Here is a 144179-nt window from a genome sequence, read left to right as displayed (position 1 = left end):
GTCTCTGTGACAATTGGATTTTAAAAATGTTGGGTTGTCATATGAACCAGGATAAGGGTTAGAGCTGTTTATTGTAGCCTTGGACTAAAGTACAGTAAATTACCAACATCCAGAGGTCCGTATGTAACTAGAGGTTGTCTGTAAGTCAGGTTTTCTTAAGTAGGGGACCGCCTGTATTTGGTTTCTAGGGTGATATATATTGCTGTACGGTGGCATTTATAATTTCTGGGGTGGCATTTTGTGCAGTACTGTGGTTGTTGGTACATCTAGGGTGCGGGCAGGCTCGGTTCTAGACAAAGTGGGGCCCTGGGCAAAACTAAATGTGGGAAAGGCTCCCTTTAGTATGGTACAACAAACTGTAATATGGGAGAATTTTATAGGAGATAGATAGCGTCTTGCAGGCTGGTCAACATCTGCATAGAGTTTGTATGTTCTCTCTGCGTTTGCATGGGTTTCCTCCAGGTCCTCCGGTTTCCTCCCACACTCCAAAAAATACTGGTATGTTGAATAGATTGTGAGGCCCATGGGGACAGGGACTGATCTGGCAAGTTCTGTGCAGCGCTGCGTAATCTGTGTGTGCTATATAAATAAAGGAATTATTATTATTATTATGATAGAAAATAAATATGACAGATCATAGAAATTTCTAGATGCAGAACTATAAAGTAGATGATATATACAGTAGATAGATATGAGAGATAAATACAATAGAAGAGAAATAGAAGATTGATTAATAAATAGATAGCGAAATAGTGAGATATATAAATGGTCAGATTGTAGGAGATAGATAACTAGACAGATAGACGATCAGCATCTTCAACCGGGAATTCAACCCTTTCAATCCCCGGCATTTCTGGATATTTGATGCGTTATTGGCCAGAGCAATTTTTACAATTTTGACGCTTAAAAATAAAATCAAAATTACAGCAAAAGGAATTAAAGTAAACCCAACAAACTGTATATTTTCTGAAAGCAGACACTTGCCCCTTTTTCAAAATTGCATTTAAGAGTTTATAGACATAGGCGCCTTCATGCAATTTTGATTCAAACTGAAACATTTTATAAAAAATACTTAAAATTGACTTTTATTCCAAAAAATGTGCTCCAAACAGGATGGTGGGAAATAAAATCTTTAATCCAGAACATGTGAGTGTTGTTGGTGTTACATATAACTTTATGGACACGTTCTGGATTGCGGTGTTAATATATAAAAGCAACATTAGGCAACGAGGGTCAAATGTTCATTGTATCAGTCAATTTTCGCAAAAAAAACTATCACGAAATAAAAGGCAATAAGAGAGAAAGTGTGTTCTTAGATAGTTCTGCATAGAGAAGGGCTAAAAACATGAATATTAGTGGATACTATCCCTTCTCAAAATGTAGTAATATATAAAGTGAATATTTCCATTATCTGTGAGGTGCAGCAGCTCCTGTGGCGGGAGGTGGGATGATGTTATATCAATGCGTCCGCCGGCCTCCTCTGCACACAGCCGCAGCTTGTGTGATAACCGCTGAAACACCGTCTAGCACACGTGTCATGTCCATGTGCATGAGCCCTGACGTCACATAGGATTGGCTACAATGGTGGAGGTCAGCCCAGCAATTCATCATAGGACTATCCTTCATCCTCATGAAACACAGAAAGGCTCACACCATGTACCCAAAAATAAACCCCACAGTGTCAAGAAATAACTTCTACACGGTCCCTGATAAATCTGCAGCCTTATATATTATTCAAATATATAATATTTTTCCCCCTAAAATGTAATGATTATATGTTCCAATAAAGAAGATTAAAATCTGTGAGTGCGGCATCACTTATAAATATGTAGATATTAGGGCGTTTCATGCAGTCACTACTAGTACAAGAGACAAGGACACTTTAATTCCCCCTGTAGCCAGACATATTGTCAGCCCTTCAAGGGTTAATCCTTTAGAATCCTGAGTGTGACCTCATAGATGCGCTGATGTCACAATTCCCACTTATGATAAATTGACCTCTGAATTAGAAGGGACAGGGAATGGGTGATGAGACGCCGAGGCGTGAAGAACCGTGGATCTATGGACCCCTGGGCGTATGGACCCCCGGACGTATGGACCCCTGGACGCATGGACTCTGGACGTATGGACCCCGGATGCATGGACCCCTGGACGCATGGACCCCTGGACGCATGGACGCTTGGACCCCTGGACCTCGGGATCCCAGATACCTGGGTGACAGATATGTATTGGCAGTAACCCTCTAAGCCCAGAGGAAGGGCGATCCTTCAACCATGGCTTCCCTAGAGGTTTCCTCCACAGGGGGTTTTTCCTCTCCTGAGTGCTGAAGGGTGACTCTTCGTGAGTCGGGGGTCTGCCATGGGATGGGATTATAAAAAAATATTTGGTTATTTAGTTCCCAATTATTTGTCTTTTGTCTATTTATTGGATCTTTTTTGGTTAAATTAATTTTTCTTGGTGGTTTCTTGGGCCGGTGAATACATGGTCTGTGCACATCACATCTCACAGGGTCATCAGGGAACATAGTGCAGTAACTGCCCCTATAGATGTATCTGCCCCAGTGGTTGCCCCTTATGTACTGCAAAGGTATCATAAGCACAGCTTCCATTCCTGACCGTTCTCTCTTACACTAAAGCTGCTCTGTGATTGGTTGCCAATTGATATACAGTAAAAGTAATTTCCTCAAGAAGCAAAGAAGATGAAAACTAAACACTTCATTAACCTATTGCTGCTCAGAGAAGGAAATATCGATCACCGGAGCTGAGCCGGTATCAGGAAGCCGGGTGTCATCTGCTACTAACAGCTGACACCCCAGTGTAGCACCCGCACTGAGTGTGAGCTCTGATTGCAGGAGTTTGACCTGTTAGATGCCCTGGTCTGCTTCATTCAAATGCCTCCTGGGGGATTGTCCCCCCCATGATCAGCTCCCCATTCCGCTGTTGTTATGGCAACTCTGAGGTCCGATCAGGACCCCAGGACTGTCCATAGTCAGACCCCACATAGATGGATCTTACAATCTCTGTATCATCCCCTGCACAGGGTGACAATGATAACACCCTGCAATCCATCAGTACTACAGGGAATTATAATGGACAAGGAATCACCTGATGTTCATGTCCCACAGTGGGACTAATAAAAAAGTCTACGGACATGTGGGTACATAGGTATCCATATGACCCCCTGAACTGATATGCAGGCGCAGAAGACCCTCCAGCCTCCCCTATACACCCCTGAGCAGTCTGAGCCTTCAACCATACAGTAAGTCCCTTCAGGCTTGCTGTTTACTAATCCTATGACAACTGACCCGCTCCTTCACATACACACACATTACTGACACACACTCTACATACACACACATTACTGACACACTCTACATACATACACATTACTGACACATGCTCTACATACACACACATTACTGACACACTCTACATACATACACATTACTGACACATGCTCCACATACACACACATTACTGACACATTCTCTACATGCACACACATTACTGACACATGCTCTACATACACACACATTACTGACACATGCTCTATATACACACACATTCCTGACACATGCTCTACATACACACATATTACTGACACATGCTCTACATATACACACATTACTGACACATGCTCTACATACATACACATTTCTGACACATGCTCTACATACATACACATTACTAACACATGCTCTACATACACACACATTACTGACACATGCTCTACATATACACACATTACTGACACATGCTCTACATACACACACATTACTGACACATATGCTACATACACACACATTACTGACACATATGCTACATACACACATTACTGACACATGCACTACATACACACATATTACTGACACATGCTCTATATACACACACATTACTGACACATATGCTACATACACACATTACTGACACATGCACTACATACACACATATTACTGACACATGCTCTACATACATACACATTACTGACACATGCTCTACATACATACACATTACTGACACATGCTCTACATACACACACATTACTGACACATGCTCTACATACACACATTACTGACACACTCTACATACACACATATTACTGACACATGCTCTACATACATAGATAATGAAGAAAGTAGCAGCACTCCGTCTTCCAACTCAAGATTTTTTATTCACATGTGGATACAAGGGGATGTTTCAGCTAACTTAATGTAGCCATTTTCAAGCATTTGACGGAGTGCTGCTACTTTCTTCATTATCATTGTATCATTGCAAGTTTGGGGTCTTGGGTCAGACCCATACAGCTGGCACCCAACGGAATGAATCCTCTTTTCACTGTGATACACACACACATTATATTATATTATAACCCAAATAAATAACTATATATCCATAAACCAAGCTAATGAGATAATAAAAGTCATGTTTACATGTTGCCATTGTATTAGCCGCACAATAACAGAACCCTCCGCGGTTCATAAGAATGAGAGTGAGAACGTCATAACATCAGTGTAAATAATGAAGGATGGTGTGAAACTTTATTCCAGAACATGTGAGTGTTGTTGGTGTTACATATAACTTTATGGACATGTTCTGGGTCGCGGTGTTAATATATAATAACAACATTAGGTGAAGAGCATCGAATGTTCATCGTATCAGTCAATTTTCGCAAGATCACGAAATAAAAGGCAATAAGAGAGAAACTGTGTTCTTAGATAGTTCTGCCTAGAGAAGGGTTAAAAATATGAATATTAGTGGATATTATGCCTTCTCAAAATGTAGTAACATATAAATATAACATATAATAGTGAGGAGCAGCAGCTCCTGTGTGCAGCAAATTCTCCCTGTAGCCTGATGGAGGAGCCGGGGGGGGGGGGGCACACTTCAGGGGGCTGTATCTCTGACTCTGTGACACATAGAACCTCACTTCTTTTTCCCTAAGAAAGAAGAGAGTCTCCTCTTTTATGAGAATCTAAATTTGATATTCTCACTTTAAACCAGAATATCTTTGGATCCCTGGCACCTAGAACCAAAATTCAAGATTCATTTGAAAGTAGAGATTCTCCCCTATAAGGGGGCCCTGGGCAATTGCCCACTTTGCCTACCCATAGCGCCGGCCCTGGGTGCGGGTTACAGATGTGGCCCCTTAAAGTTGAGCAATATGATAATGTGGCCTTTGGACCAATACATAGTGATACCCCTGGCTAAAATTGTCAGATCAGGAATGGACATTTAAAGGAAATGTCGTAATTTTTATAACTTATTATATGTGTGTGGAGTCCAACTCCACCAAAATTGTCACTGACTCCGACTTCACAACCCTGCTCCTGGTGGGCAATATTCATGTATCTGCAGCCATAAAATTTTATCTAATTCGGCGGCAGACTAAAAGATTTTTGTTTGTTTATTCTAATGTTTAGCCTGCAACTTTCTTAGAAAAGTTTTTTCTACTGAGTGTAGTTTATGTGTCATGAATAGCAAACAGAGTGCTAATGTCATGAATGGCCCGTTTGCCGTATGGTGTTGACATACTGTATATATGTAACGCCTGGTGTTTTGTCCTCATAATCTCCCATCAGACGTCACACCCGTAGATTTAGTAGCTCAGGAACTTTTCCTCTGTAAAACCATCTCCCTGAAAAGTCATTTCCAAGTGTTCTCTTTATAGCCTTAGAATTGCCTAACTTGCTATATGATTTGCTCATTAAGAAGAAGTACTCCCAAGGACATTCATTAGTTATTTGTCTCCTCCAATTTACCCCATGTCGATTACATGAAATGTCAATCCGGTCAAGAAAACAAACCACTTTATAGATTTGTGGGCTCTTGCCATCCTAATTATCACATCATTATAGTTAAGGTAGACTCTTTCCCTTTCAATATGACCAGACGCTTGGATAATAACAACTTGTTATCGGAAATGTCTGTTGTTATCCTTGAACACATTATTATCCTGCATACAGGGGAACATAATGTGGCTAATAGATTAATGTTACTAGTGTATCAGGCCATAAAGAACTATGTCTGGGTTTATCTAGGGCAGGATGTACTGATCCGATCTCATTGGCCTGGACTGTGGTGTGAAAGGTGACTATATGAAAGGATTTCTAAAAGGGTGCAAAGAAATAGCAATGTAGCACCTTGTTACCCACTTTATTGCCCAGCTTCTAATAAGAGCCTCAAAGTCTAGAAACGACTAAGTCATAAAGCTATTTTACACGTATATGTGTAGTCCGATATAAATCTGGAAATGTCCTGACCTTGAATGAACGCCCAGGAGTCCTGATTTTTGTACCTGACTGATTAAGGGTGTGTTGTGTTTTTGTAACAGATTTTAATACACCTGAAAGCTGTAAAATCCAAGCCCACAAGAAAATGGCGCAAGTGCATTTTTTCACCATTTTCACTGCATTTGGAATCTTTTTCCCGCTTCCCTGTACATGACATGGAATATTAAATACCGTCACTATGAAGTGCAATTTGTTACGCATAAAAATGAAAGTGTGAAAATGGAAGTGAAAAAACTAAAAAGGGCCAGGTTGTTAAGGGGTTAAAGACCATGGATTTCGAATAGGTGCAACCACTAAAAAAAAAATCCAAAATGAAACCCCCTTTTTTTGCTTTGTGTTTTACTGAATTTACTATAACTGGTACTGTATATAAATGTTATAATTTCTATGAATTTACATAAACAACACAGTAATCTCTAATTAAAGCTATCAGTTACAGATTAACGCCCCCATGTAGTTTTATTACACATGAAATATAGCCATTTACTGGTATCCAACATTAAGAAGTGTTTATGGAGTACTAGCTGTTCTACTGTAATAACAAAATTCAGAAGTGACTGCTAACAGCTGCATTCAGAAACGCCGTACAATGAGCATCGTAAGTCTTTTGCCAGGAATGGACAGATTTTTGGCTTTCTGTGAAATCGGTTGATACGAGTAACTCACAAACAGTCTTTCCATGTACAATCTGAAAAAACTGAACTGGTTTAATGAACGTGCTGTAAGTGATAGGACAGACCCATAAAGCAGCATTTGGCTGCATACTGTAGAGAATTCACAGCTGTGGATTTCACTGTAATATAGCGACATAATACCAGTTGAAATGCTTCATATATCAATTCTATTCCCCACTATTGGGGCCTGAGACTAGGGCCAGCGATGACACTCAAAAAACTAATTTGTGATTTCCGATCCTTATTTTGTCAATCCTTACCGAATAGATAGTTCTGTTAGTGTGTTTCAGTTTTGAACACAAGAAATGAGTAGTCCACTGTGTGCACATGCGGAATAATGATACTTCTGATTATTATGGGATTTGTTATTTTGGAGCAGCTCTTTTCTCTGTAGTCTCTATCTGAGAATTTGCAATCCCTTCTATGCTAGTTGGTGGAGATCTTGTTACGACTCATTTCTCCCTCCTGACTTCTACAAAGAAATTCTATGTGAGATTCTGTCCATCTTGTTAGCAAGATGGAATTCAGCAGAGATTTTAAGATTAAATGCATATCAGGGAGAAAGGAGGTAGAATAATTAGAGGCAGAGAACCAAATCATTAAGAACTAGAGGTGGCTCATGATGGGTCAGATTTCCAATTACCGTATTTTTCGGACTATAAGGCGCACAAAAAATCCTTTGATTTTCTCAGAAATCAAAGGTGCGCCTTATAGTCCAGTGTGCCTTATATATGAACCATACTTACAGACAACAGCTGCCTTGAACTGTGCACAGGTCTGCCACCTGCTGGTCATTCATCCTTATAATCAGGTGCGCCTTATAATCCAGTGTGCCTTTTATATGAACCTAGACGTCTTAGCAGGCATTTATTGATGGTGCACCTTATACTCTGGTGCGCCTTATAGTCCGAAAAATACTGTAGGTCAAGCAGGAAAATATTTAGTTGCTAAAGATAAAAAAAAAATAAAAGGTAGTAAAAATTTAGAGAGATAGAGAAGGTCCAAAGGTAGTTCAATCTTTCAATCAGATCATTATGAGGGATGAAAGCCTCAAAAATATGCCTCTGATCTGATTTACATATCTAATGTATGAAGCTGGTGAGCTAAAGGAAACTGCACCATCACCAAATTTTGCACAGTGACTCCCTGTGACTCAGGGAACGTCATAGACTAGGGTTTGAGTCAAAAAAAATATTTTTTGTTAACTCATTCTGTTTTCTTACAGCTAAGAGCAATTATTAACTTTCCCAAGCAATGCTGGGGGCTGCAGCTAGTACAAATGAATAATATATAAATGTGGGATCAGCACAAAGAAATAAATGTTGGGATGTTTTTCTCTGTTTTCTATGGTGGACTTCTATGCAGGTATAGGGTTTTTTCTAGACAGATGGAACATGTTACTACAAAATTGCTTTTTAATCTGCAGGCAGCAAGTTATAGAGTAGGCATAGCTGAACTGCTTCTTTATAACTTTAATACTGAAATCTATGCAGTGAAGTCAGGTAGTTGTTCCAGGTAGGAATCGGCAGTTATCTCCGTATATTGATATATATAATATATGCATATTGATACTTAGTGGGCTGTCAGGCACGGGTAGGACTGTCCTCCTGACTTCACAAAATAGAATGCATAGAATAGAATAATAGAATAATGCACTGTGCCGCTCGATATCCTGCATGTGTCGCTTCCCCGCTCATGGTCCGACAGAGTTCACCATCTCTTTAGTGGTGCATGTAGTATAAGTGCTTGCGCTTGTGACACATTTTGAAAGTTAAATCCTGCTCTCTGTCGGACTGTCCAACGGCCGCCCCCTAAATTGTGTAGCATGGAAACCAGCGCAGTTGCACCACAAGAGGATCGTGTGCACCAAAACCACAGCCCATACACATGTCTGGCTGTGTAATCCCCAAAAAAGGTGCACAGTCTGACGAAAGTGCGATCCGCGAACCCAATGGGGCTCATTTATTTACCCGGTCCTGTCGCGATCCAGCGACGCGTTCTCAGACGAGGATTCGGGTGCATGTAAGTGCGTGTCAAGCGACACATTTTAAAAAAAAAAATACAGCGGGTTTTCCGACAGCCACGTCTCCCAATTTCCGTCGCATGCAACCCGGCGCCTTTGCGCCACAATCCAATCACGTGAGCCAAAAACCTGGGGCAATTCGGCGCAAAACGGTAATTTTCGGGAAACCCGACAAAAAAGAGCGATTTGGGCCCTTAGTAAATGTGCCCCATTGTGTTTAATATCCTACGTCTGGCTGAATTCTACACCAGGTCCTGCCTTGCATACTATTCTGCTACAGCCTGTGCCATGATTCTTGATGTAAGCTATAGCAAATGCACTAGGTCGGTCCATTCCCGACCCAGCCCACTCCCAGTGTCCTCATAGCCCCTTTTGACATAGAGGTGGATAAAAAGTTGAAATTCCTGGCCCTGCAATTTTCACTTCTGTACATAAACAATTCCATAGTAATAATCAGCGTATCCACACTGGTTCGCCAACAAATCAGATTAACGTACACTATAAAATAATCCAATGAAAGACATTTCAATGTCAACACATCAGAATAATGAGGCAAATATTTACTTGCAAATATTTAGATTCTTAATTTCTACATTTTATAACACTGATCTAAGGTAAATAAGAAAAACATGTCTAGTTAAGGGACTAAAACTAATCTACTAGATTTGGTAACATTCTTGTAGTCTGGTATATGATGTAATGACATTTGAAAAGTCCTGTCCTTTAAAAGATGTTACATAGTGGATTATTTGCTGTAACCAGTGACCAGCTGGAACCCACCCCTTCTTCCCTCTATGGGACCTTGAGGATGGTGTCACCTTCATTGTGCATTGGGATTTGAGCCAAAAAGAACTCATTTTGACATATCAAAGAATGATTTATTGAAGTAGATTTTTCTTCTAATATCCATTTCTTGTATTTCTTGGCTAAAGAAAGTCTCTTCTTCTTGGCTCCTTTGACAATAAAGACATGACACTTGTAGCCTTGACTGTACAGTTAATGTTGAGATCAGGGGCGTAACCAGCAGAGGCAGGGCCCCATAGCAGACTTCTGATTCGGGCCCCCCGACCTCCTCAGAAAATATTATACATATTTGTATACTAACATGTGAACGCGTCCACACGTTCAGTTTATCAGATGCAGTTTTTGATGTCCAAACTGGGAATGGAGTAAAAGTAGGAGGAGGAGCAGCAGCTTTCAACTATTTGTCTCAACACCTGTTTTTAGCTTTAAAAACTGCATCTGAAAAACTGAACGTGTGGACGCACCCTGAGGCAGTAGTGGGAGCACGTTGTTGATGGCATGATACAGCTGATCCTCCTAATACCAACAGAAGGAGATGGTCAAAGGAGGAACCAGGCTGGATTGAGCACACCAGACTGCAGATAACATGTTATAGAGCAGATAGCTGATCAGATCTTATAGTGTCCTGTCTGCAGGCAGCAAGTTATACAACAGCAGGAGCTGAGCAGTTTCTACATAGTGTCCTATTTGCAGGCAGCATTTTATAGAACATGAGGTTCTAACTAACTTACAACATTTCAAAATAAATGTGGAACAAATAAAACAATTTTTGCGGTTCCTGGAGTATTTCACCCGTTTCTTGGTATTTTTAAGCTGATTCCTAAAAAAACCCTTCCATTTCTCTCTTGCTGCTCAAGTTTATGAGATGTTCAGAGTTTCTATCAAGAAATAAGTACAACGAAAGAACAGTAAAACGATGGGATGCAAATATGATGGCTGATTACTGCTGGCGCATCCAGCGCTAATGTCCAAAAATACATCATGGCAGGAAATCACAGAAAACAAGGTTTCAGCGACCTGATGGAAACTCTGTAGTCTACAGCCACAAAATATGACATTAATTTGCTAAATTTGGAAAGCATGATATTGGGGCTCATTTACTAAGGGTCCGCGGAGCACACTATCGTTGGAATATCAGACGATTTCCGATGGGCACCGCATTTAGAAGGGCTTTTTGTCACACACGATTGCATTTTGGCGCAATGGCGCTGGATTTCATGCAACACTAATTGGGTGGCGGGCCGTTGGACGATCCGACGGATTGGGACAACGCAAAGGATTTAACATTCAAAATTGTGTCGCAAGCCAAGCACTTACATGCACCGCAAAGAAGAAGGTGAACTCCGGCAGACCTCAGCGGGGAAGCGATACATGCAGGAAATTGGACACATGATCTTAGTGAATCCGCAGGAGCTCTGAATCCTCGTCGGACAACGCACCTTGGGGACCGCTACGGAACGGGTAAGTAAATAAGCCCCATTGAGTCAACTACTACTACTGAGCAGCGCATACTTCTAAGGTGAGCTGAAACTGGTGTCATTTCCAGAATCAGGGCCCCAAACATACTTATAAGCAGTTCCAACTTTTAAGGCACCAAAATTAGTGTCCCCCATTGTTATTGTTTAACATGCACATACATAATAACTTCTTGGTTAAAGGGAATCTGTTAGACACATCTAGCCTCCTAAAAATGAAGGTCCGACCTCACTTTCTGTAGGAAGTTGCTCTGCATGATGATATTGAAATGAGTCAGCGGCTCCTATGAATTATAAAATGCACCCCCCCACTCTAAATTATAATCCTGTAAATAGAGTGAACCGGGTGTTCCTGAGTTGACCTGGGTCAGGCTGTAGCACCCCGTCCTCCTCTGGTAAACATCCCCCCTGCACCCCTCCTACACATATCCTGCAGGGGGCAGTCTACAAGAGGACAGAGGAGAAAGGGGGTGCTGCAGCCTGACTCACCTGAGAAAGGAAGGGGGGGGGGGGTCATTTTATAATTTACAGGAGCCCTGACTTATTTCAATACCATCATGCCGAACAACTCGCTACAGTACATGGATGTAGGACCTTTGGTTGGGGGTGCTAGATGTGCCTGACAGGTTCCCTTTAAATCTTCGAAAAGAATAGGATCATAAATATTTAATACTTTACAATATTATATTACGTACAGAGGACTGATAAAAAACAATATGGTTAATGGATCTGTAAATCACTGGGTGTGGGATGTCAATTCTGTTTTAATATTCTTCTGTTATGGAATTATGGGCGCTTTTGTGATGCTTAAAAGACAAATTGAGACGGTGAAGCTGAACAGATGGAAGTAGTTTCCATGGCAATGACAACATAGAGAAGGCGCTCTCCCGTTCTCTCTGCTGACTTTTTCAGAGCGTTTTCTAATTTAGCAACAGGATGGTGTAAGCAGTAAATGTGTCCACTAAATACAAATTGGATTTATTGAAGTAAGTGTCAGGAGAGTAACTACTAAATGTGCCTCTGACAATTGCCATCTACCAGGTATACATTTTACTTATTCAAATCACTTTCACTTTGTTTTATTTTCGCAAAATGTGAGATACAAATCAGGAGGCATTAGAAGACGGATAGGTCTTTTCAATACTTCACCTGAGCATTCATTTGGAGCTGTCTAGGTTTTCTATGGATAACTGCAGAGGAAGAATAACCACCATCACATTGTAGGTACAATAAGGCCGTACAATCCAAGGGGGTAAGGGAAGGTCAAGCATGGTAGTCTATGGATCATTATGCTCCTTTTATTTGTACCAATTGGGGCTCTTTTACATTGGCGTTGTTTTTTACATCCGTGGTTTACTGATTTCCATGGATGCCTCACAAAGCCATTGATTTCTATGGGTGTTTTCAGATTGGCCATGGAAAAAATTATGAAATGTCCTATTGTTTTCACTGATGCAGATCATGGAAGGCAATAAAGGTCTGTTTTTTTTCACTGATGAGGCTGAAAAACCAGGTGTGATGTTTTCAAAGCAATCTGAGAGTATGCAAAGGAAAACCGGAGCACTTGAATAAAATCCAACGTAGTTTTATTACAAATCCATTCTAAAATTCAGCACAGGCATTGTGCATAGATCGGTGTAGGTACATAAGCAGACAGACCTACGCGTTTCAGCTCAACTTCGAGCCTTAATCATGGTATGGCACACATTAGTTAAAAACAAACTTTTATGCACCTTAACACACCTGAATAATTAGCAGTTTAACACATCATATCCGGTTTAGTTCGTAAACCCACATCTTGTAATCTTTTGCACTAATACAATGATGAATGCAATCGTACATGGAAAAGGTAAACCAAACAATCAATATATATAAGCAAGATCATTTCTTAAATTCATACCATTGGGATATCTGGAATATCTCTCCTAAGGAGGAGTTTTCTCCGGTCTCCTCCTCTGTTCGGCTGTTTAACCTTTTCAATACCAAAAAACTGGAAATCAGAAATGTTCTTATTATGTCTTTCTATAAAGACACTTTATAAACACTTTATAGAAAGACATAATAAGAACATTTCTGATTTCCAGTTTTTTGGTATTGAAAAGGTTAAACAGCCGAACAGAGGAGGAGACCGGAGAAAACTCCTCCTTAGGAGAGAGGCGTTTTGGATCCTCGCTCTTAATTCCAGATATCCCAATGGTATGAATTTAAGAAATGATCTTGCTTATATATATTGATTGTTTGGTTTACCTTTTCCATGTACGATTGCATTCATCATTGTATTAGTGCAAAAGATTACAAGATGTGGGTTTACGAACTAAACCGGATATGATGTGTTAAACTGCTAATTATTCAGGTGTGTTATGGTGCATAAATGTTTGTTTTTAACTAATGTGTGCCATACCATGATTAAGGCTCGAAGTTGAGCTGAAACGCGTAGGTCTGTCTGCTTATGTACCTACCCCGATCTATGCACAATACCAGTGCTGAATTTTAGAATGGATTTGTAATAAAACTACGTTGGATTTTATTCAAGTGCTCTGGTTTTCCTTTGCATACTCTCAGATTGCCTCTATTTGTCAGACGCCGTGGAAGCACTTCTATTGTGGATTTCTATTTCTGGACCAGCCAGGGAACGTGAGTGTCCTTTTACCTCTTTCTGCGTTTTCAAAGCAATGTTAAACTTTATTTATTTTTTTTGCAGACAAGAAGACAAAGCGGATGCATTACAGAGACAAAACACAACAGATGTGAAACTGAAGCAGAGCACAACCGCTAATGTGAAAGAGCCCTAATTATTCTAATTCTTCGGGAAAGCTCTGTTGTTGGGTCTGTTCCATTCTGAGCTAGAGGGAAGAGATGATTGATATATTGGTGCTCATTTACTAAACGCCTCCCGGACCACACTTTCGCCGGACATCCTGACGATTTCCATTTTACGCTGCTGGGACAGGGATTTAAAAGGGGTTTTTGGCACACGTGATCGGATTTTGGCGCAATTGCACCGGCTTTCATGCAACAGAAATCGGGAGGCGGGCCATCGGACGATCCGACGGATTCGTACAAACTGCGGGATGTAACTTCAAAATTGTGTCGTGAGCCAAGCACTTACATGCATCGGGAGGAAGATGGTGAATTCCGGCGGACCTGAGCGGGGAAGCGACAGATGCAGGAAATTGGGTGCATGATTTAGGTGAATCGCAGCACAGTGCATTCCGGGCAGACAATGCACTTTCGGGAACTCCGAGGGAACCGGGTAAGTAAATGTGCCCAATGGAATGTGAATTGTCTGCCTTGCTGCTGGATTAATAAATTGTTAACTGAGCGTTACTATTTTCCTTTTATAAATGAGAGTGCTTGCACAATTCATATTAATCAGACAGCTTAAGGGCAGAATCACACTGGTGTGTCTTTTTTATGTCCATTGCGTTTTCCACATTACTTCTATTTTTGTCCACATCTGTTTTTTTCACATCCGTTAAGCTTCAGTTGTTCGTTTTTTTTATTCATGTCTGAAAAGAAATGGAAGGTTTATCATTGATTAGAAAATGTAAAATCTGGTTTTCCAGCATCATCAGTTAAAAAAAATGGATTTCCATGTAGCGGCAGTCAGCCAATAACAACTTCTTGGTACAAAAGACCCAATAGCAGAAAACAGAAATAAAGCTTCAACAACACAAAGACTTGTGTGAAAACCTCACAATAATGCAGATAAAACACAAAATTTTATTAGGTGTGCAAAGAACATTTCAATCAACCCAGTGGGGGAGATTCATTATGCTTGCCAGTATCCTGGCTTCTCTGACTTGAATTGGGGAACAGGTGGCATGGGCGTGACCGCTCGACCTACCTGATTTTCTATAGTATTTGCAGTAAAACCGGCAAAGACTATAATAGGAAACTTGAGGCACAGATAAGCCCAAACAATTAAGTGAATTGCAAACAAAATAACCATAAATAGAGGTGTAAATTAGACATTACTTTACTTCCACTACTTTATAGTGGAAGGTACAAGCATTCCCCCCTCCCCTCAGGCGGCAAAAGACAGAGCACTGAGAGGGGCGGCATTCTGCCTCATGTACTCAGAAAAGGACATTGTATCAGTGTCTTTAAGACACAAATGCAAGTGATGTGCAGAATGAAACAGCACTGACACTTCAGTCTGTACTGCCTATTACTCAGGCCGGTGTGACGTCATACAGAGTTACAGATTGTCTCTGCAATGAAGATGCTGTGCGGCAGAAGAGTCGAGAGAAGAGGAGATGGCAGTGGTGTGATCTCACGCTTCCGGAGTTAAGTATTGGCCACAGTAAAGCTTCACCTACTGAAACTATGGGGGGCTGTATATTTATATTACTCTCGGGGTGCTGTATATTTACAAAACGTTTAGGGGCTGTATAGTGGTAAAACAATGCAGTGAACTTTATATCATTAAACTATAGGGAGCTATATTTACTTAAAGCATAACTAAACTTTTGAACAAATTTTTATTTTTTTCAAGTATGAGTCCTGATAATATATAATGTAATATATTTTCTGCTGATTTTAACTTAGTAACCCCAGGTAGACCGGTCTTGGAATTACAATCTCCATTCTTTACCATGCCATGGAGATAGAGTGCAGTGCAATGTATACACTAGGCCAGTGGTGGCGAACCTATGGCACTGGTGCCAGAGGCGGCACTTAGAGCCCTCTGTGTGGGCACCCTGGCCATCACCCCAGCATAAACTTCACCAGACAGAACTCAAAAAATCTTCCTACAGAATCTTCCTACAATGATATGGGAATTTGCCCTCCTCCTTTCAACTGCGTTGGTGTCTTTAGGAGGCTGAACAATTGAAAGTTGTCAAAGAACAAGGAGAAATAAATTACTGCTTAAATTGCTGCGCTGGCACTTTGCAATAAATAAGTGGCTTTTGGTTGAAGTTTGGGCACTCAGGCTCTAAAAGGTTTGCCATCACTGCACTAGGCTATGGCCTTACTGGTGTTATCTCTCTAAGACCTTGACAAGACATAGGGCAGCGATGGCGAACCTTTTAGAGACGGAGTGCCCAAACTACAACCAAAATCCACTTATTTACTGTAAAGTGCCAACGTGGCATTTTAAGCAGTGACTTATTGCTACCTGTTCTTCCACATCTTTCAATCGTATCGGTCGCCTGAGGCCACCAATAAAGTTGAAAGAAGGTGAGCAAATTCAGACTCGTAGCTACTCTCCATGGTCTCTCTGTACAGGAAGAATGAAGGGTCCAGCAGGAGGACCTACAAAGATAATGCACTTCTTTCAACATCTTCTCTTTTTTGAAGCAGGTCCAAACCGTCAATGAAGTGTCAATGTAACCGTCAAGTGTCAATGCATCTCATAAGTTGCCTAGGACTGCAGGAAGATGTGATGGATTTGGTACTGTTTGGTGAACTCTGTCCTGGAGCTATGGCTTGAGTGCCCACAGAAAGGGCTCTGAGTGCCACCTCTGGCACACGTGCCATAGGTTCGCCACCACTGACATAGGGGGTCATTTACTAAGGGCCTGAATTGCATTTTTTCGTCGGGTTTCTGAAAAAAAACGGTTTGCGCCGAATTGCCCCGGGTTTTTGGCGCACGCGATCGGATTGTGGCCCATCGGTGCCGGCATGCATACGACGGAAATCGGGGGCGTGGCCGTCTGAAAAACGGCGGAATCTAAAAAAAAAATGTGTCGCTTGACATGCGCTTACCTGCACCCAGCAACGGATGGTGAACTCCAGTGAACTCCGTCGGACTTCAGCGCAGCAGCGACACCTGGTGGACGTCGAGCCCACTACCTTAGTGAATCGCCAGAAGACCTGAATCCTCGACGGAGAACCCGCCGCTGGATCGCGAATGGACCGGGTAAGTAAATCTGCCCTATAGAGTTATAGTGGCACATTTACTAAGGGCCGTGTACCAGTTTCCTATCAGACTTTACATGTTCTTTCTAGTGCAAACTGCTTGCCCAGGTATTTAAGAAGTCTCTGCACCACAAATGTGTCGCACACAACCATTTTGTGACGCCGCTGCACTAGGCATCATGTGACACAAATTATGTGGCATTCTGGTGCTCAGTCGAACAGTGCGCCAGATTTAACATGCAAAGTTCCACAGAAGTGTGTATCACGCCCTCTGTTAAAGATGGACCGGAAAAAAAGTGGTGCACTCTCTTGGACCAGTTCAGGGAGCGCCAGATTCATGAAGAACGGGCGCCCGAAATCATGAATGTGGCGCACCCTGCATTATACACAGGCTAGCCACACTTCTTAGTAAATGTGCTCCATACTGTTTCACAAGTTCTGTGCACTGGTATAAAGAGATGTACCTTCTCAGAGATCTCTCTGTAAATCTCTCACAGATCTATATACCGATGTATAGAACTTGTTTATCAGTGTAACTCTAAAATTTTCCCATTGACAAACTCTAAAGCCATAGGTTATAGGTGCAATTTACTATATCTCTTTGACATGGTAGAGAGTGAAGATTGTGCAAAATCTGTCTAACCCAACTTTTATTAATTAAATAACATTACATAATTGTGTCAGGGGAAGCCCTCAGAGATGAAGAAATGTGGTTCTTACTCTGCAGACAGCCCGGCACATTTATGAAAAGGATTCCCTCCCTGACAGAGAGGATTCCCCTGTAGACAGCTTTTATGGGATCTCCAACTTTCAGCAGAGCTCGTATTCTGTATCTAAGTTAGTAGCAATAGAAATTTACAGAAAGTGCCATTTCATTAAACATACAACAAAAACACTACAAAGTAAATTAATAACGTATATGACATTTTTATTATTAGGACTTTTAAAGAAAAAAAATGCGGACATTGGTCCTCACGCTCCGTGCTGCTAATAATTTTTTAAGGTGATCCTGGCATGTCAAGACTATCAAAGGGCAGTGCTGGGATCAACATCAAGAGGAGCAAAGGTGGGTATTTGCAGTTTTTTTGTTTTTTGAACTAGTTGATTTCCTTCAAACTTTGGGAGGCTCTCGATATATTAATGTACAGACAGTCCCCGGTTACGTACAAGATAGGGACCGGAGGGTTGTACTTAAGTTGAATTTGTATGTAAGTCGGGTTGCTGGTAACTAAGGTGCATTAGCTGGTGCGATCTCACGCTTCCTTAGTTACCTGGAATCTCCGGCTTCTAGTGCACTGGCTGGTAACTAAGGAAGCGTGAGATCACACCAGCGAACACATCCTTAGTTACCTGAACCCCTGATACTGCCAGAAATTACTTACTTTATACATCGGCAATGGATTGAGCTCCCCGTCACCTCCATGGTCCACTCCAGCCTCTCACTCCGCCCAACGATCCCCGTCACCTCCATGGCCCTCTCCAGCCTCTTGCTCCGCCCAACGATCCCCGTCACCTCCACGGCCGCTCCAGCCTCTCGCTCCGCCTAACGATCCCCGTCACCTCCATGGCCCGCCCAATGAGGAGGCACAGCACTCCAAGCAGCGCTATTGAAACCCGGAAGTGGACTGCGCATGCGCGGGGTGCCGAGTGCCCCGTTCGTATCTACGGGTTGTCCATAACTCGAAACGCCGTAAGTCGGGGACTGCCTGTATAGGGGATATATTCATTACTATTATGGGTGCTTATTATGTTGCTTAAACTGGGGGATCTGTATACTAATTAAACTATGTGACGGTTGTATATTTTTTTCGCCATTTCGCAATATGTAAAAATTCTAATAAAAAGTTTTTTTCAATTCCCAAAATTGGATCAATGAAAATATCTGCTTACCCTGCAAAAAATGACACCTTACACAACTCCCTACAGAATAATATGAAACAGTTATAAACATATGAGGTTATTATCAGCATTGAGGTTTTTTGAAACTTTTCACTGCTAAAAAGTCTCACAGGGCTATTTTCACTTCTTCATAGAACTGCTGCTAGTGCAACACTGTGCAAAGCCAGATCCATGACGTTGGGGCTTTTGCAAAAAGTCTCAGAAAAAGTTTTATTGTTACTCCAGTCCCCTGCTGGTGTATGTGTGGGGACTTTATGCATTTTGAGAATTTTTGAAAAAAAATCACAGACAGTAAATAGACCATTATAACCAGTGTCGGACTGGCCCACCAGAGTACCAGAGGATCCTCCATGGGCCCTGGCTCAACCCAATACTGAATCCCAGAGGTCCATCAGAAAACATCACGGTTTGGAGGCTGCTAGAGTTTATTTCCTTGGGGATTATGAAGACTGGGCCCCCAAATTGATTTTCTACAATGGGCCTAAGGAAACCCAGTCCGACACTGATTATAACATTTATTAAAGGACCATAGCCACTTTAATGAATCTGATGGGCAGCTGAGCTCCAAAAATAGATAGACTACTGTCCCAAGGAGCCGACCTAATGATAAACAACCCCCCTATGTCCTCGGAGATGTAAATTCCTCTGGATTCTGCTCCAAGCTCTTTTCCTGGTCCTTGTTAACTGAGGAATTAATCTCACTTAATATTATGGTTAAAACCATGGAAAAAATTAAAGGATTGGTCTGATTCCAGTTTTTTTCCTGATATTTCTGATAAATCTCAAAGTCACTAATGTGAAAATACTGTTTCCATGAAAAGCAGCCATAACAAGAGTAATGTAATGTCCTCTGCGTTTAATTCTCCTAGATACGTTATCACATTAATTGAACACAGGTCAGACTGAATGTTTAACTTCTGAAATATTGATTCTGGCTTCATGTTCCTCCAGAAGTTAAATGTTGTCTATAATTGCCTCATTTCTTGGTGGTAATTCCCCCATTGAGCAATGTGTAATATATAGAGGACGTTCTGTAATTCTTCTGAAATCTCCAAAGATTCCAATATTGCTTTATATTCTCATTGAATGGGAGATTGACATGAGAAATATCACAGCTTAAGTTTTTTTCAGAAAATGATATGTGAAGTTTGTTCATCCCTTGAGTTTATGTTTGCATTATGTTACATCTTAGGCTAAGTCTTTCATAATTTTACTTTTCAAGTATATATTAAGTTGTGGGATTGCATTTTTGAGCCAATACAATGATGGCTGCCCGAATCTTGCAGTCTCCAGTGGCTGCTCTCTCTGATGCTGTGACTAGAATATAAATATTAGGGGGAGGTGCTGTCTTGAGTAGAGGTGAGTCTTACACAGAAATTCTGGAAAAATCTGTTTCAAATGTAATTTAACTTTATTACTGTTCACCATTACATCATAAAGAGAAACTGTAAGTCACTTGGGACCACAAAACCTCCAGCATGGCATTACGTTATTTAGGGTCCAGGGGTGGATTAAGACCGCCACAGGCCCTTGAAAGGCCCTAGAAGGGCTTATGTTTATGTGTGTGTCCAAAGCTTGAACACATTTATGAGGGTTTCAAGGGCCTCTCCCTTTAATATCTCTACAAGACAGTTTCTAACTTGGTGGGTGGTTTGGGTGGCACTGGGCATCCTTGGATGTGTGCAGCCCAAGCCAAGGAAATTGTCCCGTATGTTGATCCGATCCTATGGACTACACACATTGCAGAGGATAGGAGTCCTTGCATCATACAGAAATATGATGCAAGCAGTGGCGTAACTAGGAGAGACAGGGCCCCCTAGCAGGCCACTACATGGGGCCTCCCTTCCCACTCATGCTGCATATACATATTATGCTGGACAATGTGCAGTAAAATATAGATATAATGGTGCACATCCTCCATTCTTTATTGTATCAGGTCGGATGACGGGGCCCCCTGATACTGCGGACCCCATAGCGGCTGCTATGGCTGCTACCGCTGTAGTTACGCCCCTTGATGCAAGGACTCCTCTGCCAGAAGAATTGCAGCGTGTATACTGTAAGAACTGTAACAATGCTGGTGCTTCAGTTTGGCCGGCAGATAGAGAGTCCTTGCATCCCTATATATGACCCAACATATGGGTCTGTTTCCATGGGCTACAGATGTGCGTGTGCAGCCAACCTTATGGGCAGATTTCTTGAAGATTTCAGTGATGACCAGGCGTGCCATCTAGTCACATTTACCAAGGGTCTGGGGAGCGCATTTTCGTCGGGTTTCCCGATGATTTCCGTTTTGTGCCACATCTTGCCGAGGATTGTGTCGCACGCGATAGTTTTTTGGCGAATCAGTACCGGCTTGCACGCGACAGGGGCGGGCCGTTGGACAACCCGATGGATTTGAACAACGCGCAAGATTTAACATTTAGAATTGTGTTGCAAGACACGCATTTACAAACACAGGGAAGAGGCAGATGAACTCCGGTGGACCTCGGCGCGGAAGCGACAGATGCAGGAACTCGGGTGCACGAGCTTCATGAATCAAGGACCATGTAAGTAAATTTGCCCCAATGTGTTATCAAGTTAAGTTTTCTGGGTGGAGGCTAAATACTGATTATGCTATATCTCCTCTTGGAAAAGCTTGAATCCAATGTTGGATTTACCTCATGTTTTATGTAATGTGTGTGTAGTGTGGAGGTCAGGATATTAGGTAATTTACCAATATATATCTATTAATAGTTCTGCACCACTGTCTTGATATGTAAAGTGAAGCCTCCTGTCTTTTACCTCATCTGCCTGACATTCCTGTCCATAAATGGGCTGCAGATGGAGGGTCATGTGATCACTATCTGTTGATTTCTCATGGACAGTTAGAGATCACATGACCCTCCATCTGCAGCCATTTTATGAACAGGAATCTCTGACTAATGAGGTAACAGACAGGAGGCTTAACTTTACAAATCAAGAAAGCGGAGCAGAACTATTAATAGATGCATACTGGTGAATTACCTAATGTCCTGCCCCCCAAACTCACACACACATTACAAAAAATGTGAGATAAAATGTCAAACCCCTTTAAGCTGTACGTAGACCTCTTGTATATGTCACATTTTTTTCAGTATTAAAGTATATCAATAGAAATAATGAATGAACAGTAACAATCCAGGTGAATATAAAAAGCGTTGTGTTAAGTAATGGCAACATGAAGTCAATATTTTATATGGACATACATGGGGATCCTGGTATATGTGCTATAAATGGTCAGAGAAGAAATCTGAGGTATGACAGGACTATATTATCACAGGAAGCTAATATAACCTAAAGAGTACAAGTAGAAAAGTAGTCAAAAGAAGATAAATAGATAAAAAGGAGGGCCGAATGAGGGAAGGGGTCAGATGGGTAACACCAAGACACGTCAGGGGCAGACCAGCAACCAGCAGGCACATAGCAGCATTTTAAACCCCATTGGTCAGGCAATGTGTTTACTAAGCCACCTTGGCAGATGCGCTCCCTCCCTAAAGGCAGACCATGTACACCAGATATTAGGGTGACCCTCTCAGCCATAAGATCTTCCATTACCATCAGGTAATTCATTTCCGTCTCCCATTCCTGAAGAGGGGGGCAGAAGGTAGATTGCCATTGACATGGTATAACCGTTTGTATGTCTCATGTGACTAATCAAGTAAAGATCCTAAAGATGTTTTAATAATCTACTATCGCATTATATACTATGCCATTGTCTGCTGGGGAGGCTCAATCTAAAAGAAGGACTATCATAGGCTGGCCAAAATCACCAGAAGGTCACAAAGCATTGTAGGCGATAGCCGGAGCCCAATCAACAACATTTGGCAGGTTAGGAGTCGAAGCAAGCTTATCTCCATTGGAAACATATTATACCCATTGCACCAAGTACTACTCCAAAAACGGAGCACGAGAAGTGACTGGTAGGGGCAGATCAGCTGCTGAACAACGAGGTTTCAGAAATCCTTTATACCAAAAATCATCGATTTCTACAGTAAATGTACTCAAGGAGCAGCCAAGCCAACTTAATAGTCCCCACTTTCCTCTCAAACAAAAGTCCCCAAGCCATATTGTACCGCTATTTCTGGTGTTACGTCTGTGTTTCTGACTGTCTATGATTTTTCTTTTCTGTACTCTAAATGCTAGAGTCATGTATATCACAATTTTTCTAAGGGATTAATAAAGCTTTGTAAAACAAAAGGAAAAACTTTGGCATGGCTAACCGAATGAAGGCATTTACATAGACTATGGATTGTAGAGGTATCACACAGAGATAGGCACTGTTAGGCTTCAGGTAAGTATCATCAGGGAAAAAGGAAAGTTTCTCCAGTGAATCCATTAAAAACATCAAAGTTTTATTCCATATTCAAGTAAAAACACGAAAATGTGCACAGTAACAAAGAAAGTTGACGCGTTTCGGATATAACCATTATGACTAAGAACGGTGTTCCGCACAAAACGTGTCAACTTTCTTTGTTACTGTGCACACTTCCGTGTTTTTACTTGAATATGGAATAAAACTTTAATGTTTTTAATGGATTAGCTGGAGAAACTTTCCTTTTTCCGTGATGATCAATAAAGCTTTATTGTATTGTAATGGCCACCCAAAGCTCATTAGTTCCTGGCATTTTTCAAGATTTGTCTACTGCAAATACCTGAACTTCTTAACTTTTCCAAGCAGTATAATACACAAGTTTGTTAGTTTACCTTTTAAGCACAATACCAAGATATACATAGAAAACAAATTCAACAACTTGACTAACCCGTTGATAAATTGCTCCTTTCATCTCTTAAGCTATTTGAAAGTTAAATTACAAAATATCTCTAGGAAAATAGAGAATGATTTAGGGAACCTCCAATGGCTTTCATAAATCAGACTAGAACAAGGCACATATCCAACATTAACCCCTTAAGGACGGAGGGTTTTTCGGCTCATTTCTCGCTCTCCAACTTCAAAAATCCATAACTTTTTCATTTTTCCGTGTACAGACCTGTGTGAGGGCTTATTTTGTGCGTAACAAATTTTACTTTTCCGTAATGTTATTTATTTTAACATGCCGTGTACTGCGAAGCTGAAAAAAAATTCCAAATGTGGAAAAATTTTGTGGGCTCAGTTTTTACGACTTTCACTCTTCGCTCCAAATAACATGCCTAATTTATTCTTTGGTTCGGTGTGATCGCGGTGATACCAAATTTATATAGGTTTTATTGTGTTTTAATACATTTTCAAAAATTAAACGAATGTGTACAAAAAAGAAAAAAAAATTTTTGCCATCTTCTGACGCTAATAACTTTTTCATACTTTGGCGCACGGAGATGTGTGAGGGGTCATTTTTTGCTAAATGAGGCAACGTTTTCATTGCTACCATTTTGAGGTCTGTGCGACATTTTGATCATTTTTTATTTAATTTTTTATGTTATGTAAAAAGGTGTAAAAGTCGCATTTCTGACATTTGGGCGCCATTTCCCGCCTCGGAGGTCACCGCCGCTTGTAACAGTTTTTATATTTTGATAGATCGGGCATTTTGGGACGCGGCGATACCTAATATGTTTGTGATTTTTACTGTTTATTATGTTTTATATCCGTTCTAGGGAAAGGGGGGTGATTTGAACTTTTAATATTTTATTAAATTTTTTTATTTTTTAAACTTTTTTTTTTCTTTTTTTCTCACTATCTTTTAGACCATCTAGGGTACATTAACCCTAGATGGTCAGATCGCTGCTACCATATACTGCAATACTACAGTATTGCAATATATGGCATTTTTGCAGCTCATTCAACGAATCTGCAGCTGCCAGATAGCCTCGTGTCAAAAGAAGACACGAGGCTACCATGGCAACCGATCGCCGCCCCCCGATGACATTCGGGGGCGTGGCGATCGAAAAAAAGATGGCGGCGCCCGCGTGCCGCCGTCTTTTGAATGCCGCTGGCGACTTTGCCGGCGGCAACGGGGGGGTTAATAGCCGCGATCGGTGCTAGCACCGACCGCGGTTATTAGCGGTGGGGGTTTTATGCATTATGCAAAAACCCCCACCTTTGTATGAAGAGGACTCAGCCCGTGAGCCCTCTTCATACATCCCTTACACCTCTGCGCCGTAGAGCTACGGCGCAGAGCGTTAAGGGGTTAATATATTAATCTGTACTAGCCATAAATCTGTTTGTGTTATGGAAAGGTGAGGTATTTAAGCAAAAAGCTGTGAAGGACAGCGATGACCTACTAATGTACTGACAATATGTCCTACAAGGACCTGCTTTTATTGCTTTTATTACATATCCAAAATATCAATCAGCTGAGCTGATAATTAATGTATATGTAGTTCAAAAACTAAGGATTGCTTAACCCCTTACTGACACGCTGTAATAGTACGGCGCACATCGGGTGCAGGTACATGCAAAGGGCTCACGGGTATACTGCAGCAAAGACTTACTGGGTGTTGTCCCCGCAATCTTCAGCGTCGGCTTCAAAAACCCATCTTGGCGATGATTGTCGATCCCCGTGACGTCATCGGAGAGCGCCGATTGGTTGCCATGACAGCCTTGGCTCTTCCGAAGACCCAAGGCTGTCTCATTTTAACCCATTGCAATGTGCGATTTGCACATTTTAATGAATAAAGTGGAAAATCCCCATATACTGCCATAATGTAGTATGGCAGTATATGGTAGGATCAATCAGACTACCTAGGGTTACATTTCCCTAGGGAGTCTAAAAAATAGTAAAAATAAAAAATAACAAAAGTTAAAAAGAAATTATAATAAAAAACATAAAAAATAGAATTCCCTAGAACTGATATAAATATAAATAAACAGTAAAAATAATAAACACATTGGGGAGATTTATCAAGCTGTCAAGCTGTCTGAAATCACAGCTCAGCTTTAATTTTACCAGTGCTCATGAATATTTTAAAAGGGAGCTGTGATTGGTTGCCATGGGCAACTAGAAATATTCTGACTTTCAGACAGCTTGATAAATCTGCCCCATTAGGTATTGCCGTGTCCAAAAATGGCCAATCTATCAAAATATAATAACGTTTTTTCACTTAGTTTTAAGCTTACCTTTTTTTATCACCGGACAACCCCTTTAAGGCTGGAATCACACATGCAGTTTTTGGTGCAATATTTAATGATAATGAGGGAGATTAATCAGAAGTGTCTGAGCGCAGAACTGTTCTAGATACCCATGTCAACCCATGTCAAAATCTAAACTCAGCTTAAACAAATTTATTAAAAAAAAAGCTGTGGAAAATTGCAAGCTGAGCTCTCATTGGTTGCCAAGGCTTTGCCCTCATGATGTACAAAGTGCAGCCATCGACTTCTCACGGGGACAGGATCCCCCCATGCCAGTTTACTGTACCACTGTTTGAACCCACTCTCGTGCCAGGCAAGCCCCCCTTCACTCCTCCTTCCCCAGCGTGGAAGTGGCAGAAAGGGGAAAATAAGTGTAGGTGCTTGAATTTGAGATCACTTCATTGGGGTAGAAGTCCTAATAAATACCGGGGGCGGGATTAGGGACTGTGTCTGCCGCATGAAGCTCTGCAGTCACCTCTGGCCTAAGTAGTAGGAGGGGAGGTCCGGGGGTGTAGCAGCGCCTCGGACCGCCCCCACCTGAATACACCCGACCGCTTGTAGCGCGGTTCGACGTTTCTATTGTACAGCGTGGCAGTGTTTGCTAGCGTTATCGGAGGTTTCCGATAACAGTAGCAGAGTAACACTGCGGCATATGCTGTAGCACTAGGATCTTCTAACTTTAGTGCAGTTTTTACAAGTGACAGGTCCTCTTTAACACCTTGCCGACCGAGGACGAACTATATCGTCCTCGCGCGGCAAGGGGTGTATGGAGAGAGCTCACGAGCTGAGCTAAAGTATGTGTCAGTAATGTGTGTATATGTAGAGCATGTGTCAGTAATGTGTGTTTATGTATGTAGAGCATGTGTCAATAATGTGTGTGTATGTAGAATAAGTGTCAGTAATGTGTATATATGTAGAGCATGTGTCAGTAATGTGTGTGTATGTATGTAGAGCAGAGAAAAGTTCAAACGGGCAGCATAGGGAAAAAAGGATTCAATCCGTTGGGTGCCAGCTGTATGGGTCTGACCCAAGACCCCAAACTTGCAATGATAATAAATAAAGTAGCAGCACTCCGTCTTCCAACTCGAGATTTATTATTCACTTGTGGATACAAGGCGACGTTTCAGCTAACTCAAACGCTTGAAAATGGCTACATTAAGTTAGCTGAAACGTCGCCTTGTATCCACATGTGAATTAAAAATCTTGAGTTGGAAGACGGAGTGCTGCTACTTTCTTCATTATTAGAGATGAGCAAGCACTAAAATGCTTGGGTACTCGTTATTCGAGACGAACTTTTCCCGATGCTCGAGTGCTCGTCTCGAATAACGAGCGGGAGACTCGAGCATTTTTCAAGGGGACCAAGGCTCTGCACAGGGAAGCTTGGCCAAACACCTGGGAACCTCAGAAAAGGATGGAAACACCACGGAAATGGACAGGAAACAGCAGGGGCAGCATGCATGGATGCCTCTGAGGCTGCTTAATCGCACCATTATGCCAAAATTATGGGCAACAGCATGGCCATGACAGAGTGACAGAATGAAGCTAGATAGCATCTAAAACATCCAATAATTGACCCTGACACTATAGGGGACGGCATGCAGAGGCAGCGGCAGCAGCGGCAGGCTAGAGAGTGGCATGGCGACATACCCTAAATGGACTCAGGCTTCAAACCAATGGGTGGCAGAGAGGAACCAAAGGAGGTGAGCAAGAAGCGCTCAAATAATATCGGTACATGCTAAAAGTTTGCCAGTATATTTTGTGGATTACACAGCAGGGTGGCGACAAAGTTAACATGGAAGCCATGAAAACAACCCAAAATTCTGCCTGACACAGCTCGTTTGATAAGGGGACCATGTATGGAGGCAGTGAACTAGTAGTAGATTAAAGGTGCTGCAGTTAAAACTATGTTAGTTGGATCTTGGCATGGAGCTGGCGCTCCGCTGCCAGGCAAGCTTTCGCCAATCCAAGCCCCTGTCTCTAGGCTACTCCCCAAACAGCACTTCTAAGAACCTTTTGTATAAGATAAAGTGTAGTAGCGTTCTTATAAGTTTAGGATATGGCGGGTGAGGGGAATGTAAACAGATGCGCAAGAAGCGCTGAAATAATATTGGTAAATGATAAAAGTTTGCCAGTATATTTTGTGGATTACACAGCAGGGTGGCGACAAAGTTAACAAGTTTGTTGTGGAAGCCATGAAAACAACCCAAAATTCTGCCTGACACAGCTCGTTTGATAAGGGGACCATGTATGCCTACAGTTCATGCCAGTCGCTGCACTGGCTGCCAGTCTCCTTTCGAATACAGTTTAAAATAATAACCCTCATCCATAAAGCTCTGTATAATGCTGCACTCCCCTACCTCTCCTCTCTTATCTCAGTCTATCGCCCAACCCGTGCTCTTAGATCCGCCAGTGATCTTAGATTAACCTCTACCCTAGTGCGGACCTCCCACTCGCGTCTCCAAGACTTCTCTAGAGCTGCACCAATTCTATGGAATGCTCTGCCCCGGACTATCAGACTAATACCTAACCTCCAAAGTTTCAAACGTGCTCTTAAAACCCATTTCTTTAGGCAAGCCTATAACACTCATTAACTGCATGAAGTTTTAACTCTTCTACTAACCCATCCTGTGTCGTCCTCCCATCTGTTATCCAGCAACCAACAGGCACCAGACTTCTCTGCAGTCCCATTCACCCTGGACCTGGTATATAAGATGACGGCTGAGTGGTTCAAGCGACAGCAATTCCATTTATTATATTTTGTTCTATTCCCTAAGAAGAATGGCTTGACCATTAAATATTCTTTTACCTCGTGTTACCCCATCATCTTCATAAACCGTAAGCTCTGGCGAGCAGGGACCTCACTCCTGTTGTTCCATACAAATGTTGTGCTCTGTTACATTACATTTGTATTTGTTTCCTATGATTTGTAAAGCGCTACGGAATATGATGGCGCTATATAAATAAAGATTATTATTATTATTATTATGGAGGCAGTGAACTAGTAGTAGATTAAAGGTGCTGCAGTTAAAACTATGTTAGTTGGATCTTGGGATGGAGCTGGCGCTCCGCTTCCAGGCGAGCTTTCGCCAATCCAAGCCCCTGTCTCTAGGCTACTCCCCAAACAGCACTTCTAAGAACCTTTTGTATAAGATCAAGTGTAGTAGCGTTCTTATAAGTTTGGGATATGGCGGGTAAGGGGAATGTAAACAGATGCGCAAGAAGCGCTGAAATAATATCGGTAAATGATAAAAGTTTGCCAGTATATTTTGTGGATTACACAGCCGGGTGGCGACAAAGTTAACAAGTTTGATGTGGAATGCCCTGTAATAGCTCTTGGGCGGTGTGCCTTTTATCGCCTAGGCTCAGCAGTTTGAGCACCGCCTGCTGTCGCTTAGCGACGGCACTGCTGCTGTGCCTAGAGATACCGACTGATGGCGCCATGCCCACGGATGGTAATTCGGAGGAGGTGGAGGAGGGGTGGGAGGAGGAGGAGGTATAGTAGGCCTTTGAGACCTGGACCGAGGTAAGCCCCACAATCCTCTGCGTCGGCAGTATATGACCAGCCCCAGGGTCAGACTCGGTCCCAGCCTGCACCAAGTTAAGTGTAGTAGCGTTCTTATAAGTTTGGGATATGGCGGGTGAGGGGAATGTAAACAGATGCGCAAGAAGCGCTGAAATAATATCCGTAAATGATAAAAGTTTGCCAGTATATTTTGTGGATTACACAGCAGGGTGGCAACAAAGTTAACAAGTTTGATGTGGAATGCCCTGTAATAGCTCTTGGGCGGTGTGCCTTTTATCGCCTAGGCTCAGCAGTTTGAGCACCGCCTGCTGTCGCTTAGCGACGGCACTGCTGCTGTGCCTAGAGCTACCGACTGATGGCGCCATGCCCACGGATGGTAATTCGGAGGAGGAGGAGGTGGAGGAGGGGTGGGAGGAGGAGGAGGTATAGTAGGCCTTTGAGACCTGGACCGAGGTAGGCCCCGCAATCCTCTGCGTCGGCAGTATATGACCAGCCCCAGGGTCAGACTCGGTCCCAGCCTGCACCAAGTTAAGTGTAATAGCGTTCTTATAAGTTTGGGATATGGCGGGTGAGGGGAATGTAAACAGATGCGCAAGAAGCGCTGAAATAATATCCGTAAATGGTAAAAGTTTGCCAGTATATTTTGTGGATAACACAGCAGGGTGGCAACAAAGTTAACAAGTTTGATGTGGAATGCCCTGTAATAGCTCTTGGGCGGTGTGCCTTTTATCGCCTAGGCTCAGCAGTTTGAGCACCGCCTGCTGTTGCTTAGCGACGGCACTGCTGCTGTGCCTAGAGCTACCGACTGATGGCGCCATGCCCACGGATGGTAATTCGGAGGAGGAGGAGGAGGTGGAGGAGGGGTGGGAGGAGGAGGAGGTATAGTAGGCCTTTGAGACCTGGACCGAGGTAGGCCCCGCAATCCTCTGCGTCGGCAGTATATGACCAGCCCCAGGGTCAGACTCGGTCCCAGCCTGCACCAAGTTAAGTGTAGTAGCGTTCTTATAAGTTTGGGATATGGCGGGTGAGGGGAATGTAAACAGATGCGCAAGAAGCGCTGAAATAATATCCGTAAATGGTAAAAGTTTGCCAGTATATTTTGTGGATAACACAGCAGGGTGGCGACAAAGTTAACAACTTTGATGTGGAATCCATGAAAACAACCCAAATTTCTGCCTGACACACCTTGTTTGATAAGGGGACGATGTATGGAGGCAGCTATATGGACGACTTTTGGAGGTAGCAATGGAGACAACGTGTGGACGCTGCTATGGAGACAATTTAATTTGGATAGTGCCTGTATGTGGCAGTCCAAAAAAGTTTTCAAACCAGAGGAGCAGGTAGGTGGCCCTCCAGAAAAATGAAATAGATTGAGTGCCTGTATGTGGCAGTCCAAAAAAGTTTTCAAACCAGAGGAGCAGGTAGGTGGCCCTCCAGAAAAATGAAATAGATTGAGTGCCTGTATGTGGCAGTCCAAAAAAGTTTTCAAACCAGAGGAGCAGGTAGGTGGCCCTCCAGAAAAATGAAATAGATTGAGTGCCTGTATGTGGCAGTCCAAAAAAGTTTTCAAACCAGAGGAGCAGGTAGGTGGCCCTCCAGAAAAATTGAATAGATTGAGTGCCTGTATGTGGCAGTCCAAAAAAGTTTTCAAACCAGAGGAGCAGGTAGGTGGCCCTCCAGAAAAATGAAATAGATTGAGTGCCTGTATGTGGCAGTCCAAAAAAGTTTTCAAACCAGAGGAGCAGGTAGGTGGCCCTCCAGAAAAATTGAATAGATTGAGTGCCTGTATGTGGCACTCCCAAAAATTGTTTAAAACAGAGGACCGGGTAGGTGGCCCTCCAGAAAAATTAAATGCATAAAGTACTATAGCTAGAGCCAGTGGGCCCTGTCAAAAAATAGCCAGTTTCCTCTGCTTTAGTGTACAAAGAGGAGGAGAAGGAGGAAAATGATGAGGACGAGGAGTGCATAAATTATTCAGGTTGAGCTTCCTTCACCTGGTGGAGATTGGAAATTATGAGAAATCCAGGCTTTATTCATCTTAATAAGCGTCAGCCTGTCAGCGCTGTCAGTCGACAGGCGTGTACGCTTATCGGTGATGATGCCACCAGCTGCACTGAAAACCCGCTCGGACAACACGCTAGCGGCAGGGCAGGCAAGAACCTCCAAGGCGTACAGCGCCAGTTCGTGCCACATGTCCAGCTTTGAAACCCAGTAGTTGTAGGGAGCTGTGTGATCATTTAGGACGATGGTATGGTCAGCTACGTACTCCCTCACCATCTTTCTGTAAAGATCAGCCCTACTCTGCCGAGACTGGGGACAGGTGACAGTGTCTTGCTGGGGTGACATAAAGCTGGCAAAAGCCTTGTAAAGCGTACCCTTGCCAGTGCTGGACAAGCTGCCAGCTCGCCTACTCTCCCTCGCTACTTGTCCCGCAGAACTACGCACTCTGCCGCTAGCGCTGTCAGAAGGGAAATACTGTTTCAGCTTGTGCACCAGGGCCTGCTGGTATTCATGCATTCTCACACTCCTTTCCTCTCCAGGGATGAGAGTGGAAAGATTTTGCTTGTACCGTAGGTCCAGGAGAGTGAATACCCAGTAATCGGTGCTGGAATAAATTCTTTGAACGCGAGGGTCACGGGATAGGCAGCCTAGCATGAAATCTGCCATATGCGCCAGAGTACCAACGCGTAAGAATTCACTCCCCTCACTGGCCTGACTGTCCATTTCCTCCTCCTCCAACTCCTCCAACTCCTCTTCTTCTGCCCATACACGCTGAACAGTGAAGGACTGAACAATGGTTCCCTCTTGTGTCTCGCCAACATTCTCCTCCTCTTCCTCCTCATCCTCCTCCACCTCCACCTCCTCCGATATGCGCTGAGAAACAGACCTAAGGGTGCTTTGGCTATCAACAAGGGAATCTTCTTCCCCCGTCTCTTGTGACGAGTGCAAAGCTTCCGACTTCATGCTGATCAGAGAGTTTTTCAACAGGCCAAGCAGCAGGATGGTGAGGCTGATGATGGCGGCATCGGCACTGACCATCTGTGTTGACTCCTCGAAGTTACTCAGCACCTGACAGATATCAGACATCCACGTCCACTCCTCATTGTAGACTTGAGGAAGCTGACTGACCTGACTACCAGTTCTGGTGGAAGTTGACATCTGGCAGTCTACAATCGCTCTGCGCTGCTGGTAAACTCTGGATAACATGGTTAATGTTGAATTCCACCTCGTGGGCACGTCGCACAACAGTCGGTGAGCGGGCAGTTGGAGGCGGCGCTGCGCTGCCCTGAGAGTGGCAGCATCTGTGCTGGACTTCCTGAAATGCGCACAGATGCGGCGCACCTTCGTGAGCAAATCAGACAGATTGGGGTATGTCTTGAGGAAACGCTGAACTATCAGATTTAACACATGGGCCAGGCATGGCACATGTGTCAGTCTGCCGAGTTGCAGAGCCGCCACCAGGTTACGGACGTTGTCACACACAACCATGCCTGGCTTCAGGTTCAGCGGTGCCAGCCACAGATCAGTCTGCGTCGTGATGCCCTGTAATAGTTCTTGGGCGGTGTGCCTTTTATCGCCTAGGCTCAGCAGTTTGAGCACCGCCTGCTGTCGCTTAGCGACGGCACTGCTGCTGTGCCTAGAGCTAGCGACTGATGGCGCCATGCCCACGGATGGTAGTTCGGAGGAGGAGGTGGAGGAGGGGTGGGAGGAGGAGGAGGCATAGTATGCCTGAAAGACCTGGACCGAGGTAGGCCCCGCAATCCTCGGCGTCGGCAGTATATGACCAGCCGCAGGGTCAGACTCGGTCCCAGCCTCCACCAAGTTAACCCAATGTGCCGTCAGCGATATATAGTGGCCCTGCCCGGCAGCACTCGTCCACGTGTCCGTGGTCAGGTGGACCTAGTCAGAAACGGCGTTGGTCAGGGCACGGATGATGTTGTCTGACACGTGCTGGTGCAGGGCTGGGACGGCACATCGGGAAAAGTAGTGGCGGCTGGGGACCGAATACCGAGGGGCGGCCGCCGCCATGAGGTTGCGAAAGGCCTCGGTCTCTACTAGCCTATAGGGCAGCATCTCCAGGCTAAGCAATCTGGAGATGTGGACATTAAGGGCTTGGGCGTGCGGGTGGGTTGCACTATATTTCCGTTTCCGCTCCAGCGTCTGGGGTATGGAGAGCTGAACGCTGGTGGATGCTGTGGAGGATCGTGGAGGCGACGATGGGGTTTTTGTGCCAGGGTCCTGGGCAGGGGGCTGACTATCAGCTGACACAGGGGAAGGAGCAGTGGTGTGCACAGCCGGAGGTGAACGGGCTTGGTGCCACTGAGTGGGGTGTTTAGCATTCATATGCCTGCGCATACTGGTGGTAGTTAAGCTAGTAGTGGTGGAACCCCTGCTGATCCTGGTTTGGCAAAGGTTGCACACCACAGTCCGTCGGTCATCCGGTGTTTCCTTAAAGAACCTCCAGACTTCTGAAAATCTAGCCCTCGCCGCGGGAGCCCTCGCCACGGGAGCTTCACTACGTGGCACATTTGGCGCTGATGCACCTGCTCTGGCCCTGCCTCTCCGTCTGGCCCCACCACTGCCTCTTCCAACCTGTTCTGGTCGAGGACTCTCCTCCGTCTCAGAAGCACTGTGTTCACCTGGCCTCTCAACCCAGCTTGGGTCTGTCACCTCATCATCCTCCGATCCCTCAGTCTGCTCCCCCCTCGGACTTCCTGCCCTGACAACAACTTCACCACTGTCTGACAACCGTGTCTCCTCATCGTCGGACACCTCTTTACACACTTCTTCCACTACGTCAAGAAGGTCATCATCACCCACAGACTGCGACTGGTGGAAAACCTGGGCATCGGAAAATTGCTCAGCAGCAACCGGACAAGTGGTTTGTGACTGTGGGAAGGGTCCAGAAAACAGTTCCTCAGAGTATGCCGGTTCAAATGCCAAATTTTCCTGGGAGGGGGCAGACTGGGGGGGAGGAGGCTGAGGTGCAGGAGCTGGAGGAGTGCCGATTTCGGTGACATGGGTGGACTGTGTGGAAGACTGACTGGTGGACAAATTGCTCGAAGCATTGTCGGCAATCCATGACATCACCTGTTCGCACTGTTCTGGCCTCAACAGTGCTCTACCACGAGTCCCAGTAACTTCAGACATGAACCTAGGGAGTGTAGCTCTGCGGCGTTCCCCTGCTCCCTCATCAGCAGGTGGTGTCTCACCCCGCCCAGGACCACGGCCTCTGACCCCTGCAGTAGTTGGACGCCCATGTCCCCGCCCTCGTCCTCTACCCCTAGCCCTCGGGTTAAACATTTTGAAAATGAAAGTTATAACTTTAATTTTTTTTTAACTTTTTTTTGTATGAAAGCACACTGCTATGCCAGATGAGATGACGCTGAGTTATGAAAAAATAAACGTAAAATAAAAAGGAAATGGCAGACTGTGCCTAATTGAAATCCAACCCCTAATAAATTTTCCCACTTCGGTCTTTGCGATGGATATGTGCGTCACTAAGCGCTAAACACAGCGGTCGCAAGTCTCACTACAAATTCCTCACAATTTGGTAGTAGATGCACTGCAGCAAGGACAGCCACCAGCAGATCAACCAGAAATAAAATATATATAACGCTATTGTAGGCGTAAGTAAGCCGTTTGGATTCTCCTTTGGCTATTTTCTAGCCAAGTATGAAAGCACACTGATGAGATGACGCTGAGTTATGAAAAAATAAGCGTAAAATAAAAAGAAACTGGCAGACTGTGCCTAATTGAAATCCAACCCCTAATAAATTTTCCCACTTCGGTCTTTGCGATGGATATGTGCGTCACTAAGCGCTAAACACAGCGGTCGCAAGTCTCACTACAAATTCCTCACAATTTGGTAGTAGATGCACTGCAGCAAGGACAGCCACCAGCAGATCAACCAGAAATAAAATATATATAACGCTATTGTAGGCGTAAGTAAGCCGTTTGGATTCTCCTTTGGCTATTTTCTAGCCAAGTATGAAAGCACACTGATGAGATGACGCTGAGTTATGAAAAAATAAACGTAAAATAAAAAGAAACTGGCAGACTGTGCCTAATTGAAATCCAACCCCTAATAAATTTTCCCACTTCGGTCTTTGCGATGGATATGTGCGTCACTAAGCGCTAAACACAAAGGTCGCAAGTCTCACTACAAATTCCTCACAATTTGCTAGTAGATGCACTGCAGCAAGGACAGCCACCAGCAGATCAACCAGAAACAAAATATATATAACGCTATTGTAGGCGTTAGTAAGCCGTTTGGATTCTCCTTTGGCTATTTTCTAGCCAAGTATGAAAGCACACTGATGAGATGACGCTGAGTTATGAAAAAATAAACGTAAAATAAAAAGAAACTGGCAGACTGTGCCTAATTGAAATCCAACCCCTAATAAATTTTCCCACTTCGGTCTTTGCGATGGATATGTGCGTCACTAAGCGCTAAACACAAAGGTCGCAAGTCTCACTACAAATTCCTCACAATTTGGTAGTAGATGCACTGCAGCAAGGACAGCCACCAGCAGATCAACCAGAAATAAAATATATATAACGCTATTGTAGGCGTAAGTAAGCCGTTTGGATTCTCCTTTGGCTATTTTCTAGCCAAGTATGAAAGCACACTGATGAGATGACGCTGAGTTATGAAAAAATAAACGTAAAATAAAAAGAAACTGGCAGACTGTGCCTAATTGAAATCCAACCCCTAATAAATTTTCCCACTTCGGTCTTTGCGATGGATATGTGCGTCACTAAGCGCTAAACACAACGGTCGTAAGTCTCACTACAAATTCCTCACAATTTGGTAGTAGATGCACTGCAGCAAGGACAGCCACCAGCAGATCAACCAGAAATAAAATATATATAACGCTATTGTAGGCGTAAGTAAGCCGTTTGGATTCTCCTATGGCTATTTTCTAGCCAAGTATGAAAGCACACTGCTATGCCAGATGAGATGACGCTGAGTTATTAAAAAAATAAACGTAAAATAAAAAGAAACTGGCAGACTGTGCCTAATTGAAATCAAACCCCTAATAAATTTTCCCACTTCGGTCTTTGCGATGGATATGTGCGTCACTAAGCGCTAAACACAAAGGTCGCAAGTCTCACTACAAATTCCTCACAATTTGGTAGTAGATGCACTGCAGCAAGGACAGCCACCAGCAGATCAACCAGAAATAAAATATATAACGCTATTGTAGGCGTAAGTAAGCCGTTTGGATTCTCCTATGGCTATTTTCTAGCCAAGTATGAAAGCACACTGCTATGCCAGATGAGATGACGCTGAGTTATGAAAAAATAAACGTAAAATAAAAAGTAAATGGCAGACTGTGCCTAATTGAAATCAAACCCCTAATAAATTTTCCCACTTTGGTGTTTGAGGTGGATATGTGTGTCACTAAGAGCTAAACACAACGGTAGCAAGTCCCCCTGCAAATTCCTCACAATATGGTACTAGCTGCAAATAAAAAAAAAAAAAAGTATAACGTTATTGTAGCCCTAAGAAGGGCTGTTGGGTTCTTGTAGAATCACTCCTGCCTAACACTATTCTAATTGAACAGCCTAACGCTTTCCCTGACCAGCAGCAGCTCTCTCCCTAGCGGCATCCAGACACAGAATGATCCGAGCAGCGCAGGCAGGGGCTAGTCTATTCCAGGGTCACCTGATCTGGCCAGCCAACCACTGCTATCGACGTGTAAGGGTACCACGTCATGCTGGGTGGTGTGCAGAGTCTCCTGGCTTGTGATTGACTCTGTTTCTGGCCGCCAAAAAGCAAAACGGCGGGAGCTGCCATTTTCTCGAGCGGGCGAAGTATTCGTCCGAGCAACGAGCAGTTTCGAGTACGCTAATGCTCGAACGAGCATCAAGCTCGGACGAGTATGTTCGCTCATCTCTATTCATTATCTATGTATGTAGAGCATGTGTCAGTAATGTGTGTGTATGTAGCATATGTGTTAGTAATGTGTGTGTGTATGTAGCATATGTGTCAGTAATGTGTGTGTATGTAGAGCTTGTGTCAGTAATGTGTGTGTGTATGTAGAGCATGTGTCAGTAATGTGTGTGTATTTAGCATATGTGTCAGTAATGTGTGTGTATGTAGAGTATGTGTCAGTAATGTGTGTGTATGTAGAGCATGTGTCAGTAATGTGTGTGTATGTAGAGTATGTGTCAGTAATATGTGTGTATGTAGAGCATGTGTCACTAATGTGTATGTATGTAGAGCATGTGTCAGTAATGTGTGTATATGTAGTGCATGTGTCAGTAATGTGTATGTATGTGAAGGATTGTCATAGAATTAGTAAACGGCAAGCCTGAAGGGACTTACTGTATGGTTGAAGGCTCAGACTGCTCAGGGGTGTATAGGCGAGGCTGGAGGGTCTTCTGCACATGCATATCATTTCAGGGGGGTCATACGGAGACCTATGTACCCACATGTCTGTAGACTTTTTTATTAGTCCCACTATGGGACATGAACATCAGGTGATTCCTTGTCCATTATAATTCCCTGTAGTACTGATGTATTGCAGGGTGTTGTCACTGTCACCCTGTGCAGAGGCTGATACAGAGATTGTAAGATCCATCTATGAGGGTTCTGACTATGGACAGTCCTGGGATCCTGATCGGACCTCAGAGTTGCCATAGCAACTACTGTCACCCATCAACAGCGGAATGGGGGGTGATCATGGGGGGACAATCCCCCAGGAGGCTTTTGAATGAAGCAGACCATGGCATCTAACAGGTCAAACTCCTGCAATCAGAGCTCACACTCAGTGCGGGTGCTACACATCCGGCTTCCTGATACCGCTCAGCTCTGGTGACAGATATTTCCTTCTCTGAGCAGCAATAGGTTAATGAAATGTTTAGTTTTTATCTTCTTTGCTTCTTGAGGAAATTACTTTTACTGTACATCAATTGGCAACCAATCACAGAGCAGCTTTAAGTGTAAGAGAGAACGGTCAGGAATGAAAGCTGTGCTGTGATTGATTGGTATAGGTAACCAGGACAGACAAAGGCTGTATACCAGCTGAAACGTACATCGGGGCAGTTTTTATTCCAGGCAGTGACCAGCAATACCATGGGTGAGTTTGTTTTGTCATGAACTATGATATTTTCATGTATTACTATGCATTAACACAAATGTGTCATACCTCTCCAGTGTATATTCATTATAAACACCATGGCCATTGATGCCTATATATATTATTATCATATCAACTCTCTTTTTGCGTCTCACTTGGGCCGACATAATTTTTAATCAGTATGTTAAATACACATTGATTTAAGCTCCTGATTGTACAATTTTCTCTTCCCTATTCCTAGTGTGTTCAACTGTATTTCCATATGTTATGTTACCCTGGGGGTGTGTGTACATGTGATACCTGTGCAGTACATAAGGGGCAACCACTGGGGCAGATACATCCATAGGGGCAGTTACTGCACTATGTTCCCTGATGACCCTGTGAGATGTGATGTGCACAGACCTTGTATTCACCGGCCAAAGAAACCACCAAGAAAAATGAATTTAACCAAAAAAGATCCAATAAATAGACAAAAGACAAATAATTGGGAACTAAATAACCAAATATTTATTTATAATCCCATCCCATGGCAGACCCCCGACTCACGAAGAGTCACCCTTCAGCACTCAGGAGAGGAAAAACCCCCTGTGGAGGAAACCTCTAGGGAAGCCATGGCTGAAGGATCGCCCTTCCTCTGGGCTTAGAGGGTCACTGCCAAAACATATCTGTCACCCAGGTATCCGGGATCCCGAGGTCCAGGGGTCCATGCGTCCAGGGGTCCATGCGTCCGGGGGTCCATACGTCCAGGGGTCCATACGTCCAGGGGTCCATAGATCCACGGTTCTTCATGCCTCGGCGTCTCATCACCCATTCCCTGCCCCTTCTGCTTCAGAGGTCAATTTATCATAAGTGGGAATAGTGACATCAGCGCATCTATGAGGTCACACTCAGGATTCTGAAGGATTAACCCTTGAATGACTGACAATATGTCTGACTACAGGGGGAATTAAAATGTCCTTGTCTCTTGTACTAGTAGTGACTGCATGAAACACACTAATATCTACATATTTATAAGTGACACCGCACTCACAGCTTTTAATCTTATTTATTGGAACATATAATCATTAAATTTTAGGGGGGGAAAATATTGTATATTTGAATATTATATAAGGCTGCAGATTTATCAGGGACCGTGTAGAAGTTTTTCTTGACACTGTGGGGTGTATTTTTGGGTACATGGTGTGAGCCTTTCTGTGTTTCATGAGGATGAAGGATAGTCCTATGATGAATTGCTGGGCTGACCTCCACCATTGTAGCCAATCCTATGTGACGTCAGGGCTCATGCACATGGACATGACACGTGTGCTAGACGGTGTATCAGCGGTTATCACACAAGCTGCTGCTGTGTGCAGAGGAGGCCGGCGGACGCAATGATATAACATCATCCCACCTCCCGGCAAGAGGAGGGAGCAGTGAGGAAAGTTGGACACCAATATTGGGCCTCTGTATAGCAGGAAAGTGGCTCCCATAGCCAGGGCTGTCGATATTGGTAGGCAAAGTGGACAATTGCCCAGGGCCCGATTAAAGGGGAGAATCTCTTCTTTCAAATTAATCTTGAATTTTGTTTCTAGGTGCCATGGATCCAAAGATATTCAGGTTTAAAGTGAGAATATCAAATTTAGATTCTTATAAAAGAGAAGACTTTCTTCTTTCATAGGAATAAAGAAGTGAGGTTCTATGTGTCACAGAGCCAGAGATACAGCCCCCTGAAGTGTAGCCCCTCCAGATTCTTAGCCATCAGGCTACAGGGAGAGTTTGCTGCACACAGGAGATGCTGCACCTCACAGATAATGGAAATATTCACTTTATATATTACTACATTTTGAGAAGGGATAATATCCACTAATATTCATGCTTTTAACCCTTCTCTAGGCAGAACTATCTAAGAACACACTTTCTCTCTTATTGCCTTTTATTTCGTGATAGTTTTTTTTTTGCGAAAATTGACTGATACAATGAACATTTGACCCTCTTCGCCTAATGTTGCTTTTATATATTAACACCGCGACCCAGAACATGTCCATAAAGCTATATGTAATAACAACAACACACACATGTTCTGGAATAAAGTTTTTATTTCCCACCATCCTCCATTACTTACACCTCTGTTATGATGTTCTCACTCAGATTCTTATGAAGCGCGGAGGGTTCTGTTATTGTGCGGCTAATACATTGGTGCACATGTAAAAGTGACTTTTATTATCTCATTAGCTTGGTTTATGGATATATAGTTATTATTTGGGTTACCATTGTGTAAGGGAACATACAATGATAGATCTGTGTGACGCTCAGTGCAGTTTGGTGTCCCCTGTGGATGTAAAGTTCCCTCTGCTGCATATTTTGGTTAATATACATGTGGGGTCTGTATGATCACCTCACATCTTACGGTTTTAGAAAAGTATATTTTCTTTATATAAGTATCAGGATTTGTAAATACACTCACCGGCCACTTTATTAGGTACACCTGTCCAACTGCTCGTTAACACTTAATTTCTAATCAGCCAATCACATGGCGGCAACTCAGTGCATTTAGGCATGTAGACATGGTCAAGACAATCTCCTGCAGTTCAAACCGAGCATCAGTATGGGGAAGAAAGGTGATTTGAGTGCCTTTGAACGTGGCATGGTTGTTGGTGCCAGAAGGGCTGGTCTGAGTATTTCAGAAACTGCTGATCTACTGGGATTTTCACGCACAACCATCTCTAGGGTTTACAGAGAATGGTCCGAAAAAGAAAAAACATCCAGTGAGCGGCAGTTCTGTGGGCGGAAATGCCTTGTTGATGCCAGAGGTCAGAGGAGAATGGGCAGACTGGTTCGAGCTGATTGAAAGGCAACAGTGACTCAGAACTTGCCAGATCAGTCTCTGTCCCCATGGGGCTCACAATCTAATCAACCTACCAGTAATTTGCGGGAGGAACGGGAGGACCTGGAGGAAACCCACGCAAACACAGAGAGAACATACAAACTCTATGCAGATGTTGACCAGCGCTGCAAAACTGTATTGCTAACCACTGAGCCACCATGCTGCCCTCAATCTCCCTATCATCTATCTATCTCCTATAAAATTCTCCCATATTACAGTTTGTTTTACCATACTAAAGGAGCCTTTACCACATTTAGTTTTGCCCAGGGCCCCACTTTGTCTAGAACCGGCCCTGATTGTTTGTATGATAAAAAGTTATACAACTTTCCAATATACTTTCTATAGTCATTCCTCACGGTAATCTAGATCTCTGCTTGCTGACATTCTATAGAAAGCTTCTATGTTTACTTACAGTGGACAGAAATCTGACCATGGTCATACAGGTGCACAGCTCTGATTACTCTCTAGGATGCTAACGAGCCCTGCACCTGTGTGACCATGGTCAGTTAACATAAAAGCTTTCTATAGAATGGCAGCAAGCAGAGGTCTTGAAAAACTGATACAATTGATGCAGAAAGTAATTGAAAAATTGTATAACTTTTTATTATAATTTTTTTATGTAATTGATACAGAAAGTATATTGGAAAAATTGTATAACTTTTTTATTAGAAAAACATTAACATTAATTTGCTGAAATGGTAATACCCCTTTAATGATAAATTTCGTCATGCACTAAAAACATAAAAAATAAATGTAATGCATATCATGCATAACATTATTAGATTGATGCTAAAAATTTTCTATGCAAAGATCTGTAGTTTTTCTTTTTTTGTATGATTGGGGTTGATATTAGGGTTTGATTGTGATTGGGCTTGATCACGTTTAATATAGTTTTTGTGTGATGTCTTTTCTTTACTATTTTGTCCCACCAGGGGCACTATCTGTAGGGCAGTGCATTATCCTGTCATCTACAAGCATCTATTGGGTCATGCCAGAGGCATGGATGCCACAGAAATGTACTACAGGTAGTCTGGGCTGCCTATAATGGCATTAGCACCCTGCAATCACTGCTGTGGGTGCCGATGGGTTGCAGAGGGGGATCTTTCCCTCTGCACTTGCTTATACACTTCAGTCCACGTTTGACTGCAGAGTCTAAGGGGTTGAAGACCCAGGATTGGAGCGTTTCCAATCCAAAGTGTATCAGCGCTCTTTTTATTCTGCAATCTTCTTCTGACGCAGAGCCGTAGGTGGCCTGGGGGTGGGGGGCTGTTATAAAACCAAACTTGTACTTACCTTCTCCATCGCCCATGTTCTCCTGTGCTGCCGTCTTTCGGTGCCATGTATCTGTAAACAAAGTACAGCACAGACAGATGGTGTTGCAGAAGAATGGAAGCACCGGAAAAGGTAAGTACAAGATTATTTTTTTTTACAGCCGAGCTTCAGGTCATCTGTAGATTTTTTTAGTCTACCAGCCACCAAATCACTTTAGAATTACTGTACAAGACATTTGAATTTGGTCATTTTGGACTTCAGTTTTTGCTCTTTAGTCAAATGAGGAATTCTAGGATGAGGTTGTGTTTTCTGGAGCACTCATTTTCCTAATACCTGAACTTGACAAAGGGACAGAAATATGGTGAATGTACACAACAATTTGTAAGGGCTGCTGCTATATGTATTACCATCACTAGATGGCGCTCACTGCTTGTACCAATCCCTACTTTCCGCTCGTCCTCTTCTCCAATGTGTAAAACCCAAACTCTCATCTTTGTATCACTGTCTTTCTTATTTAAAATAAATGAAAGAGCATTCTCACTTATACAAGCCTTTTCACCAACTTCAGGTTTGAGAATTGCCCTTTGTTATGTCAAATTGATTTCTTTCCTTTCATTAGTTGTTTCATAGCCATGTAATTGAATTTTTCTCTGCCAGATGTGATTTTATAAACTACCACCCATTTCTGGCAGGAGAGATCTGGGCATGCAGAGAGTCTATTCTGACTTTATATGTAGAGTGCTGGCACAATGTTATAATTCAACTTTGTCCCTCCAGCTGCTAAAACTTCAGTTTCATTTAGGGATTTAGCAGACTAATCATAAGATAAGTGTTATTCTACCCATAGATCTGGTCTGCTAAGTAGTAGTGTTCATTGTAGTGTCCTGTTGGTGGAGGGGTAACATCAAACTGCCCCAATGCAATATATACCGTATGCACCGAGTATAAGACGACCCGAGTATAAGCCGGGAAAACCTATTGACTTGAGTATAAGCTGAGGGTGGGAAAAGCATTGGTCACAGCCTCCCAGTATATAGGCAGCAAGACCCCTGTAGTATAAAGCCTGCCAGCCCCCTGTAGTATACAGCCTGCCCAGCCCCTGTAGTATATAGCCTGCCCAGTCTGTCTCCAATGCTGCCTCAGGTCCTTCGGTCCTCTTCAGATTCTTCCTCTCCTCTTCAGGTCTTCGCGCTCAGCCGATCAGAAATCAAAGGTGCGCCTAATAGTCCAGTACGTCTTATATATGAACCATACTTACAGACAACAACTGCCTTGAACTGTGCACAGGTCTGCCACCTGCTGGTCATTCATCCTTATAATCCGATGCGCCATATATATGAACCTAGACGTTTTAGCAAGCATTTATTGATGGTGCGCCTTATAATCTGGTGCGCCTTATAGTCTGAAAAATACGTTAAGTGCCTTATGCTGGATGATAAATCTGTCCTAGTATAAGACTGTCTAGTCGTACTCTACAACTCCTATTAGTTGGCTTACTTTACACCAGAAAGTTAGGACATAATTCCAATTCCGTCAGGTCAGCAGTATTTCCGTCGCGCACAGACCTTTCTGGCGCGGGGCCACGACCCCTTTTTGTAGACCAGAATTCTGTCATGTACGGATTAATAAATCTCCCCCATTATTTTAAGATTTTCTAAACTAACATTATTTTATTTTCAATGATTTTATAGATTATGTGGAATCTCAAACCTGGGAGTCGTTATGTATGTAAGAACAAGCGGTAATTACAGTCTCATTGTTGTCTTGTTAGTGAATTGTGGATACAAGAGAAGTTTCATTTTTATTAAAGTAGTAATTTTTTCCCCTTAATTGGAGTTACCCACAGGATATTTCGGCATTGCTCCTAGCATCACAGCAGCGACTGCTTAAATATTTTCCTTATTTCTCCAAACTAAATTTGCATTTCTTTGAACCCGCTGGCGACAGGTTGGGTACTGGACTGTGGGCTGCTTATTCGGACACCTATTATATAATATGCTGTCTGTATCTGTATGGGTAGTTCACTGCAATAGCTTAATATTTAATAGGTCCGCAGAGTCCGCGGGGACTAGCATCACAGTAATCGCAACTTACATCTGTCATGTAGCCAGCTGTGCTCCGGCCAAGCAAGTACAAGACCCAGGCAGTTAATTAGGCAGATGAATTGAGGAAAAACTCTGCAAATAGTAAAAAATCTTTATATCTTGTGTTTTTGTTTGATCCTTATCCCTTTATCTCCTATAATGGAGAGAGATTAATTATAACTAATGGGGCAGATTTACAATGGGGCAGATTTACTTACCTGTCCACGTTGCGATCCCCGATCCGGAATGTCCGACGATCATGCACCGGCCCACGATTCACTACAAGCGTGCGGTGGATATCCTGCATGTGTCGCTCCCCGCTCAGGTCCGCCGGAGTTCACCTTCTTCTTCCCGATGCATGGAAGTGCATGGCTTGAGACAAAATTTAAAAATGTTAAATCCAGCGCTTAGTCCGATGCGCCAAAATACGATCTCGTGCACCAAAAACCCCTGCTAAATGTGGCGCAAAACGTAAGTCGTCGACGATAGTGCGGTCTGCGGACCCTTAGTAAAGGCAAATCTACCCTATTGTGTATTATACCCAAGCTCGGAGGGGGGGCAGTTACACATGGTAATATTGTGCCACATAGTGGGGCACATTTGTTTACCCGTCCCGTTGCGTACGCCGATCCGGAATGTCCACCGAGGATTCGGAGCTGCCGCGATTCACTTACAACGTGCGCCCGATTTCTTAAATGTGTCGCTTCCCTGCGCAGGTCCGCCGGATTTCACCATCTTCTTCCCGGTGTATTCTACGGTTTTTCCGAATCAGTCTGGTTGTATCGCATGAAAGCCGGCGCTGATGCACCATAATCCAATCACGTGCGACACAATCCCCTGTGCGATTCAGCGCAGAACAGAAATAGTCGGGAAACCCGACAGAACCGTGGTTCGCGGACCCTTAGTAAATGTGCCCCAGTTTGTTACTAACCAATGTAAATATACACAAGTCTCAATAGTGCTTTAGTTTTTCACTATGGCTTTCTTTTTAGGCTCTATTCACAGTAGTGTTATGAGTTTTTAGGAACCTAATGGAGCTAACAGTTCCTTTTTGTTATCAATCCCAAAATTTTTTTTATAAATAGAGTTCGTCTGCGTCTTATATTTATGATAAAGATTATGTGTATTTGCAGTATTAACTGTTTATAAGTGGAAGCTGTACATGTACATACAATAAAACTTTTTGCTTTTTTTGTGCTTACTTGCAGCATGCATTTTTTCCTCTTTTTTTCACAGCCCTTTAGGTTGAAGGAATTGTGCATGAAAAGTGCATGTTGATGCAGATTTGATGCACATTTTCTCCCCCATAGACTTCAATGTAAAAAGTCGACATGCAAAAATCCAAAAGGACACACAAGAAAAGTAACATGAACATTATTTAATTTTCTGCACTGAGCAAGAGAAAAAAGCACTGCCTATTTATTGTACCAAAATGGATGTGTAAAATCTTCACAGTAACTGCAACGTTCTTCTAAAATCCACTTTTAAAATGAGACAGGGGGTGAGACAGGGTAACAGCAGTTGCAGCATGGAGAGGCTCTGGTAAAAACCCCAGGATCCCTTCTGTATAATTAGCATAATTTTAAAAGTTTATTTTCTAAGAAAGGTGGCTCTGGATAAGAAGATTACCACGGTCAAAATACAGTACACAGTACCTGGATTTATGAGTAAGTGTTCCAAGTTTATCATGCTGGATTTTTATGTCAGATTTTCATTCAGCAGCTTTGTCGTAAATTTCTATTATTTATAGTAAAAAATAGCACAGCAGCCTGCATTATTGCTGCAAGGCAGCATTATGGAAACTATCCTTCTGTAAATGGAATCCTAAAGGGAAAGGACATTAGTATTAAAAAATATAGGAGAAAGAATAAAGTCATCACCACATTTTATGTAAATCAGCGCTAATCCACACAATTCCACAACATTAATGATCACAGAATTTACAGGCACCCGACTTACATACGACCCCTAGTTACAAACGGACCTCTGGATGTTGGTAATTTACTGTACTTTAGCCTTAGGCTACAATGAACTATTATAAAAGTTATCAAAGGTGTCTACAATTAAGCTTTATTGCTAATCCTGGTTCTTATGACCACCCAAAAGTTTTAAAATCCACCAAAAATTTGGCTGAGGTTAGAATGATAAAATATACAGTCCGACTTACATACAAATTCAACTTAAGAACAAACCTAAAGAACCTATCTTGTACTTAACCCGGGTTACAGCCTGTATTTAGGGTCCTACTCACAGCAAGAGACACTTGGTTCCCGCTATATAGACCGTGTGATGCAGAAATGTCTGGGATTACATAACTACAGAACATTATGGAACTGGAATGAATATTATGGAGAAGAGAAAGCATTTGCATTTTTCGACGTGTTTAAATTCAGATTAAATTAAATTGTGAAGAACAGGCCTGGAAAAGTACAAGGCGGTCCGGAAGATTTTCTATTATACATGTATACCTTTCTCCCTGTGCAACAGACTCTTCCAGCGATTAAATGAAATTGAATTATACGAGATATAGGCAGCAATATAAGGTGAAGCAATGTTGCAGCCAATAACAAAGGAAATCTCTAAGATAAATAGTGAAGGTTTCATTCTGCGTTTTTGCAGAGGAATTGCCTAATATGTTATGATCAGCCATAAAGCCGCTCATTGGAATGCACTTGGTAATATCTTAATCATTAAACAGGAGAGAAGTGCAAAGTACATTCCAAAGTCATCAATGGAAGACTGAGCGCTTTAATCTGGCGGTTTCTTTTTAGCTAAGAAGTTTGTGCGTCTCACCCCTTCATTTATATCATGAGACTGTGCAATTTCTTCAGAAAAAATTGCTAATGTAATAAAGTTATACAGGAAGTCCCCGGGTTACGTACAAGGTTTGTTCTTAAGCTGAATTTGTATGTAAGTTGGAACTGTATATATTATAATTGTAACTCCAGACAAAATTTTTTGGTCTCTGTGACAAATGGACTTTAAAAATGTTGGATTGTCTTAAGAACCAGGATCAACAAAAAAGCTTAATTGCAGACACCTTTAATAACTATTATAACTGTTTATTGTAGCCAAGGCTAAAGTACAGTAAATTACCAACATCCAGTGGTCTGTTTATAGCTAGGGGTCGTCTATAAGTAGGGGACCGCCTGTATTATTATTTTTGGGGCACATTTACTTATAGGGTCACTGGAGTTCACTGAAAGTGCATTGTCCATCTATAATGCACCGTGTGGCGATTGTGCACCGGAAATCATGAATGTGTTGCTTCCTGGCTCAGGTCCGACAGAGTTCACCATCTTTTTTGTGGTGCATTTTAAACATAGGGCGTGCGACACAATTTAAAAGTTAAATCCTGCGCTCAGTCTGAATCAGTCGGAGCGCTCGACGGCCGCCCCCTAATTTGCGTTGCATGGAAGCCAGCACATCTGCGCCACAAAAGTATGGCGTGCACCACAATCCCAATGCACACACTTATTAAATACCCGTGCAAGCTGTTTTAGCCCTAAAAAAGGTGCAAAGTCCAACAAAAGTGCACCGTTCGACCTTTAGGAAATAAGCCCCATTGTTTTTTTTTACCTTACATGCAATTTCATAGAATAAACAGAAAAGGCAGCAGAGAAGGCCCCTTATTAACTTCTTGACGCCCTGGCCCTCTTTTGTTTTTGCATTTCCATTTTTCACTCCCCACCTTCAAAAATCTATAACTTTTTTAGTTTTACATGTAACGAGCTGTGTGAGGGCTTATCAAATCGCACTGTATTAATATTCCATGCCATGTACTAGGAAACGGGAAAAAAATCCAAATGCAGTGAATCTGGTGAAAAATGCTGTGCACCATTTTCTTTTGGGTTTGGATTTTACAGCTTTCATTGTGTATCCCAAATTACATGGGGATACTCCTTCATGTCTCCTTCATTCTTTGGGTCGGTGCGATCACAGGGATACCAAATTTGTATAGGTTTTATAATGTTTTCATACATTTCATACATTTACAAAAATGAAAATCTCCTGTAGAAAAAAATGGGTCAGGATCGGAGGTGGTGGACCCACTGAACCACTGAACCACCGCGAGCGATGCCGTAGCTGACACCTGGGAGCAGAGTCTAAGTGGCACCCGGTATTCATCAGAGCCCACCACAACAAGCCCAACCCGCTTTGCGTCGTGCTCTGGTGAATACTTGCGGTAATGGCCGTGGTACAAAAACGGCAGGCAGAATCAGAGATGCAGTCAGGACAGGCGGCACAAGATCGGAGTCGGGAACATTGCAGAAGGCCAAGGCAGGAGGCAGAGAATCAGGGGTTGGGACTGTAGTAGAAGTCACAACAGGTAAATCACAAGATTCTCAATAACACGCTTTCTCGAGGCAACAAGGCACAAAGATCCTGCAGGGCCGTAGGAAGAGACAGGCACAGCCCTTTAAATTTCAAAGAGGCGCCGGACCTCAGGAGACATCGCTGGAATGTGGATGGGCAGGTAAGCCTGTTGCTGCTGCAATGAGGTACACAGAAGTACATGGGTGTGCCTGAGACATGACAAAATGCTTCATTTTGCTATCTTCTGGCGCTAATAACTTTTTAAAACATCAGTGTACGGAGCTGTGGATGGTGTCATTTTTTGAAAATTTTGATGATGATTTCAATGCTACCATTTTAATGACTGTACGGCCTTTTGATAACTTTTTGTTGAAATTTTAATATTTTTCAAATGGCATTTTGAACGATGGGTGCTATTTTCTGTTACTGGGTTAAACGGCGAGAAAAAACGTCATTATATTTTGATACATCAGACATTTTGGAACGTGGCATTAACTAACATATTCATGATTTTTCCAGTTTATTTTTTTCCTGTTTATTTATTTTTATATCAGTACTTGGGAAAGGGTGGTTATTGGAATTTTTAGAATTTTTTAATTATTTTTCTGACCCCTTAGGCTACTTTAACCCTAGGTTGTCTGATTGATCCTACCATATACTGTCATAGTACAGTATGGCAGTTGATGGCGATTTTACACATTTATTACAATGTGCGAATCGTAAACTGTGTAAAAAAAACAACTGCCTTGGGTATTTGTGTGACCCGAGGGTGCCATGGCAAAAGATCGCTGATCCTCGTTGATGTCACAGGGATTGACGATCTCAGCCAACATGACTGCACCCAATAGCCACCAAGCAAGTCACCGGTGGATGTTTGCTGCAATATACACAAGGAGGCCGCAAGGGGTCGTCTAAGTCACGGGTGCTCCCACGATCCCTGTCTCAGATCGCTCACCTGTGTTTCCTGCAGGTGCGCCCGGACCACAACTGAACTTCCCTCCCCTGGCGGTCTCTCTAACTCCCGCGTCTCGGCGCCCACTTCCCCATTCCCTAGGACGCGCGCACGCTGGCTCTCAAAGATTTAAAGGGCCGGTGCGCTGATAATTGGCGCTGGCCTTCTATAAGTTCCTGCCCCTTCCTGTGACCCTTGACGGATCTTCAAGCCATCCCCTTAAGAGAAAGCTCCCCTGTGCATCCTGCGTTCCTGTGCATTGCGTTTCTTTGTATCCTGCGTTCCTGTGTGCCAGTCCGTTCCTGTGTTCCTGATCCGTTTGCCAGTCCATTGCTGTGTTCCTGTGGAACGACCTGGTGGCACCCCGCCGCAGCAAGACCATCCCACTTTGCGGCGGGTTCTGGTAAAAACCAGGTGCCACTTAGACTCTGGTCCCAGGTCTCGGCTAGTACCATTTCCCGCAGTGGTCCAGAGGGTCCACAGACTCTCATCCCTGACAGTTTATAAGTCGTGTGTTCTTAAGTAGGGGACCGCCTGTACTGGGATATATTTTGATTTAAAAAAATCTATTGTATTTAATACAATCAGTGTTGAAGAATGTGCATATTTTGTATATTTATTTATAAATTAAAGGCATTTAAAAGCCAGGCTGAGAATGTAAGTGCAAATTAAAAGCATCTACAAGGCTGATCTGTCCTTGTGATAACCCTTAGAAGAATGATTTATATTTTTAAGGAACTGAAAACTTTTCATTGTGTTCAGTAATTAGTTAAAAAAAATTCTGCACTTCATGCTTCCCTTTCTTTATGAACGTCTTTGTCATTAATAAGCTGTACTTATCAGTCTTTACAATGTGTCTCTTCCTCGCTTTAATTTACTCTCATTATTGCTTTTACACATTTGAGGTGTTAAAATAAAGAAGAATATAAGAGACATAAATAACATCTATTATCAGCCGTCTAAAAAACTTCGCACTTAAATGCGTTGCACATTTATTAGAAAATAGATAAAATATTCTCTGATACAGTCTCTTTTTAGTTGACAGCTGTTCTTCCCAATGCACATACATGCTGATTCAACAAGATTAGCATGTTTTCTTAATAGGAAGACAATCTAGACTCCAGAGTTAAAAGATTAATTTTGTCTACCAGCAGTCACCACTAGAGGGAGTTTTATGTATACGTTAATCATCCAAACTCAATAAATAGTAGTCCTGTGGTTTCACATAGAGAGTGACTCTGACAATCTTTATTGTGTAGCAGCTTCTATGATTACAGGCTTTATATGTTAATTAACATTCCTCTCTGTGGGTGTTGACCAAGTTCTGGGTTGAAATTTACTTCTTCTCCTACTTCTTTAATTAACTCCTCAGGGAGCTTCTATCCTTCTGCTAGCAAGATGGAATTCAGCAGAAATGTGAAAATAAAAAGCAGATAAGTACGCCAGGAAAGAGGATGATTGGAGTCAAAGTAAGTCGAGAAGTATGCGCTATATTACAATGTTTCCTGTACTCACCATGGATTTATACAAAATTTGTTGAAAAATTTGTGACTATTTTTTCTCCTAAGTAACCTCTAATAGTTTGTCAGGCCTAAAGTGTTTCCAATAAACCTGACAAATAACTGATGAATAAGAGATCATTTACTCCTTCTATGGTAAGAAAATTTTTTATAGAAAATAAGTCCATCATTTGTTCATACGTTCACAACTCTTGGCTCTTCATCTGAGCTCCAGTCATCATTATATATTAACAACAACAGAGTCCGACAGATGGTGGAATTACCGTCTGAAAGGAAACGTCGGCACTACCAGGCTCGCATGGGAAATTCTTGGACAGCCTCGTATTCTGGCGTTCAGGTGGGGGATAAAAAATCCTAGTACACGGGTGGTGCTCAACCAGGAAGATGTGTACATATAAGCAAAAAGGTAAAAAAGAAGAGGCGGCACTCACCCAACTAGGAAAATCTTCTTTTTATTCAACACCAAAGCATGGGGCAGGGAGGTGCTACACGCTGTGCAATCGGCAACGGGCCGTTTCGCGCTCTCTTGCGCTTCGTCTGGCCGTACGGGGGACGTGAGCGGATGTGGACTTATATACCCCTCTGTTGACGTCACCCGTCAAGGAGTGTCATGTGATGTGGGGATTCCCGGGGGTGTGTACATCCGTAGTGGGTGTCACGTGGTCCGGTCATGTCATGTGACCGTAATAGGGTAAACATACACTCCGGACCTGCGTGATTGCCACAAACACGGATCTAAAGGTAAACAAATACATTGTGTCATAAACTCAAATTAACAAAAGCATCTTAAAATCACTCCATATGAACACTGTGATACTAAACGGAAAAATGAGTATTATTATTGCATATTATTATCAGCTAGATCCTGGATCATAGAAATACTGCCATATCATTCTTGTCATTAAGGCCAATTGGGCCTTCTGCTTCTGTCTTTAAAATCCATCGTGCCTCACATCTCAACAATTCTCTATGTCTGTCTCCCCCATTGCTATTGGTCAGGACCTGTTCAATGCCTGCAAAGGAAAGCACATCCGGATTACCTGCATGAGCCGTTCTAACATGTTGTATGAGTCGTGAGGACCCTTTCCCTGTGTATATAGAGCGGTGATGTTCTCTGAACCTAACATAAAGGGGTCGAATGGTTTTTCCTATGTAGAAACGTTTACAAGGGCAAAAGATAACATAAACTGTATAATCTGTTTTGCAGCTGATGAATTGTTTCACTGTCGTTGTGGTACTCCCGATCTTGAGGGTATTAGTAATGAGGTGAAATTTACAGAAGTTACAATTGTGGCATTGGAAATTGCCCTTCGGGATTTCTCTATCTAACCAGGTAGTCGTGTTTTCCCCGAATCTGCTTTTAACCAGCAAATTTTTCATAGTTGGGTTTCGTCTGAAAGCCACTATGGGTGCATTTCTGGTTACTTTCTCTAGGTCGGGATCTCTCTCTAGAATCCTCCAATTTCTCCGTATTGCTTTCTTAATATTTTCCTCATTGGGTCCAAAATCGAAAGTGAACGTAAATCTGTCTTTTTTATTCTCTCCCTGCATTTTTCGTTCCCTATACAGGAGTTGTCTCCTATCAAGTCGTAGGGCTCTCTCGTATGCTGATCCGATGATTTCATCCGGATACCCTCTAGCTCTAAGTCTATCCCTCAATTCGAGAGCATGTGTTTGAAAGGAGTCCTCAGTATCATTAATGCGTCTCAGTCGGACGAATTGTCCGTATGGTACGGCTTTTTTAACGTGGTCTGGGTGTGCACTATCGAAATGCAATAACGCATTAGTGGCTGTAGGTTTTCGGTAGCCACTGACTTGAATGCGGTCAACAACAATGTCCACCTGGACGTCCAGAAATTCAAGACGTTTGTTGCCGAAATTGCTCGGGAATCTCATGTTCATCTTGTTGCCCTCGTTTAAGAATTTAACAAAATCATGGAACTCAGACTCAGATCCGGACCAGGCCATGAACACATCGTCGATGTACCTTAGATATGTATGTATATACTTTATATATGGGTTAGTGGCATTTAGAATAAATCTACTTTCGAAGACCGCCAAGAATATATTTGCAAAGGTACATGCGACTGGTGTGCCCATTGCCGTCCCCGTAATCTGGTTAAACCATTGGTTATTGGATAAAAAGGAATTATGGGTCAAGATGAACATGAGAGCTTCACGGACAAAACCGACCAATGCCTCACTTTTACCCGCTTTTTGCAAAACCAAACATATTGCTTCGACTCCCTCTAGGTGTGGAATCCGCGTATAAAGACTTTCGACGTCTATGGACGTAAGCTTAAGGTCTTCCCGCCAAGGAATATTCTCTATGGCCCTCAAGAAAGAATTAGTATCCTTCAAATAGGCAGGTATATCTGTGAGGATGGGTCTTAGTAGCCAGTCTAAAAATTGTGAGAGAGATTCAGTCACCGAGCCGATCCCGGCCACTATAGGGCGGCCCGGGGGTCGGCTCGGTGACTTGTGAATCTTGGGGAGGAAATACCATGAGGGTTTTTTTGGAAATTTTGGAAGGAGTTTTTCAGCTGTCTTAATTGACAATATATTGTTTTCTACAGCTCTTCTCAAGATGGTACGTAACTGTGAAATATATTTTGTAGTTGGATCTCCTTTCAAGCGTGTATATGTAGTGGGATCGTTCAATTGCCTCTCAGCCTCCATTATATAGTATTCTTTTTGCATGATCACAATATTGCCCCCCTTGTCGGCCGGCTTAATAACTATCGATTTCTCTTTCCTGAGTTTTTGTAGGGCTTTCCATTCTTCACTCGTTAAGTTAGGGTTTTGGTTGGGGTAAATTAAAGCCTTGACATCTCTACAAACTTGTTCATAGAATATATCGATAGCTGAGCCGGCCGGCAAGGGGGGACAAAAGGTGGATCGATTACCACCTCTAAAATCGGTTATAACTACATCATTAGAGGCTGATGCATCGAATTCAACGCCATCATTGTCTCTCAGTAATAGTTCTAGAACATCTAGACAGGTAAGGTCAATTGTGTCAGGGGGGGTGTCAATCTGGAAACCCAAAGGACCTATACATGGTGTCTCACCTTCCAACCTATTATCATTAAGATTTCCTCTAGAGGTAGAAGTATTATCAAACATTTTTCTTAATGCTATATTTCTGATAGATTTATATAAATCAACTTGAAACTGTACAAAATCAAAGTCTCTAGGGAAACTAAAATTAAGTCCTTTGGATAGGGCCGATAGACAAGCATTGTCCAAAGTTACTGAGGACAGGTTGATTACGTTGGATCCTGGTGGTTCTTGTGGAGCTGGAATTGTTGAAGTTACCGCCAGGAAACTTTCTTTCTTTTCTGGCTCGATCTCCACCTTCCTTTTCCTTTTCCGGCACCTTCCCCTTCGGACTCTACATCTCGGTTTGTTCCCCCTAAAGGGATATTTACTGCTGCCGAAATGGGTTCTTCTCTATTAATGGTCGTCTATGATCCAGGATCTAGCTGATAATAATATGCAATAATAATACTCATTTTTCCGTTTAGTATCACAGTGTTCATATGGAGTGATTTTAAGATGCTTTTGTTAATTTGAGTTTATGACACAATGTATTTGTTTACCTTTAGATCCGTGTTTGTGGCAATCACGCAGGTCCGGAGTGTATGTTTACCCTATTACAGTCACATGACATGACCGGACCACGTGACACCCACTACGGATGTACACACCCCCGGGAATCCCCACATCACATGACACTCCTTGACGGGTGACGTCAACGGAGGGGTATATAAGTCCCCCGTACGGCCAGACGAAGCACAAGAGAGCGCGAAACGGCCCATTGCCGATTGCACAGCGTGTAGCACCTCCCTGCCCCATGCTTTGGTGTTGAATAAAAAGAAGATTTTCCTAGTTGGGTGAGTGCCGCCTCTTCTTTTTTACCTTTTTGCTTATATCATTATATATTATACAGTAAGGCTTTAAAGGGAGCCTGTTATCACAAATTGGCCTAATAAACCACTACTAGTGTATTGTCTGGCAGCTTCTAGGTCATGTTTCTTTCATGACCAAGCTTGGTGGGATCATCAAGAAAATCAACTTTAAAGTTACATGTAAGTTAGATGTATAAAGTCAGGGAGGTGGAGAGTTTAACATTAAAGTCAAGCTCTTCCTTTCTCTGAACACCTTCTCCCAAGTGATTGATATCATGCCTTAGGAGATCTGATATTGAAGTCCCTGTAAGCTGGACAATCAATTTCCATAAATGGGGAATTTTAGGGCAGGGAACGCTGACTTCAGTGCTAAACTCTCCACCTCCTTGACATTATACAACCAATTTACATCTTACTTCAAAGTTGATTTTCTGGATGATGCCACCACACTGGACCATGAAAGAAACATCTTGAAGCTGCTCAGCTGCTTGAAAACTCACTGCTAGTGGTTTATTAGGCCAATTTCGGATGACAGGTTTCCTTCAAAGACTAAACTGTACAGGAATTAACTGAGGTTTAAAATCAGAAGATAGTGTTGTTGCAGGAATCTTTGTTATAAATCATGGAGATGTCACATTTTATTGTCAGTAGAACGGTATCATATCACTATCTTTATAGAAGCAATCTAACCCATCTTACTGATGATGGGTTAGTTCTAACTGTGCATTGCTATGCTGGATGCGTGGCTAGACTGTAGGAGTGCTTGAAGCAGCCCATTGCTGTCACTTCGTGTCCGGTTTCCCTCTCTGTTCTATGGTTAACTTTCAATAAAGAAGAATCGTTGTTGAGTGCCACCTCTATTGTCTTAATTTTTTGCACTTTTTGTGATCCTCATCGGAATGGTTGAGCACCACCGTGTATTCAGCTTAATTTTTTCTGGTGTCTCTGTGTAACTTGGCTACTGAAAGTTGAGACATGTGGTAGTGCCAACTTTTTCGCAATGCAGGCATCTGCCCTGCTGATGTACTTATACTGGATGACATTACCTGTTCTACTTCATGAGTAGAAGATGTTTGGCGCTGTTTTGGTGCAGTTGTTGTACAAATGCATAGACTAGTTACAGGGGTGAATTCATGAATTGTGACTTTCCATTGAGGCGCAGGTATTGGGTCAAATTGATGCCAGTCCCCACCCTGGTCTATGTGCTACAACTTGAAAGTCAAGCTCTCTCTGCCTCAGAATGCCCCCTCTGCTGTGATTGACATCATTCCCTGGGCCTGAGGAGACCCATGTATGATGTCTCTGGATGCAAGCCTGTCAAATACAGCAGAGGAAGCGTTCTGAAGTGAGGAGAACTTCATTTCAGCCCTCAGCTCTTCACCTCCATGACTTTATATAATTAATTTATATCTCAGTTCAATGTAGATTTTTCTGTGTGCCACCACACTGGACCATGAAAGAAGAAATATCTAGCATGTTTCAACTTGGCAACATGCTGGCAGTGGTTTATACTGTATATTACCTATATGACACTGAACATACCCTCTATTTACTCATTTGTATATTGCACTGTGTTTGTAAATATATTTGTCAGGGGTGTCCCTGTGATCTACATCTCGGGTTCACACATTTTCTACACTGGGAATACCCTCCATGTACGCCTCTATATATTACACTGTGTATATACCCTTCATGTACTCAACTATATATTACACTGTGTACATACCCTTCCTGTACTCATCTATATATTACACTGTGTTTATACCCTTCATGTACTCATCTATATATTACACTGTGTATATACCCTCCATGTCAGTGCAACCACAGGGGTTGCCTGACAGGGGTTTCTCCCCAAAGACCCCCCCCCCCCTTGTGCCGTCTGCGGGTGGTGCCAATTGCTGTCCTCAGGCAGTGCCTGTAAGATTCCGTCTGTGTACACGTATGTACTCCAGAATGATACTGTTGCAAAGTAAAACATGTCCCGCAAAAAACAAGCCATCAACCAGCTCCGTAGCAAACAAAGTAAAAATGTTATGCCACTTGGAAGACAGCAAAGCAAAAATGCTCGATTTTTCACCACATAATGTTTTATTTAGCAAATTTAGTAAAACGTAAGAAAAAATATTGAAGTCTGGAATCCCCGTAATCGTATTGAACCATAGATTAAAGTTAACATGATTATTAGGCTATATGGTGAACACCAAAAAAAAAGTTAAATATCTAGGAAAGAATTCATGCTTTTCTACTCCTGCCCTCAAAAAAAGTTAATACATTTTTAACAATAGGGAATACCTACCCCCAAAATGGTAACACTGGAAAATGGATCTCATCCCACAAAAAAAATGCCTAAAAGCTAAAATTTTATAGCCTACAAAATGAGGAAACAAAAACCCTGGCAGCTGCAGGTCCCTCCTTCCCTTCTGCGCCTCTTTGTGCACCCATTAAACAAGTAACGGCCACAAGCGGGAGGGTCTCTGTACTCAGGAGAAATTGCATAACAAATTTTAAGATGAGTTTTCTCTTTTTATCTTTTGGAAATGTGTAAATTTTAGGGCTAAATGAACGTATAATCGACAAAGTTTGACCATTCTAAATTTCACCCCCTTTTGATTCAATTACTATGAAGATCTCAAGGGGTTAATATCCCTGATATCAGCTGTTTCTGATAGTTTGAGGGGTACGTATTTGAAAATTGGTTGATATATAGGTTTTTTAAAAATGTTTTATATTTAAAATTTCAATAAACTGTAATTATCCCCATAATAGTCAATCATGAAAATTCAGTAAAACCGTTATTCAATTTGTAAGCCGCATGACATCAAAATAAATTATCCAGACATTTCAAAAATTATGAAAATGTAAAGCAGACATATGGGAAATCTTATTTCTAATTTTAGATATGTCAAATTTTTGAAAAAATGCATCACTTTTAATTTATTTTTTATAAATAAACAATAAACGCAAAACTTATCAGCCAACATTTACCACTAAAAAGTTATAAGCATGTAAAGCAACCCAAGTCAGAATCCAAAAAATGGGGCTGAGCCTTAAGTTACAAAACGGCTACATCCCGAAGGGGTTAAAGTCAGAAATCACTTTTTTGAATCTGTTTTTATTTGCTGTTTGTAATTTTTTTCTTCTACTTTCTGCCTGAGTTCTAGTAACAATATTTATAGATTTGCTTTACATTGTCCTCATAGTCATGGCAGGAATGCTATAGAGACAGTTAATCGAAATCTATAGAGAGTTTCATAGGTATGCTATGCGCAGAGAGGAGGTGAGGTTAAGTTTGTTGGTAGTGGGCTTCATTTCAAGGGATACCAATATAGTAGTCTACTTAATCAAATGCCCGTGTGGACTGGTGTATGTGGGTGAGACAACTCATTTTGTAGGCGTACGTATAGAACAACACAAGTCCTCGATGCGCACTAAGGGGGTGATTTATCACATTTCTCCTTGAGCAGAAGTGTTCTAGTTGCCTCTCTAGTTACCAATCAGAGCTCAGCTTTTGCTTTCCCCACAGCTGTTTATAAAATTAAAGCTGAGCTCTGATTGGTTTCCAAGAGAAACTAGAAAAGTTTTACCTCAGAAACTTGATGATAAATCTCCCTCAAAGAATTTATTGCCAGTTGTAATGTGTTCCACCTACGGTTCCAAGTATTAGAGCACTACACCGCCCCCGTCGGAGTGAGAATAGGATCAAACTTCTCAAGAAAAGGGAAGCATTCTGGATCCATACATTGAGATCCCTGGAGCCTCATGGACTGAACAGAGGCTATGACCTTTATAGTTTTCTTTGATTTAACCCCTTACCGACATGTAACGTAATACTACGTCACATGCCGGGTGCGGGTACATGGAGAGGGCTCACGGGCCGAGCCCTCTCCATAGCCGGTGAGTCTTTGCCCTGGCAATGTCTCTTGATATATCAGGTGGGACACCAGGGGCCGTGGCCACTATCATATGCCGTAGCATGAGAGCTAGTGTATGATTAATTCCCCTCCTTGAGTCAGGGAAGCCCTCGGAGATGTAGAAACCCCATTTATCGACAGATGGTATTTCCCCATGACTTGGTTTCAGTTCTGCAGGCAGCCCAACACATCTATTAAAAAGGATTCCCTCCCTCTACTCTGCCAACAATTTCTCAGGGAGGATTCTCAAGCGCACAGCTACTTAATATCAAGTCCAACTGTCAGCAGAGCCCATACACCCTTGGGCTTTATTTACACCAATGTATGCCCCCCTGGCTTCCACATGTCCTATCTTTTCCTGTGTACTGAGCAGTACAGTGCCACACTTGTGTGGCACCATATCGTTCCGTGCGCCCACAGCCATCTATATGGAACTTGTGTATGGCCACAATCTTGTGGCTGTACATATGTGCCCCATGCACTTTCATAAAATGTAACAGAAACACAGCAAAAAATGTATATTACATTTTTTATTATTTGGACCCACACTTTCAAAATATTTGATGGAAAGTTTAGCTAAGTCTCTAAATACTTTTATCATCAGATCAGGCAAGTTATTTTGCCCAATAATCATGTACAGAAAATAGAACTAAAAGTCTTCATTTCAGAAAATGTGTTAAAAAACATTTTCATTTGTTTTTATTGGAGATACATTTTACAATGCAGTGGGTTTGTGGGGTCCCGCCATTTTCATGACTCTTTTATTTTAATATATTTCTTATTGAAAGGTCGTTAAAAAAAATATTACTTCTTTTACATATTTGCTGTAAGAGAACAAAGCCATTGACGACGTCCCTGTTCATAATAAGTCATCATTCCCATGGTTTCTGAAACTTCAATTTTTCTGTATTATTTTCCTCCCAACATTTTGTATGGCATTTGCATAGCGTGTCGTCTTTGGATCATTTGCAGTAACCTTTTAGAATGATGATGTTGAATATTTACATGAAAATTTCTGTAGCGTTACATGTCGGCCACTTCTGTTTTCTATGTAGGAATAGTGATTTTACGATTACCAAGACATCTAACCGGGAGACACACTCCTGAACTAATAAGGTCTCCGCCATTGTCCTATAGATTTATGGCAATCATCTCTGTGTTCTGCATGCTATATAATGTTATTCTGTCTAGAGTCTTAGTGATTGATCTGCACGTTCAAGCGAATGCTTCAGCCGCAAAGCAGAAAATGTACATAAATGCCTTTAAACAACAACCTATCATCTAGTATATAAAGACAGCTTTATTTCTTCATGACAACAATGTATTTTAGTTTTAAGACCCGTAACTGTAGAAGAATACTGTTTCTGCGTATTTGTCGATGACAAGGGTCTCAGCTGGGAAGCTGCTTTAACTTTCAGGCTGACAATGAAAAGTTAGTCAGAAGATATAAACTGTAATCATCACAGTCAGCCGCGCCGCCGATAATATATAGCAGCCATTGAATTCCTTCTCAAGTGACATTTAACTTGTTTTCTTTCTCTAAATGACAAGTGTACAGAATTTATCAGCCTCTGAGAATTATCCAAAGCTTCAACATATATGGAGCACATATTGGTAATAAAGTTGTATGCATCGTTTCTAGAGGCATTTTCCTATTTCGGTTGCATATGATGTGTTCTTCTATCTTCATGCACTGCTACAGACAGCTTTTTGGTATAAGTATTTATGTATATATAGAGTACCATTAGTTGTATTCAAAAAGGAGATCCCATGCATTGCATAAAAGTAGGCACAAATAAGTACAAAATCAACAAAACTAAACTGACCTGGCATAAGTGGAAGGAGGACCCTGTCTTAAGGGCTTCCGATCTATGCGGGAGGATAGATGGAGATATTGGGGCTCATTTACTTACGACGTGGATTCGAGTTCTGCCGGGATTCACTAAGGTCGTGGGCTCGATATCCAGTAGGTGTCGCTGCTGCACCGAGGTCCGCCGAAGTTCACCTGCTTCTTCCCGGTGCATGTAAGTGCTTGATCTTGCGACACATTTTGTTTTTTAAATTCCGCCGTTTTTCTGAATCCGTCAGGTTGTCCGACGGGTTGTGTGTCGCGTGAAAGCCGGCACGATTGCGCCAAAATCCGATCGCGTGCACCAAATCCTGGCAGAATTTGGCACGAAAAGGAAAAATTCGGGAAACCCGACAAAAGTGCGGCCTCAGAGCCCTTAGTAAATGAGCCCCATTATGTGATAGAGCATAGATCTGGGGTAACTGTGTATATGTGTTTTCAGCTTATGTTTGGAGGCATGGAAGTTGGGGACAGTCTGTAAGTCTTCCCAACCTTGTGGCAGCACAGGGCGCGTGGCGCGTTTCTGCCCGATCTGTTACACATGAAGATAAGAGAGGAGCTAGTGCAGGACAATTAGTTACTGGGGCTGCTGCATGGGGCATTTCATTACTGTGGGAGGCTGCATGGGAAATGAAGCATTGGGAGGGAGCTTCATGAGGCATTAAATTTCATTACTGGGGAGGCTGCATGGGCAATTATGTACTGGGAGGGGGTTTCATGGGGCATTGCATTACTGGGGGAGGCTGTATGGGGCATTCTATTACTGGGGAGGCTGCATGGGGCATTTCATTACTGGGGAGGCTGCTAGGCATTACATTACTGGGGAGGCTGCTGGGCATTTCATTACTGGGGGAGGCTGCTGAGCATTACATTACTGGGGGAGACTGCTGTGCTTTACTTTACTGATGAGGCTTCATGGGGCATCACATTACTGAGGGCGTCTGCATGGGGCATTACATTACTGATGAGGCTGCATGGGGCACATCATTATTGGGGGAGGTTGCATGGTTGCATGGTTGATATGGCTTCTGGGCATTACATTACTCAGTGACCAATGCATTTCCCACTCTAGGCTTATACTCGAGTCAATACGTTTTCCAAGTATTTTGTAGTAAAATTCGGTTCCTCAGCTTATACTGGGTCAGCTTATACTCAAGTATATATGGTAGTTTAAGAGAAGAAAAATTGTTACAATACAGTTACATGACAATAATCTGGATAAATAAGAATAAGCTCAATAGATGAGAGAGCCAATATGATTGTCCGTAAAAGAATGGGAGTCTCACATTCAATGCAGTAGTGAATGGTGAGATGGAGCCTGAAAGTCAAAAACATTGGGGCAGATTTACTTACCCAGTACATTCGCGATCCAGCGGTGCGTTCTCTGATGCTTCTTCGGGTTCTGCCAGGATTCACTAAGATTGTGCGCCCGATGTCCACTAGGTGTCGCTGCTGCGCTGAAGTCCGCCGGAGTTCACTTCCTCCGTCTCTGTGTACGTGAGTGCTATTTTTGCGGCACAATTTTTTTTTAAATTCCGTTTTTTTTCCGAATCTATCGGGTTTTTTCTGACTGACTTGCCCCCCGATTTCTGTCGCGTGAAAGCCGGCGCCGATGCGCCACAATCCGATTTCGAGCGCCAAAATCCTGGGGCAATTCGGCACAAATTGGAAAAATTCGGGAAACCCGGCGTAAAAACGCAATTCGGACCCTTAGTAAATGAGCCCCATTGTCACGCTTTTGCTGTGACTTCAGGTGTATAACTCTGGAAAGTTTTTCTGAAGATATAAATTGATACTCATTTTGGTTTAGTGTGGAATGAATAAAGTCTACTTTTCCTTTATTATATAATCATTCTATTACAGTATAAAGATATTCATAGAAGATGTAAATTATACATATTATTCCAGGCACCTAGAACTGATTTCATAAAAAATTCTATTAATTTTCCATTACCTTTACATTACCAAAAATTGAGTAATATTCCAAAAGATTTCAAAGCTAGCCTTTTATATAGTCTTTGATATAGTTTTCTGCACTTCTCTGATCCTGCTGTGTTAGAAAATAACCACTTCATCTTTGATCTTTTTCAACATATTTTAATACATATGAGCAGCGAAAAAAAAAGTTCACCTTGTACAGAGGACGAGGGTTAGGAATTTGTTGACAAAAAATAGGGAAACTTCATTATAAATCTGAAAACACAAAGCTGGAAGAAGCAGTAAAGTGGTTAAATGAGTAAGAATCATCATCACCCTCCGACACCTCTGTTGCACCTTGCTAAGTGGGAACAGCACTGCTCACAAACTGAGAATACCAGTTGCATAACATATTTGCCTTAAACTATATTCCCGCAGTGGCTGGCTATGTCTGCCTAAATGTCTCCAATGTATTTATTTCACATGGCAGGCTGACATCTGCCACAGCAGCAAGTGGAGAACATCCAACGACCGTGTACTGTGGTTTTTTTCCCTCCGCAGTGAAAACACCCTTTGGTTAATTTTGCAAATTGTTTCTGCCTGATTATTTTATTCCTGCAAGGCTACTTGCAGCAGCATATGGTATTCCACTGAGCCTTCAGAATTTGCTGTTCCAGTTTTGACAGAGAGAATGTACTCGTTCCTCATTGTGCTTCCCAGTAGGTCCTTCGCTCTAGAGTTGAAAATACCACAGTAATAGGGTCATTTCTCGACGACTGGTCACTGGTCCACATTGCTTTATTGGGTCTGTAATACTCATCCCATCACATATTATCCATGCCAATTCAAGCACTACAGAGTTTCTAAAGAAACATGCATAATAATGGTATTGTTATAGTCAATCGGAACAAAGCTTTTGATATTGAGTCATTGTTCTATTCAGTTGAAAAGTCAACTCCTACACGTGACGTTGTTTTACTATAGAGTGTTAATGGGAATCACTTAAATAGATTTTACATAATTTGTCAAATAAAATTATCACCAACTCTGCCTGTTCTCCATGTTACTATTTGTCCTACTTCTATAAGTGTTGTTAAAAGAATTACTAAACTTTTTGTTTCAATAAAACTTTATTGATCAGAAAGCACAAGGAGGCCCTACAATAGAATCGGCAAAACAAATGCCCTTCGCAGGGGAAAGTATAACACAGTCTCATCAGATACATAGCCAGCTACTGTGTAAATAGAGCAATAAAGTGTAAGGGAGAAGGGGTGGGAAAGGGGCATACAGAGGGGGCTGGGGGGGAAAGGCTTCAACACAAAATTGGTGGGAAGTGTAGTAATTGAGGAAGTTTGCCGTGATAGAGGACTCATATGAGCCATTCAGTTACGGATGAATCTTTAGGTGATAGTATCAATGCCCTCTTCAGAAAGAATTACTAAACTTTTAATAGGAGAGTGAAGAAATCAGGCGATACCTTTTTGAGGCTAACTGAGTATATTTGATGGTGAGCTTTCGAGAATACTAGTTCTCTTCGTCAGACATGATGTCATGCATGAAAATTCACAGCATTTTATACACACTAGGCAGTGATCATCAAAAGATATAAAAAAAAGCTTTAAAACAACAAATTGATAAATTATAAATCTTATTTATGACAGGACGGCAATAAACAGACTAAAAACCTGTGAGGCAAGACGAGAGCCCTGGCTCTTATCTGCTTGTGATCTCCAAGTCAGAGATAGGAGGTCATGAAGCTGCATGAATGTTAAGACCACTTTGCAAGGTGTTGAATCTCCTCATTATTTTATACTCCCATTCTTTCCTTTTCCTCTGTGTCTTAAAATGTCCCATTAAAAAAGTAATCTGCAAATCTTCCAAAGTGTGGTCCTCTCTGGAGAAATGTGCAGCTACTGGGAGATCTTTCCTTCCATTTTTAATGTCAGATCAGTGTGAGTTTATGTGCTGATGGAGTCTCTGGCATGTTTCCCTAACATAAAGGCCTGTGTTTGGACACTGTTGACACATAATAAGGTAGAAAAGGTCCCCTTGATCTTATTTACCTGCTGTTATTGAGGTACATCTGCAGGGAGTGTCTTCTAGTTGCCCCACATCACCTCTGATACGCAGAGGCAAGCAGCCAGGTGAAAGATTGGGGGCTCAGTTTAGGGCTCACTGTCCTGTCTGTCCACCCTGAGTCCAGAATCCCCATTACACAGACTCACTGCTACAAGTCATAATAATACATTTAAAAATAATCATAATACTAATAATCATGCCCAAACTTAGACGTCGCAAGCCTCTACAATGGAAGCTCAATTTTTGCAGAATTTTTAAGACCTTTATATGTTTATCATACCAACATGTAAACGCGAAGAGCTATACTTTAAAGAAGATCTATGACCACCTTCACCCACCTCACACCTTTGAATCCTTTAATAGGATGATTCTGTTATAATAGGAATTTCTTTTCTAGCCACCCACTATTCCTGAGCAATCTGATACTCCTGGTACTCTTTTGACAGTTGGGTAGTCCTGGGATGGGGCATACTCACCCAAAAATTTTGATGCTGATTGCCTGGAAATCGTATTGGCTACAAAGAAATTGAATCAGGTATCAGAGTTGATGGAGGTGGTGAAAGGTCCTTTTTAAAAGTACCTAAGGATAAAAATTGTAATTCTTGGCCATACAAGCTTTCGTACAAGCCACAATAAATTCCCCAAATATACACTGCTGTGTTTAGTGCAGGGCCTAAAGGGATGGCTGACTACAGATATCAAGCATTTTTTTATTGCAGAGTCTGCAGCTGCATGGAGATGGTTTGTCTGAATGTAAGAAAGCTCTTCACAGCGCTACGCATTATAAATAATTGTATATTATGTCTTATATATATATTGTATATATGTGTTATAAATAATTAATTATCATATGAAATTATTAATTCACATACAATATGGCACAAACTAATATTATTAGTTTGCTTTGAATGGATGGACACTGTATATAACTTCTAACACTTACGTATTAGATAGTACCGTCTGCTGCGCATGCGTTGAAGAATAACTTCTCGCGGAAGCTTGTGATGATATGTTATGGTGGCGCCTTGTCTGATGATTCAAGGACGCATGCGCACTGATTCTTATTGTGAAACAAGCTGAGTAATAATATCGTGTGCGCATGCACATGTATCTTATGAAATTGAGATCTAACACTGTGGCCTAGCGTCCTAAGTTACACATATGGAGTGTGGTATTCCAACCCTCACACAATGACTTTGCTCTCCCTCTGACCACTTAGTATCTATATAAATTGAACTAATTTATGTTACAAATGTTTCAAAAATGACACACAACTGTCTCAAGTCATTTCTTTCCATTTTCCATAGTTTTTTGCACCAAAAATATTTTGCAAATTTTAGACAATTTGAAATTATAAATGTCATTAGTGACATTAAGCACATCTGGAATAGAAGATAAATGTGTCTTAGTTACGATAAACAAACCAAAATGTCCCTAAAAAGGCGTAAAAATTGAAACACGCCAAAAAAAAGTTTTTTTAAAAAAAGAGAAAAAACAGGAATAAATAAAAAGATAAATGACCCCCTATAACTCTTAAACCCAATTAAATCCTGGAGCACTTAATGCCAGGGGTGTTAAGCGCACACAGAATTGTCCTGCACATTCGCAGGCTATAGCAAGTACGCAGGCGCCGGGCAGGAACGCTTGTTGTTGGCCCACTCTAGGGAGTTCAATGAAGAAGCTGAGCTATTAACTCTACACGCTGGTCCTATCGGGTCAAGAACCAAAATGTGTACGACTGACTTCCAGAGCATCATGATGCCGCAGAGGAGCAGTTACCCGGAGGAATAATACAGCCGCCTGGGATAGTAAGGCATCTTGATGTGACAGTGGCTAAATAAAGATGAATAGTATTTCTAATGTGCACAAGATTTGTATGATACTTAGACAGTTTTGATGGTGTCTTTCATCAGGAAATATTCCTGGAAGGTGACAGGTCTTCTTATGCTTACATATTTTCTGCATTGTGATATTTTGCTTCAGGCACAAGCAACACAGCAAGACCTTTCTTCAGCGAAGTGGCATTTAGTACATAAAGTATTACTTTACTTTTCCCTGAAGAGCTAAACAACAGATAAGTATTCTTTACATAGTTCTTTTTTCTGCTGTAGGTAATAGATGACAATTACAAGGACACCTGGGAATCTATTCTCCTATGTTACTTTCCACTACAGACAGATGCAGAGTAAAGATAATAGGGGTTATAATTTGTATTTTGTTGTCCTTGCTGCTTTTCTTTCTGATATTTTCTTCAATGCAACTACAAGCAGGCTTTTAAAGTAGTTTTATGTCTAAAGTGCCGGGCTATGATTGTAGGTAAAGTATTACGGCCATAAATGGGTTAGCAGCACATCAATACTGTAAAATGATCCTTATGTAAGGGACATATATAGAAGAAGTAAAAGGTAGAGGGATATTCCTATATAGAAAAACTTTCTTCTTTTGGCAAAAGATCCCCTCCATAGGTTAGCTATATTCATAAATAAAATAAATCTTTATTAATATATCAACATAATTTCCAGCACATTACAGATCATAATTAAAACACAACCTATGGTGTTTAAGGCACCTACTCCTAGGAGGTGCCTGAGCAATAAGATATGTAGTGCCTAAGGTCCTGCAAAGCATTTTTAATAGTTTGTAATAATCATGTTTCAAATATTTGCATAGTTTTAATACCTTTTCTGTAGATTGTGTCTAGGTATAAACAGTTGCAGATTAAGACATGGGTCTTCATGGCTGCATGGATATTAAAATCTACAAGTCCGGAATTCACCTTCTTCATATGGTACTAGAATCAAGCTTCTTAGGGAATGGAAGATGCATTGTTTTAAATCTGTGGTTTCAGGACCTATGGATGACCTTCAAAAGTCCTGAAATGTGTACATGTATATTGAGAGCAGGAAAAGATGTACAAGGATTGGGTGAAGGTTCTTCTAAGTTTTAGATTCGGTGGGTGGTCCAAACCACCTATATTATAAACCACTACTTCGTATAAATGTAAAATTGTAATTAATGATAGACTTGGACACCCAAAACATAATCCATTAAAGGAAACCTACCATTAGAAATCTACCTATTAAGCATTATCTGGGCATAGGTTGCTAGTAATTTTCTAGCCCCTAATCTATCTTTACGTAATTCTATAATACTTTCTAAAGCTACACTTTATCTTCCTAATATGCTTATTTTCAGCTGAGGCTACTGGGGTGTGTAGTAGCCAATACCGATACTGGGAGTAAAGGCTTATCCACGCCCCAGTAGACTCCCTCCTACCTGCTCATCCTTGGTACGCTCCTCACACTTCTGTAAAAGTCCTTACTCCTTCAGAGAGCTGCACATGCGCTGTAGCTCTCGATTCAGGGCAGACATGAGCGTTGCTTTAAGCATGCGCTCTAAAGCCAGAGCGACTGCGCATGTGCAGATATCTTGAGGAGTCAGAACCACTACAGAAGTGTGAGCAGTACGCCGAAGACATGTAGGTAGGAGGGTTGGTAGGGCTACCTGGGTGTAGAGTAACCTTTGCTCCCAGTGTCCAGAGAGGCTGCTCCACGCCTCAGTAGCCCTTTGCCATTATCATATTAGGTAGATAATGTATAGCTCAATTTAGAAAGTATTAAGGAATTAGGTGAAGACAGATTGGGGCTATGAAAGTTTCTACCTACATACCTTCAGATCCACCTCAAAAGAAATATTTTTGATGGTAGGTTTCCTTTAAACATTCTATAAATTTTTTAAAAATGGTCAAAATCGTATAAAAATAAAAACGTATTGTTTTCTAGCTTTCCCCTTTCTGATTGGTCGAGCAGTCATTTCCTGTGTTTTGAAAAGGGACAGGAAGTATAAATTAGCAGAAGGGGACGGCGCCCAGGAAGTAGGAAAAGTAGATGAATGGTGAGTTGAATATAATATAAAATATTAACCATCTACACTCCTTTAATTGGTGCACAGAAGCAGTAGTGGTTTCATTTGATAACTAACTAATGGACTAATAATCATCTTTATTATGGGATTCTGCTTTCTTTCCACTGTGAAGCAATGGTAGCAGTTCCAATGTTTTCTGTATAGCGGAATGTAAGCAACATCCTAATGAGATAAACTTGCTCAAAATGCTAATTTTCAGCTGGGAAACGATCTTTTAATGGTAGCGCCGGGTGCTTTTATAGTACTACCTGTTGCATTGTTTTTATACTGGAGCGATTATGTTCTTTTAATGTTATCAGAGGGGGAAAAAAGTTGTTACCCTGTCAGTAATTCACAGCTTGCTCTTTGTCTGTGATGTAATTTTCAGAATTGATCCGGTTTCTTTATTTAAACGTACATCTGGTAACGGCAGGACTTAATTACAATATATCTAATAAACTGCTCTCACTATCTCATACTGTGAAGGAATCATAATACAGGTGCCAAAGGGCAGTGGTTAGTGCTATTTTTCATTGGATTTTGTGGTTTATGGCGTCAAGGAAAGCATCAGAAGCAATGAGATGCTCCATAAAGCATGTGATTCATCTAGTTTCTGGACGTAGCCTCCAGTGGCAGTGACGCAATTTTGTCTAATTTTACTTTTATAGGTTTTGTTGTAATAGATTCCATCTAGCAAAATATTTTCACATTACTTTCAAGGGGCTTATAATCTTAACGGGGTTGGACCAGGGGCGTAACAACAGGATTAGCAGCCAAAAAAGCTGCTAGGGAGCATGCAGTGTCAGGGAGCTCGTCACCCGACCTACCACACTAAATAATGGAGGAGGTGCACTGTCTTATACAAATTGGGGTTTGTTTACTAAGGGTCAAGCTGTGCACTTTAGTCGGACTGTTCACATTCTTCTAGGCTAAAATGGCTTGCACAAATATTTAAGAAGTGTGTGCGCTTGGATTCTGTGGCACAGCTGCCTTGGCTTCCATGTGACACAAATTAGGGGGCATGCCATCAGATGGTCTGACTGATTCGGACTGAGCCCGTATTTAACATTCAAATTGTGTTACATGTCCTATATTAAAGATGCAACACAAAAAGGATGGTGACCTGAGTGGGGAAGCGACACATTCATGATTTCTCACACACGATCTTAGCGAAGAGCCGCACGCAGATTATAGACGGACAATGCATTTTCTGTGAACTTGAGTGACCTGGTAAGTAAATGTGCCCCATTATGATATACAATGTATAGTATAACAGTACACAGCTGAGCCGAGAGCAATCAGCTGAGGGGGAAAGAACAGCAGGGTGGCAGGACTAGGGATCTGTCATCTCTACTTCCTGCCATCTTCTTCCTCCATGTAGCCAGCAGCTACTGGGCCCCAGCATAAGGAGCCTAACAGTGAGTCCATACATGTGTGTATGAGTGTATAAATTGTGTATATATCTACTGTATGTGTGTATATGGTGTGTATCTGATATAATAATAATAATAAACTCTATTACTACCATCAAATTCCATAGCGCTTTACAGACTCTGGGGAGCATATACAAATAAAATAAGACATTACAGACTAATAATAGCCATATGAAACAATCAGAGTGAATGTGTGCTATGTGTGAATATGCTGAATGTGTGTTTGTTTCTGTATATGCAGTATGAGTATATATGGTGTGTATATGCTGCATGTGTTTACATATTGTATACGCTGTATGTATGTGTGTATATGCTGTAATTTTGTATATATGATGTATGTGTGTATATGCAGTATGAGTGTAAATGATGTATGGTCTGTATATGCTAAATGTCACAAGAAAAAAAGTTTTGTACCATGTTCGCCAATTGAAGAAATTCCTGTTGCCTTTGATAGGTCAAATAAAGTAACCTTCTTGAGATTGTGATTCCTTTTAAAGGCTATCTGAAATATAAGATGTTACAAGCAAGCTTTCAGGATATCTTCGGTACCTTCATCAGACATGGTATAACAGGCTTTCTGAAGTGACACAGATCTTATACACCATAACTTCTCTGTTCATTGTGTATACGATCTGTGTCACTTCAGAAAGCCTGTTACATCATGCCTGATAATGGGACCATAGCTGTCCTGAAAGCTTTCTTGTAACATTTTATATTTCAGCTAGCCATTAAAAGGTATCACAATCTCAAGAAGGTGAGTTTATTTGCCCTATGCTATGTGTGTGTATACTGTATGTATGATATCTATATATAGTATGTATGTGTGCATATTCTATATTTATGTATATGTAGTATGTGTGTATGGTGTGTTTACACTGTATATATGGTCTCTATATACTAAGTATATGATTTATATTTACTATATTTGTGAATATAATGTGTATGTACTATACAGTATGTGTGCATATTTGATGTGTATGGGTGTATGATGTATGGAAGTGTACATACTGTGTCTGTATTTACTATATGAGTTTGCATTTTGTAGAGCTTCAAAGTGGCGCAGTGTCAGATGGCTTCCATATGCTGTGCTCTGGCCCTTTCTCCCCTCATTTCCCCCAGCTTCAGAGACCATTAGTTACTACTACACCTACTTACACCACTGTGACCCTATGGTGACGCAACTGTGAACGGCGGATCCTGATCGGACTTGGATCGATGGTAGCTGTGTGTAAAAACACAACAGTAGCACTTGCTAGGAGGCTTTCCTATGCCCAGGTCTCCAGTCTTCTGAACCCAGGAACCAGGCTTCCGTCAACCAGGTTGGAGACCCGGCATCCTTCTATCCCAATCCAGCAATGGTCAGCAATGATGATTGAACAAGGTAAAAAGCCCAGGACCCCGAAAATGGGCTTCCATCAGGAACATCAGCATTTATTGCCATTGAGCCCCTGGCCCCCATCCCACAGAACAGCCCATAGGACTATCAGCAGAGTTGATCGCTGTAGGAGAGAGCAGAGCCAACAGCACAAGGAGAGGGAAGCTCAAGGCACAGCAGAATCTAGTGCCATCGAACCCCTCGCCCCCCAAACCCAGAGACCTGCAAGAAGGACATTCAATGGAGGTGATCGCTACAGAAGAGAGTGGAAATATATCAAAGATATATATAAAGGACACAAAGATGGACATTTATATTACACTGGTGCTATGTGCTCCATTGTATGATGTGTCCCAGCCATGGGAGGCTTCGGCCTCCTGATAAATCCCAGAGAGGCACTTGTACACCAGGTCTGACACTTTAGGTGCAAGCTGTGCCCAGGAGAGGAACACCTTGCACCACCCCACTCTGTCACTGACCACACCCCCTTCACACCCCTCCATGTCTACATGGCATAATCGGGAAAAAAACTTTCAAATTCTAAAGTATACATTTACTTATATCTGTCCCTGAACAAATATGGGAAAAATCTAAAAATGCATTTAAAGGAGAACCCCATACTTGCTGGATTTTTCAATTAATTTATCTCTTATTGTAATTTATGTTATATATTTCTGTTCTTGATTCATTATATGAGAGCCTGCTGCACACAAACGTGTACACACACACAAACGTGTGACTGCAAATAGAGGAACATGATTCCTTTTTTGCGGTCGATCAGACATTGCCCATATTGCCAGTAACACTAGAAAATGGCTCCCTGGAAGGCAAGGACAGACAGAAATGGAAGCTGTTCTATAATTTGTGGCATGGGCAGTCAACCCACTCATGGTGAAGTACATGAGCACATAGGAAGCAATGGGGCCACGTGTCAGCCAACAAAATTATGACCCGAATGACCTCTGTGCTGTACCATATTATGGCGCCATTGTCTTTCTACTATCTCAGTGCCCATAAGTTCTGATTTGCCCCCTTGGTTCCTCTGCTACATTTGTAGCACTCTCCTATATCAGTGAGTAAGCCCAACAAACACCAGTGTTTCTAATCAGTCATATTAATTGGGGAGATTTATCAGAAATGACTGAGGTAAAACTGTTCTAGTTGCCCATGGTAACCAATCAGAGATCAGCTCTAATTTTATAAACAGCTGTTTAAAAATGAAAGCTGAGCTCTGATTGGTTACCATGGGCAACTAGAACAGTTTTACCTCAGAAACTTGATGATAAATCTGCTCCATTTTGTCCATTATACATAATGTACCCGGACAACATGTTGCAAAAACAAAATGTATTACACAGCAGATAACATTGGGAAAGGACAGAATCCCCACCAGAGCCATACTCTACCTAGTATTCATCTCCATACCACATTGTGATTGGGGGTCTTTTGCATCTAAACGACATGCTGGGAAAATGGATTCTTCATCCTAATAATCTATCATGTGTCTTTCTGTTATAACAAAAAAACAGCAGAAGCTGATGAAGTGTTGTATAGCTGCAAATGGAAAAGAACACTGTGGTAAAATAACAAAATGCTATTACGAATCTATTGTGTTTTTTTTCACTTTGATAATCATAACTTGTTTTCTCGGTTAAGAGCATTTCATGTAGTCCTACAACGAGGTGTTTATCAGTGGAAGAAGTATTTGCTGTTATAGCTTTTCTTATTTTTCAGATAAAATAGAAAAATATAAATTGACTAGAATATACACCCATCAACCATAAAATATAGGGAGCCAACAGTCAGACATTTGGGCATCCATGTCCAAATGCCTCAAATTGGCGGTATATGGTTACTAAGACCAGGCCGTGCTCGAAAAACAGGAAACTTGATTGACATTGATTACTTGTTAAGTGGTGGAATATTTAAGACAAGTGAGAAGCCACCTATTCAAGTGGCTGTTAGAGAGATAATCAGAGGCCCTCTGATGGGTGAAAGGTGCTATGCAGTGATGGCAAACCTTTCATACACCAAGTGCCCAAACTACAACCAATACCCATGTATAAGTGCCAATGCGAGAATTTAAGCAGTAACTTATTACTCCCTGCTCTGTCACAGGTTTAGGCTATATTCACACACACACGTATGGGGGACATATACACGGCCGATGTATATACGGGGTATATACGTCCCCCATACATGGCAATGGGCGCACGGCATACCGTTCGATAGCCGGGAGAAAGATAGGACATGTCCCATCTTTCTCCCGTAATATGGCGCTCATCTCATCTTTCTCCCGTACCGCAGTACACGGCGGCGCTCACCCCCTCCTCCTCTCCCCTGCGCCGCCGTGTACTGCGGTACGGCGGGCAACGTATGTGTGAATATAGCCTTAAATTGTATAGGCACTGAGGACACCAATACAGTAGAAAGAAGGAGAATAAGTTTGGATTATCATTGTAGCCAGGAACTGCCTGGGACTGCAAGAGGCCTTGAGTCCTGTCTTGCGAACTCTGCACTGGGGTGATGGCGCGGGTGCCCATAGAGGGGGCTCTGAGTGCCACCTCTGGCACCCGTGCCATAGGTTCTCCACCACTGCACTATGCTCTTATCCTGCAGAATATTTACTCCAGCACAAATGGTTGAATATGATAAAAACTTATCAGATTACCCAATAGATCCCAGCTTTCTGTCAGAGAGTCTGTGGCAGTCATAGGGTCTTATTTATCATAAGGAAAGTACTCTATCTATTTTTGGAGCTCCGCTGCCCAGATTCATTAAAGTGGCTTTGGTCCTTAAATAAATGAAAAAATGTTCTTATGGTCTATTTTTTGTCTGGGATTTTTTTTCTTCAAAAAGTCTCAAAATGCATAAAACGTCCCAGCAGGGGACTGGGGGGACTATGAGGGTTTTTGCGAACGTCATGAATCTGGCTTAAAAATGGCGATACACTAGCAGTAGTTCTATGTTAACACCAGATTAATGAAGAGGTGGAAATAGCCTGGTGAGACTTTTTAGCAATAAAAAGTTTTAAAAACCCTTTATGTGACTTTTTTGAGACTTTTTTAAGCCCAAAAAAAAAACCCCAGGAAAACCAATGATAAATACCCCTCTATAGTCCTTATGCTGACATATGCCCATTGATTATTTTTAGCAGTAAAAAGTCACACAGGGTTATTCACAAAGCTTTAATATACTGTAGTGCCGTAGACATAACAAAATGGCTAATGCAACGCCGTGCAAAGCTTGATTTATGACTTTTTAAAGTCGCATAGGCGCTCCACTTCCACAGTTTGTGTTTGTGCTTTGACTTTCTGTACATTTTGTTAATTTTCTTCAACTTTATCTTTTTAAAGTTTCGTCAGCAAGCAAAGCATTAGACCATTGCAAACAAATTTATTAAAGGGCCAAACCCACTTTAATAGATCTGATGACGGTGGATCTCCAAAGACATACATAGAACTATTGCAAGGATTCAGCCAAATGATAAATAACCCTATTATTATAGGGGAACATGTCAAGGTATAAAACACTTGAATCAGTGAGATTACCATGGGAGTAACCAAAATTTGCCAGAAAAAATACCTGCATACAATTAGAGTAGCATTTAAAACCCAGCAAATGAGCTGGATGTAAATATGCAAAAATATGCTAATTCCTTTGTATAACTTCAAAATGCATTTTGCCACCAAGGCATGTGATGAATAGTGAATAGACCACTCCAGAGTTTGGGTGTACTTTTCCTTTTTCCATCCTGGAAAACGTACATTTTCCTAGAATCCCCCAGTGGAGTCTCCACACTCCTACAAGGTGGCCTAAATTGCCAAAGTCTCCGTAAGTAGAATCAAGGAGTAGTAGATCAAGGTGCGACACTCACTGGAGCTTTGTAAAACAACGGGCTGTTTCGCACTATGTAGCGCTTTCTCTAGGAGGCTAGAGAAAGCGCTACATAGTGCAAAACGGCCCGTCGGCTGCATGTCGGCGTCCTTATATGCCTGTACCTGAATGCACTAAATAAAGCTTATGGAGGCACATTTACTTACCCGGTCACTGGAGTTCACATTATGCACTGTGCCGCGATTCACTAAGATTGTGCGCCCGATCTCCTGAATGTGTCACTCGCTCAGGTCTGACAGAGTTCCCCATCTTTTTAGTGGTGCATCTTAGGGCTATGGCTTGCGACACAATTTGAAAGTTAATTCCCCTACTTAGTCTGAATCAGTGGGATCGACCAATGGCTTGCCCCCTAATTTGGGTCACATGGAAGCCAGCGCAGCTGGGCCACAAAAGGGTCCCGTGTGACACAATCCCAGCGCACACACTTATTAAATACCTGTGTAAGCTGTTTTAGCCCCGAAAATGGTGCAGAATCCGACAAAAGTGCGAGCGCGACCCTTAGTAAATGAGCCTCATGAAGTTTTACAAAGCTCCGGTGAGTGCTGCAATGTACTCCTTGATTCTACTCCTGCTACATGACAGAGCACCATCATTTTGCTTAATTTGCAACTAGCACGCCCAGATGATCCCACAGGTGAACTATCAGCCCCGACTAATATATGCAGGGAGTTGTATAGAGGCAGTGCCAGTGCTTTTGACTCTTTTTGAGTATCCCAGTAAGGAGAGCTTTTACTACCTGATCCTCGTCGGGAAATTTCCCAAAAATGGTCTAAAATTTGTAGCACTACTCCATTATTCTGGCCTAGACAGATTGATACATCTACCCGATGTTCTCTGAATTTTTTTTTTCTATGAAGCTTGAACAATCAATATTAGTGGATAAAATAAAAAAAGACTAAATATGTTTGTGGAAGAAAATGTATTTCTCTTTTCCAGTGCAATAAAATCACTCTTTTATCCTTCATGTAGAGTGCACCTTTCATGATTATACAGTAAGTATTGGTAGAGACCAGAGGCTCTCACCCTAACTTGCACGGAAATTGCTGATGGCAGCCATGAATGTATGTGCATAAAGTGTGTAGTAAATTTTCATGTGTGATAAAACTTTTCAACGTAACCTTTGCCCCCACCTGCCCAATTCCATGTCATCTCCTACCTACTCAATATTGCAATGAGACAGGTGTACTTTTAATAAGATCATTGGAAGCAAAATGTCCAGCTCAATCCATCAGCTCAAACTAAAGTGCACGACAAGGCCAAGCTACAGATTAGTTACAGGTGAATAGATGAATGTGTCGCACTTCATTCTCTACAAAAAGTATAATTTTATGGAAATCACATTAGAATCAACTAGCTATTCTGTTGCAGAATTTCGGGCTCACATAATTCGTGCAGAACAGTACTGACCTTGCTTTAGGCTGTGTCAACATGGGACAATTTTTCCCGCTGCAGAAAATGTGCTGCATTTACAGTGAAAGCAAAATATAAAAACAATCTGCAGCAGAAATGGACCTGTAGAGCTAAATTTCACAGAATAGTCAACAAAAATATTCAACTATTTTTCATCCTATAAGGAAAAACATGGCACAGCCTGCAGGGAATCTGGTGGACAAGGCATAGCAGATTTATCCCACTGTTATCTTATTGGTCCCCTAATGCTCCTGGGCCTGAGTACAACTGCACCATCTAAACCCCTGAGGTTATTCCCCTGTATCTAACTTCTTTTCACGGCTTACAACTTGCAAAGGATGAACTCCACAGTCAAATCTTCAAATAAATGACATATTGCAAATTTAAAGGCTAAATACACCATTGGGGGACATACTTGCTAGGAGCTAAAAATAATTTTCTTTTTCATGATAGATTTGGAAACACTCATTTAAGTTACATTTTTGATCAGATTGCACATAATTAAGCTTAAAAGAATGTTTTATGTAATGGCGGTTGCAGAGCGCCGGCGCTCTCCTATTCACTATTCCATCTCCAGATCTTGTGTTCACAGGGGCGTTGCCCCTTCTGGTCATCTACACCTTGGCTGCCGGCAAGTTGCGTTGCAGCGCAGGAGGCAGCACTGACTAGTCTACCAGGTGCTTTCCAAGCCTTACTCCCTCCTGGATTTCCTGTCTGTGAAAGTGGTGTTTCCTGGAATCCATTCCAGAGTTTCTGTCAAGTCTGCTCTACTCTGGTTTCTACAGGAACTGCGATGACATCACTTCCTGTGCTTTAACCCCTTCACGCTCCGTGGCGGATATATCCGCCACGGAGCGCAATGACTTAGCGCTCAGTGGCGGATATATCCGCCACGGCGCTTATGCCGGCTCGGCTCTGGATCAGAGCCGAACCGGCATCGGGAAACACGGGGTGCCGGCTGTAACTAATAGCCGGCACCCCAGTGTAACACCCGCGATCGGAGTTGTCTCCGATCGCGGGTGCTTAACCCGTTAAATGCCGCGGTCAGCGCGACCGCGGCATCTAACAAGCATCTGGGGGGTCTTTCCCCCACGATCGGCCCCCCCGAACCGTTTTCGGGGGGCGCCGATCGTTGCCATAGCAACTCTGGGGTCCGATCTGGACCCCAGAGTTACTTGCATGAATTGCCAGTAAGATGGCGTCTGTGACGTCATCTTACTGGCACAGTGCCAGCCTATGCAAGTGTATAGGCTGACACTGATAATACTCTGCAATACATGAGTATTGCAGAGTATTATCATGAACAAGCAATCAGAAGATTGCTTCTTCATGTCCCATGGTATAAAAGTGAAAAAGTAAAAAAAAAAAAGTTATTCAATAAAAAAATAAAGTCATAAATCACTAAAAATGCCCCAAACTCCCAAAACATATAAAGAGACATATAACTAAAAAAAAAGTCTAAATCATAACACAAACCCCACATATATAGTATCACCGCGTCCGTAACAACCCGTAGAATAAAAGTAAATCATTATTGAACCCCCACGATAAACGCCGTAAAAAAAAAACTGTTATAAACCCTCCAAAAATTATGATTTTTACCTTTTCAATCCCACAAAAAATGCTATAAAATGCGATCAAAAAACCATATGTACTCAGACATGATACTGGTGCAAAGTACAACATGTCCCGCAAAAAACAAGCCATCAACCAGCTCCGTAGCCAAAAAAGTAACAATGTTATGCCACTTGGAAGATGGCAATACATAAATGATAGATTTTTCCCCACATTATGGTTTTGTTTGACAAATTTAGTAAAACGTAAGAAAATATATTCAAGTCTGGTATCCCCGTAATCGTATCGACCCATAGAATAAAGATAACATGATTATTAGTCTATACGGTGAACACCAAAAAAAAAAAAAGTAAAAAATCCAGTACAGAATTGATGCTTTTCTACTCCTGCCCTCAAAAAAAGTTCCTAAATTTTCAACAATAGGTGATACCAACCCCAAAATGGTAACAATGGAAAAAGCATCTCATCCCGCAAAAAAAATGCCGTCACATGGCCCCAATAACGAAAAAGCGAAAATTTTATAGCCTTCAAAAGGGGCCAATGAGGAAACTAAAATCCTGGCAGCTGCAGCGCCCTCCTTCCCTTCTGCACCTCGCTGTGCCCCCATAAAACAAGTCACAGCCACATGTGGGGGGGTCGCTGCACTCAGGAGAAATTGCAGAACAAATTGTATGGTGGGTTTTCTCTTTTTATATTTTGGAAATGTGTAAATTTTAGTGCTAAATGAACGTATAAGGGAACAATATGACCATTCTAAATTTCACCTCCATTTTGATTCAATTACTATGAAGATCTCAAGGGGTTAACAATCTTCGTAAAAGCTGTTTCTGATAGCTTGAGGGGTGCAGATTTGAAAATGGGTTGGTTATATAGGGGGTTTTGATGCTAAATATGTAAAATTTCATTCAAAACTGTATTTATCCCCAAAATAGTCAATTCTGAAAATCCGGAAAAGCGATATTCTTTTTTTAAGCCGCGTGACATCAAAATAAATTATCCAAACATTTCAGAAATTATGAAAATGTAAAGTAGACAAATGGGAAATGTTATTCAGCAACTTATTTAGGTGGTAAATCTATCTGCCTGAAAACGCAATGATTTAGAATTTCGAAAATGGCAAATTTTTCAAAAAATTTATCATATTTTCTTTTTTTTGTAAATAAACGCAAAACTTATCAGCCAAAATTTACCACTAAAATGAAGTACAACATGTGGGGAAAAAACAATCTCAGAATCGCTTTGATAAGTAACAGTGTTCAAAAGTTATAACCATATAAAGCGACGCAGGTCAGAATCCAAAAAAATCGGGCTGAGCCTTAAGCTACAAAATGGCTGCGTCCTTAAGGGGTTAAAAGAACTGTTCCTGTGACCTGAGCAACCAATCCTGTTCCTCCAGCAGGTATTTATTGCACCCTGCCCTCTCCTTCAGTGCCTGCAGGTCAAGTACCTTGAGACTTGCCTGTAGTGCTCTGCTGCTTTACTTCTTAGTGGTGTTTTCAGCTGTATTGCCCCATTCCCTGCACCTGTACCGCTGTACCTGTGTTCTCTTCAGTGCCTCCTTCTGGCCTCGTACTGGTGTTCTTCAGTTCCCCTTGGACCAGCTGTCACATGTTCCGGTCTCCTTGGTGGTGCATCTGGTGTCCCCTTGACATCTCCACCATCAGGAGTTCTGTGAAGAACAAGGGGATTGCCGGGCCATTGCCCTCTGAGGAGGTGGGTCTTGTGGCACAAAGGGTTCACATCCTTTGCATCGTGACATTTTAAGCCACTCTGATCCATCCTGAGAGGGAGTGGGAGAGAGAGCCCTTGAATTTGGCAAAATAATCACAATTTTCCAGTGAAAACCTTTTAGGGAAATTATTTTAAAACATAGTGAGATGCAATACAATTATATTAAACCCAACATTTGGAGAGAGAAAGATCTGGACTGTACATCCACACATTACCCAATGATCTATGGCTACTAGGCTCCATTACCAAATGAACTAGAGATCCTTAGTGCCATTTTTATCATATTGCATAAGCCATCTATCCTCTTCACAGTGACCTCGTTTTAGTGGGTCCCTACACTAATGTGTGCGGCATCACATGGTGTCTAATGTCACTAACTTATCACCAGCAGGGAGCAGGACCCATGCTGGATTAAGGAACCCACATGTATCTGGGCCCTGGGTCCCCACCAGCACCACAGAAACAGTGCCATGCAGTACTTCACCATGTGAACAGCTCTTGAATGTTCACCATTCGATATGGTCTCAGAAACTGGCTGAGAGCAAGTAGGTGGCCACTACATGTGAATTAAAAACACCTAGGTGTGTTGGTGATCAGAAAAAAAGAAATAAATGAGGGGACAGGACTTAAACTATACCTTAACATTTGAAGAAAGATCTGGACCCCACATACATACATTATACAATGATCTAGACCAGTGATGGCTAACCTATGGCACTGGTGCCAGAGGTGGCACTCAGAGCCCTTTCTGTGGGCACTCAGGCCATCACCAGAGATGACTCCAGGTATCTTCCTGCAGTCCCAGACAGCCCAGGACTTGCTGTTTTAAAGTGACAGCTGTACCTGGGACTATTTTCTGTTTTATTGGTAACCTCAGGGGCTGGTATCAATGAAAACTGTGACAGAGAAGAGTATAAATCACAAATTAAATTTCTGTGTTGGCACTTTGCGATAAATTAGTGGGTCTTTGTTGTAGTTTGGGCACTCAGTCTCTAAAAGGTTCGCCATCACTGATCTAGACTGTATTAACAAAATGAACTTGAGGTTCTTAGTTACATTTTGATCAAATAGCACTTTTTCTCAGCCAGTTTATGAGACCATGGTGAGAATGGTGAGCATTTAAGACCTGTTCACACGGTGCAGTACTGCATGGCGTCCACTGTCGGGTGCTGGTAAGGATCAGAGCCATGGGCAGAGGTATAACTAGGAGAGGTAAACTTTTGAATGGGGCCCTCCTGCACACGGTGCAGTACTGCATGGCGTCCACTGTCGGGTGCTGGTAAGGATCAGAGCCATGGGCAGAGGTATAACTAGGAGAGGTAAATGCAACATCCCCCACCGGGGCCTAGCCCTACAGGAGAGGCCTGGAGACAGCCGGGGCCCGCGGTACCGGAGTGGCTGGCGGTTGCGGCCTAAGCATGCTATTGTCACGGTGCTTGGTACGGGGGAACCGGAGGGCTGTCCTACAGCCTGGCAGGTCTCCAGCAGGGTGGTGTTGGCAAGAAAAGATGAGGGAGAGGCTGCTATAGCGGATCTCCCTGGGGCAACCCCTTAATGTCCCGAGTGTGAGTCTCTGTGTGGTGGACAGGGTGCCGGTGATGAAGGCAGCCGTATTAGCAGGGACCAGACGGAGACAGAAGTTGAAGAAAACAACTTACAGTTCTTTATTTGAACCGGCAGGAACCGCAGCAACGTGCCTTTAACAGGTAGATGGAGTGCTGAGATGCTTTTGGAGGGAGCCTCAGGAGATAGTTCACCAGCCTGGATGTAGAGGGCAGGCTGGGAGGCAGCTGTGTCCTGGTAGGAAGCTTCAGCTTGTCCTGTAGGGCTTCAGGTATCACCTTTAAAGGTAAGATGATACCCCTTTTCCTCACTATACTAACTCTAGTCTTCTTGCTCCACTCTTCAGAGGCAGGGGCTAGGCTCTTCCTGCTCTGGTATGGGCTAGACAGAGATTGTTCACTCACTCTAGGATTCTCCTACACTAGAATCTCTCTGAAAGAAGATCTCATCTCTCCTGAGAGAGACTGCTCTGAGATCTGGGACTTCTCTCTAGAACATTCCTGGCCAGGGGGTTATTACCTCCCTTTGGTCAGGTGGTGGCTGCTCCTCCAATCACATCTCAGCTTACAGAGGACAGGATGTAACACAGGTCATTGGATAATAGCATCTTGCATCATACAAAACACTTAACTCCTGCCTTGCCAGGCAGGATTCACCACTGCAATACCCCTATGTCCTATCAGGACCATGTAGTTTGATGTGATTACATGCAGGTGGGACGTATTCGCAAACACTCCCTCGCCATTGCATCGGCGAGGGTGTTGCATAAACTTTTGAATGGGGCCCTCCTGCAGCTTAAAAATATACATATTACACTTATATACGCACACATTTATAGACAAACATACACTTCACTCATTTACACTCATTTATACACTTGCACACATATAGAGCATATACATCACATAGACACATGCATACGGTGCCATATACAGATGAACACCATATATACACACCATATACACATCACAGATGCATGCATATACAGCATATATACATTACATATATGTTATATTCATATTATGTTGTACAATGTACAGAATAATATATATATATAATGGTGCACATCCTTCATTCCTTAGTGTTGGGCCCGAGGACGGGCCCCCTTGCACTGCTGCTATGCTTGCTACTATTGTAGTTACGCCCCTGGCCATGTGTGAGCTTAGCCTGCTAGTATTGGTACTGGGGGGCTGATAGGTTTTGGTCCCTGCTTGTGCTATGTTGCAGTGACGGTGGACCCCGTTGTGATGTGACCTAACAGCAAAGGAACCCACTAAAATTAGGTCAGTGTGAAGTGGTTAGCTGACTTATGCAATTTGAACAAAATGTAAGTGGAGCCATGGCCTGACCGTTCATGGGAGGAGACATGCGCTTCAGAGCTCCTGCAACAGATTCAGCAATTATTCTGCCTTCACGGCTACTGATGAGCAGCAAACACATTGAGAGACAGGAGAGGGTGCACTATGGCTCTGGGGAGCAGAATGTCAAAGGAGAAGGACGGCAGGAGAAGCGCCATGGCTACGCCGCACAAGAAAAATGGCGGCGCAAATCAGGTTAGATCATAGGAAGTTGCGGCCCGCCTGGAAAAGTATGCCAGGTCGGCCATAGGCCCGCGGACAATAAAAAATGAGGCACCCGGGCCCCAATGTTCCCCGGCGGGAATAATCTGACACTAGATATGGACCCCCTTGCAGCCACGGTAGAACATCAGGGGACAGAACACAAACGACCCTGCAAAGCACCCCTGGGGAGCCCACTTTAAAGGATTTATTTTCTGCTATATCCCACTGTGGCTCTGCACTGCTTACAATGAAATCCAACTTTGGATGTCTAACGGAGGACATTTCACTTTTTCGTCATGACATCAGTATGACTGATAGGGTGCACACAGTTAAGGACCAGGTCAGTGAGATTGAGGATCAGTTACCTCTGGTGAAGCGTGACCTGGAAAAATAATTAATAACGTCTCTATGCAAATGGATAAATCGGAGGACATTGAAAACAGATTGCGACGTAATAATCTCTATTTAGTGGGGGTGCCCGAAAGAGTGGAGGGTAATCGACCGATGGGCTTTTTCGAATCCTGGATAAAGGAGAAATTCCCAGATGGTGTGCTATCTCCTCTGTTTGCAATAGAGTATATAGAGTGCTAACGCGACCACCTCGTCCGGGGGCACCTCCGCGCCCAATCCTGCTCAAGATACTACATTTTTGTGACCGTGATAATATACTGAAGAAGACGAGAGACCATGCAGAGCTTAACAATGAGGGGAAAAGAATCTCCATTGTTCCAGACTTTTCTGCAGGCGTGCAAAAAAGGCTCGCTCACTTTCTTGATATTAAAAGGCGGTTACGCAATCTCCAAGTACTGTACACTATGATTTTCCCTGCCCGATTGAGAGTGTTGGCCCTAGGAGAAGTACACATGTTTGAGACTCCACAGGCGGCAATCCAAAGGCTCACCAACACTGAGGGGCGAATCCAATCCGTGCATATATAGATCAAGATGACTGACCGGCAGTTGAATGAAGGATGGTATTTGATTTTCTTTATGTTGCAGGAAGAATTGGACAATTCAGCTTGTCTATTGCTTTAACTAATAAGTTAATGAGGGCGGCCAAGGGCGTTTTTTTTGCCCTTACTTCTCACCAGTGAAGAATGTTATTCATAGTCTTTATGCTTTATGTTATTAATAGGAGTCTATAGGAAGGGGGGGAGTGGCAGTACGGTGTCCTTTAGCAGGGAGTACTACACAGCCTAAAGGGATAATGTGTAAACCACGTCTCAGTCCATATGACCACACAGACTATGGTTGACCAAGTGAATGTTATCGCATTGAATATTAGGGGCCTTGAATCCATCCCCTTTCCAGCATTCATGTATCCATCACCACATTTGATAAAAGCCACACTTCACTTTTCCACATTGTATTACTAGACATTAGAAGCATGTATCCTCTGGAAGGGAAATACACTCTTTTTTGGAGCAGGTGGAGGAACGTGTAATAACCATTTGGCCTAGATAAGTGAAATTCAGCTAAGGATTCAACTTTAAACTGGCCATTAGTGGCTACTTGTAAAGAATTCAACAAGTTTACAAAACCACTAATTGGCGCTATAATTGGGTGCATGGAGACTATGCGACTCCTTCTCCCTTAGGGTGATATGTGAAAACTATCTTTGGTCATACTCTTCCTGAGTAAACACTAACATCACTTGGTGTGGTATTTCAAATACATTTTCAATTAACTCAGAATTTTAGTGAAGTTATTCTAGTTTTGCTCCATTTTATTGTTAGAAGGACTTATTAGAGAAAAGGCTGTAGTTCTCGATACTATGCAAAATCATTTTCCTCTAACCTTGAGATTGCTTCGGGGAAATAATACCTAGATGTTAAAGTCTCACTGTAAAATTTATTAAATGTACCTTGATGTTCTGACCTCTCTCAAAATAAGAGGTTGGATCGACGGACGTGTGACCTTCAGCAGTCGGGGATATTCATAAGGGGGCAGTGCTGGCACTCCTCTCTATGTTTGGTCTGCCACTCCCTCAGCTTCCAGTTCTCGCTTGTGCACTGTGTCTTAGGGATGATGGCATGCAGTCCGCACACGCTCTCTGCGTGGCTTGTTACTGAAACCGGCAGCATCGCTCACATGTATTGCCCAAGCACTTTAATCCGGCCTGTGGACGTGCTCCTCTTCTTGACTCCCGTAATGGAGTCGTAGGGGAATTGGAGCTGCCGACGGAGACAGATGCCCTGTCACCCTGCTGAGCCACCACTGATCTCCACCACCAATAAGGTAGCTAGTTTCTGCCACTATTTGGCCACCAATGAAGTTACAGTCACATGATCTGTAGTGACATGTCACCAGTGACATCAAAATGCAAACGCAGGTCTGCCGCGATTCACTAAGCTTGTGCACCCGAGTTCTTGCAACCATCGCTTCTGCGCCGAGGTCCGCCAGAGTTCACCTGCTTCTTCCTGGTGCATGTGAGTGCTTGTGTTAGGATAGGGTACACAAAAGACAGGGGATAGTGTGCCCTGAGCTTGCCCCAACCTCTGTCCCTTCCTATAGCCCCCCCACGCTAAACCGTGGGGCGACTACTTGAAGACTCGGAATATACTGAGTAAGTGTGGATAAGGGAAAATACAAACAGACTGACAAACATAGAACATAAAAGAATCGTAAACAAGCCGGAGTCACAACTAGAGGGAACGTCAAAAGCAGAATCAGTAAGCAAGAGTCAAAGTCCAAAACTAGCCGAGTTAACAACAATATAGATACAGATACTGAGCAATACAAACTAGCAGCAACCAGGTGGAGAAAGGGATTTTCAAACACTGGCACTGGAGACTAGTGAAGCTGCAATTTATGCAGCCAGAACTCCACCTCCAGAACCTGATAGGTGCTGGACAGCATCTGGGAATTAACCCCTCATGGTGCAGAAACAACCAGGCACCAAGCAGAGGTTCAAAGTCCCAGCCACTCCTAGACAGCGTGAGATCTTAGCAGCCGCTGCCCAGGACGAGAGGTGGAGTTTGCGCGGATACGCGCCGGGGTTCGGAGAACGCCGCTGGTACCACCAGAAGAACCAGAAGTCCCAGCAATCTCCCTAGCGAACCTGACAGTACCCCCCCCCTGACGGGGGGCCTTCGGACCCCTAGATCTTAAAGATGGCTTCTGAGGGTAGGTCTGATGAAATAACCTGAGTAACCGTGGAGCATGAACATCTCTAGCCGGAACCCAAGACCTATCCTCAGGACCAAAACCTTTCCAATGGACCAGGTACTGCAGGGAGTTACCTACCCATCTGGAATTCACCACCTTTTCCACCTCAAATTCCAGATTCCCCTCCACAATAGATGGAGAAGGAGGGTCAGAAAGAGGCAAAACAGGCTCAACATAGCGCTTCAGAAGACTCTTATGGAAGGTGTTATGGACCCGCCACCCTGCTGGAAGTGTAATCTTGAAGGAAACCGGGTTAACAATATGAGTAACAACAAACGGACCCACAAACCTGGGCGCAAACTTCAAAGAGGGGACCTTCAATTTAAGGTTTTTTGTTGATAACCACACTTTATCCCCCACCACAAACGTATCAGATTTAGTGCGCCTTCTTTCAGTTTGTTGGACCATAGAATTTTGTGCCCTCTGAATATTCTCCCGAACTTGTGACCAGAGCGAGCGCAACTTGGATGTAATAGCTTCCGCTCGAGGAATATTAGAGACAGGCACAGATGAAAAAGAGAAACGTGGATGAAAACCATAATTGCAGAAAAACGGAGATACCTGTGTGGACGAACTACAGTGGTTATTAATAGCAAATTCTGCCAACGGAAGGAATTTCACCCACTGGTCCTGACTGTCCGAAACAAAGAGTCGCAGATATTGAATCATCTCCTGATTCATTCTCTCAGACTGACCATTAGACTCAGGGTGAAACGCCGACGAGAACGACAAATTAACTTCCAGTCTAGAACAAAATGCTCACCAAAATTTGGAAACAAATTGTACGCCCCTATCTGATACAATATCATCTGGTATACCATGGAGGCGTACAATATTCTGTATAAACAATTCAGCCAATTCTTCAGCTGAAGGCAACTTTTTTAATGGAACAAAGTGTCCCATTTTAGAGAAACGGTCCACTACCACCCAAACCACTGAACAGCCTTGAGATGCTGGCAGATCAGTGACGAAGTCCATAGACACGTTAGACCATGGCCTGGTGGGAACTGGAAGCGGAAGAAGAGGCCCCTCAGGACGTCTCCTGGGAGTCTTTCCTCGCGCACAGACCTGACAGGCTTGGACAAATGCGTGCACATCCTTAGTCATGTGAGGCCACCAGTAGCTTCTCTTTAAGAGATCCAAGGTACTCCGCATTCCCGGATGACCAGCCAATACCGAGCAATGCGTCTCCTCCAACACTCTCAAACGACAAGAAGGAGGAACAAATAATTTGCCTTCCGGAAGGTCTTTAGGTGCAGATCTTTGTCCTGCTAAAATTTGAGAGGAGAGGTGGGAGGAGACAGCTGCCAGCACAACCCCTGGAGACAAAATATTACTGTCAGCAGCCTCTGGAAGCTCAGGAGTCCCGAAGCTACGGGACAAGGCATCAGCCTTCACATTTTTTGACCCAGGTCGGTAGGTGACCACAAAATTAAAGTGAGAGAAAAACAAGGCCCACCTAGCCTGACGTGAGTTCAAGCGCTTAGCAGTATCCAAGTATACTAAGTTCTTATGATCCGTGAGCACAGTTATCGGATGAAGAGCTCCCTCCAAAAAGTGTCGCCAGACTTCAAATGCCCACTTAATGGCAAGGAGCTCTCGATTACCAATATCATAATATCTCTCACAAGAAGAAAATTTTCTAGAGAAATATGCACAGGGCCTAAGTCTGGTGAGAGTGGAAGACCCCTGAGACAACACTGCACCTACTCCTACCTCGGAGGCATCAACCTCCACAACAAACGGTAGAGAGAGGTCAGGTTGAACCAAAACCGGGGCTGACGAGAATGCCGCTTTTAGAGTTTCAAACGCTGAGTAAGCGGCAGGGGACCAATTGTTCGGATCAGCACCCTTACGGGTCAGATCCGTGAGGGGTTTGGCGATCACGGAAAAGCTCTTTATAAAGTTCCGATAATAGTTAGCGAAACCTAAAAAACGTTGTAGGGCCTTAAGATTGGTAGGCCGAACCCAGTCCGTGAGCGCCTGAACCTTACTCGGATCCATCTGTACATCAGAGGGAGTCACAACATAACCTAAGAAGGAAACCTTCTGGACGCAAAAAACACACTTTTCCAGCTTAGCGAAGAGGTGGTTTTTGCGTAACCTGGTAAGTACTTGGCGGAGATGTTGCTGGTGAGAAACCATATCAGGAGAGAAAATCAAAATATCGTCTAGATATACCACCATAAACACACCGATGTAATCATGAAAGATGGAGTTCATAAACCCTTGAAAAACCGCTGGGGCATTACTCAAACCAAAGGGCATAACCAGGTATTCAAAGTGCCCCAAAGGTGTATTAAATGCGGTTTTCCACTCATCCCCTTCTCGGATCCGAATCAGGTTATAAGCCCCTCTGAGATCTAATTTAGAGAAAACTTGGGCCCCAGAAACCTGATTTAAGAGATCCGGGATCAAGGGGAGAGGACCTGAGTTTTTTACCGTTATCTTATTTAATTCTCGATAATCAATACACGGCCGTAGACCACCATCTTTTTTCTCAACAAAAAAGAACCCGGCCCCAGTGGGCGACTCAGAGGGACGGATATGTCCGATTGCCAAACTCTCATCAATATAACTCTTCAGTGACTCCCGTTCTGGTACTGACAGGTTATATATACGACCCTTTGGCAATCTAGCATCAGGAAGAAGGTCAATTTTACAATCAAACTCCCTGTGAGGAGGAAGGACTTGGGACAAGGGTTTTGAAAACACATCTGAGTAATCAGAGAGAAATCCTGGAAGACTCTGATCTTCCGCTACTACTGTACATAATGAAACTTTGGACAGGTGATCCTTACAGTGAGGACCCCAATGAACCAGCTCCAGAGTTTCCCAATTAATTACCGGATTATGGATCCGGAGCCAGGGTAGACCAAGAATGACATTTTCAGACAAGTTTTCCATAACTAGGAAAGAACACCATTCTTCATGCATAGCTCCTACCATAAGCTTTATCTGCGGGGTTCTGAATTTGATCAACCCTGCCTGTAGAGGGGTCAAATCCGCACCCGACATCTGGATAGGAGTGGACAATGGAATCAATGACATGCAAAACTGAGAGACAAACTTATAATCGATTAAATTAGACGCAGCACCTGAATCCAAAAAGGCGCGACCAGTGCAGGAAACAGACTGAAACTTAACTGTACAAGGTAAATACATTCTAGACACAATAGGGAGTACCTGAGCTCCTAAGCAGTCCCCCCGACTACTGCTTAGGAGCGGAAGTTTTCCTGCTGCTGCCTCTTGGAACAGGTGTTGACCAGATGATCAGGACTTCCACAGTAGAAACAAAGATGACGTCTCAGTCGATGTTGCTTCCGCTGCGCAGGAGAGATGCTATCCAGCTCCATGGATTCCAATTCTGGACTACCTGGAGACAGACTGGCCGCTGGCTGACAGTCAGAGGACACCCGAGGTGATCGCCTGGATCTTAGGCGACGATCAACTCGGATGACCAGAGTCATAGCATCATCTAATGTCTGAGGCTCGGCATAAGCTAAGACTAAGTCCTGTACTCGGTCTGACAGTCCGGACATAAATTGGTCTTTTAGGGCGCAGTCATTCCATTGCGAGTCAGTTACATACTGTCTGAACTGGGCACAATAATCTTCTGCTGTCCGTTTTCCCTGACACAGAGATCTAAGGTGGGAAACTGCAAGTGCTCGGCGGTCAGGTTCGTCATAAATCTGGCCTAAAGCAGAAAAAAAAGCGTCAAGAGAAGAACGGGATGGAGAGTCAGGTGGGAGAGAAAAGGCCCAATTTTGCGGATCCCCACGCAGCAGGGAAATTACCACGCCCACCCTTTGAATCTCTGTGCCCGATGAACGAGGACGTAAGGAAAAATAAAGTTTACAGCCCTCCCGAAATGAAAAAAATTTCTTACGGTCACCAAAAAACATGTCAGGGAGAGGAACCTTAGGTTCAGGTGTGGGTGGCAGTGGATCCTGCGGTGATGTCTGCACCGGAACCTGCTTAGATTCCTGAATTTGGAGACGGGAGGCTAGATCCTGAACAAACTGAGTTAGGGTCTGGACCTGAGTGACCACAGCTGACAAAGGCTCCATGGGAGGAGAGAATGTAGCAGGTCGGATACAGGATGCAGACCTATGTGTGGCCAGTGTTTCTGTTAGGATAGGGTACACAAAAGACAGGGGATAGTGTGCCCTGAGCTTGCCCCAACCTCTGTCCCTTCCTATAGCCCCCCCACGCTAAACCGTGGGGCGACTACTTAAAGACTCGGAATATACTGAGTAAGTGTGGATAAGGGAAAATACAAACAGACTGACAAACATAGAACATAAAAGAATCGTAAACAAGCCGGAGTCACAACTAGAGGGAACGTCAAAAGCAGAATCAGTAAGCAAGAGTCAAAGTCCAAAACTAGCCGAGTTAACAACAATATAGATACAGATACTGAGCAATACAAACTAGCAGCAACCAGGTGGAGAAAGGGATTTTCAAACACTGGCACTGGAGACTAGTGAAGCTGCAATTTATGCAGCCAGAACTCCACCTCCAGAACCTGATAGGTGCTGGACAGCATCTGGGAATTAACCCCTCATGGTGCAGAAACAACCAGGCACCAAGCAGAGGTTCAAAGTCCCAGCCACTCCTAGACAGCGCGAGATCTTAGCAGCCGCTGCCCAGGACGAGAGGTGGAGTTTGCGCGGATACGCGCCGGGGTTCGGAGAACGCTGCTGGTACCACCAGAAGAACCAGAAGTCCCAGCAATCTCCCTAGCGAACCTGACAGCTTGATCTTGCGACTCAATTCCTTTTTTAAATTCCGCGGTTTGTCTGAATCTGTCGGGTTGTCTGATGGCCACGCCCCCCGATTTCTGTCGTGTCCAAGCCTGCGCCGATGCGCCAAAATCCTATCGCGTGCGGCAAACTCCCAGGGCAATTCGGTGCAAAATGGAAATCGTCGGAAAACCCAACAAAAATGCGTCCCACGGACCCTTAGTAAATGAGCCCCATTGGCTTTCAATCTTGGAATATCACAAGTTATCACCATCAATTATAAAGAATCTTTCTCTAGCTGACCGAAACAAAGAGGTGAAGCATCACCACTACTGGCTGCTATACCACCTATCCATTAACTGTGAACTTTTTTTTGGAAGGAAGGGAAAGTGGAGGTCCAACATGGGGAGAGAAAAAGAACTGGACCGCACATCCACACATCACACAATGATCTAATGCCGCTAGGCTACATTATATAACGAACTCGAGGTTCTTAGTTACATTTTGATCAAATTGTATAAGCCCACCAACCACTTCACGGTGACCTCTTTATGGTGGGTCCCTACGCTATTTTGTGCAGCATCACATGGCGTCCACCCCCGCTGCAGCACAGCGCCGGCAGGGACCAAGACCAGGTTGCCCCCCAGTACCCATACTGGCGGGCATAGCCCCCATGGCTCCGGGCCCAGGCCCCCACCAGCACCGCACCACAGAAGCGGCGGACGCCATGCAACACCGCACCATGTGAACAGGAAAAAAGGCTCACCATGTGTGAACAGGTGTTAAACTCACCGTTCCATGTGGTCTCAGACACTGGCTGAGAGGAAGTAGGCGGCCCCTAAATGCAGTCTCCTGCTAATTTAAAAACACCTGGGTCGAATGGGGCGGAGTGCTGGTACCAGGAAAAACAAAATAAATGAAGGGATAGAATGTACTAAACCAACATGGGGAGAGAAAAAGAACTGGACCGCACATCCACACATCACACAATGATCTAATGCCGCTAGGCTACATTATATAACGAACTCGAGGTTCTTAGTTACATTTTGATCAAATTGTATAAGCCCACCAACCACTTCACGGTGACCTCTTTATGGTGGGTCCCTACGCTATTTTGTGCAGCATCACATGGCGTCCACCCCCGCTGCAGCACAGCGCCGGCAGGGACCAAGACCCGGTTGCCCCCCAGTACCCATACTGGCGGACATAGCCCCCATGGCTCCGGGCCCAGGCCCCCACCAGCACCGCACCACAGAAGCGGCGGACGCCATGCAACACCGCACCATGTGAACAGGAAAAAAGGCTCACCATGTGTGAACAGGTGTTAAACTCACCGTTCCATGTGGTCTCAGACACTGGCTGAGAGGAAGTAGGCGGCCCCTAAATGCAGTCTCCTGCTAATTTAAAAACACCTGGGTCGAATGGGGCGCTGTGCTGCAGCGGGGGTGGACGCCATGTGATGCTGCACAAAATAGCGTAGGGACCCACCATAAAGAGGTCACCGTGAAGTGGTTGGTGGGCTTATACAATTTGATCAAAATGTAACTAAGAACCTCGAGTTCGTTATATAATGTAGCCTAGCGGCATTAGATCATTGTGTGATGTGTGGATGTGCGGTCCAGTTCTTTTTCTCTCCCCATGTAGGGAAAGTGGAGGTGGCTTGTTCAAGAAATGAGCATAGTTGTGGTGCTTGGCTGTGGCTGAAAGGTCCAAGAACAGCATAATGAAGTAAAAAGAAGGCGGCACTCACCATTGTAGATGGTCTTCTTTATTAGAATATGCATGGACAAAGGTGGCCGCTGATCACTCCAGGCTACGGGCCGTTTGTAGAGTGCTCTCTCAAGACTGCCCCAAGTCATTGGCTTGAGAAAGCACCATACAACGTGAAACAGCCCTTAGCCTGGAGTGATCGACGCCCATCTTTTTTCTTCGATATACTGTCTTTATGTAGCTGACCCTACAGTTTTAGGATTATTGTGGAGGCAAAAAAAAAGCTAAATACTTTGCATATAGGGTACATCTGAGTCTCAAAGCGCAGGGGCGTTATTTTATCGATTGCTGAAGGTGCGGCTGCACCTGCCTACAGGCTTTAGAGGGTCCATAATAACTTTATTTCCCGAAATGAGGAGACTTCTACTATAATGAAACATTTCAGCGCATACAATTGTAAAAGTTTCCTAAAACGTATACATTAATATTCGATAACTGTGGTGCAGAGACAGTTTTTAGCACAAATTACAGAAACTTGTAGAAACCTACTTCAATGGGGCACATTTACTTACCCGTCCTGTCTCGATCCCTGAGGTGCATTGTCCGATGAGGATTCGGTGCTGCCGCGATTCACTAAGATTGTGTGTCCAATTTCCTGCATGTGTCGCTTCCCCGCTGAGGTCCGCTGGAGTTCATCTTCTTCTTCCTGGGTGCATGTAAGTGTGTGGCTTGTGACACAATTTTGAATTATAAATCCCGCACGTTGTCCGAATCGGTCGGATCATCCGACGGCCCGTCCCCCGATTTGTGTCGCGTGAAAGCCGGTGCCGATGCGCCAAAATCCGATCACGTGCGTCAAAAAACCCTTCGGTGCACAACGGAAATCGGCGGATATTCCGACAATAGTGCGGTCCGCGGACCCTTAGTAAATGGGCCCCAAGGTGTTACTCACTTATATTTTATACACAGTCATATTGAATAGTATAAACTTCCATAATTATAATTATTAACAAATATTACAATTGTGACCTAATAAGTTCTTATTCTAAGCTCAATTATTACAAGCCCTCATTTAGAAATGAATTATCTATATAATGAGACACTGCAACTTAGCTGAAGTCATTACTTCGTGAACAATAGGGACAAGCTGAGAAACCAGATAATAGACTTTTTTGGCACATATATTGACTATACATGCCTGCAGAGGTTTATGAGCCAGAGTAAATCTGAGTTTAAAATGACGTTTACTTCTTGAAATTCATGCCGTTTGGATCACTATGACAACAGAATTTGTTCGAGAATTCACAATAATTTAAATAAGTTTGTTAACTAGAATGAATATGCAAAAATAACTACAGTACATGGAATTCTATTCCCCGAATGCATTTTATTCATAGAAACAAATGCCTGAATGTATTTCTTCAAATTATTGGTATTCATAGTTTACCTGGGTGACGGTATATTGCCAGTAGTAAGGTACAGGATAAATATAGAACCTGCATATTCTTAAGTTTAAAAGTCAAAAAGTCCAAAAAATAACCAGCAGAAATATGGAAAACAAGTTATTTGGGGAAAAAACATATTTAGAGGATATACATCCGCACTTTTGTCCAAACAAAGCTGAAGACGTAGAGAGAGTGGATTAATAATAACAGGGCTGAGAGTATCCTAGTTTCAGGTCATGAAACAATTGCACATGGAAAAGCTTCAACTTTGGAATATAAATCCATATTTTACAGGGTAAGAGAATAATAGGGAGTAGTATTTGCATAGGACCATGTCTTATAATGACCATTATCTACAGTGGGTATGGAAAATATAAATTCCCTTTTAAATTTTTCACTCTTTGTTTCATTGCAGCCAATTAGTTTGTCACCCGTGCCCCTCTCTGCTCCCCAGGACCCCCACTGTCACTCACCTCATCTCAATCCAGCGCTGGCTCAGGCGATCGATAATTGGCGCTGGCTGCCCACTCGTTCTGTTAAATTTCCAGACCCTTCCTGTTTCCCCTGCCTGATCTTTAATCTCTATGCCTGATAGAAAGCTGTGTTCCTTGCCCTTTGCGGTTGTACTTATTTCCCGTTGTGACCTTGATTACTTTCCTGACTTTGCTCCTGAGCTGCCTGTCCTGACCTACCGCTACGTCCCCGACTCTGATCCCGTGCTGCCTGTCTGGACCTTCTGCCTGTCCTCGACCACACTCCTGCCTCACGTCTTTGTACTTTTCCTTGGCCTTCACGATGGACAAAGTCACGCCTGTGGGGCGACCTGGTGGTACCATGCCGCAGCATACCAGCCCGCTTTGCGGTGGGCTCTGGTGAAAACCGGGTACCACTTAGACTCCGCTCCCAGGTGTCGGCAAGAGGTTTTCATCCAGGATATCTCTGTATTTGGCCCAGTCATCTTTCCTTCAATTGCAACCATGTCACTGTTGGGATTGTATTTGGCAGGTGCTTGTTTTTTTCTACACATAACGTTCAGAATTAACACCAAAAGTTCAATCTTCAATCAGACCAGAGAGTCTCATTTCTCATAGTCTGGGAGTCCTTCATGTGTTTTTGCAAACTGTGTGCAGGCTTATATATCTCTCACTGAGGAGACGTTTCTGTTGGCACATTCAGCCATAAAGCCCCGACTGGTGGAGAGCTGCAGTTGTTGATGAATTTGTGCAGGGTCGGGCTGGGGGACATAAGGCCCACCAGTGAAGTTGATTCTGGGGGCCCACCTACTTCTACAAGTCAATATTGCATGTACAATATAAGGCTGCATTCACACATTGGGGCACATTTACTTACCCGGTCCAGTCGCGATCCAGCGCCGCGTTCTCTGCTCTGTATTCGGGTCCGGCCGGGATTTATGATTGTAGTTCTTCCGCCGTCCACCAGGTGGCGCTGCTGCGCTGAAAGTCATCTCATCGCGCCGGAATGCACCACCTCGGACCAGGTGAAGGTAAGCGCTCCCCAAGCGACACTTTTTCGGTTTTTAAATGCGGCGGTTTTTCCGAATACGTCGGGTTTTCGTTCGGCCACGCCCCCCGATTTCCGTCGCGCGCATGCCGGCGCCGATGCGCCACAATCCGATCGCGTGCGCCACAATCCCTGGGCAATTCAGGTACAATCGGCGCAAATCGGAAATATTCGGGTAACACGTCGGGAAAACGCGAATCGGGCCCTTAGTAAATGACCCCCATTGTATTTCAAAACACAATTTAAGTGCAACCTCCAAATATAACATATAGCTATAATAACAACTATTAGCGCCAGAAGACGGCAAAATGAAGATTTTTTTTCGCACAGGAGGTTTTAATTTTTGTAAATGTATGAAAACATTATAAAAACCTATATATATTTGGTATCCCTGTGATCGCACCGACCCAAAGAATGAAATAGACATGTCATTCGGGGCGCACAGTGAAAGTGGTAAAGGTGGTAAAATCCAAGCCAAAAAGAAAATGGCACAAGTGCATTTTTTAACCATTTTCACTACACTAGGAATACCGTCACTACGAAGTACAACTTGTTATGCAGAAAAAAAGCCCTCACACAGCTCTGTACATGGGAAAATAAAAAAAACTTGAGTGAAAAATAACATGTCCAGCAGTGACCTCCCTTCACTAATAACATGTCCAGCAGCAGCCTCCGCAGCCTCCCCTCACTAATAACATATCCTAGCAGCGGCTTCCACTCACTAATAACATGTCTAGTCTCCAATCACTAATAAATTGTCCATTGGCAGTTTCCACGTGGCGTCCCATGCAGTAGCGTGGGTATAGACATGTCTGTGTGCTATCCTGGTGCATACAGTATAATGTCACACAGTGTGCATGGGCAGAGCGCACAGACATGCCTCTGCCCATGAACTCTAATAATAAATTGTATGTGTGTTATCTTCCCGTCATGACCCCTGTGGGCCCCTTCTACTCTGAGACCTGATAGTTACGCCACTGACACTATGGGGCTTATTTACTAAGGGTCTGCAGACCGCACTATTGTGGATATTCCTGACAATTTCCGTTTTACACCACATCTAGCAGGGTTTTTTGGCATACGTGATCAGATTTTGGCGCAGCTGCGCCGGCTTTTATGCCACAGAAATCGGGGGGAGGCCATCGGACGATCCTACTGATTCAGACTGAGCGCAGGATTTAACATTTAAATTGTGTCGCAACACAAGCACTTACATGCACCATGAAGAAGAAGGTGAACTCCGGAGACCTGAGCAGGGAAGCGACACATACAGGATATCAGGGGCACGATCTTAGTGACTCTCTGCACAGCGCATTATACACGGACAATGCAGTTACATGCACCAGGAAGAAGGAGGTGAACTCAGGAACCTGAGCGGGGAAAGGGCACAAGCAGGAAATTGGGTGCATGATCTTACGGAATAGGGGCAGCTGTGCATTCTCGCTGGGGGAACGCATCTCGGGAAGCGAGCATGGAGGGGTAAGTAAGTGTCCCTATATCTACATATAGATATGTATAAACATATCATAGTCTATTTAAACGCATAAATACAAATTTTTACAGTACATGCTATAGGAACATGAATACGTGCAGCATAGCCTATATATACATTAACACATGCATAGTATACATCATACAGCACACAATACACTTACAGTATACACTATATAAACATGTATAGATGCTGAACACACAATATAGACCTGAACACATGCAGAATACTCTATATTTACATTAACATGCATAGTATACATGGTACAGCACACAATACACTTCCAGTATACACAGTGGTGCAGACATGAATCCATACAGTACATCACACTGTATACACTTTACATAAATATACTACACTTACAGGACAGTTACTGAAGGGGAGAGCATCAAAACAGCATTACATATTCACTGCTCACCTCCTCCTCCACAAGCTCCGTCCCGGCATTTCTATCACTTCCTGGTCTGCGGGAGCCTGGGAGGGGCGGGGGGGAGCAGGGGGGAAACTCCGGCATCTGCAGCATACAAGTGCCTGTCTGTGCAATCGTGAAGCTGCACAGAATGAACCAGTCGGTAGCAGGGGCAGGATGGGAGCAGAATGAACAGGTGTCAGGGCCCACCGGGGATTTCCCTGGCACCTAGCCGGCCCAGTCCGAGCCTGACTTTGTGGAACTTTCTCACATCTCCCTACTGCATCTCTGGAGCTCAGCCACATTGATATGGCTAGGTTGAGGAAGAGATGTGGTCATCCGAAACTTCTTTCAGTTACAGATTATGGAGGCCACTGTGCTCTAAGGAACCTTGACTTCTGCAGAAATTCTTTTGTAACTCTGGCCAGATCTGTGCCTTGCCACAGTTTTGTCTCCAAGCCTCTTGGGGAGTTCCTGGGCAGTGCTCTGACTGTGAGCTGTGAGGTCTTATATAGACAGGTGTGTGCCTTTGCTAATCAAGTCCAATCAATTTTATTAAACACAGTTGGACTCCAATGAAGGAGTAGAACCATCTCAATGATCAGAAGGAAATGGACAGCATGTTAGTTAAATATGAGTGTCACAGCGAATGGTCTGAATACTTATGACCACGTGATATTTTAATATTTCTTGTTTAAAGGAAACCTACCATTTAGAATGGTCGGTGTAAGCAGTAAATACCGAGCACCAGCTCAGGATGAGCTGGTGCCGGTACTTACTTTCGTTAGTGTTATAAACCGCGGTATCGCGGTTTTAACACTTTTTAAACTCTACAGCAGAACAGGCTTCGGCCCTGCGTGTGCGCCGAAGCCTGTTCTGCTCTAGAGTTTAAAAAGTGTTAAAACCGCGATACAGTGGTTTATAACACTAACGAAAGTAAGTACCGGCACCAGCTCATCCTGAGCTGGTGCTCTGTATTTACTGCTTACACCGACCATTCTAAGTGGTAGGTTTCCTTTAATACATTAGCAAAAATATCTACATTTCTGTTTTACACTATTCTACACTATTTTTCTGTCAAGATGTGGGGCAGAGTGTAATTTAATGAGCAAATAAAATAACTTTTTTGATCTTACCAATTGGCTGCAACAAAACAAAGATGGATAAAAACTTAAAGGGGTCTGAATACTTTCCGTACCCACCGTATGTAAGGATTTTGTCCTGTTTTGTACTGTAAACTACACCCTCATTGAGTTTTGTAACCAACAAGCTTTTGCCCATGCTTTTTGTTACTGTATATGTAACCATCATGCCACTTGCCTTCTCTAAAACTGTGTGTAACCATCATGCCAGTTGCCTTTCATAGTTAAAGCTTTGTCAGAGGGATATTATTTTATTGAGACTTAATCATCCAGCACAGGAGCTTCATTATTTTAGACAGTGCTCAGGTTTATGAAATAGTGACAATACTGAATATAATATTTGGGCCAGTAGACCCTACTATGGCCACATTATAGCCAGAATACTAGGACACCACACATTTCTAATAACCTGAAATGTAATAAATATTCCTGAAGCTATTGTACCTTAGGTATCTTAGGTATTAGACTGTAATATGTTCCCTAAAATATCGATATGCTACATCTGCCTCTCCAGCCATTAATAGATTAACTTATGGTTCTATTGGGTTTCTAATTATGTATTGTGGCAGGAAGATGTTTAAATGAGCTGTAAAAATCCATTTTTATCCTCTTTATAGAGTATTACTATGGCAACTTCCTTACTAAATACAGCAGACTTTTTTATAATTTTAAGCACTGAATGATCCACTGATAAGAACTAAAAAATGTCAATTGCTATATGTAGAAACTATGCAAATGGGACATGATGTCGTCATACAGATCATAAGTGACACATGGAAGTCTTAAAGGAAATAGTGAAGGACAGATTAACAGCAGATCTTGGCACATGCAGTCAATTAAATATTCGGTATACATTATTTTCCATGAATCAGTATTAACTGTTTGGAAATACTTATTTCTGGTTATTATTCAAAAGCATCCGAATGGGGTGCATTGATGTTCTCCTCAAGTTTTGGGACATGAGACAGGCGCTGACTTACTAAAGCCTTTTAAGGAAAAGCTTCCGAGTAAGTCAGCGCCTGTCTCATGTCCCAAAACTTGAGGAGAACATCAACGCACCCCATTCGAATGCTTTTGAATACTGTGTACTGTTTACAGGAGAGTGAACAGCGGGACCTGGCAGCGGCTTAGAGCATTGTTACAGGCATCAAAAGGAGTTGTGCCCTTGATGCACAACTCTCAGAGGTGAGTGGAATACCACAACACTGATAACCATATTATCAAGGGTAATACACTAAGGAGCGCTCTCTGTCTCCTCTTGTCTCTCCACCTCGTTCCTATATTTCTGGTTATTGTCTTTCAGAAGGTATAAATGTGTCCAGTGTCCTCCCCTAAAGTGACTCAAATTTTGGTAGGGACCCAGATCTCTAAATTTTCTCTATATCTCTACATTTTAATAAAATATTACAACCTGCTTAATGAACCCTTAAAGCTTAAAGGAAATCTATCATTTGTTTTTATGTATTTTTAATCAAACATACCTTGAGAATGCTGTAGCTACACTGATGCAGAAACATATCTTATTTAATCCCTGAACCAAGTGGTTTTGCTGAAAAAGCAATGATAAAATTGTGATAATGAGGCTTTGATGCTCCTGTGGCTGCTCCAGTGCTTCTCCACACCCTAATTATGCACTGCCTCAGAGAACGCTGTATGCACTGTGTTGTCCCTGACAGGCAGCATCCCTGGCTGCTGTGTATGAGTCATCCCGGATGCTGTGTATGAGGTTGATTAGTCCTGTCTGGACAGTTTAGGAAGTTCTGTGAAATACAGGAGCCAGTATGCACTCAGCTTTCCCAAGGTCCTGCATTTTATAATTGTTTTTTGAGCAAAACCACTCAGATCAGAAATTAAACAAGAAATGCTTCTCCATCCGTGTAGCTACAGCATCCTCAAGGTATGTTTGGTTCACAATGCATAAAAACAAATGGTAGGTTTCCTTTAACTAAATCTTTGAATCCCTTTTTACTATAGAAATTAAAGGATCAGTTGATAAGAGAAAACTCTTCAACAAACTTCATTAAGTAAAGCCTTTTTTCTGCTCTTTCTCCTGTAGTGAGCAGAGTAACTGAAAGCCTTCTGTGGTCAATCCACTTCAGACAGATAAGGAGGCTAATGATTAACTTGATAATTTATCTCACTGATTAGATTTAGGGACTGTCTGTAAAGAGCTTAGTCATTATATACTCGTTCAGGTTCCTTTATCTTTGAGCTGTCAGTGGATACAGGACAGAAATCTGATTTACACAAACTGCTTAAATAAGGAAAAAAGGCAAAAAGGCACTTTTAGGGTGCATCCCCCATCACAGTCACTGGGTGACCAAGAATATTATATCACTAAAGCTTATTATCCACTGAATGGTGCTAGGTCACCTTTAGTCCTATAGTTTTCCTTTTCTACTTTCAAAAAGTAACAAAAAGTACCTAGGTAGTTATATGAAGTTATATGAAGTGGCATTTAAAGGAAACCTACCATTTCAAATGGTAGGTGTAAGCTGTAAACACCGAGCACCAGCTCAGGGTGAGCTGGTGCCGGTGCTTAGTTTCGTTAGTGTTAAAACCGCGGTATCGCGGTTTTAACACTTTTTAAACTATATAGCAGAAGCTGCTTCGGCGCTGCGCGCGACCGTGCGCGCGCAGCGCCTGCGGCATTTCCTATGTAGGCGCGCGCACGATCGTGCACACGCAGCGCCGAAGCAGTTTCTGCTATAAAGTTTAAAAAGTGTTAAAACCGCGATACCGCGGTTTTAACACTAACGAAACTAAGAACCGGCACCAGCTCACCCTGAGCTGGTGCTCGGTGTTTACAGCTTACACCTACCATTTGAAATGGTAGGTTTCCTTTAAATCTCCCTATTTATGTCCATGTAGCCTTTACCTTACTGATTATGTATCCAACACAAAGCTTGCATGTTACTAACTAATATTCTGTGCATGGGATGTGTAAAATTGTAGCTATTATGGAATTTTGTTCTCTATAAAATGCCTTCACCTTGTTTTGCTCAGTGCTTCTTGTACAATTCATGGTTATATCTCTGTATGTTAATAGGTTCCTAGAGCATTTAGTTTTAAAATCAGCCTGAAGCCACTATAGGAAGTGCTAATCAGTTTGCTAAAATAGAATTACATAAGGTCACAACGAATCTGGGAAACGTAGCCAGGCATACCCTCACGATTGTGACAGTCCCAATATTTGTTATTGCTCGCTTCTCATAACACTGCATTTTAATAATAGCTTTATTGTCACATAAAAAACATGGGAGATGTGAACTAATGGGATGCATTTGTGGGAGGCAGTAAAAATAAATGTTGCAGATCTGGTTTATAAGGGCAAGGTATTGAACTCTTCACAAAGTTACCTAGCGCAGAATATACTATAATTTCTTAATAGAATTTTTAATGGAGAAATCAAGAACTAATGTGGTTTCAGCTGCTATTTCCGGAAATCCTCTACAGAGCAAATGGGGGCATCTACGTGTTCTCCATTCATTTGGAGGAATAAGAACCTCTGTTCCTTTGATTGGGTAATAAAATTGAAAGAATGTTTTTACATTCATGATCTAAAAAGATCAGCGCACCTAAAGGGTTAATAGTCTTTGATTGATGACTCTGACCACAGATGAGCAGACCAGAGCCGCAATGTTTGGGTCTTTACCGAACATTGCAGGTTCAGGTTCCCTGGAACTAGGACTTCAGTCAGAACTTCATTAATGTCTGGGTTGGGTTGTTCTCACCCTCTCCGCTGTTGACAACTATGATCAATGTTTACACCAATAGTGAGTGTTAACTGTTTAAATGCAATGGGAAAATCAATTTGGTGCATTTCGTTACCACTAGTATGCCGGTGGTGCCACGTGCCACCATTTTAGGGCCGATCAGTGCTCCTTGATGACCTTATGGGGGATGTCAATTTCCCCCAAAATGACAGCATGGCAGCATGTGATGGCGTAATTTACATTTTAATAAATTCCACTGTGTAAAATACAATCATTTTCCGTGGGGACTTTGACACGGATCATTAAAATATACATGATAATGGCATACTTTGTATTGTGAATGAGGATTACATAATTCAAACCTCATGCATCACAAATGGAAGGCATAGGGGCACATTTACTTACCTGGCGTTTACCTGCCACGATTCACTAAGATCGTGGGCCCGATTTCTTTCATCTGTCGTTTCCCCACTCAGGTCCGCCGGAGTTCACCATCTTCTTCCCGGTGTATGTAAGTGCATTGGTTGCAACACAATTTGAATATTAAATCCCACGCTCAGTCCGAATCAGTTGGATCGTTCGACGGCATAGCCCCCAATTTGTGTCACATGAAAGCCGGTGCCACTGCGCCAAAATCCGATCGCGTGAGACACAATCCTCTTCTAAATAGCTGTCACAGCGGCGCAAATCCCGAAAATTTCCTAAATCTGACGCAAGTGCATTCCGCGGACCCTCAGTATATAAGCCCCATAGTGTATTGGTGTCACACTAGAGGAAAATTAGCCTTTAATATGATTCCTTTGTTTACATGTGTTTATCATATGCTGGTGCATCAGGCAGTAGCATATGATTAAACCCAGACCTTTCCAGATACACTGCCGGTGATTCTATTCCAGGCTCTACCCAGGCTATAGGTTGTGTGCTAGACTGGAACTGCCTTCCGACATGGCACCTGGCCATGTGCTAGGAATTAAACTATTTCAGAGCTTGTATGTCAGAAAACTAATGTACAAGCCCTTATAAATCTGCAATCTTGTGTCCACGAATCCACAAACTGATTCACGGACTGCGAATGTGCATAAAGGTATACACACATAAACTAGACAAAGAAATGTAATTTAACACATTGACAGCACAGGACGAGAATGGTTGTCATAATTAGTGGCCTGTTGCCGCATTAGGACGAGTATTAGAGTGGGTTGGCACTGTGAGAGTGTCAGACAGATCAGCAGGAGGCCAGCCATGCAGAGATCTCTCCATGCAGGGGAGTTTATTCTTAACTGCCATGAACAAGGATGATTGGGGCAGCTAAGGAAAAATCAGGATTCCCTTTGTCACCCCTCAGCCCCCCTTCCCCACAATGAGATTGGGACCTCTGTGACTGCCATGTACAGAGGCCTATTAGACCAAGTCCAAGACTGAGTCTTATAGGTAAACTGACAGATACAATACATTGCAGAATTGTATAATGGATCAAGGTATCCCAACTGTACATCCCTTAGTGGAACAGTAACACTATATAATGGGGCTCATTTACGAAGGGTCAGTTGGATTTTCATCGGGTTTCCCGCCTATTTCCGTTTTGCGCTGTATTGCCCCGGGATTTTGGCGCATTGGCGCCGGCTTGCACGCGACACAAATCGGGGGGGGGGGGGGGGAGCGTCGGACAACCCGACGGATTCGGACTATGCGTGGGATTTAATCATTCGAATTGTGTCGCAAGATACGCACTTACAAGCACCGGAAAGAAGCAGGTGAACTCTGGCGAACCGCGGCGCAGAAACGACGGATGCAGGAACCCGGGCGCACAAGCTTAGTAAATCGTGGCAGACCCAAATCCACGTCGGACAACTCACCGCGGGATCGCGACAGGACCGGGTAATTAAAACTGCTCCAAAATGTTACAAAAATAGAATACATTTAAACAAATTGTCATGTCCGTAGCGACATTAGCTAAGCAGATATTGGGGCACACCTACAGAGTTCCCAAAAGTGCATTGTCCGATGAGAATGCATTCTGCCGTGATCCACTAAGGTTGTGCGTCCGATATCCTGCATGTGTAGCTTCCCCAGTCAGGTCCGCCGGAGGTAATCTTCTTTTAAGTGGTACATGTAAGTGCATTGTCTTGCAACACAATTTGAATGTTAAAACCTGTGCTCAGTCCGAATCAGTCGGATCGTCTGGCAGCACGCCCCGTGATTTCTGTCACATGAAAGCCATTGCAGCTGCGCCAAAAGCCGATTGTGCGTGACACAATCCCAGCATGGACACCTGTTAAATACCTGTCAAAGCTGTGCAAATCCCAAAAACAGCACACAGTCCAACGAAAATGAGCAGCGTGACTCTTAGTAAATAAGCCCCATTGTTATTATGTCTGTACTGTGAAGTATAGTATAAAATACTTAAAATTTCTTACTACTTACCAAAAATGTGTAATAAAAAGTGATCAAAAAGTTGGATGTACACAAAAAAAGGACCAATCTAACAATGGACTTACCCCACAACATGCAAATCCTATTAATACTCTTTTCATTTTCATTAAGGAACAAAAAAGTTCTAGGTTATAGAATATGGCGACACAAAATCAAAAACAATTTTTTTCTTTGCTATAATAGTAAAATATTATTTAAAAAAAATTCTCCTTTATCATACTAACCTTTAGAATAATTCTATCATGTTTCCTCTACTACAAGTGTCAGTATCCCAACAACATCCCAGTTTACCTACTTTCAGATTCAACATCTCTTGCAAACCTTGGGGATCCAGATGCAGTTTCTAAGCCCACACCATTTGGGTATCTCTGCAAGACTAGTACACATACATCTGGGCTTATTTCCAAAATATGTCATCTACTTCTGCACCCAGAGCCCACAGCCCCCATTTCCCATGCCTATATGACCAAATAGGAACGTGTAGTAGGATCCCCTATAACACAGAGGGTCTGGCATCGTATCTGGCATTATGCATCCAAAACCTCAACCTGTACTACATATAGAGAAAAGCTACTTTTTTTTCTGGTATCATACGCCTGCCTAGTTACACAAACTATTCTCTGAAGTACCAAATGTCTGCTGGTGCTATGGGGAGACGGGGGGACCTTGGAACACTTATTATGGACATGTCCAGGACATGTCCAGACATGTCCAGTCAGTCAGAGGTGAGGGATTTACTTCAAGTTGGGCTTTTGGTGTTGATACCTCTTTACCATCTATTCTATCTGCCAAATATCCCCCCACACCTCTACCTAAGGGGACCATGAAATTTGGCCTGCTTATCCTCAGAGCAACAAGGTGCTCAATTCTGGAAGAGGTCAATGGCCCCCACCTGAGCAAAGCTTCTGGCGAGAGTGAGAGTAGCTTGGAATCCCTAATGGCGTACATGAACAACAGAGTCTACCCCAGGGGTCTCAAACTCAATTTACCTGGGGGCCGCTGGAGGTAGATTCTGGGTAAGGCTGGGCCGCATCAAGTTTTCCACACAAAATGCGCTTACAAAATATCATTATTCAGATTCAAATGTCATGGCGTCTCCCAGCGCAAGGAAAGCCCCGAGCGGGGAGACGTGTTCTCTCTATGAACGCGTCCTGTGCACCGAGGGGTCCCAAGCTCCTACCGCACTGAGCCCAGGACACTCCATCCCCGCCTCCCCCCCGGTACTTGCCTCCCATCGAAGAAGATGAAGTCGCCGCTCTGACCTGCACCAAGTGCGTTCAGAGCGGCGACTTCATCTTCTTCAAGTACCGGAGGGAAGGGGATTAACCGGTTACGGGCCCTTTCCTGTTTTTTCATGTCCATTTTTCACTCCCCACCTTCAAAAATCTATAACTTTTTTATTTTTACACGTAAAGAGCTGTGTGACGGCTTGTTTTCTGCGTAACAAATTGCACTTCATAGTGATGGTATTTAATATTCCATGCCATGTACTTGGAAGCGGGAAAAAAATTCCAAATGCAATGAAAATGATGAAAAAAACGCATCTGCGCCATTTTCTTGTGGGCTTGGATATTACGTCTTTCACTGAGCGCCCCAAATGACATGTCTACTTTATTCTTTGGGTCGGTACGATTAAGGGGATACCAAATTTGTTATAGGTTTATAATGTTTTTTACAAAAATTAAAACCTCCTGTACAAAAATTATTTTTTTGATTTTGCCAACTTCTGGCGCTAATAACTTTTTCATACTTTGGTGTACGGAGCTGTGGGTGGTGTCATTTTTTGCGAAATTTGATAATATTTTCAATGATATCATTTTTAGGACTGTACGACCTTTTGATCACTTTTTATAGATTTTTTATATTTTTCAAAATGGCCAAAAAGTGCCATTTTCGACTTTGGGCGCTATTTTCCGTTACGGGGTTAAACGCATTGAAAAAATGTTATCATATTTTGATAGATCGGGCATTTTCGGACGCGTCGATACCTGATGTGTTTATGATTTTTACTGTTTATTTATATTTATGTCAGTTCTAGGGAAAGGGGGGTGATTTGAAATTTTAGGTTTTTTTATTATCATTTTTTTTATTTATACTATTTTTCAGACTCCCTAGGGTACTTTAACCCTAGGTTGTCTGATCGATCCTATCATATACTGCCATACTACAGTATGGCAATATATGGGGATTTTCCTCCTCATTCATTACAATGTGCTATCAGCACATTGTAATGAAGGGGTTAAAACGAAATAGCCTCGGGTCTTCGGAAGACCCGAGGCTACCATGGAGACGGATGACGTCACGGGGATCCCATGCGCCGCTATCTTTTTGAGGCTGCCGACAGCTTTGCCGGCAGCCATCGCTGTGAAAACACCCGCGATCGGTACTAGCACCGATCGCGGGTGTTACCGGTAAGCCTTTGCTGCAATATGCAGCAAAGACTTACCGGCTATGGAGAGGGCTCAGCCCGTGAGCCCTCTCCATGCAGCGCGACCTGCCCTCTCCATGCAGGTGGGGGCCGCAAAATATTGTCCCGCGGGCCGCAGTTGGCCCGCGGGCCGCGAGTTTGAGACCCCTGGTCTACCCCTTTATCATGGGTTTGATCACCCACCTAGTGTAGCATTGCACCCCAGTAAGTATCCCATGGGGCCCATACTTTAAGTATGGGCCCCATGGGATACTTACTGGGGTGCAATGCTACACAAGGTGGGTGATCAAACCCATGATAAGAGCCTCCTGCTATAGAGAGTAATTCGTTTTTTGTGTCCATTCCTTTTGTTTTTCCCTTTCGTGTGTGTCTATAGTTGTCCTGATCTAGATACATGCACTGTGGGCAACTAGTCGGTCTTTTTGTTAACCGTAAACAAGAACCGCGAAATGTACTTTGATTTGTAACTGCGATGCTTGCTATTATTGTACATGACTCGTGACTCGCTGTAACATTACCTATTTCCTCTTGGTCACTGTTGGCCATTTTATTTTCTTTTTCAAATACTATGCAGATAACAGATTGATGTTTAAAAGGAAAATGTAAGAAACCTTATTAAAATAAATAGATAAAGGAGTATTCTGGGAATTTGAACTTCTGATACAAAAACCATAATGCTATAAGTAAATCAATAGAACAAAACTCAATGTCATTAGTCACAAAATGGAGCTTAAATAGTTTGAATTTATGATTCACAAAATGTTATGAGGTAAAGTATGAGGAGTTATTACCAAGATGACCACCACTAGAAACTAGTCCCATGATCCTTTAGTTCTCAGTAACTCCTCCTCCCTCTTATGCTCAGCTCCCAGTGATGATGTAACAGACTGTACCATAGTAATGATGTGTAACTGCCATCACTGCACATTACTTCACTGAGGTGATGTTTCACCACAACACTGGCCATACTGGATGCACTGCAACCAACCAACTACAGCCATACATAGTGCTGATCACATGACCTGTCCAGGCAGGAGCAGGACATGTGATTTGGACATGTGACCAGCGGCCATCTTCTGTCCTGTGTCTATTCCGTGTGGAGAAAAATAACGGACTGATTAAAGAGTCTATAGTATGTCCACAGCATTTTTCAGAAAAGGGAAGCAAAATTTTAAATAACAACTAATTACATATTAACTTATAAGTTAAGGACCCATTTCTATATGAATTATGCTTATTTCTGGAATACCAGTATAAAAAAAAACAACAAGTGTCGAATAGTTGTTTTTTTCTGTTCCCCCACAGGAGAAAAATGAAAATTAACCTATTGAAAAATACAACTCTTACCGTAAAAAAAAATAAATCCTTCATGTGCTTATTTCAGATAAAAAATATTTTTAAAAAGTTATTTCTGTTGGAAATTGAGCAGGGAATATGAAAAAAGTGACATTGAGGCCATTCTAGGCCGTGTCCTTAAGGTATTAAAATGACGTTTTCAGCTATTCATTATTCATTGTCCTATACATGATACTTATATTACATTTAGATGATACAACAATGACCTTTCTATGTGTCCGGGTTTTTGCACTTGTTACCCATTCTTTTATTATGTGATATTACACACATACTTTATCATTTGAAGCCATGTAATGTATTTCTGTATTTGCTGCCTGGAAACTTCATGTAAATGTATGAGTGTTGTCTGGCTCTGTGCTCCAGTCCTGGAGCTGGGGGAAAAACACGAGTTGACAATGGCGCAGTGTGACTTGAATGTACTTGTACACTATATTTAAAGCTTTGCTCCAGGGATAGCCATCATTTATCTTCTGCAAATGACAATTACGTCTTTGCAAACACTCTCTTTTTCTCAAGAAAATGTTAATTTGCAGTTTGTCTCTGAGCCTCGCGCGATAAATGCAAAACATACAAGATAATAAAAACCCAGTACTCTGTTTGTCCAAGGTTTAATGTGCGGAGACTTACAATTGATGTTGGGAGACCTTTGAAAACTAGAAGCTTAATCTACATTTCAAATACCACATAAAAGATTTGAAACTCTTCAGGGCAGAATGTTGATATTTACTTCCTATGTCTGGTTATGTTACACCCTGCTTACACATCATACACAGCCAGAGTGAAGCCCTCGGCACATGTCTAATGATTAAAATGGCCAAATCCAAGTTTTTCTTTACCAAGTTGCTCTTTACTGTGCAGGCAGTATATAGAAAGAGAAAGTGTGATATCGTTTGGACATATAGGGGGTCATTTACTAAGGGCTTTGCACCAGTTTTCTGTCGGCTTTTGCACCTTCTTTCTAGTGGAAACTGCTTGCACAGGTATTTAAGAAGTGTCTGCACCACAAATGTGCCGCGCATGACCATTTCTGCACTAGGCATCATGCAACACAAATTAACCCCTTCCCGACTTGCGGGCTGAGCCCTCTCCATAGCCGGTAAGTCTTTGCTGCATATTTGCAAGTCTCAAAAAGAAGCCAAAATTTGTCACAAGTAAAAAGACATAATCATACATAAGGCGCAATAAAGAGCTGCCAAATGTCTAAAAATTCACCACCGAAAGACAAAAAAACATGTCCCCCCGTGAGTATCAACACAGGATGGCTTTGGGACATGCAGTAACTCCTGGACATTTCAATGCAAAAACTAATTCTTTTCTTTGTGCAATCACTTCACACAGGTAGCATTTTTTAAATAATATCAAATTTAAGAAATGTATGTATATGGCAGATGAAATAAATTAAATGTCAATACCCAGATGAGAATACCCCTTTACATTTTTGCCTCCACCAAACTAATCTTACATTAATAAGTTAACACAAACTAACTATATCAATGACATGGAGCCTGCCATTTTACACCTAAATTTGCACCAAAATTTTAATTATTGCAACTAGTCATAAGTAGTAATGAGCGAGTTCGGCTAAACCTGAACCACAAAATTATGTTTTGGATTAGGTTCAGGGTCCGTGCTCAAACCCCTGATATTTAATATTCACAAATGGAGCTGGCACAAATTTCCGGTGTTAATGCTTTAAATGCATAACGGGCCAACAACCTCTGGGAAGATGGTGATGCAAATACACCAATGAGATGTGTGCCAAAAGCTTAATTTTGCTATCTGACCATTTTTTCCTGGTCTATTGTGCGCCAAAATTTGCGCCAAAAAATGCCGACAAAATACACATAAATGTGACGGATAATGAGGAAAAGTTAGGCCACGCCCACTTGTGCCAAAAAAATACGGCGCAAGGAGTCGGGATAGTAGGAAACTGTTCTTTCTGATGCAAACTCATTATAAATGATCCGCAACAATTTTGCACCCAAAAAACGAAAGATCTTGGCATTTTTTTAGGCGCAGATACCATAATACATGTCCCCCATTGTATTACAAAACCTTGATTTCCTATATACCACATGCTATAGGTAGGTATTCACATGTTAATTCTTTTCTTCATATTGCATTTAATTAACAAAACTAGAAAGAAATACAATAACAGCTGTCAACCAATGCAGCTCCAATCCACATTGGGATCTGTCATGGATTACGTGACTCCCACAAGTTTATTTAGTGCTCAATTATGTTAGATAACCTTTTAATTAATTGACAGAATCTATTTATCTACTTAGGGACTGTCAAGGAATTAGGTACATGCAAAACCCAAGTAATGAGAAGCACTTTGTTTTGTTGTCTTAAAGTCTTAAACTGAATGTTTTCTTACTATGCTGCATATGGTCAAGGACCGTTAGATTCCCTTGTACATTTTGATTCCATAGTATATATTTATTTAAAGGAAACCTACCATTTTGAAATGGTCATTATGACCCACACTAACCTGCACATAAGTGGAGCTGAGCTGGTACAGGCACATATTTTGGTTAATCAAATAACGAAATGGATGGATTATAACTGCTAATAACTTACTCAGCACTTGACTCAAGGGGAGGCATGCAGAGAGCTGTCCCCGCCTCCCCGCCTCCCCCCACCCTCCCTTCTTCGCTCCTGAGAGCCGGTGATGTCACCGAGCCCTCAGGAGCATTAGAGCATGCGCATCGACGGCTCAGATGGCGGCTGCGCCTACTATCGCCAAAGTGTCGTGACGACGGTGGCGAGACTTCGGCTGTCTACTTGCCAAAGTCTCGCGATAGCACGCACAGCCGCCATGTGAGCCGGCTATGCACATGCTCTAATGCTCCTGAGGGCTCGGTGATGTCACCGGCTCTCAGGAGTGAAGAAGGGAGGGTGGGAGGAGAAGGGGATGGCACTCTGCATGCGCCGATTGAGTTATTAGCAAAGTTGAGAATCTATGTGCCTGCACCACCTCATCTCACCTTATGTGCAGGTTGGTGTGGGTCATAATGACCATTTTAAAGTGGTAGGTCTCCTTTAATATATTACACCTTCATTGCGTGTTATCAATATTTCAGGTGCAAAATCCAGCATGATAAACCAGGGACATTTACTCCAGATGCCGTGACTGTGGTAATCTCATATTTGTTTTACTTTTAGATTTATGCCAATGATCCAGAGGGACTATGGTAAAATATCACCCTCACCCCTTCTCCCTCAGCACTTCATGTAATCTTAGCATCAGTGAGAACATGCTGCCGAGATTACAGGAAGTGCTGAGGAAACAGGGGGGAGGGAGAGACTGGGACAACAGCTGTGCATCCAGAGCACAGAAAACATTCAAAGGCTACAATCATCTCAAGTTTTACTAATGCTAGTAATGCTCCCGGAGTATACTCCATAGGTATATACTGGCAGTTGGAGGTATACTTTTTGACCCTCTGTCTGCTCTGTACTGTATATGTTGTAGCCTGTGGGAAACACAGTATGGATAGGCACAGCAGGCTAAGTCTTTCTATTCCACTCTATCCTGCTGAGCAACGATTACGCAAAGTGGAGGCCTTGAAAGGTTAAAAAGTATTGCATATACAGTAAGTCTCTATAAAAACAATGACATGACAGTGGGTTAATACCCTTAAAGAAAATATACCTTTTGTTTTTATACATTATGAACCAAACATACCTTGAGAATATTGTAGCTACACTGATACAGAAACATATCTTGTTTAATCCCTGAACTGAGTGGTTTTGCTGAAAAAACAATTATACAATTCAGGACCTTGGGAAAGCTGGGTGCAGACTGGCTTCTGTGTTTCAAGGAGCTTCCTGAACTGTCCAGACAGGACTAATCAACCTGAGCTGGATGACTCATACATAGCAGCTGGGGGATGGTGCAGCAATTGATTACTTCTGCCTGTCAGAGGCAGCATAGTGAATACAGCATTCCCTAGAGCAGTGCATAATTAGGGTTAAAGGAGAGTGCAGAGCCAGCCACAGAAGCGACAGAGCCTCATTATGATCATTTTATAACAGTTTTTTCAGCAAAACCACTTAGCTCAGGGATTAAACGAGATATGTTTCTGCATCAGTGTAGCTACAGCATTATTGAGGTATGTTTAGTCCATAGTGCATAAAAAAGAAATGGTAGATTTCCTTTAATATCTGTAGTAGCCAATCAGGGGGAAGGGGGAACAGGACAAAGCATACAGTGCATTAAAACTTAGGTATAAATATAACCTTACTTCTCAGCATATAGAATATTGATATTTTATACCAACTTGTGCTTTTCTATATATGTCTCAAACCATATTTCAGTTTTAATAACATACCTACGTCTGCAAAACCCTAATCTGTGCTCTCTGTATTTGCTCAATCCAATGAATTATTTTCACTTTAGATAAACCACATCTTTTTCTGTGTTTTGACTCGAGCAATTCATCAAAGGCTGAGCAGATTTTAAGGAGTGTTGAGAAGCTATCACTGTTTTAAAGGATTGGAACAAGCTTAGCTCTCATCTGACATTACAAGATGGATAGCTATTGACCCGAAACTTATGTAAATAGATCACAAGTGCTATCATTTGCATTTACTTCTATCCAGCATCCGCCGCGTTCTCTACACAGCAAGTAGATCTGTTTTCACTTATCATTATCCAATTTATAGCCTTTCATGTACCATTTCCTTCTGACACAACTTCCATCCAATGATATATGTCCTTCCTCTCCGTAAGACAGATGTCAATCTACAAACCAGTTTTCCGAAAATAAAAAGTAATGATAATACGGAGAGCACCAGGATGTATGAGTCATGTCTTATATCTTAGCTGAGGTTTTAGCACTTCTAAAGTGATCATGAAAATTGTCAAAACAAGACTGCGGATAAATTTTAGAGAGCTGTCAGTCTGAAAAATACCCTGCATAGATTATTTTATTCATTTGGCTCATATTTTGTTGGCATTCACCGTAGGTAACTTTTGCCTATTGTTTGAGAGCTCATGCTGTACATTGTGACTGATAGTCCTGAGATTGGTGGGGGTATTAATGATGGGACCCCCACAGATTCCAAAAATGGGGGTCCAATGTACCTGCTGGGGACCTCTGTGGCTACTGGGGGGCAGTGTGGGGGCTATGGCTGCTTGAGGCACTGTGGTTATTTGGGGGCACTGTGGCTGATGGGTGGCACTGTGGCTGCGGGGATGCAGTGTGGGGGATCTGGCCACTGTAGGGCAGTGTGGCTACTGGTGGCACTCTGGCTGCTGGGGGGCACTGTGGTTACTGGGGGTACACTGGCTTCTGGGAGCACTGTGGCTGCTGGGGTAGGAATTCCGGCTACTAAGGGGGCCCTGGGGGCACTGTTGCTGCTAGGGGCACTGTGAGTGCTGGGGGGGTCCCTGTGGTTGCTGGAGGGGCACCGTGGCTACTGGGGACACTTTGGCTGCTGTAGGGTCACTTGAGGCACTGTTACTGGTGGGAGGGCTCTGTTTCTGCTTGAGGGGCACTGTGACTGCTTATAGGGGCACTGTGGCGGCTGGGGGTGTTCAGCTTTGTGGTTGCACTCAAATGGCTGATTGTAGTGGTAATTCTATATAAATGTAACTACAAAACAGCACCAGTAGATAGATTTACACAGTAATAAAATGACATTTAGCCCCTATAAGGCTCCCGTGAAAATGAGTTTGACACCCCGAACATAATGAATGGCTCAAAAAATGGCATAAAAAAATGTTTTTTTTCCCATCCACCAGCTGTTACCAAAAATAGAACTTTACTGCCAAAAATAAGAGCAAAACCAGTTCCATTGATTCAAAATCCACACAGTTACGACTTTTAAAATGCAACAATAAAAAAACGGAGAAAAAAACCTTATAAATGGATTTTTATATTGTTGACATATCATTGTAAGTCTTGATTGGTGGAGCCTGGGTTATTTACACCCATCACTTAAGCAAGTAAACCTTGTGCCTCTTCGTTTCTCATCTTCTCCTTAGAGCATCCAGTAGGCAAACACCCACCGATATTATTATAATTATTATTCTTAATCATTACTATACAACCCCTTAAAATCCCTACAAAATACAGAAATTTTATTATGATAGTATAAAAGTAATCCAGTCTATGTCTTTCTTGGCAAAGTCATGGCATAAAAAAAAAATATTTCCCTATTTTTGAAAAATTCATTTGCTGCTCATTATTTTAATATGCGTCGGCTAATTTGAATCCAATAAGAGAAACTATTAACATCTTGCCGGCAGGTGTTGATAATGACTTCTAAAAATCCCACATTAAATTAATTGAGATGAAGACTATTTTATTAACCACAATCCCTTGATTCATAAAGGTTCCCGACACAGGCTGCTCCGGAGGAAAGGAAAACTTTGTAGAGGAATAAGCCGACTTTCTGAGATTCCATCTGGCTAGCTCCAGTGCATTTATCATCATTATAGAGAATACCAGTGGGGCATATCTAGTTCCTCCCTGACTTTGTTACGTTGTGAAAGATTGAATACAGCAAAGAACAATGGGTAAATGTTACATGCCTTCTTGAGGTGAGGAATGGAGAGAGCTAATACATAGTGACACCACAATATATGGAGGGCTGTTACTCTTGAAATGTTAAGAAGCATGCCGGATGGTAGACAAAAACCACAAGGATGTGGTGATGGATAAATATGAGTTTTCTTGAAATCTTGAGAAGTTAAGAACTTTTTTTAACTCTATAGTCAGCTTTAAAAGAAAGGACCATCTTGAGGCTTCTGAGAGTCCAGTAGAAGTGGAAGGAAAGAGTCAAGCATGTGCAGCCAGCCCTCCACTCAATTCAGTGGCAGTTCGGGGCTTAGGGAACCCCATTTTCAAGAAAGATCTGCATTCCACATATAAGGCCTACATTTAGGGAAGATTTAAGACTTAGTTTGCGGATAAAAATAGCTAGATGAGAAACCCCTTTTAAAATACGGCTTTTGGTTTGTCTGCAAACATCACTCTGGCAGGGCCGGCGTTATTGGTCGGCAAAATGGGCATTTGCCTAGGGTCCCCTGCATGTGGACTTTTGTGTGCAGAGGATGTATTGCTCCTTTAATACTTCTTGGTTGAATGCCCTGGTCTATACGTCTATCTATATATCTATCATCTATCTGTCTTGTTATCTATCTCTTATAATTTGTCTATTTCCTATCTATATATATGTCTATCTAACCATTTATATATCTAGCTTTTTGTCTATCTGTTTATCTATATATTCTCTACCTACCTACCTCCTATATTTTATCTATCTATCTATCTATCTATCTATCTATCAATTGATCTTCTATCTCTCTTCTACTGTATCTTTCTATCTCCTATCATCTAGCTATATATATATATATATATATATATATATATATATATATATATATATATAAGTTACTTTATAGTTATGCATCTATCAATATATCTATCATCTCTCTATAAATCTATATCATCTTTCATATTTAGCTTCTATCATTAATCTCTCTATCATCTGTCCATCTCCTATAAAATTCTCCTACAGTCCCATATTACAGATACTTACCTTACTACTGTGTGCAACTACAAAGTGTTATTAATTATTGTGCAGGACTAAAGGAGTCTTTTATTATAACTGTTCATTAAAAAAAATTATTTTGGGGCCCCATTTTTAGTTTTGGGTTCTATTTTTACGTCTTTCACTGTGTCCCAGGGCCCCACTTTGTCTAAAACCAGGTCTGACTCTCTGTCCTGTAGCTGTCTCGAATCCTGTGGGGCTTGAAGGGACAATTAGATATAGAGTACTTTTTTGGCACATAATAAAACCAAGAAAAAGCAGGTCTACCAACTTCTTAACCCTTTCATGAATGTAGTTTGTCATTTCTGGTGGACCAAATACATTAAGGCCGTGTGCCAAAATAGATCATAACAGTGCAAAATATCAGGGAACCAAAAATAACACTTAGGGCCAAAAACAACACCCACTGCCAATCAATCACTGCCAATCAATCAGTGCTGGTGCTGATTGCGGGTGTTAACCATTTAAATGCCCTCACATAGCCATTGAGTGTGCAGGGATCCCAGGGGGTGCAGATTTCACTTTCCATTGGGAGGTCAGAATAGCAGCTGGTACCTTTCAGCCAATCTGCTATGTGACAGACATGCCAAACATGCCAAATTGTAAGATCTAATCTTGGTTTTAAGAAAAAATGCTCATTTGCATAATTCTTGGACATAAGAAACTAAAAGAAGAGTATCCTGCCATAGGGAGCACACACCGGTCAGTAACTGTGCTTGGTTTACAATCCGTGGGACTCCCACTGATGACCTGAATGGTGCTCCCTTGCAACTAAAAATGGACAAAATGGCCTCATGCATAACCCATTCATTCTTTATAGAATGATTTGCTGGAGATGGCTGTGTACATTGCCTTGGTACTTCTGGCAGTCCCATAGAAGTGAATGGAGCCATGGCCTCTACTATATTCTGAAGATGATACAGCAATATAGCAATTACCAAAATTCCCCTTTATTAATATTCTGTATTTATATTTTAATTATTTTGTTGCCGACTGTAATTGCACCATGAATCAAAGATAACTAATGTTACCTTTTACGTATGTTTTATACCTGGATTCTACAGCATATTGCAGCAAATATTTCTCATTTAGGTGTACGGATCCAGGGGTCAGAGTTCATGTGAAATCTCTTGTTTTCAATTTAAAAACAGAGCCATTTGACTAAATAAGATATGCTATTCCATTCAAAGGGCGCAGATACTTTGCTAACCTTGAGAATAGTTGGCGAAGATTAGAGACTAATACAAGTCTTATTCCCCTGATACAAAACATTGTCAGTCAAATGGATTGGTAGAATAGTCAGGACAAGATGTTGCTTTATGTCTTGATAAATGTAAAGGGACAGTTTCAGAAACACAGATAGAGCAAATGATATTACACAATATATATTCTGTCCTTTTTTTGGCAAAGACAGTAAACCATGTGACTAACTTGTACAGATATATTCTTGTCACCAGGGCAATGTTCTCTATTGTACTTTATATTGTATGCTTTGTGGTATAGATTAGTTATTCTAGCAGGCGGGTTGTAATAATAATTTATGCTATGGCAAATCTTGTCCAGTGATCCCCCAACGCAGCCTAAAACAATAAAGAAAAAACGACAAACAGACTTTTCCTAGGCGCACTCCAAAGGGAATAGTTCAATATATCAGTAGGTCCCAATACAACAAAGATCACCCCAAACACAACATACATTTAATACAGTACGTAACATATTTCGGTTAATAAGCAAAAGTATAACTTGAAGCTGTTGAGCACCCAAGGCCATTTATACAATTGGCCACTGAAAAGCTCCTGGGCCTCAGTGTATGTGCACTTTCTGCATCCTCTTAAAGGGAACCTGTCACCACATTTTTCACAGGTTCTCACAGAGCCCTATTAACTGATTGTAAACAGGGTTGGGATCTAAACAAGGTGGTTGAACCCAATCAAGGGCTACACACATGCGCAAATAAACTATGCAAAATTGAAAACAAAAAAGCATGTGTTAGGTAGCAAAACATCAAAGGATTACTTTATTGAAAAGAGTGGACATACAACAAACATCGATAGGACAAAAAATAAAACCATTTAAAAAGGATGCACCCTAGTGCACCCATAAATACAGAGTCACTTGGAGCCCGACACCTGATAATGTCAGGTTATCCAGACCTGAGCCCCCTACAAGCCAATCTCACAACACTAGCTCCAAAATATATAGGTATAGAGGCTGGGCATGTGTCTGTAGGCTATAATAGTATCATCACTATCAGCAAGTCCGGCCTGAGGATATACAACAATATGTGCACAAATGTGCATAATATCCCTCTATGCCGAAATGGCTGGTATGCAAAATATAGACCCACAAACACTAGTCCAAGCTGTGAATTTACCAGGAGATGTGAGGTGGAGGTGAGGGCTCCGTGAATCGCAGCTTGCTCAGGAGTGCCCAAGCATATATACCTGTAACGTGTAAAGATGATGTGCAGCCGGTGTGTGAGTGCCGGGGCTGCGCCAGAGTCGGTGTCCCCGGAAACGGGGAGGAGCACGCCGCGGTGCGACGTCACATCCGCTGACGCAAGCCACCGTCCGCGCATGCTCGCTTCCAACCCGTATCTGGGCAACGTCAAAGACGCTGCCAGATGGAAAAAATAGATGAAAGGTATGGACCTATATGGACCTAATTTTACATGGAATCGGGATAGCGAGGGTGCCAAATGAAAAAACGCAACTGATGAGAATTGATAATAAAAAATAAAATATAAAAAAGGTGTGCAAACCACAATATTATTAAAGTGCAAAGTGAGTATGTAATCATAATAGGTAGTGCAAATATAAGCAGTGTGCAGGTAATAACAGAAAACATTATTAGTCCGAAATTAATTTCTATCACAAACTGTTACAGGCACATCCAGTCCGCCACTCATACACTATGGGGCAGATTTATCAAGCAGTCTGAAAGTCAAAATATTTCCAGTTGCCCATGGCAACCAATCACAGCTCAGCTTTCATTTCACCAGTGCTCATGAATATTTTAAAGGGGAGCTGTGATTGGTTGCCATGGGCAATTAGAAATATTCTGACTTTCAGACTGCTTGATAAATCTGCCCCTATATCTGCATGGGCTCATGCACACTCACCCAACACTCATAACTCAACATTCAATCAAAAATATTTCATAGTAATTTCATCATAGATTTTGTTACAATATAATTAATGCAAGATAATACCAGATATTATAAAATACAAGATAAAATATAAATATTTATATAAATAAAAAAAGTTCATAGAGGTACATCACATAAACCGCTGAAGACCAAAAGTTGAGGCGCACAGGGAGATCTTCTGTGGGATCAAGCCATGGATCTAAACATAGCGGGGCAAGAACAGAGTTGTAAAGGACGAGTAAGCAACAAATAGACTTACCAAGACACCGATGGGGAGTTATGAGGCAATAACTGGGTTAACATGTGTGCAGCCAGGCTATCTTTAATAACTAGATACAGCTCATGTAGAGATGTGCATCAGCACGAGTGGTGTTAACCTGTGCCTGCATGAGAAAGAAAAAGAGGAAAAGAAGACCAAAGAAAGAAGAAAGGGGAGGAAAATGAGAAGGAAAAGAAAAAGAGAAAGAAAAAGGAAAGAAAGCAAAATGGGTGGCCCAAAACGGTGAATAAAGCCCAACTAATGGGGAAGTATAAAAAGTGCCTGGGGGTGGGCACCACCATGTGACTAGTGAATAGCATATTGCATGTGAAGTGATATAACAGCCGGATGGCAGGAGAATACAGACCAAAGAGGACAGAGTGTGAAGGAAGTAAAGAGAAAAACGTGTGGGAAAGTGGCATAGGGCCAAAGTAAGAAAAAGAGGTGTGAGTGAGGAACAGTGCGAGTGGGGAAAGGAAGGTAGCAGTGTGCATGTGCAAGTGCCTGGAAGGGGTCACAAAGGCATAAGGTGACTCAGATAGTGCAAATAGGTGTGCAAAGGGAGAAAATGGGTGTGACCAAAACCGTGGGAGGGGAGGAAGAAGGATGGAAGCGGGACCGCGTGGTGAAAGGGGAAGGGCCCATGAAAGAGGGTTAGGGGAGAAAGGAAGAACGATGAAAGACATGCTGAAAATAAGTGGACCTGACAGATAACTGATTAACTGATTGTCACCATTCTTTTTGTTTCCCTCACATTCCCATAAAATCAACTTTGTTATTTTACTCAGCTGAGTCCAGTGGCTCCTCTCCATATCCCATTCATTCAGCACTTCATGTCATGTGACCAAAGTGATGTCACCCAAGGTCCTTTATACACTAACATTTTTACCCCATGTTTGTATCTTATCTCAAGAAATAACAGCATATCTCCATAAACTTCTACTCCTCCCCATGCCTCCATGGATGCATGCTATCTTTTCATGCAATCAGATATATACAGTAGATTGGGGTAGATTCTGTAAATGTTAGGACTTAAGATGACATAATCCTGGTCATATAACATGAAGTGTGGAATGGTGAGAAGGAGGCATGGCACATGAGGAGGATCCTCTGAAAATCTTTCCAGCAGGACAGGCTCCCTCTGACTCTCTGTATTCCAGGTAAGATAACAAAGTTGATTTTATGGGGATGTGAGCTAAAAGAAGGGTCATTTAGTTCAGAGGGATCTATGGAATCCTTTCACTAGCTGTCTTTGAGAGAAATGTGGTAACATGTTATGCCTCTCATCACAACCCCTATTAGCCCCATCCCTGAGCAAAGGAAACTGGAAGAAAACAGATCGCAAATCACTAGAATCAAACAACACTGTACAAGGAATTTAAATCTGCACTGGAAGATTCTGCAAACATGAACAAAATAACTGGAATAACACAAAGCAAACATTACTAACAACAAAGACTCCAAGAAAGTTGTTTGCCCGTTTTTTTTCTCAAATGTTGCTAGGCAACCAACTGGGCAGGGCAAAAACGTAGATTTTGGGGGGATGTGAAGAAAAGGATGACATAGGGACATTAAAAAAATGGACGAGGATACAATACCGACTGAACATAGACATCACATGTCCGTATTTTCTGTGCATGTGCAGCAGTAATGACTTAATACTCTAGATGTAATGGGCAGTCAGCCAACTGATTTGACTTTGGAGCACTTCCAAAAACTGAGTGACCCGTCAGCAGTTAAAGTGTTGTAGTCCTGGTCAAGAAGGCAGCTGGTGGAAGGTTTATTTTAAGACTATGGGCTGTCAGGGATTTTACTTTAGGCACAGTGGTATATAAGGCATGAAAATGGTTGCAATTCCGGACGTACACCATGGAATTTTTGACTATTTTTCCATTTTGCCACTTTTAATTAAAGTAGCTTTTTTGAATGCCTTGACCAGCCAAATTTATAATAACCTTTGCTTTTTACAAATTAATAATATAACTTCATTAGATTCTATTTTTTGTCCACAGAGGCAGAAATTCAACACCTTCAGCCGGACAAATGCCCATGGAGACAGAGGAAGACTACTCACACCTGAGGCTGGCTTGAGGTGCCACATCTTAAAAAAAACCTTTGCACTTTAAAAGAAGAATGGTCTTACAATGCCATTGGGAAACAGACAGGATACTAGTTGATACACTTTATTTATTTCATTTTCTTTACGTAGATATGTCATAAGGGTCTTCTGACAGCTAGAACCTACAATGGTTCAGAGCATTTACAGGTCTATGTTGAGGTACAAAATGTCTTGGAAACATATAACAGTGCTGTGTAGGGGCCACTTATATGAGCAGAAGCGTAACTTTATTCATACATACCAATGAAGCAATGCAGAGTTTATCATTGATAGGCAAATCGGCATGAAAGTACAATTGGGCAGGTGTTAAGGGCTCCTTGCAATGAGCACACAATGCCACCCCTGTAGTGGTATATGACTCCTTTATATTTGATCAGTTTGAAAACATATCTAGTAAACCAGGTTGGTTTGGATGTATGCATATTTAAGAAAAAAAGGCTTTTAAAATTATGCAAATAACCCTGAGGGACTCAAGGCTCCATTAACACCAATGAAGCCTTGAGTCCCTCAGGCTTATTTGCATAATTCTAAAACCTTTTTTTGTAAAAATCTAGGGCATAAAAAGCTAAGAAGAGCAGATCCTGCCAGAGGGGTGACACACCAGTATGTCAGTGTGCTTGGTTTATGTGTGCTTGGTTTATAATCCTTGATCCTGGTGGAAGATTTCCTTTAATCTCTGTAGGGTACTGCACTTTGCTACCAAACTCCCATGAAACAAGTTTATGAAAATATACCATGGTCATCGAGCTCTTCATTATTCCAATTGTCCTCCTGGTCACTGAGTTCTCTGTGAATACGTTCTGACTTGTGGAAAATATGAGATATCTGAATTACATTTTATGAAATTAAATGGTAGAATAAATGCATAGACTCCATAACGGTTTTCCAAATTTTTTGGGTCGTCTTAGATTTTAGGGTTCACACTGTGTACCTAAAACACAATCCACATCTGTTATAAACATTATCAGGCTACTCTGTTCTACAATACAAATGATGAAATATCTCTGAATTTATCCTTCTCAGTATATGCATCCTTTACACTATTTTGGGAATTCTATTTGGAAGAAAATCTGCTATAAAAATGCAAATAATGCTTTTATATTCTCTTGGGCTGCGGCAACCTAAATCAGTTTTCTGATATTCCTTTAGTTGATTGTGCAGTTTTTAGTATAGTTGTTCCTCCCTGCAAAAATGGATCATCAGAAATGAAAGTGTTTGGATTCTACCAAAAATGACCTGCATTCTATTACTCCCATTGAATAACCTGTATTTTGATATTCTAATATTTTGATCATTCATATAGGGCAAAATAAAGATGATAACTGTAAAATAGAGACTTCAAGAAAATGTTATTCTATAAAAACGAATAAGAAAGGCAAAATGAAAAGAGATAAGCGATTAAGAGAATCTGACTGAAAAAAAGACGGTCTACGAATCATGAATTTGAAATTTTTACCATGTTTACCAGCAGGATAGATTGCACAGAATACAGAAATTTTTGGAGATGGAATTTAGTGATTGTTTTAAAGAAGACCTGTCATCCCGAAAATGACCCCCACAAAATGTGTCCCCCCATACTCCTCACCCCAGCCCCTTTCTCCCCAGACAGTTTTTAAAAAAATGTATTTGTGGTAAATTGATTTAAAGCGATCCGACCTCTTACTAAATAAGAAGTCGGATTCTCCTATCTTTTGTCCTGGCAGTCGGCCTTATTCATTAGAGGGCCGGCTGATACACCCTCAGCACGTCCCTGTCTGCAGGGACCTGTAAGAGAAGCCGGCAACATCGCATGTATTGCATAACCGCTGCCAGCTCTCCGCAATTCGGCGCTGTATGTAAGCCTGGCAGCGGCTGGCCGGCAATGTATAGGAGAAAGTCTGCGGCCACATGTGGCTTTAACACATGTGTTTTCAAATGAGCAATGAGAAGAGCAGATTTGCCTAATTACAGTGCTGTTAAAATGGCATTTACAAAACGCATGCATTAATGCAATATTAACACACATGTTAACATCATGTTAACGCTGTTAGCGTGTATTAACATCATGTTAACACATGTATTTTGTAAATACCATGTTGACAGCAATGTAATTAAAGGGAACCTGTCACCAGGGACCTCATTTTCACTAAAGAAGCCCGTTACAGCTGCATTGCACATATTTCTTTCTGTTTTCTCTAAGCATTTGCATTACAATATAAGTGTGTGTTATAATGTACCTTGCACCCTGACAGGATCCTCTGTGTAGGAGGATTGGGTTTGGATTCATTTAAAAAAACAACATGTGACTTGTCTGTAGTGCACTCCTCAGCTCCCAGCCCCCACCTTTGTGCTCATGTACAGCTCCTCCCTCCCACACTGATGTCATCTCACCAGGCTGTGAGTTCTGTGAAGGAGCAGGAGGAAGGAGATGTACAGGAGCACAAGGGTGGGGGCTGAGAGCTGAGGAGTCTTCAGCACAGACAGGTCACATATTGATTTTTGAAATGCATCCAAACCAAAGCCAATCCCTGGGACTACACTACTGAGGATTTTGTCAGGGTGCAAGGCAAGTTAAAACACACAATTATATTGTAATGCCATTGGTTAAAGAAGGCAGAAAGGCATATTTCCACTGTAGGTTTGATGGGCTTCTTTAGTGAAAATAAGGTCGCTGGTTCCCTTTAAGCAAATCTTCTCTTCTCAGCTGTTGCCATGTGTTTGAAAACACATGTGTTAACACCACGTGTGACCGCAGAATCATATGTCGTCATCTCCCTGGGGTGTGACTAGAGTGCTTAAAAATGCAGGCTATGGTCTCAAATGCAAAATTTACAGTAGTGTCCACTCCTGCATATAACCCCCTCATGTGGCTTGTGTCCATGTGGATTTGAGACAACAAAAAGTCTCAAAAAGAAGCCAAAAGTTGCATCTGACAGGTCAGGAAGAACTAAACATGTATCACAAGAAGAAAGACAGGATCATACATGAGGCGCAAAAAAGACCTTGTCTAGTAATCAAAGGTGATGGTTTGAGGCTCACCAGACGGGGTTGTGCAATATTTAGGCTGTTGTTGGGGAAACTGGAACTTTGCTTGGAATTAGGTGCTCATATTGCATTGAATGGAATGGAAGATTATGTTATAGTTGGTGACTGTGATGCTTACAGCCATTCCCCTCTTAACTTATAGAGGAGGAGGGGGGCTGCCCAATGTCTCTGACATCTATTAAGCTAAGCAATTTTTTTTTAACCATGTTAGCCAGTGGTTTAATAGACGAGAGTTGAGAGTCCTCAGTTGTTGATACCTTTTGTTGGCTAACTAAAAAAAGATGATGACACTTGCAAGCTTTCAAGACTACTAAGTTCTCTTTATCAGACCTGGTATAAGGCAATATCTGAACAGAACTCAAATGTATACACAAATGGACACAGCAATGCTATGGTTGATGAGACAAGTGATAAGAAACAAAAGAGCAAACACTATTAGCAGTAAATATAGTAGAACTTGGGTAGCACTCTTAGTATATAGTATATAGTACAGTATTTACAGCTAATAGTGCTTACTCTTCTCCCCTTACATTGATTGTTCTGTTCTTATCACTGATCTCATCAAGCATAGCATTTCTGTGTCCATCTCTGAATAAATTTGTGTTCTATTCAGATGTTGTCTTATACCATGTCTGATGAAGAGACCTGAGTAGTCTCGAAAGCTTGCCATTGTCATCATCTTTTTTAGTTAGCCAAGTTATCAACAACTAAGGACTTATTGTTGATAGGAATATGCGTAATTCCTTCAATACATCAAAGAATAAGTGATATGTATTTATGACACATGACTAAGTTGTACATACTAAAAATGCACAGGCAGAAACCTGCTATAATATATCTATAACACTCAGACGTCTTTCATTCATGGTACAGCAGTGCAAATCACCGACATAGACAACAGTATCTGTGATGAGATTGAAGAGCGCATGACAGTAAGTATCAAATGATATCAGAGAAAACACGTCCAAGGCACAGCCCCCACTTGAACATACTGTAGTCTCATGCACAACTTAAATAAGCATTTGCAACTAACAATGTATGAAGTAATGGACTGGGATAATGGACATATGTCTTAGAATACAAAGTATTATTAGTTCTAATGAGCAAAGAAACATGCAACCTGACAGACAAGAGTGATTGACAGGACCTTCTAGCTTCTGCATGAATAAATGATGTTACACTACTCTATGAGAACTAGAAATATATATATATATATATATATATATATATATATATATATATATATATATATATCCTGCTTTCTATTACAGCTTGTGTTGCAATAGACACCATTAGAACTGCAAAAATAGCAACCTCTGATAAATGTGTGGTGCTGCTCTGTGCTCTGTACTCTGCCTGATATAAATAGACTAACTAAAAATCTACAGACCCTTATTACAATGGGGAGGTCATCCTGTATTATGGATACAATGACACTTTTTCTGGATACCGTCTCCTCTGGCATTTTAGATTAAAAGAGTAAAAGATGTAACGCACAAAAATATATCTCGACAAGTTGTTAAGCTTTACAGGTAAAAACAATATGGCTACAAAAGCCAGACAAAAAATCAAATCCCAATCTTTTATGATTTGCTTCAAATGACTCAAAATGCAAATTTATTGCTGTCATTCATCTACCGTAATAGCTGAGGGTAGGAGGGGGGGAGGTTCGGTAGATGGTTAAGGAAACATTAAGATTTTTTTTTAATTCCTAAAAAATGTACAGAACAAAGTTTGAGCTTTTTATAATACTAGATATTAGCAACATCACTTTGGACTGACATTAATTTGGCCCTCCATATGACATTCAATGTATAGTAGATGACCTCAATTCCAGGGGTGTTACTTGAGGGGGTGAAGAGGTTGCAGTCGCACCAGGGCCCGAGAGGTTTAGGGGGCCCTTATGGTGTTACTTTCCCATATGAGAAGACTATTACTATAAACCATACACTATATTCGGGGGCTTGGCACAGTCTTTGCACTGGGGCCCATCAGCTTCTAGTTACGACACTGCTCAATTCTAATGTTACCCTTTAATATTCAGCAATTCTTATGTTAACTGACAGCTGCAGACCATTTGTGTGAAAAATATTTGATTCAATATAAAATAATATATATTGTTTTAGCAAAGCAAGAATGTAGAAACATACTGTAAATAAAAAGAATAAAATTAAAACTGAAGAACGTAACAGGTTTGAGTATGTTCTCATATTGTATTTCTAACCACTACAGTTAAAACAGAGATAAAAGACAAAGTCAAAGACAAAGTCGCAAACACATTCTGTGTGTCCGGGCTACTGTGATTTACTCTGACTATTCTATAAAACACTGGAAAACAAAGTTGTATGTCAGAAAATATAATATAAAATGGCAAATAAAAAAATGTTGTAAACTATAAACTTGCTCCTAGTAAAAATATGAGTGAAGGGACTGGTCATTAAAAGGTTTAAAGCAAACCTCGCCATCCAACAAACTTTGTACTCCACTGTGTGTACATGTGGAGCTAGTGTTTCAGCCATTATAAGACTTGTAATCTTCATTTTCTATGAGTTTCCCCCTCTGAAGTCACACTGGCAGTGTTACAGTTAATATATGAGTTTAGTTGAAAACTTTTTCACAGTAACATAAAGATCATGACTTGTAAAATGCAGACTTGTAAAAGTTCAGCTTGGTCCGAACTGAGACCTGGACTACACCCACGGTAACACCTGTAATCGATGCTCCTCGCAAAAACAGCGCCTGGGGCACATCAATATAAATACCTTTGGCATCTTTCCCGGTGACATTTAAATTTTTAGTGCCTGTGATCGGTGCCATCACTGATCACATGCATTACCGGCTGTGTGCTGAGCCGGACCCCAAACTGAATTCCTTATGAAACTCAGGGTCGGGCATGGCAGCAACTGCTCAACACCAATCAAGCTTATTGCGAAACACGTGTCAGGGCAGGCTGGTGTGGTGTCCTATTTACTGGTATGATTTATGCCATTGTTTTCTATGTATGAAATCTGTTGTTATTAATATAATACAATTAAATTTAGAGTGATTAGGTCTGTTCTGTTGGAATATGCTTTGTACCATATTTATACTTTGGGTTAATTAGTGATATGGATTATAACACACACCTTTTTAATTTTGTTGGCTTTCTTTGCCAATGGCTACATTTTAATCATGTTTTGTGAACTAAATAAAGATTTAAAGTTGAATTATGCTTTTTGGTGTAATTTTTTTTTCTGACTTACAAACTTTTGGTTATCACTGCTGGAACAGGTAAAGGTTGGATTCACGGAGGCACATGTATGTGGATGTGTCCTTTGTGCTTCTGATGCGTTTTATGCAATGGGGCTCATTTACTGAGGGTCCGAACGTCGCACTTTCGTCCGCTTTGCGCCCAATTGCTCCTGGATTTTGGCGCACGTGACCGGATTGTGGCACATCGGCGCCGGCTTGCACGCAACACAAATCGGGGGCGTGGCCATCGGACAACCCGACGGATTTGCACAAACCGCGAAATTTAAAAAAGGTTTTGTGTCGTAAGATCAACCACTCACATGCACCGGGAAGAAGCAGTTGAACTCCGGTGGATCTCGGTGCAGCAGCGACAAAGGAAGAAACTCGGACGCACGCTCATAGTCAATCGTGCCGGATCCAAATCCACGTCGGACAACGCACCGCGGGATCGTGATGGGACTGGGTAAGTAAATCTGCCCCACTGTGTTTTAGGCAATATGAAAACACCCATAGAAAATAGTGGCTCATCTGTAAAAATCAATGAGCCACAGATGAGAAAAATAACGCCAATGTGAAAGAGCCCTTAGGCTACAGGACAGAAACAGATGTAGGTGCTGAAACAATCAAAGTAAAAATCAAACTAAACTAAACCCGTGTTCACACACAGTAGCACAATGACATGCACAGATAAATTCAATGTCTCGTCAGCCACTCAGCACAAACCGAGGACGATGTTGACATACATACAGTATGTTACACAACCATATTTTCTGTGTAAAAGTTGTGAAACTGAAAAAACCCATTCATGTTGACATGGATGTATTATTTATTCTGAACAGGATTTTCTTTTCCATTCTTTCTTAATGAGGATAACAAATCAATGTGTCTGTAAAATGGTTGCTGTGAAAAATAATTTTCTAAAACAAAAAAAGGCATTCGACAGATGATCGTAAATGTAAAGATGTAAATGAAAATAATGAAACTAATCCTTTGTCGTTTTTAGGGACCCAAAATAAGAAAAGCCATGGGGAGCACCAGAAGGTAAGTATATACCTTTTCTTTTATACAACGAAGGGCTTCAGGGCATTTTATTCCCTGGGTAAGGGCTATGCTCCATGGGGCAAATCATTACTGGGAAGGCCTACTGCATGGAGCATATCATTACTGGGAAGGATTGCTGCATGGGGCATATCATCACTGAGGGAGGGCTGCTGCATAGGGCATATCATTACTGGGGAGGATTGCTTCATGGGGCATATCATTGCTAGGGAAGCCTGCTGCATGGGACATAGCATTACTGGCAGAGGGCTGCTGCATAGGGCATATCATTACTGGGGAGGGCTGCTTCATGGGGCATATCATTACTGGGGAGGGCTGCTTCATGGGGCATATCATTACTGGGGAGAGCTGCTGCATGAGGAATATCATTACTGGCAGAGGGCTGCTGCAAGTGGCATATCATTATTGGGGAGGGCTCCTGCATTAGGCATATCATTACTGGCAGAGGGTTGCTGAATAGGGCATATCATTACTGGCTGAGGGCTTCTGCATGGGGCATATCGTTACTGGCGGAGGGCTGCTGCATGTGGCATATCATTACTCGCGGAGGGCTCCTGCATTAGGCATATCATTACTGGCAGAGGGTTGCTGCATAGGGCATATCATTACTGGCAGAGGGTTGCTGCATAGGGCATATCATTACTGGCAGAGGGTTGCTGCATAGGGCATATCATTACTGGCTGAGGGCTGCTTACTTTGGGGGGCTGTGACCCCACCTTCCCACCCTATACTTAAACTATTTAGTGGTAAAAATTGGTGCCTCGGCTTATCCTTGGGTCGGCTTTTACTCAAGGTTATACGGTATCTATCTATCATCTATCTCTTTCTCTCTTGTGTACATTAAAAAAAAAATGTAATCATATTTAATATCTCATAGTTACATAAGATATGTCAGAATGCCCAATGCACATGAAATTCTAAAAATCTACTCAAGTGTGAAATGACTTTCATTCTGTTCTTTCTTGAAGACAAATGATTAATTCATTATTGTAGGAAGTTAATAAAAAATATTATGTGCGTCAGTCAAAATATAATGGTAAGAAACTTTGGACAAAATCTGCTTGGGTTGCTTTATTTCATATGATGGTTATTTTGATGCATTGAAGATTGCATCACCAAACTTGTGCGTATTATTCCTATTTCCTGCATTTCTTCTGATAATAACTAGCATTATTTTATTGTTGACTTTCTATGCATGTATCTCTATGGGGCGCTTAGTGTGATGATGAGGCTTACAATGAAATTTGTAATCACAAAGAATATTTTCATTCCATTGAGAAAAAAACATAATCATTATGTGAAAAATGAACCATTACAAGCGTTACTGGGACATCATTTTTAATAATAAGTCTTCATAAAGTTTTCAATAATTTACTAAGGTGGAAAGTTCCTGTTTACTCTTCAAGGATTTCTAATGTGTAAGAAATATTGTAAGAAAAAAATGTTTCATAAAAAATGTTTCATTATTCATACATTAGAACCCAGCACCCCTAATAAAATTTTGAAAAAAATGCAACAAATTTATTTATTGAAGATCATATCATATCATAGTGGTAGACATAAGGCCTATATGAGGCCTAAGCCATTACTTATAGAAGGTGTATCACTCGAAATGTGTGGTCCCGTGTCTACTTCCATAGTACTTTTAAGGATCTTTAATAAAAATTTGGATGTTACTTCCGGTGCTGGGACCCATCTCTTGTTTCATCCCGCTGCACTATTCCCTATATTTGAGGGAGCTGTATTATGGATTTTTACCCTAATGCTTCTACCAAGTGATTATTTATACTTAAAGAAGCCCTTGTAGACATAATCTTGTGCCAACTCAGCATTATTATAGTGATGTTTCATGTTTTAGCTATTCTCTGTTGCATCCATACCTATTAAACATTTTCCATAGGGGCAGCTGGTTTATGTATTGCTAATCTGACTATTAATCCAGAGATTGCTACCATGTGTGGATGTATGATCAGTAGAGATGAGCGAGCATACTTGTCCGAGCTTGATGCTCGTTCCATTATTAGGGTACTCGAAACGGCTCGTTGCTCAGACGAGTATCTCGCCTGCTCGAGTGTTTCGAGTTAGCAATTAGCAGATGTATGGAAACATCTGCAATGTGTTCTCCACACATATTGTTCTTCACATACTATTGTGAAGAACACTGAAGAACAATTTGTGTGGAGAACACATTTCAGATGTTTTCATACATCTGCTAACTTAGAACACCGACTTTTTCGGGCAAGACCGCACATATCTGCCTAAGCTGTGGAAGACAGGGAGATCCTTGGATCTAACAGGAAGAAAGAAAGGCTGTTTCTGGAAAAAGACACAAAGCAGCTAAATAAGTTTTATTTCTCAGACTTTTCTTTCAGCAATGATAGCTGTATTTGTAAGCCGGATACATTGTAGCTGCTGCAGCATGTTTTGTACATACAGCTGAATAATTGTTATGATGTATCTGGTGTAGTATGACACAAGGCATTTCAGCACCATGGATAGTTCCCTGCTTTCATACATAACCCTCAATGAAACAGAACACCAACTTTTTCCGATGCTCGAGTGCTCGTTTCGAGTTATTTCTCGATAAAATGACACATTTTATTGCAGAGCCTTGGTCCCCTTGAAAAATGCTCGAGTCTCCCATTGACTTCAATGGGGTTCGTTACTCGAAACAAGCACTCGAGCATTGGGAAACGTTCGACTCGAGTGACGAGCACTCGAACAGTTTAGTGCTCGCTCATCTCTAATGATCAGCCTAATCTTTCGATTAGATTGCATTTTAGTCTACCCAATTCCTCCTGTTAGGTCCCAGATTCATCCATCTGACCAAGCTCAGTCTCCTCGTTTCTCTGTATGTTCCTCTTTGTGAACTACATTTTTGGTGCTCCTGAGACAAAAAAAAGTTTAAAAAAGTAGTACAAGAAACCAGACAACTTGGTAATAATTACCCCCATAATTTCTGCTCTTTTTATGGGAGCAGGAATGTGGCTATATGGCAGTTGTGGCAGCTATAAAGGTTATAAAAATACCCTGAATTATAATTACTGTCCACTTCCTCAATGACTTTAGTAAATCATGTATCCAAAAGCTTTAATCTGGTCTTCCCTGCCTCCTGCTTCTGGTACAAATGCAAATAGGTTTTCCAGGATGGGATAAGGAAAACATTGCCTCTTTAACTGCTATGTAAGGCAACCCCCTTAACATCAAGCATGACTTTCAGAAAGCCTAAAGATATGATGCGGGATTCCAACCATCCAACCATCCAAACGTATTTGCCTTAAATGGTAAAGTCTCCGTAAGGAGAGCCGTTACTCCCTGTTCAAAAGCCTCCTTTTAATTAGTCGCAAAATGACTCCAGTCCCGCCGTTAGTGTATGAGATGAGACTTTTAATTGTATTTTGCTAATTTATGCAGGTGTCGCAGACAATAGACATAACATAGGAGCACTGCAAACAGATTTATTACAGATCTAAAAGTTAATCTGAATGCAGCTGAGCTCCTAAGACAGACTAGGACTGTTCTTTTGAGCCTGCCTAGTGATAAATTCCCCCATTGAGCCCTGGTGTCCTGGTGTCCTCCAGCTATCTCTGCAACACCACATTCTCTTGCCATACATGCACGTCCTTAGCATTTGGTCTGTGTTCACACAAGATACACGCAATATCGAATTGCATATGGAGCTTAAATCCCCATCGGCCAATTTTTTTAAACTTTTCTACAAACATACATTCTGTATTAGCTGTAACATTGAAAACCCAAAATAGCTTTCAGAGGTGATGTCATACAAAAAGGGCAAAGATCATCTTTCTAAATGTGTTTTTCCTCCAGTTCTTTCTAAGTAACTTACAATATGCTGAAATGCTGAAGAGTTGCGTAAATTTTCTCCATCTTGCGCTAACAGCAAAGAACTAAGAGCTCCTCAACAGTAAGGACTGTAATTTGCTTTAATAATCAGAAAACCTTTTCAAAGCATTTCAAGATGTATTTCTCCATTGAAACTCAACATGAAAGGATGCCCACACTGGGAATAGATATTTACGAAGGGGAGCGCGGAGTCTCCTATATACAGATTTCCTTTTGTAGAACAGATGGCTTTATCCGTTTTAAGTGAGTTACAAATGTCGTAGGATGTTTTAATCTCCATTTGACATTAAAAATGTTGAACTATTTTAGGTTAAGTGGTTGAAAATTACAGTCTTTATAGTGATACTGTGTAATTTAAATCACTGGACTATATTTGTGGCTTTCTTATGTTAGTGCTCTTTCTAGTAATACTTCTTCTGTCAATGGTTAACATTTCAAGCTAATGCAGTTTACGTCACTTGTGAGAATATTGCTACTAGGTTCCCTCTGGAAGGGGGTAACCGCTGGAAATAAAATTTCCCTTGAGTGTTAAAGGAGTTATATCTCCCCTTTTATGGCATTACATAACTTATAACATAATAACATAATATTTATCAATATTTTATATTTATCTTTTTCACTTAAAATCCCTCAAATAATCGCAATTCCTGCTACAATGCAAAGGAATTGCAATTATTTTCCCCCTTACACCACCTCTTTTTATATAAAATGTCCCCGGGTAGGGGGGGACGTCATACGCTGGCCCACCATTCTCCAGTGTATGATAAGTAACCCCCAATGTTTATCTTACATATCAATTAGATAATAAATTGCAATAGTACAAAAAGAGAATGGCACTTACCCCATTGCATTTTCTTCCTTCAAGTGACACTTAGAGCATAGTAACATGCCAGCAATATACATGGTGGAGGGAGAACAACAACAACAACCCACCTCAATAAATTGATTTGCAAGAGCAAATGAAGACAACTTAAATAGGACTTATTCCATCTCCTGAGGAGTCTATTTTAATAAGTATTTTAATTCTCCCTGCACCTTGCTGTTGTTAGGGAGGCTCCTTCCGTTCTTCTTTATATCGGTGTCCATATTATTTAACGCTAGGAGTCACCCACAAGTCCTATACAAAGCCCAAAAGGTTTGATAGAGGCCTACGGTGTAGGCGGCGGTCAAGACTGTTAGTGACAGATCTGAAGAAGGTGACAGTGCATCTCCGAAACGTGTAATCAATAAACAATATTAAAAGATCACTTTACTGTGTAGACACCATAAGCCAACAACCTTCCAGTCACCACCTTTTGGTTTCTCCACATGCTAAATCCAATTGAGCATATATGGAGAGGCTTGAAAATGGCTTCAACCAAAGCTCACCATTCAACCTGAGGGAACTGGAGAGGATCTACAAGGAAGAGGCAGAGGTTCCCCAAATCCAGGTGTGAAAAATGTGGTATATTATTCCCAAAAAGACTTATCTCTGTACTAGCTGCAAAGCTGCTTCTACACAACACTGAGCAAAGGGGCTGAATACTTATCACCATGTGATGTTTCAGTTTTTCTTGTTTGATAAATTAGCAAAAATATCTACTTTTCTATGTTTTTCTGTCAAGATGGGGGCAGAGTGCATATTAATGAGAAAACAAGAACTTTTTTTGATCTTACCAATTAGTTAATGAAACAGAGTAAAAAATGTTAAGGGGTCTGAATACTTTCCATATCCAATGCTTTCTATTATGCTAATGAGCCAGAGGCGCTCAGGCTTATGTCACCTGATTGCCCGTTGGCTCTCAAGGCTGATAATTTATTCACATCCTCTATATTAAAATTGTAGCCAGGTCCCACCCCGATATCCTTCAGACTACTGGTGATGTTACGTGTATGCAGAGATTTTTCTTGCGTAGCCGCACTTCTATCAAGCTGGCTGCTTGACAGGTGACATGCAGTCTGAAGGATACCGGGGTGGGACCCACTACAATTAACCCCTTAAGGACCAGGCCCTTTTTCGTTTTTTCGTTTTTATTTTTCACTTCCCACATTCAAAAATCTATAACTTTTTAATTTTTCCATGTAAAGAGCTGTGTGATGGCTTATTTTCTGCATAACAAATAGCACTTCGTAGTGGTATTATTCAGTATTCCATGCCAGGTACTGGGAACCGGGAAAAAAATTCTGAATGCAGTGAAAATGATGAAAAAACACATTTGCGCCATTTCTTGTGGGCTTGGTTTTTACAGCTTTCACTGTGCGCCCCAAATGACAGGTCTATTTCATTCATTGGGTCAGTACGATCATGGGGATACCAAATTTGTATAGGTTTTAAAACCTCCTGTACAGAAAAAAAATTCTTCATTTTCGGACGTGGTGATACCTAATGTGTGTATGATTTTTACTGTTTATTTATATTTATATCAGTTCCTGGTAAAGGGGGGTGATTTGAATGTTTATGTTTTTTTAATATAATTTTTTTTTTTAATTTTTTACTGCAGTATGGCAGTATAGGGGGATTTTGCACACCATCTATTACAATGTGTAAATCGCACATTGTAATAGCTTAAAACATGATAGCCTCTGATCTTTGTGTGATCCGAGGCTGTCATGGCAACGGATCGCCGCTCCCCGATGAAGTCACGGGGAGCGACGATCAGAGTCAAGATGGCAGCGCACCCACGCGCCACCGGCTCTTTAATGCCGCCGACAGCTTTGCCGATGGTGATCAGGGGGTTAAAGCCCGCGATCGGTGCAACCACCGATCACAGGTGCTAGCGACGGCCATTTGCTTCATTATGAAACAAATGCCCGGCGAGTATGAAGAGGGCTCAACCCGTGAGCCCTCTTCATACTCTCCCATGCGCAGCAAGACGTAAGGTTACGTCTTATTGCGCTATGGGGTTAAAATACAAGAGGGGCGGGAATAAATTCAGGTGATGTCCTTTAAATATCACCATAATGTTTTTTTTTCCACGATAATCTTTTTTTTGTTTAGAATTAAGTTTTACTTGCATTACTGATTTTAAATAGTTTCAATAGTTTTGGACGTAAATCTACCAGAAAGATAAAGTAAGAGTATTTATAAGAATAGGGAACATCAGTGTGGGTGTACATGAAGGGATTGGATTATCTCAGCACATTTACTCTGCCTTGTGTATTTCCTGTTGATATAATAGCAATTTGATGTACAATCTTCTTCATAAGAACGACATTCAAGCTCCCTATAGTATTGCTATGTGCCTGAGCCTCAAGCCATTATTTATATCAAGTCAAACAAAAAAGAGTAATATTTCTTTCTTGGATCTCAGCATTCATCTCAAGTTGTTTTCTATTTCCCTTCTTTTGAAGAACATAGACTTTTTTTTTACATTTTCTGGCTATTGGAGCATTGTACCATTGTACAGAGGCACTTATGACATGACTATTAGATTTTCTAGGACAAAACTGTCACAGTGACTCGATCAGATGAGGTCTATGGGACCTGTCGCCTAATGACGGCTTAAAAAAAACGAAAGATAGCAAATTTTAAATAAAAATATATCATGTCTATTTTCTGTCCTGCTTCAAGCCATATTAAAGCATATTCAAATGCGCTGTTAGGGGGTGTAAAATAGTGATTATAGTTTTATAGTGTTGGAAATTCAGATTAAAAAAAGGTTTAGATGAGAAACAATAACATATAAAATGTGTCCTTGCTGTTTTTTACTTTCCTGCTACTCAAAGTGCCCCATATAAAGTTCCCATAAGGGGCATAGCTACAGGGGTGTCAGCCATAGCAGAAGCTACAGGGCCTCAGGGGGGCCTCCACCCAATCCTGGCACACAAAAGAATGGAGGAAGTGCACTTTTATATACGGTATATCCCTAAAATAAAAGGCAATATCATGAAATAAAAGGCAATAAAAGAGAAAGTGTGTTCTTAGATAGTTCTGGATAGAGAAGGGATAAAAACCTGAATATTAGTTGATATCATCCCTTCTCAAAATATAGTAACATATAAAGTGAATATTTCCATTATCTGTGAGGAGCAGCAGCAGCTCCTGTGTGCAGCAAATGCTCCCTGTAGGGGAGGGGTTTACACTTCAGGGGGCTGTATCTCTGACTCTGTGACACATAGAACCTCACTTCTTTTTACCTATGAAAGGAAAGAGTCTTCTCTTTTATAAGAATCTAAATTTGATATTTTCACTTTGAACCTGAATATCTTTCGATCCATGGCACCTAGAAACAAAATTCTAGATTAATTTGAAAGAAGAGAAAATGCCCCCTTTAATCGGGCCCTGGGCAATTGTCCACTTTGCCTACCAATAGCCCCGGCCCTGGCTAGGGGAGCCACTTTCCTGGTACACAGATGTCCAATATTGGTGTCCAACTTTCCCTCACTGCTCCCTCCTCTTGCCGGGAGGTAGGATGATGTTATATCAATGAGTCCGCCGGCCTCCTCTGCACACAGCAGCAGCTTGTGTGATAACCGCTGATACACCGTCTAGCACACGTGTCATGTCCATGTGCATGAGCCCTGACGTCACATAGGATTGGCTACAATGGTGGAGGTCAGCCCAGCAATTCATCATAGGACTATCCTTCATCCTCATGAAACACAGAAAGGCTCACACCATGTACCCAAAAATAAACCCCACAGTGTCAAGAAAAAACTTCTACACGGTCCCTGATAAATCTGAAGCCTTATATAATATTCAAATATACAATATTTTCCCCCTCTAAAATTTAATGATTATATGCTCCAATAAATAAGATTAAAAGCTGTGAGTGCGGCGTCACTTATAAATATGTAGATATTAGTTTCATGCAGTCAATACCAATACAAGGATATTTTAATACCAGTACAAGGACATTTTAATTCCTTCTGTAGTCAGACATATTGTCAGCCCTTCAAGGGTTAATCCTTCAGAATCCTGAGTGTGACCTCATAGATGCGCTGATGCCACAATTCCCACTTATGATAAATTGACCTCTGAATTAGAAGGGGCAGGGAATGGGTGATGAGACGGCGAGACGTGAAGAACCGTGGATCTATGCACCCCTGGACGTATGGACCCCCAGACGTATGGATCCCTGGACGTATGAACCCCCGATCATGTGCACCCCTGGACGTGTGCACCCCTGGACGCCTGGACACCCGAACGCATGGACCCCTGGACACATGGACCCCTGGACCTCGGCATCCCGGATACCTGGGTGACAGATATGTATTGGCAGTGACCCTCTAAGCCCAGAGGAAGGGCGATCCTTCAGCCATGGGTTCCCTAGAGGTTTCCTCCACAGGGGGTTTTTCCTCTCCTGAGTGCTGAAGGGTGACTCTTCGTGAGTCGAGGGTCTGCCATGGGATGGGATTATAAATAAATATTTGGTTATTTAGTTCCCAATTATTTGTCTTTCGTCTATTTATTGAATCTTTTTTGGTTAAATTCATTTTTCTTGGTGGTTTCTTGGGCCAGTGAATACAAGGTCTGTGCACATCACATCTCACAGGGTCATCAGGGGACATAGTGCAGTAACTGCCCCTATGGATGTATCTGCCCCAGTGGTTGCCCCTTATGTACTGCACAGGTATCACATGTACACACACCCCCAGGGTAACATAACATATGCCAGAACTTTCCTGGTTACCCATACCAACCAATCACAGCACAGCTTCCATTCCTGACCATTCTCTCTTACACTTAAAGCTGCTCTGTGATTTGTTGCCAATTGATATACAGTAAAAGTAATTTTCTCAAGAAGCAAAGAAGATAAAAACTAAACACTTCATTAACCTATTGCTGCTCAGAGAAGGAAATATCTGTCACCGGAGCTGAGCCGGTATCAGGAAGCCGGGTGTCATCTGCTACTTACAGCTGACACCCCAGTGTAGCACCCGCACTGACTGTGAGCTCTGATTGCAGGAGTTTGACCTGTTAGATGCCATGGTCTGCTTCATTTAAATGCATCCTGGGGGATTGTCCCCCCATGATCACCCATCTCCCCCCATTCCGCTGTTGATGGGTGACAGTAGTTGTTATGGCAACTCTGAGGTCCGATCAGGACCCCAGGACTGTCCATAGTCAGAACCCACATAGATGGATCTTACAATCTCTGTATCAGCCTCTGCACAGGGTGACAGTGATAACACCCTGCAATACATCAGTACTACAGGAAATTATAATGGACAAGGAATCACCTGATGTTCATGTCCCATAGTGGGACTAATAAAAAAAGTCTACAGACATGTGGGTACATAGGTCTCCGTATGACCCCCCAAACTGATATGCAGGTGCAGAAGATCCTCCAGCCTCCCCTATACACCCCTGAGCAGTCTGAGCCTTCAACCATACAGTAAGTCCCTTCAGGCTTGCTGTTTACTAATTCTATGTCAACTGGCCTGCTCCTTCACATACACACATATTACTGACACATACTCTACATACACACATATTACTGACACATACTCTACATACACACACATTACTGACACATTCTCTACATACACACACATTACTGACACATACTCTACATACACACACATTACTGACACATACATACACACATACATACACACATACATACACACACATTACAGACATATATGCTACATACACACACACACACATTACTAACACATATGCTACATACACACACATTACTGACACACTCTACATACACACACATTACTGACACATACTCTACATACACACACATTACTGACACACTCTACATACACACACATTACTGACACATGCTCTACATACATAGATAATGAAAAAGTAGCAGCACTTGAAAGTAGCAGCAGCATTTGAAAATGGCTACATTGAGTTAGCTGAAACGTCGCCTCGTATCCACATGTGAATAAAAAATACCTATATAATTTTGAAAGCAGACAACCAGGCGATGCATTTGGCAATTAAAATTCAATATTCCCTCTAAAATATGTACAAATCCAGAATACTTATATAAAGAAAATATACTTTCCTAAACAAGCAAGATGTGAGGAGATCATACAGACCCCACATGTGTATATTCACCAAAATATGCAGCAAAGGGAATGTTAAATCCACAGGGGACACCAAACTATTTTTGCAGAAAATTGCACTGAGCGTCAGATAGATCTATCATTGTATGCTACTTACACAATGGTAACCCAAATAATAACGATATATCCATAAACCAAGCTAATGAGATAATAAAAGTCACTTTTAGATGTGCGCCATTGTATTATCCGCACAATAACAGAACCCTCCGCGCTTCATAAGAATGAGAATGAGAACGTCATAACATAGGTGTAAGTAATGGAGGATGGCGGGAAATAATAACTTTATTCCAGAACATGTGTGTGTTTTTGGTGTTACATATAACTTTATGGACATTTTCTGATCTGGATTGCGGTGTTAATATATAATAGCTACATTAGGCGAAGAGGATCGAAGGTTCATCGTATCAGTAAATTTTCGCCAAAAAAAAAAATCACAAAATAAAAGGCAATAAGAGAGAAAGTGTGCTCTTAGATAGTTCTGCATAGAGAAGGGTTAAAACATGAATATTACTGGATATTATTTCTTCTCAAAATATAGTAACATATAAAGTGAATATTTTCATTATCTGTGAGGTGCAGCAGCACCTGTGTGCAGCAAATTCTCCCTGTAGCCTGATGGAGGGGGGGGGGGCACACTTCAGAGGGCTGTATCTCTGGCTCTGTGACACATAGAACTTCTTTTTTTCCTATGAAAGAAGAAAGTCTCCTCTTTTATAAGAATCTAAATTTGATATTCTCACTTTAAACCTGAATACCTTTGGATCCCTGGCACCTAGAAACCAAATCCAAGATTCATTTGAAAGAAGAGATTCTCCCCTTTAAGGGGGCCCTGGCCAATGGGCAACTTTGCCTACCCATAGCGCCGGCCCTGGCTACCAGCTTTGCTGTGCATTGTGGAGGATGTGCACTGTTATAAACATATTATGCTGCACATTGCACAGCATACAAGACACAGCCGGGCTTGTAGCTCATATTTAAAAAATGTCTTCAGAGGGGGCAGCAGAATGGCAAATGCAATCTCTCATCTCTACTACCTGGCGTCTACTTTCTGCAGCTTCTGGACTTCATGAACTCAGAACTGTTGCCTCTGACACCCCTCTTGGATAAGAAGACTGCCTAACATTGAGTATATTAATAGGTGAATATGTATAAGTGTAGAAATGTATGGACGTGCATATGTGATGTGTATATGCTCTATATCTGATGTGTGTATGGTGTATATATGCTGTATTTTATATGATACTGTCTGTATTTGTGTATAGGGTGTATTTGTGTATATGCTCTACATGGTGGGTATATTGTACTGTATTCTTGATTACATACACTGTATGTTTAATTATATATATATAGTATACAGTATAAACAAATCCAGAAAATGTAAAGAAGACGGGTCACTCACCGATACGTGAAGATTTATTAAAGCCGGTTGGAGCAGATAGAGACGTGCCGGCACCTCTCTATCTGCTCCAACCGGCTTTAATAAATCTTCACATATCGGTGAGTGACCCGTCTTCTTTACTTTTTCTGGATTTGTTTATCTTATCTTGGCTTTTACTCTGTACACGGAGCGCACCATCGAGTGAATTTGCAGATCCAGCATATGTCAAGGTGTATCGCATATGTGGAGGAGACGTAGTTGCCTGCTACCCTTTTCTTCCCGTGTTACATAGTATATAGTATACTGTATATATACTATATGTGTGCGTATTTGATGTGTATATATTGTATAAGATGTGTATATACTGTATGTATGTATACCTTTGTGTGTACATAAGTGTCTAAATATGTGTGATTGTGAGTGTACAAATATTAATATTTTTTTAAGGGGAATGGGGCCCCAATCAGAAGTCTGCTATGAGGCCCATTCTTTCCTAGTTATCCCCCTGGTGCCCATGACATTCCAATTTCTTTGTGTCTCCCATCACCTCAGGAAAGTCTAGGGTAGGCTACTCACTTGTTCAGCAAATCAGTATTTGTAGCAGTAACACATTTCCTCAATGAGTGATTGTTTCCTTGTCCCCACTCATATTTATTTTCCCATGAAATGACTGGAAACACAACTGGAGGCCAATCACATAATCCATGGTAACTGTGAGACACCTAAGTGAATGATTAGGAGACTCAAATTTGCTTACCTGTGGTGTTGGGAGAGGCATGGAAATTGAAGAACATCAGGAAGTAGAGCAGAATAAAGCTCAGTTATATCCATCTTATTACATTGCTGTCTTATCAGTACAATTTTTCTTTCTTGGAAAACCTAAAATAAAATCACGGGACAGCCTTTATGGGCTCTTAATATCAAACCAGCAAATTGAAAAATCAGGCTCGCTCACCACCAGGTGCTCATGTCCAGAAGGAAGGTCCTTGTCTTCTTAGTGCGCAAACAATAGGTAAAACAGGTGGGACGACACTTACTTGGTTCCGGTAAAATAGTAGAAAAACTTTTTTCATCCAGAATGGAAACATTACAGGCCGGTAACAGTAATTATAGATCACATCCTTAATTATAGATGACATCTATGATGGACCTGATGGTCTAAAACGCGTCAGTGGTGTATGACATCCTATTCCTTGTTACTGTTACCTGCCTGTAATGTTTCCATTTTGGATGAATAAAGCTTTTCTACTATTTTTCCGGAACCAAGTGAGTGCCTGCCGCACTACCCGTTTTACCTCTTAATATCAAAATACGCACATAGTTTTCATTACTCTGCAGCTCCTCTTCTACCTTTTTGCTCTGGAATATTTGATCAGGAAGAGGCTAGTGAGTGTTGTCACCAACTGTATCAACCGGCTTCTCCATATAGGTTGTGCCAACATCTGTTACTGTCATTAGTGCTTATATATACTACTACTTTACCCCATAAGTCTCTAAGCATTAAAGACCATGGTTGCATTAAACACCATGACAAATTTGTTCGGATTTGGGACTTGGAAGTTGTGCCCCTAATTTCTTTAAACCCCAGGAGTGACCCTGGATGTTATTGCTGGATCAATGAATTATTGGATGCTACATATAGACAGGCTGCACCCAGGAGGTCTGAGAAGAAGTTACCTGGTGAGATCCAAACCAAATAATCCAATACAGTACGTAATGTTTCATCTACCGCGGCCAAACAGTGTCTGTTTGTAGGACTTTTTCAGAAACCATGCTAATGAGCTTCAATCAGAAAGTCTGTGTATTTATTAATGGCCTTTAGAGAAGGACCTCGTGTTGAGCTGGTAACTTCACTGATGTATGGCCATGCTCCTCTATGGCCAAGCTCCTCCCCGCCCCCAAGAAATTAAGAGTTTATTACTACATTGACCTAAAAAAGAAATAAGTAAGGCATCTGTGCAATATTGATGGTTGTAAAAAAACTCATAAGACATTATTAAAGAGATAACCTCCCCTGCAAATCCATGTATACAAATCTGATTAACCAAAATTGAAAATGTAGTGAAACAAAGGACCTCAGTACAAGAAAATGATATAATATCAAATACAG

The 144179-nt window shown here is 42.1% G+C and overlaps 1 long non-coding RNA gene across 1 annotated transcript; it reads left to right on the top strand.

Moving 5' to 3' along the window:
* The first annotated feature begins 68007 nt into the window (after positions 1 to 68007).
* Positions 68008 to 122815, top strand: LOC140076062 (uncharacterized). Its single transcript, XR_011849514.1, has 3 exons — positions 68008 to 68185; positions 69180 to 69291; positions 122396 to 122815. It is a non-coding gene; the product is annotated as an uncharacterized lncRNA (long non-coding RNA).
* Positions 122816 to 144179: the final 21364 nt, after the last annotated feature.

This window comes from Engystomops pustulosus, chromosome 8 (genome assembly GCF_040894005.1).
Source record: "Engystomops pustulosus chromosome 8, aEngPut4.maternal, whole genome shotgun sequence".
In the NCBI taxonomy this organism is placed as follows: domain Eukaryota; kingdom Metazoa; phylum Chordata; class Amphibia; order Anura; family Leptodactylidae; genus Engystomops; species Engystomops pustulosus.
Note: the sequence above shows the minus strand (reverse complement) of the source record. Positions and strands in the feature narration are given on the sequence as shown.